The sequence below is a fragment of the Eschrichtius robustus genome, chromosome 11 (assembly GCF_028021215.1).
Source record: "Eschrichtius robustus isolate mEscRob2 chromosome 11, mEscRob2.pri, whole genome shotgun sequence".
Taxonomy (NCBI): domain Eukaryota; kingdom Metazoa; phylum Chordata; class Mammalia; order Artiodactyla; family Eschrichtiidae; genus Eschrichtius; species Eschrichtius robustus.
This window is the reverse complement of record NC_090834.1, coordinates 61,910,464-62,013,292: the sequence shown is the minus strand read 5'-3', so window position 1 is coordinate 62,013,292 and position 102,829 is coordinate 61,910,464. Positions and strand designations below refer to the sequence as shown.

General features: G+C 55.7%; 3 protein-coding genes across 5 annotated transcripts; all 3 read left to right on the top strand.

The window, feature by feature from the left end:
• Positions 1–8,504: 8,504 nt before the first annotated feature.
• P2RY6 (pyrimidinergic receptor P2Y6) lies at positions 8,505–9,839 on the top strand. Its single transcript, XM_068555519.1, has one exon. It carries the CDS (start codon positions 8,505–8,507, stop codon positions 9,489–9,491), a length of 987 nt encoding a protein of 328 aa, XP_068411620.1. The 3' UTR covers positions 9,492–9,839.
• A 7,246-nt stretch (positions 9,840–17,085) lies between these two features.
• Positions 17,086–75,119, top strand: ARHGEF17 (Rho guanine nucleotide exchange factor 17). Of its 2 annotated transcripts, XM_068554760.1 has the most exons (21): positions 17,086–20,704; positions 54,931–55,008; positions 61,005–61,187; positions 63,605–63,721; positions 63,938–64,030; positions 64,250–64,426; positions 64,727–64,777; positions 65,045–65,154; positions 65,261–65,346; positions 66,951–67,069; positions 67,433–67,646; positions 68,223–68,296; positions 68,855–69,054; positions 69,238–69,536; positions 70,045–70,294; positions 70,586–70,672; positions 70,998–71,065; positions 71,296–71,444; positions 72,322–72,496; positions 72,612–72,881; positions 73,597–75,119. In XM_068554760.1, the coding sequence occupies exons 1-21, from the start codon at positions 17,510–17,512 to the stop codon at positions 73,791–73,793; spliced, it is 6,192 nt and encodes a 2,063-aa protein (XP_068410861.1). In that variant the 5' UTR covers positions 17,086–17,509; the 3' UTR covers positions 73,794–75,119. The 2 variants fall into 2 exon arrangements, with proteins under 2 accessions (XP_068410861.1, XP_068410862.1); XM_068554761.1 differs by lacking the exon at positions 54,931–55,008.
• A 9,780-nt stretch (positions 75,120–84,899) lies between these two features.
• On the top strand, positions 84,900–102,063 carry RELT (RELT TNF receptor). Of its 2 annotated transcripts, XR_011075367.1 has the most exons (12): positions 84,900–84,981; positions 93,475–93,635; positions 96,085–96,159; positions 96,267–96,433; positions 96,643–96,722; positions 97,436–97,693; positions 98,978–99,058; positions 99,332–99,413; positions 99,589–99,843; positions 100,274–100,472; positions 100,615–100,800; positions 101,827–102,063. XR_011075367.1 is itself a non-coding variant. In XM_068554856.1 (11 exons), exons 2-11 carry the CDS (start codon positions 93,591–93,593, stop codon positions 100,660–100,662), a joined length of 1,290 nt encoding a protein of 429 aa, XP_068410957.1. In that variant the 5' UTR covers positions 84,900–84,981; positions 93,475–93,590; the 3' UTR covers positions 100,663–101,750. The 2 variants fall into 2 exon arrangements, 1 of the variants encoding a protein (XP_068410957.1); XM_068554856.1 differs by lacking the exon at positions 101,827–102,063 and having other exon boundaries at positions 100,615–101,750.
• Positions 102,064–102,829: the final 766 nt, after the last annotated feature.

Here is a 102,829-nt window from a genome sequence, read left to right as displayed (position 1 = left end):
AAAATGGGACAGCCTGGGGGTCCAGGCAAGGAACCCTCTCACACTAGCTCCAGGGAAGGGGGTTTATTGAAAGGTCCCGGGATCTCCCAGGACCCTGGGTGGGAGGTGCTACAGCCCCATGGGCATGGACTTGGAAAGCTGGCCATTATGGACTCTCCTGCTGACAGGAGCTGCCCTGTCATAGCTGTTCTCTGGGCCCCTGTGTTCTGTCCCACAGTTCCTCACCCCGAGGCTGACCTGTGACTTCTCAGCCCTGTGCCCACCAGGTCACCGTGATCTCAGACCTCCTTATACACATGCCTAAGAGAGAACCTCTTGCTAACTTTGCCAGGCCTCAGCTTCCTCATCTGCAAGGTGGGAATGGTAACTGTGAAGAGTAAATGAGATATGGCATGTGAAGTATTTTTTTTAAATAAATATATATTTTTTTATTTTTATTTTTGGCTGCACTGGGTCTTTGTCGCTGCGCGCGGGCTTTCTCTACTTGCAGTAAGTGGGGGCTACTCTTCACTGCGGTGCATGGGCTTCTCATTGTGGTTGCTTCTCTTGTTGCAGAGCATGGCTCTAGGCATGCAGGCTTCAGTAGTTGTGGCACGTGGACTCAGTAGTTGTGGCTCGCAGGCTCTAGAGCACAGGCTCAGTAGTTGTGGTGCATGGGCTTAGTTGCTCTGCGGCATGTGGGATCTTCCTGGACCAGGGCTCAAACCTGTGTCCCCTGCATTGGCAGGTGGATGCTTAACCACTGCGCCACCAGGGAAGCCCCCATGTGAAGTATTTTTGCACAATAAAAACGTCTGTCCAGATTGTGGTAGGGATTACATGAGCTCACGGATGGGCAACTGGGGCCTGTGCATAGTAGAGCCGCAGGAGATGCAAGTTTCCTCTTTGCTCAACCTGTGGAGGCCAGAGAAAAACTATAAGAAGCAGCCTCAACCCCCAAATTCCCCAAGGCTGCAGCTTCCCCTTCCTTGTACTCAAAATGACTGTTTCAGTTCCAGCTTTAACTCCTTCCTATTGAGCAGGAGGTGAGAAGGGGAAGTGGAAAAAGAAAAGAGAAATCAAGTTTCCCTGCGCCCTCCTCCTGCCAAGTTTGCCTGCTTTTGTGGCCAGCCTGACACCACAGGTGAGACCAAAACTCCTCCAGGAGTTCCCTGGGTGCCTCCCTGGGACACCCTGTTCCCTGGGTGCCTGGGAGGCACTGGTCTCAGGAATCTAGCCATTTATCTGGTGGCACCTCAGGCTCAGAGAGGGTAGGTGGCTCACCCTGCGTCACACAGCAAGTTGGTGATGGATCCCAGCCTGTCTGACTCCTCAGAGGAAGGAAGCTGGGTCTTGATCTCTGTCATCCTGTGCCCTTGCTGCTAAGCTTAGAAGCAAGGGGCAGACAAGGGGGTTTCCAGGTCTTGTTACCCAGAAGGCAGGCAGGCCAAGGTTAGGAGGTCTCTTCCCATGTCCAGCCTGGTCTGAGCTGGTTCCTGGCCAGCTGGCAGGCAATGACTCAGACTTCCAGCTCCTGCCTCTGGTAGTCAGGCCTCCTCATCCCTTCCAGGTAAGCAGGCCTTGGGGCAGGGTTTGGGATGGGGTGAGGCTGCAGAGTCATCTAAAGGGGTATCCTGAGACCACAGGATCCAAGCAGCCCAAGGAGCTTCAACCCCTATCAGTTTTTCCTTATGTCTAAACTTAATTGCTTCTGCTATAGGCAGAAACCAACCCTATGCGCTGTTGCCTGAATTGAAAAAAGGAAATGGCAGAGGTTGTCCTCTCTGTGGGGTGAGGGATTTCAGTGTTTCCGCCGATGGTGTGCCTGGAGTGGAGATGGACGGTGAAAGCTTGGTGTCTGGGAGACACGCCCCAGGCCTCTTCCTCAGCCAGATAGGGCTCAGCACTGGCCCTGCGCCCTGCCAATGTCCCCAGTGGCTCCTGAGAGCCCAGGTGAGGGATCTGAGAACAAGGCTTGAGCTTATCCAGGCATAAATGGGAGAAAGGCTGGGGAGTGGGTCAGGAGGAACTGAGGTTGGGAACCCAGTCCTGAGGTTGCTCAGTGCCAGCCACAGAGGGGAGGACCCCGCGGTGTGGAGAACTGCCCCCAGCCCTCATCTTAGGGCTGCTGTCTGAAGGCGCGAGGCTGGCCATCCTGGGCAATCTCCTGGCACCATCTCATGGCCAAAGGCCCTGAGTGCAGGGATGACACTCCCCGGGGAATTCTCTGGCTTGACCATCTAAGCATGGACTTTGGGGCAACAATGGGAAAGGAGGCTGTAGAGTGAGGAAGACCTTGTTGAAATGACACCAGTCTTGCACACCTTGGGAAACTCACTAGCCTTTCTAAGTCTTAGTTCCTTCCTCGATAAAACGAAGAGAATAATCTCAACCACTACCAGCCCAGAACTACAGATAAAACATCTGGCACAGGGAAGGCACTTAAATGAATGACACCTGGTGCTGGGGACTCAGAAATCAGTGGAGATTGGGGTGGACTGAGGGAGCCCAAAGCTGGGCCTGGAATTGATTCATTCAGTTAACAAATGTCTGGGAATTCCCTGATGGTCTAGTGGTTAGGACTCTGCACTTTCACTGCCTAAGGGCCCAGGTTCAATCCCTGATCCCGCAAGCCGCGCGGTGCAGCAAAAAACAAACAAAAAAACCATTTATTGAGTATTTATTGTGTGCCAGGGCCGCTCACATACATGGTTTCAGTTAATTCTTACCACAGCCTATGTAGTAGGGTACCAATGATTACTCTCATTTTACAGATGAGAAAACTACAAGGAAGGATAAGTGAGATTATTTAGAGAAGGTGAGTGAGAGCATCCCAGGCAGAGGAAACAGCATGTGATAGGTCCAAGGGCTGGAAAGCCTGGTGGGGAAGGCTGAGGCTGGGCTGGGAGCCCTGGCAGGCTTGGGAGCAAAGCAGTGGCACCTGGGCTCTGCCTGAGGTTTTATGACAGGCCACCCCCATCAGGCTTCCCATCTTGTCCCCTCTTTGTACAACTCATCCCATGCTCTGGTTACAATATGTATTCTTCATTTCTCGCACAGGGTAGACTCATTCCCTACCTCTGTGCCTCCTGCCTGGGATGCCCTCTTCATTCTTTTTATGTGTTCAAGTCACCCCAGCCCTTTAAAGCCCAGCAGCAGACATGCCTTCTCCAGGAGCCCTTCCAGGTGTACCCATGACCCCTAAGACCTGAGCTCTCCCTTCAGGGCCCCATCCAGATGGCAGGAACTGAGACCCAAGCCCTACGCTGCGGCTGACCTCTTCAGCAAGTCCTCGGACCTGCTCCCATTCTTGGGACAGACACCCTGGTGGGGGTGGCCACAGAGGGTTGTCCTGGGAACCCAGCAGAGAACTGGCTGCTGGGCTGAAGGCCAGGCCTCCTTGCCCTCCTGAGCCCTAGCACGGCGCAAATCAGACCAGGAGGTCCACACTCTCAGCAGGCACAAGCGACCTCCTAGCACAGACTTGAATAAGCAGTAGGTGATCAATCCATGCACAACTGACCAAGCGCTTACCAGCAGTTCAAACCTGAATTTTCTCAGTTTGTTCTAAACTTTTGGCCCCGCCTCGGTTCCTCAATCCCCTTGCCTGTAAAATTGGTTTGGGGGTGAGATGGGTGCTTATACCCTACAAGGTAAAAAGAGTCCTCCCTCCCTTTGGCAGGTCACCCTCACAACACACTGGTGGCCAGTATGACCACACTGTACTGAGGAGACTCAGAGAGGGGAAGGGGCTTGTCCAGAGTCACAAAGTGAGTAGGTACCAAGGTAGAACAAGAACCTGGGCCTCAAACTCCCTGGGCAGTGATCTTTTCCTGTACCATTCTGTCCCTATTTGCCTCAGCTACTCCAAATGAAAGCCCACCTCCTCCAGGTCACCCCCTGAATACTATCTCCACCACTGGAGCTGTCCCCCTTGGGACAGCAAGGAGCCACATCTCCTCCTCTGGTTGTCCTAACAGCTCTGAGTCCTGGTTCGGTGGTGAGGAGGGGCCTGGGAAGGGCTTGGCACAAGCAGGGAGAATGCACCCAGGTGAGTTCTCAGGCATCACCTCTATCCCCACAACCCATGCCCCTCACTCCCAGGGAGCTCTGGGCCTGCAGTGTCCAAGGGAACAGTGACTGCTAAATGGGGAAATGTGGGAAGATTGCGCTTGTGGAAAAAAGGAGAGAGGGAAGGAGGGAGGGAGAAGGTGGCTGAATAAGTGAGTGCATAAGTGGATTGCCACAGAGAGGGATGGACGGGTCAGTGAATGAGCTATTGAGTGGATGAAGAAAGGAGGGATGGATGGAGGAGTGACTAGGAAAACGGCTCTGGGTATTATAGCTAAAGAGAGACCAACAGTTCTTTAATCACCAAACTACCCATTTGACAGATGGGTAGACAGAGAGGGCTGAGGAGAAAGGAAGCTGCTGGGTCTGTGGGGCTGGCCTTAGACCAGCTGCCTCTGGTCCTCCCCCACCTCTCTCTGCCTCCTCATAACCCGCTTTCTTCTGCTGGGGTGGGGAAGTTTCCAGGAAGGAGAACTTTTCTCTGCCTCCTCACTCCTTAGATGCAGTTTCCGCCAGGCTTTGGTGTTGAGGGTGATGGGGAGGGGGTGGCCCCCGCAGGGGCTATTTCAATCAGAGACAGCCCTGCCGGGAAACAGAGGAAGCTGCCCTGTCAGAGGTGTTACAGCCTGGGCTCAGGGCATGTCTGGCCTCCCCTTGACCCAACACACTTGGGGCCGCCAAGGCGCTTCAGGGACAGGAGGCTGCATGTAAGTGTTGGCACATCTCGGGGGCCGTGGGCTAGGGTGGGGAGGGGAGGGGGGCAGGCAGGCTGGGTCCAGCGCTGACCTAAAGGAGGTCCACAGATTTGGGGGGTGGGCAGAGAGGAAGGGACTCCACCCAACTGGGGGATCAGAAAAGACAGAAGTAAGATTAGATCTGGAGCTTGATGGACACTTAGGGTTTTGACAAACAGAGATGGGTTAAATGGCATTTTGTGTGACGGGAACAGCAAAAATGGGGAAGCCCGAGAGGAAGTCTGGATCTCTGGCTATGAATGGCCGTGTGGCAGTCTCGGCGTCTTGAGAACAGTGTGGCAAGAGAGGAAGGGGCAGAGTGAAGTACCTCATCTGGGGTACTTCAGATGAGTCTGGAGGGCTCGGCAGGGAGCTTGACTGTCAGGACAAGAGTTTGAGCTTTTCTTCAAAGGGCAGAGGGATACAGGGAAGGATGTAGTCAGAGCCACCTGCTAGAAAGCCCTCCACTGCAGGCAGAGCAGCTGGAGCCCAGGAAGAGGCTGGGGTCTGAGCTGGTCCAGGGCACAGGGCCCAAGAGTGAGTGACAGATGTGAGAACTCGAAGGAGTCAACGTCAGCTGCTGCCCAGAGGCAGGGACCATGCGAGCCCTCCCTGGGGACCAGCTCTTGCCGGGAAGTGGGAGAACAACTCACCACTCCTAGGTCCTCAGAAGGCGAGTGGATCAGGAAGCCAGTGTGACCTTTCCTGGAGCAGACCTGAAGGCTTGCCTGGGTCCCCTAGAGCAGCCCCTGCCTCCTTCCAAGAGGACCACTCTCGCCAGGGAGTGAGAGGCAGAAAACACCTGGAAACTGCAGTCACCTGAGGCAGAGGGCTCTCTCTCGGGGTGGTGTCCAAGGGCGACAGAACTCCCCAAAGAGGGGAGGCGCAGCACAGTTCCTTCTACCTGCTCTCCCTCCTCACCATAACCTTCTGTCCTAGTGTGCTGCTCTCCTCTCAGGCCCTGCCTGCGCCCTCTTCCTCCCTACCTGGGGATACCCCAGGGGGCCTCACACCCCTCTCCATCCATGGAAATCTTCCTCAACCACCAGGGACTTGCTCCATCCTTCATCCTCCTCTGAAAAATTTCTTCCATCCTGTGGCTCACACTGGTCTCCCGCCTCAGACTAGCATATGTATATGTATATGAATATGTGTATGTGTATGCATATATCTGTATATGTATCTACCTACATCTACATCTGTACACTGTGCCACATGCAATGAGCAAGCAGTGAGTACCCATTAAATGTCTGGCATGTGAAAACAAAGAATGAATGCATGAATGAAAGAATGGCTGGAACAAACAAACGAAGAGATGAATGAATGAACTTTCTCTTGCCTGTACTAATCTTGGCTTCTTGGTGACAATGGGGGGACTGCCATGCTTCCTCCTCTGGCCTCTACCTCATGCTTAACTGCTTAGCTGGGTGCCCAGCACTCCTAGCACATGGACTGTAGCCCCAGGAAGAATCTTTGATAATTAAAGGTGATGTAGCATGTGGGATACAGACTAGAGAATCCAAACATCATCATTTTGCAGTTGCCCCGAATCTGGGTAAAATATTTTCATCAAAATCAAATTTTAAGTTGGGAGAAATTAGTTTGAGGAGTTATGTTTTGCTCTAATTAACTTTTAAAAATCTCATAACTTTATTTAGCAGGTATATTCACATTAAGAATAGCTCACCTTGTACCAGGGGGTAAGGGGTGGGGGAGGAATAAATTGGGAGATTGGGATTGACATATACACACTACTATATGTAAAATAGATAATAAGAACCTACTGTATAGCACAGGGAACTCTACTCAATACTCTATAATGGCCTATATGGGAATAGAATCTAAAAAAAGAGTGGATATATGTATATGTACAACTGATTCGCTTTGCTGTACCCCTGAAACTAGCACAACATTGTAAATCAACTATACTCCAATTAAAAAAAAGAAAAAACAAATAGCTCACCTTGCCCTGTGCTAGGCACTGATCCTCACAACAACCCTATAAGGCAGGTACTATATTATCCCATTTTATAGATGTGGAAGCCGAGCACGGGGGTTCAGTAATGGGCCTAAGGCCGCACAGCTTACATGTGGCAGAGCTGGGATTTGAACATGGGCATCTGGACCAGAGCCCTTATACTCAGCTTCAACCCTCTGTCACCTTCTGAGTGCATTTGCAGGACTTCATGGTTTTTTCTGGGCCTCAGTTTTTCCCATCTGTAAAATAGGGAGAGGGGGTGATTTGACTCACTATCCCAAAGGCTTTCCCTTACAGGACCATTGGATTTAAGTTGTGAATTCTCTCTGGACACCAGTAAATATGGAAATGCCAGTTGGGAGGTGAGTATCAATAAGTCAGACTGATCCCACCAGGGAAACTCTTGAGGCATTTGTGCTGCTGGCTCCCCCAAAACCTAGCTTGGAGGGATGAGTGGACAGATAAGGTGTAGGATACAATGGCATGGCATGACATTTATTAAGCACCCACTGAATATCAGGTCTATGACAGTTTTACTGATAAGGACACAGGCCCAGAAAAGGCAAGCAACCTCCCCTTTGTAGGATAGCATAGAAGTAGGGGAGCCAGCATTTGAACCTGGCCTGCCTAGCTCTGAAGCTAGATTTATAACCTCTATACTTCATGTCCATGGGTCACACTAAGTTGCCTCCTCTTAGTCAGTTGGGTTCTGGTTCTGGCTCTGCTTCTAACTCACTAAGATTGAGCGGTCAGTGCCCCTCACTGTGCCTGGATTTCCCTCTCTGTAAAGTAGCTGTGGAGTTGGTTGGTCCCTCAGCCATTTGCCTTCGGAGGAAGCGGTTTTCACTCTTGCCACCAGGAGGCGCTGTGGCCCTAGTGGCTCAGCCAGACACGCCTTTGTAGCCAAAAGTCCCGTGGGAGGATTTAGGGAACTCCTAAATCACCTCCTTCCCCCATTTTACAGATAGGAAGACTGCAGCCAAAAGAATGACCATGGCTTTGGAAGGTGGAGTCCAGGCTGAGGAGGTGGGCACTGTCCTTAGCTCAGAAGTGTGGACATTCTGCTCATGCTGATTAATTAATTACCAGGGCCTTCCCTGCCCTGGGCCCCAGTTTGGGCTCTCAGACACAGAGAGGCACCAGACCTGGCACTTCTCCTCAGGAGCTTCGCAGTCTGTGGGGAAGAGATAGACAAGCAGGCCCACCATGACCACAATCTCCAAACTCCAGGGAGCCCAGGGAAGCCCTGCATAGCATGATTTAGTGCCTCTAACCTCATGACATCCTGACAGGTGGGTACATCATTCCCCCATTTTTCAGATGGGAAAACTGAGACTCAGATAAGGTACATCATATCACTTGCCCAAGTTCACATAGCTAGTAAGTAGCAGAGTTGGGATTCAAACCAAAGTCTGTCAATCTTCACTTACAGAGGAGACATTTGACTAGGGTTTTGAAGGATGAATAGAAATTCACCAAGAAGGTTGGTAGGAAATGAATATTACAGCAAGAAAGTGAATTGGATTTCTCCCAAGCTTGAGCTTTATTGTATTCCAGGTTTCCTTAAAGTGAGGGCTGTGGAGGGCTTCCGTGGGGTGGTGAGTATCAGAGATGGTTCAGGTGGGGAGATCAAGGCCCAGAGAGGGACAGGGGCCTACTGGGTGGTCAATGAGTGTGGCCACTGACAGACTGTATGTTGCTTCCCCAGCATCTCTGGATGTAGGAAGTCCAGTTGAACAGCCATGGAATGGGACAATGACACAGGCCAGGCCCTGGGCTTGCCGCCCACCACCTGCGTCTACCAAGAGAACTTCAAGCGGCTACTGCTGCCACCTGTGTACTCGGTGGTGCTGGCAGCCGGCCTGCCACTGAACGCCTGCGTCATTGCCCAGATTTGCACATCCCGCCGGGCCCTGACCCGCACGGCCGTGTACACCCTGAACTTGGCCCTGGCAGACCTGCTGTATGCCTGCTCCCTGCCCCTGCTCATCTACAACTATGCCCAAGGTGACCACTGGCCCTTCGGAGACCTCGCCTGCCGCCTGGTCCGCTTCCTCTTCTATGCCAACCTACACGGCAGCATCCTCTTTCTTACCTGCATCAGCTTCCAGCGTTACCTAGGCATCTGCCACCCTCTGGCCCCCTGGCACAAGCGTGGGGGCCGCCGGGCTGCCTGGCTAGTGTGTGGGGCTGTATGGCTGGCCGTGACGACCCAGTGCCTGCCCACAGCCCTCTTTGCTGCCACAGGCATCCAGCGTAACCGCACAGTCTGCTATGACCTGAGCCCACCTGCCCTGGCCACCCACTACATGCCCTATGGCATGGCCCTCACAGTCATCGGCTTCCTGCTGCCCTTTGTTGCCCTGCTGGCCTGCTACTGCTGCCTGGCCCGTCGTCTGTGCCGCCAGGACGGCCCAGCAGGGCCTGTGGCCCGGGAGCGGCGTGGCAAGGCAGCCCGCATGGCTGTGGTGGTGGCAGCTGCCTTTGCCATCAGCTTCCTGCCTTTCCACATCACCAAGACAGCCTACCTGGCAGTGCGCTCTACGCCCGGCCTCCCCTGCCCTGTGCTGGAGGCCTTCGCGGCCGCCTACAAGGGCACGCGGCCCTTCGCCAGTGCCAACAGTGTGCTGGACCCCATCCTCTTCTACTTCACCCAGAAGAAGTTCCGCCGGCGGCCACATGAGCTGCTACAGAAACTCACAGCCAAGTGGCAGCGACAGGGTCGCTGAGTCCACTGGGGCAGGACACGTGGGGTCTGGGCAACCATTGTGTCTGCCACTGTGGCTGGGACACCAGAAGCTCCACCAGCCCCAAACCATGCAAAGAATTAGAGCTTAGCTCAGCTGGGCATAGAGTGAGACCCCCCACAGACCCCAAAACTTCACCAACAACTATTTATTAAGCCCTTTTTCTGAACCAGGCCCTGTGGGTACAGAGAGAGACAAGCCTGGGCCTGGTTCTCCAGAAGGTCTCAAGAAGCCATGGAGAGTTGGGGAGAGAGTTAAGCTGCTCACAAAGATATAGTACGACATGTACGGTAACTGAGGAGTATGCTGCATACTTTCGAGTCACCAATAAAGGGAGTAAGAGAAGGTGGGAGGGGGAAGTGAGAGCTTCTGGGAAGGGCCATTTGAGCTGGGTTTTGAGGGATGAATATGAGATCTCTGGGGGATGTGCTATGTTCCATTCATTCATTTGGTACTCCTCTGCTGCCGCTCCTCATCCTCTCTGCTCCTTGTCCTCATCTCCACACACAACCCCACCCCATCCCCGCTCACTACTCCTTCATTCCTTATTCCCTCCTCCCAGATCTGTTTTCCTCCTGTGGAACAATCTGGCCAGCCCATGGCTGCTAGTATGTCACACAGACCCAGTACCGGCAGAACCAGCCATGGCAAAGGGAGTCTTCCACCTTAGAAGGTTAGAGCAGGGAGAGGAAAGGGCAGAGGGACAAGGCAGGGAGGGGAAGGACTGTACAACTTCTTCAGTATTTTTCTTTTAGCCCTGCCTAATCTCCAAGGCTGTTCAGCCAAGGGGACCTTTACAGAAGGGCTCTGCAGGAGTTAAACTCCACAGTTATGTCTGAGGTGTGCTTGCAGCTGGTGGAGGAAGGGGGAAAACCAGGCCCCAACCCATCTTGGGGATCCATTGAAAGTGTCCTTGCTGGAGAGGCTGACAATTTGGACAGAAGGCAATTTGATTCTTTGGGTCACAGTGAGACAGATGTGTGGGGACATCAGAAGACAGAGACTGGTTCTTAGTCCCCATATAGTGCAATGCTGTGCCAAGCAGTCCAGGTGTTACCCATCTTGCATCTGAGACCAGGCTCTTCAGCTGCCTGTCATGGGGGAGTAAGAGATGGGGGAGCAGAAGGCAGAGGGCCTCCGCCAACGGCCCAGGCTGAGCGCGGCATCGAGTCCCAGATGACTGTCCCAGCAGGATGCCAAGAACTGTGACCCCTTGGTTACTTTTCCAAGAGTGGAAATTGTGGGCCACAGGTAAATTCCATTCCCAGCTTCCCTTGCAAGGCAGAATAGCATAAAAGTTTCAGACCCCAGAGCCAGATCACCTGGGTGTGTATCCTGGGTCTATCATTTACTAGCTGTGTTACTCTGGGGAAGTTATTTAACTTCTTCATACCTTAACTTCCATAACTGTAAAGTGGGAGTAATAATGGTACCTATTTTGTAAAGTTGTGGTGAGGATTAAATTAATTAATATGTGCAAAGCACTTAGAACAACGCCTGGAACATAGTAGGCATGCAATGAATGTTACTGTTATAATGGTTTCGCCTTTTGCTCACACAAGTTCCTCTAGGGTCTGTCTCTAGGAATAGGCATAGGAGGTTTCTAAACAAGGAGCTTTAAGCAGGGGAGATTGCAAGGGTTTTTCTTTCTCCTTTAGCTAGGAGGCAGCTAGTCTTTTAAGAAAAAAAAATTCAGCACACTTTTTTGAGAATAAGAGCCATAATCCATGAGCCCCATCTGTTCCTATAAGAAGGAAAAATCATTTATTACATGCCAGGACCAGGGAGGGATTCCAAGCACCATTTGGGAGGCTTGAATTCCTCCTTCCCTTCCCCCTCCTTTTGTTCTTTTCCTCTTCCCCACCGCCCTTCTCCCTTCTCACTTTAACCCAGAGCACTCTCGGTGATGGAGGGGCAGGGCAGGGCAGGTGGTGGTGGTGGGGGGCTTACTCTGGGAAGGACTGCTTGCTGGCGGGGACAGAGACGACACAGACAGGGGTGGAGTGTGGCGAGGGGCAGGAGGGACCAAAGGGGTTGCGGAAGACTTCCTGGGGGAAGGAGCGGTGCAGCTGGGTCTTAAAGGGTAGATGTAATTACACTGAAAGAAAAAGGGTAAGGGTGTTCCCTGGTGCAGGGAACAGCACAAACAAAGGCATGGAGGAAGGCTAGGCGGAGCTGTGGCCTGATATGAAGCTGGAGAGTTAGCAGGGCTAGAGAGGAAAAGGCTGCCGGCCAGGGAAGCACTGGGGAGCCGCAAGGACAGTAGTGGCCATTGGCCGGGCTCTGTGGATTCCGGGAACCATGCAACGTGTGGTATACTCATTTTCTCATTTAATCCTTATAATACCTTATAATGGGGAAGCTGAGACCCGGATGTGGGAACTGACTTACTAAGGTCACACAGCCTTTCTCTAACCCAAATACTAGATCCTCCCCTGCTTCACCCTCCCTTCCCTCCCCTTTCCTTTCTTCACCTGACTTCCAAGTGCCCACATGCCCCACCCAGTCCTAGTAACTGGGGACCCCTAGGAAGTTGTGCCAACCAATGTCAATTCTCTTTTAGCTAGGCACAGTCTCCTAGGATGAAAACTTCATTTCCTAGCCTCTCTTGCAGCTAGGTATGGCCAGATAAATTACTCCTGGTCCACGGGATATAAGCCAAATGCCCTAAGGCAGTTTAATGTGGGAGGAGGGAATGTCTTTAAGAGACAGGTGGTGTCTGGCCTCCCTTCCCTTCTTGTTGCTTACATTGCGACGTCACAGCCAGAGCACCATCTTGGAACACGAGAAGCAGCTTGCGTTTCTGACCATTCCAGTTTGGGGCCACCTAAATCCAGACTTTTGCATGAGAGAGAAATAAATGTCTATCTTTTTTAAGCCACCAGTTTTTCAGGCCTTTGTTACCCACAGCCAAATCTAATCCCTTTACTCAGTATGCCTACTGAGATGGTGGACCTCGGTGGAGGCCAGGCAGTGTCCTGGACTGGGAGGGGGACAAGGTCCAGCCTGGTGCGGGAGGCTGAGGCCTCCACCTAAGTAGGAGCTAGGAGTCAACAGGGTCTGGAGACACCAGGAAGTCTTCTTAGAAGAGTGGCAAAGGCTGGGGAGTGGTCATCCCACTTTTGGCCTGAGGCTGAGGGAGTGGATGGGCTTCCTGAGGAAGAGAGTAAGAAGAGAGGGCCTGGACAGAGTCCTGGGAACTCTAGCATCAGGGTGCTGGGGAGAAGGAGGAGCCAGAGAGGTAGAGGGTCAAAGCCTGGGGTTTCGGAATGATGGTGGCATGATGGCGCAGTGGAGGCAGGTGAGTCAAGGAGCAGCTGGAGGGGAGGAAGTGGAGATGCTGGGTGGGGAAGAAGAGAGAAAGGAAGATTCCAAAGGAGGCCAGGCCCAGGGAAGGCGCTTCCAAGACAGGAAACCCGTGAGTGTTGGCTGCTGGAGGTTGAGGACAGGGAGCCAGAGGGGCAAGGCCAAGACGGGGGAGCCAGAGAGTCAGGAACCAGGGTTTGTCTCAGGAGACTTCCATGCCAAGCAGGAAAAGCCCAGGGGCATTGGATCTGTCCTAGCAAGGATGCTGCTGGCTCCTCCCTCCAGCTCAGACCCAGCCCTACCCTCAGAAAGAATCCAAGGGCTGGGGGTGCAGACAAGGAAACAGTTCATCCAGCAAACAACATTTATTGAGCACCTACTGTATGCTAAGCATCATGCTGAGCATTGGGTCCCTGCCCTCAGTGAGCTCCTAGTCTGATGGAGGATGGCAATAATGAAATAAACACATACATATCTGGATCATTACAACCAGGCAGGAGAGCTCAGAAGAACATAAAGAGGGCCAGGGGACAAGGAAGGTGTCACTAAGGAGACAAAAATCTCCTGGAATGGTCAGGGACCAATAGAGGCTGAGGACCAGGGGAGCCTTGACGCAGCTTGAGGTGAAGAGAAGGTTTCTTAGCTGAGGTCTTTGGGCCTCAGCGCAGAAGGGCTGTTTCTGGCTCTGACTTTGAACAAGCCCCCTTCACTTCTCTGAGCCTGTTTCCTTACCTGCAAAATAACGTTAATACTACTAGCCCTCCCTATGCCCCCAGAGGTATGGAGCATGGAAAAGTTAGGGCATAATTTTCATAAAGTACAAAAGAGTATTATAATCCAAGGGAAGAATGGGCAGGAGACACAGACAGGCACTTCACAGAAAAGGAAACACATCATCAAAAAACATAGAAGAGGTATTCGACCCCAGCTTGACAATGCCTCTCCAACGTTGAACAACAGCATAGCTGTTGCTCCAGCACTTCTGCGCATGTGCACGTGAAGTCATGCACAACGCTGAGCTGCACTGTTCACAAGCGCGAACAGCTGGAACCACCCAAATGCCCATCCATGAGAAAGTGGATGAATACATTGTGCTATATTCACACATTGGAATGTTAACACACAGCCAGAATGCACTATACTGACATGCAAAGTGGATAAATCTTAGCAGTATATCAAGTGCAAAGAAATCCCAAAAAAATTATACACAGCAAGCTGCCCTTTTTATAAAGTTTTAAATAACTAAATGAAAATATATACTTTGAAGGAATACACAGATGCAATAAAACTATATAAAAAGGAAAGCAAGGGAATGCTGAACACAGGAGGTGATGGTTATCGTGGGTGGCGGGATAGCAGCAGGAGAATGAGTGATGGGAGAACTATATAATGAGATACAGAACATTGTAAAGGCCCTAGTTGTTTTGTTTTTTGATGGGAATCAATTAACTATCTGGTGAGAATGTGTCATGAACAAAAGGTTACAAATAATCCAATTCTGTGCACTTGAGGCCTGATTATACAGGAAAGGGGACAATCTCGGGTCAATTCTATTTGACTTTGGAGTGGAGTTAGGACCCAGACTCCCCCTAAGACAGCTCCTGTCTGGAGCTCATTGCTTCTTGGAGTCCTCTCACTCCTCATCTTTCTCCCTCTTAAGTGCCTGAGGCCCATCATTGGCCTTGACTGTGACCATCACAATCTTCCTATCTTCATTTCCCCAAGGGATTCTACAGCCCTGATATTGCTGGGTCACCACAACTCACTGGGTAGATGGGTTATTGTTTTCATTCCCCTTTCATAGGTGAGGAGCCTGAGGCCCAAAGGAAAAGAGCAACTCGCTGAGGGTCACCTGTCACATCTGTGAGGGTGCCTGCATTGGGCCCGGCTTGGTGTTGCTCTCCGCCCTGGCACCCAGTGCTTCCAGACCCCTTCTAGATGAATATTCTGAGGGTTAAAAACACCCAGGCCCTCTCTGTGCCTGGAAGATGCCTTTGTCTCATCCTGAATCAGAAGGGGCTGGTGGGGGGAGCACTCATGAAGTACCGTAAGCAGCCAAGCCAATCTCCGATTGGGTGGGCTTCCCATTGGGTGGAGGCCTAGCGTAGGTCCTTAAACACCCTCCCTCCCCACCAAGGGGATTCCTGGTCCAAAGGCCCCAACTAGCCCACCTCAAGGCCAAGCTGCAGGGCGCTGGGAGCCTGTGACCTGAGTCCTCCTCTCCATCAGCTTCCCCATCTGTGACTTGGGAATAAAAAACTCTATCCTCTATCCCAGAAGTGACGTGAAGACAGAAAATGACCAGGTGTGACAGAGCTTGGAAAATTACAAATTTCAGATGGCAGGGGCCATCATTATTATTGGAGGGGAGCAGTGACTTCCAGGATGAGGGTCCCCTCCACCATACCAAAACAACCTAGAAGAGACAAGAGTCTGATTTCAAATAGAGTCAGAGAGAGGCAGAGTCAGAGTTTCCCTTGGGGAAACTTAAACCCACTCCATACTTTTCAGATGAGGCAGCTGAGGCCCAGGGAAGTGCAGGGATTTACCCAAGGTCACACAGCAAGGAAAGGGCAGAGAGGCAATAGGCCAGACAGAGATCTCTTCCTTGTTATCAATTTCCCATTGAAGAGTGAACGATAGCTGGCCCCTCTGAGACAGAGAGGAGATAAGGTTGAGTTGAGGGACTTATTGGAGGCTGGTCTCAACTCAAAGAGGAAGAGCTTTCTCCCTAAAGTTATTTCCCACAACCCAAGGGAAGGAGCAAGCAGGGCCCTAGGGTTCTCGCTGAGTCCTCCGTGTCTCATGCGGTAGTCAGGCAATCCCTGAGTGTCTACCTTCCTGCCCTGCACCCAGCCCTGCCTGTTCATCTGGACCAGGGCCTCCTGCTCCCAGGGCCTCCTAGCTAATGGGGCCCAGCCACAGTCCTCTTGGGCTAAGGGTAACATGAGTGTCCGCTGTTCCTGGGGAGGCTGATCCCAGGCCCAGGGAGGAGGAGGATATTGCTGGGGGATCATCAGGGATCTGGAACCAGCACAGGCTCTCTGGAGGAGCATGGTGTTTAAAGCTCCTGAAATCTGAATTTGAGTCATACCAGGAGCTGCCATTTCCTGACTTTGACACTGGTCAAAGTTCTTCATGACCCACAGAGAAGGGGCAATAAGATCTACCTCCAAGGGTGGTGTGAAGCGGTAGAAGCCACCCACACCTTGCCTGACAGGAGGGCGGATGGGAGTCAGGTAGGAGTGCAGGTTTGGCAGTGGTAAATCGAGGGCGTTCCCGTCAAAGCGCCTTTTGTGTGTGAAGTCGAAGGAAGGGCAGTGCATTTTGCGAAGGGAATAGATTTGAAACGGCTCCTGAAGGGACTAGTTAACGACTAGAAGGAAGTAAAGGAAGTGAAGTCTTCCCAACTCTCCGGGTTTGTTTTTTTTTTTCTGTGGCGGGTGCAGCTTTAGTCGTCCAAGGCTCCACGGGGGTGGGCGAATCCGGCCGGTAGACGGCGCTAGAGCCGCGTACCCCAGAGACCTGGAGAAGGAGGGGGCGGGGTACAAGGCGCGCGGCTGGAAACGTGGGGGCGTGGTCACAAAGGGTGGTGGGGGGGGCCCTGGAGCGGCTTGGGGAGGGTGGGGGGACAGTCAGAGCTGGACTGGCGGCAGAGGTGGGAGGGGCGGGGCGTTTGGGGGCGCCAGGGGCTGGACCCGGTCGCAGTTACAGAGGGATTCGCAGCGAAGGACCTGGTAGGAGGCGTGGCCTGGGCGGGGTGAAGGGGCGGGACAGGGAGCTGCAAGCGCCCGGGTTGGTCTGCGGCGCGCACCGCTCCCCCTGGAGGCGAGTCTCTCGGCTGGGAGAGTGTTTCTGCGTGTACCTGAGTGTCGGTGTTGTGTACGACAGTTTTTGGGTCCGAGGTTGCCATGTTGGGGTCCCTTGGGCAGGAGGCATTTCCGCCCGAATGCAGAGGGTGCGCCAACCCGACTGTACGCCTGCGGAGCCGACCACACTCAGAGTTTGCGTGTTGCAGCGAGTGCTGGGGGGATGGGGGGCAGCTCTGCCCGCTGAGCTCCCGAGGGGCTCATCTGGAGGGTCGCTTCAGTTAGCCTGTGCTCAAGCAGTCTTATTTCTCTTTCCGCTCCTTCCCGATTCCCTCCCCACCCCCTCACTCCCGATTCCCAGACTAGAGCGCGCCGGGAGCCCACCCCCTCTTTTGGGCGCGAGGCCCCGCCCCCCACCCCCTTTCCTCCGCCACAAAGTTTATTTGCAACAAAAGGGAGCGAGGAGCAGGCAGCCTAGAGGGAGGAAGCGGGAGCCGGAGCGGGAGCGCGAGGGGAGGCAGGCAGGCCGGCTGGCGGGCGGGCGCAGAGCCGAGGAACGGAGCGCTGGGATCCAGCCAGTACCGGGTCGGGCCGCGATGCTCCGGGTCGCACCGGGAGAGGCGGGGGCTGGGCCCGGGAGTCGACTCTGAGGCGGGAGGGGTCGCGCGGGATGGAGCCGATGCGGCCCGCGGGCGCAGAAACTTGAGCCGCAGCAGATAAACCTGTGCTCCGGTCCCTGCACCCTTTCCCCGCTAACCGCCTCGCACTGCGGCTGCGGGACCCAGGCCTTCGGACCCCGGCCGCTGCGCTCCTTTGGGGCGGGGGCGCAGGGGGGGTTGGCCGCGGCTCCCCGAGGCCAGCCCCCCCAGAGTGAGTGCCGCCACCATGGCGGACGGGGCGCCCCGGCCCCAGCTTTATCGCAGCGTCTCGTTCAAGCTGCTAGAGCGCTGGAGCGGCGGGCCAGGGCCGAGGGAGGAGGCAACGGACACCTCCGGGCTGCGGCGCCGCGCCTCGTGCCGGCCGGCCTCGGACGTCCCGGGCCAGCCCTCCCGGCGCGTGTCCAAGCTGGCGTCTGGGCCCCCGGCCGCCCCCGCGCAGCCGCGCCCGCTCCGTAGCCTCTCGCCGTCGGTGCGCCAGCTCTCCAGGCGCTTCGACGCGCAGCATCTGGACGACAACGCCACTGGGGCCCGAGACGGGGGCGTTTCCCCCGGGGCCGCGGAAGAAGCGGCGGAGGGAGCCGCGCGCGGGGCCTGGCCCAGCGTCACCGAGATGCGCAAGCTCTTCGGTGGCCCTGGATCCAGGCGGCCCAGTGCCGACTCTGAGGCTTCGGGGACGCCCAGCCCCGACGGTGCCGCGTGGGAGCCCACGACCCGGGAACCCCGGCAGCCACCGACGCCACCTCCTCGGACATGCTTCCCCCTGGCGGGCCTGCGTTCGGCGCGGCCGCTGCCGGGCCTAGGGACCGAGGGGAGCAGGCGGCGGCAGCAGCAACAGGAGCGAGCGCAGCGTCCGGCGGATGGTTTACATTCTTGGCATAGCTTCTCCCAACCGCAGGCCTGGGCCCGGGCCTCCCGCTCCTCCTCCTCCTCCATCGTTTCCTCCTATCCTGTCAGCAGCAGTCGGACTGCCAGCTCCAGCGAGGAGGAAGAGGAGGGCCCGCCGCCGCCGCAGCCCGGGGCGCAGAGTCCGGCCTACCACGGCGGCCACTCCTCAGGTAGTGACGAGGACCAAGACGGTGAGGGCGGCCACTGCTGGGGAGGGAAGCCGGGGCCCAGGCCTAGAAGCTCCCTCCTGGATAAGGACTGTAGGCCGGACAGTTATGGGTTAAATCTGGGCAGCATGGACTCAGCAAGGGGAGCCAGGAGCCCCGATCCCCCAACATCTCCAAGAGCCCCTAGCGAGGAAGGACCCCAGGAGTGGGGTACTGGCTCTTCTCCTTGTGTACCAGGTCCCCAAGAAGGACTTCGGCCCTTGTCAGACACTGGGGGGGGAACTTTCCGCGTGGCCAAGGTGAGCTTTCCCACGTATCTGGCCAGCCCAGCAGGCTCCCGTGGTAGCAGCCATTATTCCAGCACAGAGACTCTCAAAGATGAGGACCTGTGGGCTAGCCGGGGCTCTGGGAGCTGGGGCGTGTATCGCTCCCCTAGCTTTGGAGCTGGGGAAGGGCTTCTAAGGCCCCAGGCTCGAACCCGCGCCAAGGGACCTGTGGGCACCACGAGAGCGTTGAGGGACGGAGGATTGGAGCTGGACAAGAGCCGGCAACGGAAGTCCCTGTCGAATCCAGATATTGCCTCAGAGACCCTGACACTACTCAGTTTCCTGCGTTCAGACCTTTCAGAGCTGAGGGTCCGAAAGCCTGGTGGGCGACATGAGGACCTTGGGAGCAGCCCCTTAGATGGCAGAGATTCACCATCAGCAGGGGGCTCTGTGGGGCAACTTGAGCCCGTGCCCTCCCCAGCCCCAGCATCACCTGGCGCTCGCCCCACACTGAAGGACTTGACGGCCACCCTTCGAAGGGCAAAGTCATTTACTTGCTCTGAGAAGCCCATGGCCCGCTGCCTACTCCGCACCAGTGCCCTGAAGCCCAGCTCATCTGAACTCCTGCTGGCAGGCCCAGGTGCTGAGGAGGATCCACTGCCCCTCGTCGTCCAAGATCAGTATGTTCAAGAGGCCCGTCAGGTTTTTGAGAAGATCCAGCGCATGGGTGTCCAGCAGGATGATGGAAGTGATGTCCTCCCTGGAAGTCCTGACTGGGCAGGAGACGTAATCCGAGGGCAGCGGTCCCAGGAAGAGCTCTCCGGCCCTGAGTCTAGTCTGACAGATGAGGGTATTGGGGCAGACCCTGAGCCTCCTGTTTCAGCATTTTGCAGCCTGGGTACCGCAGGGGTGTGGCGACCCCTTTCCTCATCCTCAGCCCAGACCAACCACCATGGCCCTGGGGCTGAAGACAGTCTGGGAGGGTGGGCCCTGGTGTCCTCTGATACCCCTCCCACACCAGGTGCCCTCCGCCGGAGACGCAAAGTCCCACCTTCAGGCCCTGGTGGGACTGAACTGAGCAATGGGGAGGCCGGTGAGGCCTACCGATCTCTGAGTGACCCAATTCCACAGCGCCACCGGGCTGCCACCTCTGAGGAGCCCTCTGGGTTCTCCGTGGATAGCAACCTCCTGGGCTCGCTGAGCCCCAAGACAGGGCTTCCAGCAGCCCCAGCTGTGGACGAGGGCTTGACCAGCGGCCACAGTGACTGGTCTGTGGGCAGTGAAGAGAGCAAGGGATACCAAGAGGTCATTCAGAGCATTGTTCAGGGGCCTGGTGCCTTAGGGTGTGTGGTGGATGACAGGGTTGCTGGCAAAGCCCCCAAGAAGAAATCTCTGAGTGACCCCAGCCGCCGTGGGGAGCTGGCTGGGCCTGGATTCGAGGGCCCTGGAGGGGAGCCCATCAGAGAGGTCGAGCCCATGCTGCCTCCGTCCAGCAGTGAGCCCATCCTCACAGAGCGGCGGGCAGAACCAGAAGAGCCCAGTCCTGCCAGGGGCCGGGCACAGTCTGAGAGGGCCCTACCTGAGGCCCCGCCTGCTTCCTCCACTGCCCACCGTGACTTCCACCTTGACCCAAAACTGGCTGACGTTCTGTCCCCACGGCTCATCCGCCGTGGTTCCAAGAAGCGCCCAGCTCGGAGCAGTCATCAGGAGCTACCGAGAGAGGAGGGCAATCAGGACCAGGCTGGCAGCCTGTCTCGGGCCCGACCCTCCTCCAAACACGTTCGTCATGCCAGTGTGCCGTCCACCTTCACGCCTATCGTGGTGCCTGAGCCACCGACTTCTGTCGGCCCCCCTGTGGCTGTACCAGAGCCCATGGGCTTCCCTGCCCAAGCCCACCCCACGTTGCAGGCACCATCTCTTGAGGACGTCACTAAGCAGTACATGCTGACCCTCCACTCCAGTGAGGTCCCTGCCCCAGTGCCAGTGGATATGCCCTGCTTGACTCCGATTGCACCGCCCTCTGCCGAGGCCAAGCCCCCTGAGGCAGTCCGGGCTCCAGATGAGCCTGCTCCAGCCAGCAAGTGCTGCAGCAAGCCACAAGTGGTGAGTCTTTGTGGGGGGCCTTTGGGGTGGGGCTGAAGGAGCGCCAGGGACAGTGACTTATGCAGGAGTCTCTTGAGTGTGCTCATTGGGCAGGTGCCCAGGTCTGAGGGAGATTCTCTGGTTCTGGAAGTGCCCAGGCAGTTTTAAGAGTGTAAATGACACAAGGCTCCTGTCTTCTCAGGCCCCAGAGGCTTCAGGCTTGTGCTGGTACTAATGTCAGAGGTTCTTATCTGCGCTAAGGTATTCTGGGTGATAATTACAAAGGGTTCTAATCAGGTCCTTTAGATGTTTTTCAGGGACTGGTTTTAAAGATTCCTATCTGGTTCTTTGTTATCAATACATAAGGAGATGTGAGGGTGATGGAACTTTCTCAAGAGCCTTGCTGCCTTATTGGCCAAACCCCTTGTAGGATGTTTGGGCTCAGGGGCCCACAGTTGACATGGGTTTGCCATTTACTCACGTGGCTTTCCTGTGTCAGATCAAAATCTGGGTCTGAACCTGGGCCTGGGAGAATTGGAGAGGTACAAGGCATTACCTTATGGAGTAGTGGAGAGGGCTCCATAAAGTACATTGGCAGCCCTGGCTTTTCTATGTGACTCAACCTCCCCATCTGTAAAATCAGGAGGGTTGTGGACAAGGTGGTGCCTATATCTCCTTCCAGCTGTGCTGCACAGATTTGTGGGGAGTCCATGGGTTGGAATTGGGACACTCTTTGGGCCTGAAGTCTGCTAAAGCCTCCTCCAGTTAGAACGGGTACCTCTAAGGGAGGGCAGGGTCAGCGAGCAGCTGCTGAAGTTCAGCAGAGAGGGGCCTTGAGAGAGGCTGGGAGTGGTTCTGGCCCCCACAGGCAGGGCTGCCTTTCTGGGTCAGGATGGGGGCGCTGGTCCCCCATCCTGCCGGCTTGCATCTTCTCCCCACCCCACCCCCTTCCTGGTGACTCTGAGATGCTTCCTCCTTCCCCTGTCAGACCCCAGGCCCCGGGGGACTCACTCTCCCTGAGGCCTCCACTTCTTCTTTCTGGCTTCAGCTGTCCCTGGAGTTTGGGCTGTGGGTTCAGACGGCTTCTAGGCAGTGTGGTGCCGTGGCATCCCAGCTGGAAGCTAGATTTGAGGCTCTGGGTTTTGGGCTTAGAGTGGAGATGGCCTGGGGTTATTTCAGCCATGGCCTGTGCTCCCACTGTGTTCCCTGCCAGAGTGAGGAGCCTGGAAACCCTAAACCCTGGACTACTTTGGTTACTGCCGGTTCTCAGTGCTCTCATGGCCCCTCTAAACTCTCTCTCTCTTTGTTTCTCTCTGCTGTCTCTAGTTCCCCTGTCCTGGCTCTGGTGTCTCTCACAGAGGCTGCAGAGTCAGTAGGCAGGGAGTGGGGAGAGGGGACATTTTGGACCTGTCCTTCTTTCTGAGAGCCTGGTAGGGCAGCTCAGGTGCCCCTAACTCCAGTGCCAGTTGTCTTTGGAACATGGGGGTGGGGGAGGGTGACAGCAGGGGCAGCTCCTGCCAGGGGCCCCATCCCCAGGTGCTTTTCCCATATAATTATCTCCTCTGGGAGAGAGCAGGGGTGAACCAAGGGACTCGGGGAGACTGGGGGGAGGGGGACTGTTCCTTACTAAGAAGAGGCATTGAGACCCAGAGAGGAGGTGGGAGGTTTTGCAGAATTGGCTCCTGGTCTACTCTCATCACATCGTCTCCCTGTCCCACGTGATACTCAGGGATCACGTGGGACAGGGATCTCAGCCCCCCACCCCAGCTGCCCCTAGGGAGTGTGAGGTGGGACATATCTGCCCATAACACAGGTTTCTCCCTGCCCTCAGTGGAGGCTCTCTCCAGCCTCCAAGCCTTTGCTCACTCCAGTCCTCCTATCTCTCCAGGCCCAGCTCGCTATCCCCTCTTACTCCTTAGGGGAGAGAACTGGTGAGTCTGTCATTGAAAGAGCAGGGTTTGAGCCCTGGCTCCAGATCCTTGTGTGGCCTAGGATCAGTCACATCCCTGCTTTATGCCTCACCTTCCCCTTCTGTAAAATGGGGTTAATGGTCTCTGCCTGGCAGGCTTGTGTACTGTGAGTGGATGGTGTGATCATGCCCTCCCTGGGGACAGGAGAGGGGAAAAAAACAAGGTCCACTGCCTCAGCTGCTTCTCAGTGAGCAGCCTTGGCCCCTCCTCCCTGCCCCCTACTGATTTCTGAGCACAGGGCTGGGCATTCTGGGCCTCAGTATAACCTGGTGGACTTCAGTCAGCTCAGAAGAGATTCACCATCCCCTAATTCCCCACCCACTCATAAAGCCTGGAAGTTCTTCCTTCTGCTAGCCTGAATCCCTCCTGCTGTCCCTTTCTTTCTGGCTCCAGGAGGATGGGGAACAGCTGTCCAGCCCTCCTTCTGGCCTTCACGGAGGAGACAATGTTCCCTTGTTTCGGGCCCAGGGCTCCAGTCACGCTCCCTGGCCTGTGGGTGGAGATGGTGTGGTGTGGGCTCCAGAATAAGAAGGGAAGAGTCTGTCACGCTTTGCTGATGAGGCAGAAACCAGTGTGAGCCCAGCCAGGGGGCTGGCAGGAGAGGCCCCGGGGACAGAGGGGTCCCTGACCCACCCCTGGGCTGCAGGAAGTCCCTCAAAGTCAGGTCTGTCCCACCCCAAAATCTGTATTTGCCCTCTGTGTGGTGCTGCCTCTCTGTTGGGAGCAGGAAGCCTGGTTCCAGACCTGGCTTAGCCTCTGACTTGCTCTGAGACCTGGACAGAGTCATCTTGGGCCTCGGTTTTCCCATCTGTACAGTGGGTGGTCTTTGCCTGGTCATTGAAGCTCTGTAGGAGAGACTCAGCCTGCAGGGTGGTCAAGGGAAACAGGAGGAGTCGGGGTGTGGCTGGAAGGGAGAGAAAGGCAGCTCTATGCATCAGCTGTAAGAACCTAGGAGCCCAGGGAGTGAGGGATAACTCAGGGTCGCTTTCCGTGAACGGATGTGCTAGGGCGAGGAGGCCCAGTTGTGGAGCCTCCCTGCCCTGCTCCCTCCCACAGCCCTTGTCATTTCCACTTAGGCCCACAGTCGCCTGGATGATCAGCGACTCTTCATCCCAAGGCTTCCCATCCTGCCCTAAAGTACAGTCTCATGATCTAACCTTCTGCCCTCAGGTACCTGATACCTGTTTGACAGAAGTGACAACTCTAGTCCAGAAATAGGAAGTGACTTATGTCTCAGAATCAGATGGATGGACTCAGAGAACTTTAGCATATTGAAATAGCAGTAAGAGTGGCTAACATTTATTAAGTGCTTACTATATGCCAGACACTCTGAATGTTTCATTCTTCAAAAATGAAAGCTGTGGGAATCTCACAAGGCTGAATTCTTAGAACTGCAGACTCAGATTCTCAGATTCAGTCAGAATTGCAGACTGAATCCTAGAATGTCATTGTCCTAGAGGCGAAGAGGCCCGAAGGGTCCCTGTTTCTTGGTGGAATTGGCCTACCATCTGAGTAATGGGGCAGGGTCAGGGGGCATTGGGGGCATCACCTGCACACCCCTGTCTGAACACTTTCATGGTAGTTATTTAATTCACTGGAGCCCATGTTTGCGGTGGGAAGAACTTCAAGACTCAGAAAGGAGAATGCCGACTTTAAGGTCCCATAGTATGGCAGGGCACAGCCAGGTCCATGCACCACCCTGACCTTGCCCCCGCCCCCTGCCCCCAGCAGACATGGCTCCCATCCGCAGCTTGCCCAGCCAGCTCCTTGCCTTGCAGAGGAACGCCAGGCTGCATCTCTCTTTGTCACCTTTCTTCACTCTGTCTCCTTGGCAGGGAACCCACAGGGGTGGGGATTCTCTCCTTTCCCTCTTTGGCTCTTTGCTATGATTTTTCCATGGAAACTGGTTCTGGGAGAGGAGGCGATTAGGACATTTAGAATTCTGAGTGGTACCAAATATCTATAATTAAATGTCTTGTCACCCAGCAGGAGGAGGGCGGGAGGGGGAGGACAGGCACAGGGCTGTCCCTTTCCTCTGTTTATTCCCTGCCCCCACCCTCTCCTTCCTAAGCGCCCTGGGCTACTGGGGGAGTGTGGCCCAGGAATGGGTCGTCCTCCCTTCACCACAGGGAAGAGTTGGGGGATGGACCAGAGTTGAGTCTGACATTTTCCAGCCCCACATTTCCAGGACCAGCTGGGTTTGGGAGGCTGGGAGGCTGCTGCTAATCCTGTCCCCAGGGGGCTCCTAGTGTAGGAACTTGCCCCTCCTGCTTCCTTCCCACCCATCTGTGATCTTTCAGGCTACACATGCTGCCCCGCAGTGGGGTGGAGGCATCCCCAGGCTGCCTGGGGAGCCGAAACACTCAGAGAATTCAGGATCTAGTAGCAGCCTGGAAGGGGCTGTAGGATGTTGAGGGAGTGGCCTGGGGGCTGGCAGGAGAGGCTTCCTGAAGGAGCCTCTGTCTGGAGCTTGGCTTTGAAAACTGGGAGAATTTGAATATACAGAGAAGAGAGGGAGGGGTTCTAGGGGGAGGGCACAGCATGGGCAGAGGCTGGTAGGTGGGAAATAATACGTTAAGTTGTGTGCCCTAGGAGTTTGTTTCAGAGACTTGGGTGGGCCTTGATAAGGCAATGCATTCATCCATTTAGCAAATACTTACTGAACCCCTAGACACTCAGGCACTCTCTGAGGCCCTGGGATACAACAGCAAGCAAAACAAAAGGCCTGACCTCATGGAGCTTCCAGACTAGTGAGGAGACCTGCCTGTAAATGGATACATTGTGCTACAGGGAGAGATGGGGGCTGGGGAGCAAAAGAAACCAGGATAAGGGAGTAGAGAATGACAGGGAGGGGGTACTCTATTAGATTAAGAGATCTGAGAAAGTCTCTCTGAGGAGGTGAGATTGGACCAGAGGCCTGGAGGGAGCAAGACAGGTGGCTATCTGTGAGGTGAAGAGAGGAACAGCAAGTACAAAGGCCTTGAGGTAGAAGTCAAGAGGACTGTGTGGATGGAGTTAAGTAGGAGATGAGGTCAGAATTAAGGGAGGGTGGAAATGGGTTGGGGCCAGATGAGGTAGATTTCATAGACCAATAGGGGGTCTTCCGTGTTTACTTGAGGTGAGATGGGGCAGGCACTGTTGGAAGGTTCTGAGTAGAGCAGTGACCTAATCTGACTTAGGCTTTCACAAGTCTGCTCTGGCTACTCTGTGGGGGTAGATTGCAGAGGCCGTGGTGGGTGGATCAGGGAGGCTGATCAGGAGGCCACTGGAATAATCTGGACAAGAGATGATGGTGGCTTGGGCTGGGGCAGAGGCAGTAGGGTGGTGGGTTTCTGCTGCAGCCCAGAGGGCTTTGTGAGGGCCTGGACTCCAGCATTCAAGGTTGAACAAAGAGCTCCTACAGCTCCTATGCCTGGGCAGTGTGTGATGGGTCACTCAGAGTGAGGAGGGGAGATTGACAAAACCCCCAGGGTAGACTGGAGCTGTACGCTGCACTAGCTGCCCCCTGCAGACCTCTGTTGGTGTGACTCAAAGGCTAGGAGGATGGAGGTTCCCAGGGCCCCAGTGAGGCAAGTGACAGTGCCTTATCCCACTGGTGTCTCCTCCACAGCCACTGTGACACCTGTCAGCTCCAGCTTGCATGTTACCTGAGACAGGGAGCTCACACCACCCAAAGGCAGCCCTGTCCCTCCCATCTGGTCCTCTAGCTAGGTGGGCATCCCAGTATACGGATGAAGCAGGCCCAGAGGGGACAGAGGCTTGCCCAAGGCCCTATGTCTCAAGTATGGAATTTGGCCCAAGGTGTCCTAACTCCTAGGCCATACATTGGCCCCGCAGAGTTCCCACTGAGCAGAGTTGGCAGGGATGCTGGTAATAGGGTGGGGGAAGGGGGAGCCTATGTTTCCCAGAAAGGCTCACAGCTCTGGCGTACTTATTGGGAAATGTGCCCAGGCAGCCTGGCGCCTTGCTGGCAGGCCCTGAAATGGGGGCCCTGGGTCCCTTGGGAAGCAGGAGCTTATTAGAGACATGCCCCCCCCATGGGAGTTGATCCTTCATGCAACCCCCCCGCCATTACCCACCCCCAGGCCTCTGAGGCATTCCAGGGGTGGACAGAGGCAGAGGAAGACTGCCAGGCTGCCACGCTCTGAGCTGTGAGTGAGCCCCAGCCCATGACATGCAGGGGCCTAGGGCCCCAGCCAGGATATCTGAGCCCCCCTCCAGTAGCTATGGGGCTCACAAGGGATGACTTGGTATGACACATGGAGGTCTGCACTAGGGGTCAGGAGACGTGGGTTCCAGCCTTAGCCTCTCCATTTTCCTGCTGTGTGGCCTTAAGTAAGACCCTTCCCCTCTCAGAGCCATGGATTCCTCCATGTTCTTGGGCACCAGGAAAAACCTCCTCTCCTGCTGGCAGAGGCAACAGCTGTCCTTAGTAGGATCCCAACTTGTAGACTGAAGTGCCGGTGGGGGGCTCACAGCCCCCTTAGGCCGCTGAGGAGACTGAGGCTCAGAGTGGGGCTGGGACTCACCCAGGCCTGGCCCCCAGGGCCCTTTTCCCTACAACCAGCTGCTGCTCTGCACCCCTCCACACACATAGAGGGGGGCCTCTCCCCACACTTGTGAGCTGTGGGGCTCACTCTGGAACCTGTGCACAGAAGTGTTGATGCTGCCGCTGCTGGGATGTTAACACTTCCTCTGGGGCTTGGAGAAGTCACGGGGCTCTGAGACACTCCCTGGGCAGGGAGAGAGGGAGAGGGGAGTCTCCAGAGGTACCTGAGGTGGGAGGCACACGAGCTAATACCAGCGTCTAGGCTGGCAGATAGGTGGTGTATTAGTTTCCTGTTGCTGCTGTAGCAAATTACTAATGCTTAGTGACCTAATACAAATGTTATCTTACAGTGCTGGAGGTCAGAAAAAATGGGTTTCACTGGGATAAAATTAAGATGTTAGCAGGGCTGCATTCCTTCTGGAGGTTTTAGGGAAAAACCTGTTTCCTTGCCTTTTCCAGGTCTGGTGGCTGCTGGTTCTTCTTGGCCCCTGGCCCCTTCCTCCATTCTCAAAGCCGGCAGTATACATCTTCAGATCTCTCTCTCACTCTAAACCAAACCTCCTGCCTCCCTTTTATAAGGACCCTTGTGATTACTCTAGGCCCACTTGAATCATCCAGGATAATCTTCCCATCTCAAAATCTTTACTCACATCTGCAAAGTCCTTTTTGCCATGTAGGATAACATATTCACAGGTTTATTAGGATGTGGAAGTCTTTGGGGGCCATTATTCTGCCTGTGACAGGTGAGCAGAGGGGTCAGGCTGTTGGCTCCTGGAAGCCAGAGCCCACGGTAGATGCTGGCACAGGGTAGAGCTGGTGGACACAGGCCCACTGCTTTTATCCTGCATTCATTTCTTTCCCTGATCATTTGTCATTTTTTCATTCATTCAGCAATTGTTGAGCCCCTTAATGGGCAATAGGGACACACAGGGAAAGCTTGGACATCATCCCTGCTTGTCCGGAGTTCTCAGCAAGGGTCTTAGCCCTCTGATGTGGGTGGGGTCCAGAGGGTGGCCGAGCCCTGCTCTGGTGGGAGAGGGACAGAAGAGCCAGTGGGTCCCCTGTGGATGGGCTTGGCTTCTAGGGTGGCTGGCTAAAAATTGGGATAAAGCAGCTCCCAAGAAGAGCAGTTGGCAGGAGAGTTTAGAGCCAGGGCAAAGAGAGAAGAGGGGGATCTAGGGTGGGGGTGGGAATCACATCTCTGCTGGGCTGGCCCGGGCTGACTCGGGGCAGATGGCGAGGAGCTCCCTATTCCCATGTGCTGGGGGCTCCATGTTGGGGATCGGCGACCCTGGTGCTGGGTTGGACCAGAGGGCCTGTCAGGTCCCTTCATGCCCTGAGGGGCCGAGGTGCTGCGCAGGAAGTGGCACCTGAAGGATGGCGCGTGGAGGGTAAGGCGCATGGTCCGCGTCCCTTCTCTTCTCAGGCTGGCTTTGGGACCCAGGGCAACCATTTACAGACCCCTCTGAATCCATAAAATGGGTGCATTACCCCTTGACTCGGCCAAGGATTACTGTCAAGATTAAATGAAATAATGCCAAGAGGGTTTCCTCAAGAAATGTTAGTTCCTCCCCCATGACTAAGATGCTAAGATGTTAGGATTCTAAGATTCTAAGAGAAATTGATTCCAAGTTGCTCATAGTCTCGTTATCTCTTTCCAGCCATGAAGCAGGACAAAGCTCTGGACAGGAGGGCTGGTGGGGTCCTGGCTACATCTGTAGGGTTGGTGGCCCAGCAGCCTGGGCCTTTGGAGTTGGGCGGAGGGAGAGGGACTGGGCAGTGAAGTGGAGTCAAATGCCCACTGACCTTGTTCCTCTCTCCAGCTCCCCCTCCCATTTTGTTACCACCAGCCCCAACCTGCGAGCAGAGCAGAGTCAAAGCCCCAGACCCATTGGAACCAGCCTGTGAAGTGGGTCTCAGTCCCCTCTGCTTCCCATTCTGGGCTGAGAACCCCTCTAAGGCAGGGAGTCTGAGGTGTGTGTGCCCTGGGCTTTGGGGTCAGACTGATAAGGGTTGACATCTCAGACCTGACTCTGACTCACAGCTGGGTGGTATCTGACAAGTCATTGCACCTCAGCTCTGAGCCTCAGTTTCCTGCTCTGCAAAGTGAGGATGCTAAGGAGTTACCGTGAGGGCCGAAGAGAAACTTATGGAACCCTCAGCCCATGACCCCAGGTCTGGAAGCTCTCAGAACTGTGGCCACTTTAAAATGTGTGCTTTTGAGATTGCCAGTTCAGAGTGTAGAATCTCGTGGTTTCAAGATGAAGGAGTCTGAGTTTTTTTCCAGAAGGCTTCCTCTTAACTTGATTTGTTCGTTCATTTGAGATTATTACTTCTTGATTCTGAGATTCTGGGGCTGGGGAGAGGCGGGGCAGGTCCTGGGCCAATGGGAGGGCAGTTGGGGGACTGTGATGGTGGGGGCCAGGCTGAGGGAGCAAGCACCAGGTTGGTGTCTGTTTCCTGTTTATTGGTTCCCAGGGGGTGAGCAGGCCCTGCTCCCCAGCAGCATGGAGCAGGAGGGAGGGAGGACTGGGGTCCTGGCTGCCAGCCAGCCCCATAGCCTGGCCTCCTGGGACTGCTGAGACCCCTCCCCCAAGCCCCCTTGGACAAACATCCAGTCCTTTCCCAGGACAGGGCACTGGAGGTCAGGGAGCAGATGTGAAGGGAAGGGGCAGAAGGATGGGAAGGGACCCCCCTCCCCCCAAAAAATCCTACTGGCTCCATCTTTCTTGGCTGCCTGTGTCACTGTGGTCTTGCTCCTGGTTCCTCACTGTCCCCCTCTGTCTCTCCTTGTCTCCCTGGCGTGGGTCCTGGTGGTGAGATGTCCAACTTCTTGGCAGGCCAGGAGGCAGGAAAAGGAAGAAGAGGGGCAGGGCCTTGAATGCCGGGATGGTCCACCCGAAAAGACCCTTAGAAACCAGCGTGTCTTCTAACCACCCCTCACCCCTTCATTATTCAGAGGGGAAATGAAGGCCCAGCGAGGGAAGAGGTCTTGCCCAAGGCCACGCAGTAGTGGACCAGGCCCAGCAATCTGCCCGTGCACCTCAGAGCCGGGTTTAAGGAGCCACTGGGAGTTCTTGAGAGGGAAGGGGACATGGGTCACTCGGCATTTTAGAGAATTGGGCTGAGCCAGCCAGGAAAGAGAAGCCTCGATGTATGTCTGGGGCCAAGAGGACAGGGAGGTCTCTTGTTGGACCAGAGCACACGGGGAGGGGCTGTGTGTACAGGAGCCAGGTTAAACTGGCTCAAGTCCTAGTTAAACTGCCGAGGCTTTGTCCTGTGGGCGATGTGGAGCCATGGAAGATAAAGAGCTGAGGAGGAGCAGTGCGTGGTGGGCACGTGAAAAAGCATTCTCTGGTCATGGGGGATGATTGGACTGGGGGGAGCAGGGAGAGAGAAGCCTGAGCTTAGGGGAGCCAGGTGATGGAGGGATGGAGAGAAAAGACCTTCCTAGGGAGATAATTTGGAGGTAAAATTTAGGCTCAGAGGCCCTATTCAAAATGGGGATAGGGGGAGTAGGGCTTACCTCTCTTATTGGAGTTAGAGAATGAGGCAGTGGACAAGATGCAGGGTCATCTGAGTCATCCCCCTGCCTCAGGGCAGGACTTTCCTCTGCATTTCTGGAAGGATGAGGGACCTCTGAGCCAGCTCAGGACCCTGCCTCTGTGCCCCATATGCTTTTTGTCTAACTTCCATTCCTCCTGCTCCAGCGGAAGTGCCCTGCTTCTCAGTGGGGTCAGGGGTCACCAGAGAACAGCAGAGCTCCAGGCTGCACCCCCAATCCAGCCCTTCTGGGACCAGCCTGGGTAGGGAACATGTGGGAGAGAGAAGGAGCAGGCCCATGCTGCCTGGCTGGCTATGACCCAAGGCAAGGCACTTGGCCTCAGTTTCCACATCTGTAAAGTGGGAGTCCCAGATGTGGCAGAGCCCAGAAGAGCCCTGGATTCTGCAGGTTCTCAGGAGTTGGGAGAAGAGTAACTGGTAGGTGGACAGGCAGGCAGCCTTGCTAGCAGTGCTCACAGTAGTTTGTAATTGAAGACAAAGTATCCTCACAATATTTATACCATAGACCCCAAGACAAGTGCTGTTGTGTGGCCCTGCAATCTTGGAGGCCTTCCTGGAGGAGAGTAGGGCAGAGGCTGTAGCGAGAGGAGTGATTCAGATTTGGGGCCTGAGGCTCAGGGGGCTCCTGAGCTTTGGTTTTCTCGTCAGAGGCCTAAGTACCCTTCTAGCTTCTTGCTGCTTCTGGGCCCTCCTCTCCCCTCCTGCCTGGACCAGAGCTTCCAGGCTTCTCCCCAAGGCCAGCGGGGGCGTTGCCTGGGGCGGGTGAGGAATTTCCGAGGGAACAGCTAAATTCAGCCCCAGCTAAAAATAGTCCTGGGCCTGGCCTGGCCCAGCGGCTGGAAGAGGAGGAGGAGGAGGGCAGGAGGGCAGGGTGAGCCATTCCTCCGCCTGCCCCACCTCGTCACCTGGACCCTGGGCCTGGGCTGGGAGGGCCTCCTCCCTCCTCCACCTCTTTCCTCTACTCACAGCAGACCTTTCCATCACTGTGGGCGCCTTGCTTTCTTTTCTCCTCCCTCCTCTGTTGTTCACCCTGTCCTCCTCCCTGTCTTGCTCCTTCTGTCTCTTGTCTCCTCTGACCCACTGTATCTTTCAGACTCCGACAGAGGCAGACGGAGGCCTCTGACCAGAACCAGGCCTCAGGAAGAGGGCCCTATATAGGGCAGTGTCTCCTCGGCATCCTCGCCTGAGTGTCAGGACCCCTCCCCTACGCAGGACTCACAGCTATTTCAGCTCCTCTCTGCTTGTGGAGGTGGACAGATCTCAAGAAGTCTGGGGTGTGGAGATGTGGGTGTGGCCCCCAGTTTACGCTGTGACCCAGTACTTGGTTCTGGTCAGGTGACGCCACCTGTGCCAAGCCCTCTTGTTCCTGGCACACGGGCAGTGGCCCTGGGGAGTTCCCAGGCTACTCTGAGCTCTTCCCACCACCCGTGCCCAGCCCTTTGTGGGCTCTGCCCTGGGGAATCACAGGCCCGAGCAACCAGGCAGATGAGCAAAGGGTACTTTCCAAGCCAGTACCAATTGAGGGTGGGGGTGGGACCTAGACAGTGAGGCCCAGAGAGGGTGAGGTGCCAAGCTCAGACGACTGAGCTCAGGAGGAGTGAGGTGGTATTGGAACCGAGGCCGGCCTCCCTCCAGGGTTGCAGGAGAGAACCTTGTCTAATGCAGAGAGAACAGGGAGGGAGCTGATGGAAAGTCCACAGCACCTGTGTGAATATAGCGCAGGGGGTGGAGAGTCACCAGTCATGGTAGCAAAGCTTGTAAAGCCCTTCCTGTGTGCCTGGCACTAGTCTGAGCCCTTTCCACATGTTCACTCATTTAATCCTCACAACCAGCCTTGTGGGGGGACTTGTTTCCCTGTTTCACAGATGAGGAACCCAAGGCACAGCATGGTGAAGTAGTTTGCACAGGTTGGGAAAGCTAACCAAGAGTTGGAATCCAAGTCCAGACAGTCTGGTTCCAGAATCCATGAATGTTACTCAGACTCCTGGATTTCAGGACTGCCGGGGTGAGGGGTGGTGCCATCACCAAGGTGGGCACGTAGGAGGAGAGAGTGGACATGGGGATCCCGCAGGATTCACAGTCCACAGTCCTAGTCCCTGGAACTAGCACATAGTAGTTGCTCAGTAAATATTAGTTGAGTGGCTCAGTTGAATAGGAAGTACCCTTGGGGAGTGAGAGTAGGTGATGAGCAGGCAGAGGGAATGTTTCCTCCCGTTGTGGGCCCAGGGACCTTTCTCTTGGTGCTGGAGAACCGCTGAGGTAGGTACTGGGCTTTCGGCCGGTGGAGAAAGCTCTGGCCCAGGAGGTTGGAAGGGTGCTGAGCTGAGCCACAGGCAGGAAAAGGAGGGCTGGGGGTGGGGGTGCAGGCCAGGCAGTGCTGGCGCAGTCCCGCCTACAGTATCTGGAAAGCAGATCTCTTGGGCCATGGCCGGCGTGACTCAAATGGAGACAAAAAAACCTTCCATATTTGGACAAAGAGCCCAGAGAGGCCCGGACCCACAGCCAGCCCAGACTGCCTCCCCCACCCCCGGCCTCCTGCCCTGTCTCCTTCTGGGCCCCTAGCCGTGAGCCCTGTTCCACGAGTTTAATTCTTGGTTATCAGGCAGCACTGTGGCCCCCTCCCCTCAGTCATCAGGTCACCTTCTGTGTGGCCAGACCTGGGCCGTGGGTGCTGAGGAAGAAACACCCAGTGTTGGTCTCTGAGCTCCAGCTGGAGATGCACAGGAGCCCTGGCAGAGCCTGCAGACTGGAGGAGGGACACAGCAAAACCAACAGTTCCCATGCTGTGGGGCAAGTTGACTGTAGACTCCCATCCACCCCAACAAGAGCAATGCCTGAGGTCCACAACATGTAGGCGTGCACAAGCACGCACACACACACACACACACACACACACTCCCCAGCAGACTTCTATACTGACAAAAACATCTGGGCAGATAATCAAAAGTGAGGACCTAGCCTGAGAACCCCTCATACTTGGCCTGGAGCAAGGTTTAATGACAATGAAGTGGTAGTAGATATGGGCGGCCAGATGTCAACAAGTGATATAAGTGGTGTTATCCATCTGGGGAGATGTGAACAGAGCAGTTCGCCCCTGCACTGAAACCCCCGAGTGTCCAACATGGGGCTGGGCTGGGCAGCGGACACCAGAACCAAGTGACTGGGGAGAGGGCCTCAGCCTACCTTCTGCCTGGAGCGGGACCTCGCTTCCAGGGGGAAAGCCTGGCAGTTTGTCTGAGGACTGGGGTGCTCATTGTCGCTGGTGGAATAACTGAACTGACTGCACAGCTGCCTCTAGCTTTTATAATTAGCCCTGGGTAATTAACTTTGGGATCAGCCTGGTAATGTATTTGGAGAGCTCAGGGTAACCTATAAAATTCAATTCCACTGCCATCCGCTAGTGCCTGTACGTGCAGGGTGAGCACATGGGCTATAGGAGAAACAGGAAGGGGTTCCTGCCCTAGAAAGCCCCATCTGAGAACTAAGAATCAGAAGGAGGGTGAGGGAAGCTAATGTGGGGCAGCGGCTAGAGCCTTAAAGAACGAGCAAGGCCCTGACAGACAGAAATGGGGTCAAGGGCCTTCAGGCAGAAAGAATCAGGAAGGCAGAGGCCTATGATGGAAAAGCTCTGGTGCGTCTAGGGTACCATGAAAGCTCCCTGGTTCTGAAGAAGTTGGGTTATTCCTGGGGAGTCTGGAAGGCCAGCACTGAAAGTCTGGATTTGATCCCAGGGCAGTAATTTCCAAGCTTTTAAAAATAGTAGAACCCTTTCTTGTAGAGGAATCTTGACATTGAGCTATAAACTAGGTCAACTTGGAACCTCGTTGATTTAAGTGAAGGTGGGGGGAGCGTGTCTGCCCCCTTGACCACATCTCCGCACCATGTACTTCCATGGAGCCACCTGAGACTCAGGCAGAGAATTCCTGTTTGGGGCAGAGGGGCTCTGGTGGAGGGTTTAGAGCTGGATAAGCCTCTCCCTTCAGTTTCTCTGCAGGCTCAGAAGTTCAGCCGAAAAAGAAAAAGAAAAAAAGAAGTTCAGACCAGCCAGCCTCCCTGGGCAGGGACAAACTCTGTTGGGGACCAGGTCTCCAGAGGGAGCCAGGCTGATGGAGCACCCTACCTTGGGGCTCCTATGAGCAAGCAGTGTCCCCACCAGGGGCCTCTAGAGCTGGGCTGGGCCCCACGTGACTAGGAGGATGACCTGTCAGAATGGTGGGAAGACCCTGATTGCCAAGTGCTGCTGCCTGGGAAAGTGCAGGCCCTTTGTGGAAGGTAGGCGCTAGTAGCCAGGCATGCTCCCAGAGCGGGCATGCTGTCCGGCCCAGCTCACTCAGTCACCCGGAGACAGGTGGAGGCAAATTCTCTAGAGGTCCAGGAGTCCCACTGGCTCCTCTGGGGTGAGGTAATTTAGGTTAGAATCAGGAAGACTTCCCCAGAATTGAGAGTGAGTAAAAGGAAGTGTGAACAGGTGTTGGCAGGAGAATGCCTGAGCTCTGAGCCTGGTAAGTCCAAGGCCTCAGGAACCAGGCTTTGCCTGCCCTGGGCACTAGCATAACCTGGCCCACCATGTAGCCTATGCTCCCACTTCTTTGGCCACCAAAAACATGGGATGATGGGAATATATGTATATGTATAGCTGATTCACTTTGTTATAAAGCAGAAACTAACACACCATTGTAAAGCAATTATACTCCAATAAAGATGTTAAAAAAAAAAAAGAAAAAGTGGGATGAGTAGGAAGTTGCCAAGCATAAAGATAGTGGAGGGTGCACCTGGCAGAGACCAGCAACGTGCCAAAGCCTAGGGTGTAAGAGAGTGTGATGGGTTGGAGGAACTACTATGGCCAGAGCACGATGCAGACAGAGTATGATACAGGTAGGGAAATTTGATACTGGTGGGTCAGCAAGGGCCAGGTCACCCAGGGTGTCGGGGTCAGCCTGAGTGCTTGCACTTGATCCTGTATCCTCCTGTGTTGGTGTAATGGTTAGAACAGATTGGAGCCAGGTGGCTGAGGTTCAAATCCTGCTCTTCCTCTTAGCTGTGTGACCATGAGCAAGTACTTAGTCCTTCTGTGGCTCAGTTTATGCACCTGTAAAATGGGGATAATTGTGATGGCACCTATTATAGGGTTTTGGTGAGAATCAAACGTGATAATGCCTCTGGTAGCTGGGCTGGACCACTGACCACTGGGGATCAGTGGGAAATCATACAGCAAGTTGGAAGGAGAAGGGAGGGTGGTGGCCTGGCCTGGCTGAGGTGGGGTCCCAGGGGTGGAGAGAGTGGATGGAATTACCAAGAATAGCCTAGAGAGTCATCTTTGTGGGAGGAGGGATAAGTTGAGTTTCCCAGGGGAGGCTCAAAATTCTCCCCGCCCCACCAGGCAACTGCCCTAGGAACAGAGCTAAGGGGATACGCAGATGTGGGGTGGGATTCTGTGGGCTTGGGGCTCTGCTGGATTCTCACTGGCAGAAATCCTCACCCTGCTGCAAAGCTGCTTGTTGCCCACCTCACTTTACAGACGGTATCTGTGGCCCAGAGAGGAGCAGGATTGCCAGGGTTGCCCAGCGAGTTCTAGCCTCTGGGCCTTCATCCAGGCTGGGGACTCATGTCCAAACTCTGGTTGAGTCAAAGCCCAGCCCTGAGGTCGCTCAACCTAAGGAGTGGGTGGGTGGGGAGGTGGCCTGTGAAGGAGGACTTCAGCAATTCTCTGAAAGGGCTGGAGTGCCGAGCCCTTCTGTGACTGCAGGGTGGGCAGGGAGAGCGTCTTGGAGGAGGTCACAGATGGGACTGGAATTGTCCAAGAGGAGACCAGTTAGAATGGAGAGAGAAAGCAGAAACAAAGGCTTGAAACTCAGGGTTCCGGAGCAGCCCCCATTCTTCCATTCGGTCTTCATTCACCCAGAGCCCCTCGGGACTTGGTCCTGTGTATAGACAGGAACACAGGGCAGTGTGCAGACACATACACAGATAGGGATCCCAGGGGTGGTAAGGGCTGGGACAGAGATGAGCAGTGGCTGGGGGAGCCCAGAGGGTTCCCACCCAGGAGGGAGCATACAGAAGGGATGGTTCATGAGGAAGAGGCTGAGGCAAAGCCTTTGATGGGAGAGAAGGAGGATGAGGGCTGCAAAGGCTGTTCAAAGCTGAGATGTGAGCCTGGAGCAAGCTTAAAGGCCAGACTGTGAGGTGAAGTTTTTAAAAAATTCAGTCTATGTATTTAAAATTTTGAATAGATAATTTATTCACATGGTTAGGAAAATCAGAACAGGTAAAAAGTCTCCTTCCCGCCAGTAGCCACCCTGCCGTACCCCGGGACACTCGGTTATTAGTTCTTGTGAATCCTTTTATGTGCAAACACCAGCAAATTCACCGTCTTTCCCCACTTTCCACAGAGATGATGGCACACGGTCCACACTGCTCTCTACTGAGTATCGCTTGCAGATCTGCCTTTTCAGTGTCCTGAGAGCTTCCATATTCCTTCTCGTACTGCGTGGTGTCTCATTGCACAGATTACCGAACTGTATTTAACCACATTTTAAAAGATATTTCGGTCATTTTCAGTCTTTTGCTGTTACAAATAGTGCTGCAGTGAATGAGCTTTTTCATAGGTTATTTTGTATGGGGGCTGGTGTACGTTTAGGGCAATTTCTTGGGAATGGAATTGCTGGGACAGAGGGTATGTGTGATTCTAATTTTGATGCTCTCCACAGGGGTCCACCACCTGAGAAAGAGACCTCTTCCCCACAGCCTCACTAAGTCAGACCTTTGGGTGTTTTCCCAATCTGATGGGTGAAATGGTATCTCAGTGTATTTAATTTGCATTTATTTTATAATGAGTAAGGCTGAGCATCTTTTCACATGTCCAAGAGACATTTGGATTCTCTTTTCTGTGAACTGTTTGCATCCTTTGCCCATTTTTCTGTTGGGTTGTTGGCCTTTTGTTTTACCAATTTCTAAGAACATTTAAAATAGTAGGGAGGTTACTTCTTTGTCTGGGTTGTGAATTGCAAATATTTTTTCCTGACTTGTCACTTGACTTTTGACTTTGTTTATAGTGTATTTTTGCCATGCAGAAGTTTTTATTTTTATGTGGTCTAATTTATCAAGTTTCTATTTTATGGCTTCTGGATTGGGAGTCATGGTTAGGAAGGCCTATCCCTCTCCAAGCTTATAAAGCAATTTTCCCATGCTTTCTTCTGGTATTTTATGTTTTCTTGTTTTGTTTTACATTTAAATCTTTGATCCAGTTGGAATTTATCCTGGTGTATAGTGTGAGTTATGGTTCCAACTCTATTTTTCTCCCAGATGGCTGGCATTTTAAGCTCAGGAGTGACTTGGTCAGAATGGGAGCATCTTTCTGAGGTGGGTGTGAGGACCCCCTGGGGGAGCAAGGCTGTGGCTGTTGAGGATCAATGGCAGAGAGGTGAGGAAGCCTTGGGGCAGCACCAGTATAACTTGATGGACAGTTGGAGATGGGGCACAGGCTGGTGGCATAGCATTCCCAAATCCTCATCTGTGCTGTGTGACTTTGGACAAGTCCCATCCCTCTCTGGGTCTAAAGTATCATGGCTGAAGGGGCCCTGGAGATCACCCTGATCTCAGGGTTGACTGTGAGGAAGGAGGCGGCAAGAGAGGGCTGTCTGAAGGCAGGGACACAGAGGATGGCCGTGGATCTAGCCCCTACTCAGGCTTGGCTGAAAGGGAGGGGGGCTGGCAGCAGAATTCACTGTGTTCCTGGAGTGGGAAGGCAGAGAGGGGCGAGCCCCCATTTAAAAATACCCACTGCAGCCTGGCACTGCAGGCGGGGGCTTGTGGGGGAGCAGGCCCTCTGCCAGCCTGCGGGGTCCAGGAATGCAGGGGATTGTTGGGGTAGGCACATTGTTGTCTCAGGACTGTGGGCCCAGCCCAGCCATAGCCATTCCTGGAGGGCCTCTTCCACCAGACATGAAGCAGGCATCCTCATCCTCTCCAGTGGAGAAATAGGGAAGCCACAGTGGACAGACCACCCCCCCAGGGTCTAGTCTTGGTACTGCTCTGGACTTGCTGTGTAACCTGGACGAGTCTCTGTCCCCTGGGGTCTCTGTCCATCAGAAGGGCAACTGACCTTGCTCTGGTTACTTCCCCCACCCCTAGCCCTCGCCCAGATTCCAGTTTAGATTAGAAAAGAGAGATCTTGAGGTCCAAGCCTCTTCCCCTTTACAGATGAGGAAACTGAGGCCATGGAAGGAGCCGGACCCCTGCTCTGCCTTTGCCCTTTTTGGCTTTCCTGGGCCTCTGGACCCTCCTCCCTGCCCCCAGCATGGCCTGTACCAACTCCCCACCCCCCACTCCTGGGCCCCAGTGGTCAAATTCCAGGGCTGCCGTTGCCATGGCAACAGCCAGCTCACAGGGCCCCTCCTCTTGGGGTTCTCCACTAGTCCAGGGAGGAGGCAGAGAGGGCCTCCCTCCCCTGGGGGATGGAGGGGTTGGGGGTGGGGCAGGGAGGAGGTCAGACCCAGCTGGCTTCTCTTTGTTTTCCAAAGGAGAAAATGGAAAAGGCACAAAGTGTTGCAGCAAATGCTTCTCAGTTATCCCAGAGACAGTGGGAGGGACAGAGGTGGTCTCCTCGGCTGGGGACAAGAGAGCCACCCAGAAAGCCCCTCCCAACCTTGCACCTGGAGAATTGCCCCATAGGAAGGTCTAAGACAGAGGATTTAGAATGGGAGATGGATGATCCTTCCCAAGGTCACCAGCATCCAATGCTAAGGCCACCCAGGGACTGAGGGGCCCAGCCCAGCTTGGGCTTTCTCCCAAGCAGACCTACCCATAATAGAAGGAGCTACCAGCGTACCATTGTAAGGGGTGAGCTCCTTGGTCCTGGGGGTATGCAAGAAAGGGCTGCCAAGGGATGCCTGCCCTGGGAGAGGGCTGGTCTAGATTACCTCCGAGATGACCTGCCTTCTAAGGTTCTCTGGTTATTCATAACAGCCAATATTTATTGAGAGATCTTTGTTCCAGGCACTGTGCTAAGTAAGCCCTTTATATTCTCTATTATTTAGATGAAGAAACTGAGGCACAGATGTGGGCTTCCAGAGGTGAGGGCAGCCATCAGTGCAGGCTTTTCTCTTTGCATATACATATATGTATTTCATGATCTGAGATGGTGTGGTATGTATACTCCTTGCTTCTTTCATTTAATATTACACTGAACGTTTCTCCATGGCATTTGAAAGAGCTGCATAAGTGCATGATTCACTTCACCCTGTGGTCAGTTCCCACTGTTGTGAAGAAGGCAGTATGAGTGTCCTCCTTGTGCTGGGGGCCTGGGCTGCTATCTGGGTTACTGCCTTGGGCTGGAAGGGGTCCCATCTCCTGCACTGTGGAATAGATGTGGATATTCTGACTCCTTGGCCCCCTGGGTGCACAAATCCTGTCTGCTGTGAGACCTTGAGCCAGGCCCTTAACTCCTCTGTGCCCATAGTCCTGTTGTGTAAAGCAGGGTAATAATAGGGCCCATCCAGGAGGCTTATCTCGAGGTTAAAATAAATACCTGTAAGCAGCACATAGGAACTCCTCAAGAGAGATCAACTCGTATGTGTATGCCATTGCTCTCTTCCTGTTTGCAGGCACAGCGAGCTTAAGTGATTTACCCAGAGTCCCACAGCAGGTCAGTGGAAGAGGGGGCGTGGTTTGAGCCCCAGCCCCACCACCTCCTAGTCTTGAGAACCTGAGCAAGTTATGGCTCCTCACTGAGCCTTGGTTCCCCACTGAGTTGCTGTGAGGATCGGATGAAATTAGGCCCTGCAGGCATTTTGTAAAGTGTGAAGTTCTGAGTGGTGCCCCTTATTGTCAATATTACGATAGTAAGCCTAGAGAAAGTCTGAGGTTTCAAGGCTGCAATTCCAGAAGCCCAGGTTGCTCAGAAAAGGAGGGGAGTTGGCAGATCTGGGCTGTACGGGCAGCTTCCTGGAAGTGGTGGTCCTAGTCCTGATGCCTTGCGAGAGTGGAACCTAGATCTGGCTCAGGCTGACCTTTAGCTATGAATCTTGTTGTGTACCACACCCCCCAACACACACACACACACACACACACACACACACTGCCCAGGCATTACGGCTGGTCACTAGTTGCTATGAATCTTGTTGTGTACCACACCCCCCAACACACACACACACACACACACACACACAAACACACACACACACACACACACACACACACTGCCCAGGCATTACGGCTGGTCACTAGTTGCTGATACAGTGCAGCAAGGCTTAGAAGCCGAGGCTGCCTCTTGTCAGCCAAGGCAGAGACCACTTCTGCCAGCATGGCCCCAGCCCAGTGACAGCCCCCTCGAGGCTGGGATGGAGGGATCGTTGAGCAGGGCATGGTCACTCTCCCTGCGCATCTCAACCACCCTACACTTGTCTGGTGTGATGGAAGGGGCTTCCCTGGGCTCTGGGTTGGGCAAGGGTCACCAGGGCTCACTCTAGGGCCAGAGTGACTGATGGATGGAACTTGCTCCCTTCCTGGGAGTGTCCCCTGGGTCCTAGAATAGGGTAGGGGCAAGGGAGGTGGAGACCGTAATGCCTCCCAGCTGGTTGGGTCCCTTTGGACAAGCTGTGGTAGCAAGAGCCCCAAGGGCCTGGTTCTAGCCTCAGCTGACTGCCTGCTACCCTCGGAGTCAGGAGACACTTTCCTCTCTGGGCCTCAGTGCCCATATGTAAAATGGGAAGGAACAGTCCCTTCTCTGGCTCCCTCCTTCAAGGGAGGATTGAACATGGACATTCTAAACTTACTGTGCACATTCATTACACTGATGCTTGCTTCATTCATCCACTGATGCACAAATATGTATTTTACTTACTATTGGTGGGCTCTGTTCTAGGCATGCATACTGAAGTCTGTGAGCTCCAAAGGGAAGGGAGCACCTCTGCCTTGTTCCAGCAGCATCCATGCTTAGAACAGAGGTCAGATTAGTAGGCCTTTGTTGGTCTGAGTAGAATTTCTGGCACTGTGGTACGTGGGGAAGATGGCCTCTTCTGGCTGTGGAGCTTTGAGAGCCCCCAGGATTATATCTCCAGCTCAGGCAAGCCCTGCCCCCTCCTCCCTGCCTCCTGGCTCCCTAGGGCTCTGGCCTGAGGCTGGCCTGGCCTTTCCCAGGGTGCCTGGCCCACAGCCCAGTGAATCATTTTCCGCTCTAGAGGCAGGACACCCCATCCCACCCGAACAACACACACAAATGGAACCCCCCCCACCCCCGACTGTGCCTGGGTTCGAGGGAGGGAACAGGAGGGGCTGGAAACAGGCACTGGATAATTTCCGTTCCCATGACCCCTCACCCCAGCCTCCCTGCATGCTGGAGAGTGGGTGGAGGTGAAGGAAGCGAGCCTTCCTTTGCAGAGCACCTGCTGTGCAGTAGGTGTTCACCCTCACTTTTTTTTTTTTTTTTTTTTAATTTATTTACTTACTTATTTTTGGCTGTGTTGGGTCTTCGTTTCTGTGCGAGGGCTTTCTCTAGTTGCGGCAAGCAGGGGCCACTCTTCATCGCGGTGCGCGGGCCTCTCACTATCGCGGCCTCTCTTGTTGCGGAGCACAGGCTCCAGACACGCAGGCTCAGTAGTTGTTGCTCATGGGCCTAGTTGCTCCGCGGCATGTGGGATCTTCCCAGACCAGGGCTCGAACCCGTGTCCCCTGCATTAGCAGGCAGATTCTCAACCACTGCGCCACCAGGGAAGCCCCACCCTCACTTTTGAAGTGAGAAAACCAAGGCTGAGGGAAAGGGATGTTTGAAACAGCTGGAAGATGGTGGTGCTGGGCCCAGACCATATGGGCCCGATTCCCGGTACAGTGTTCTATGCTGAGCAAGGTTTAGACATTTTGAAGGAAGTAATTTTTAGAGCTCGTATGGGAGGGCTCTGGAAGCAGACCTCATCCACAAGTTCTGAGCCAGGGCTGGGACCAGGGGCCAGGCCACTATTGTGAGCAGCAGTGCGCACAGCAGTGGGTGGGTGCTTTTCCTGGGAGCTAGGGTTGCCAGATTTAGTAGATCCTACTTTAAGGCTTCATCAGATTCCCAGTGGTATTCCTGCCCATCCACCACCCCACCCCACATCGCCACTCAGATGTGGGACCCAGATCTGGGTTTTGGTTACTCTGCCTGTAAAATGGGGATGACAGTCCCAACCTCTTGGGCCCTGGAGATGAGTAAATTCAGAGTTTACTAGCTCTTCAGGAGCTGTTTTTCACATCTGTTGGGGTCTGTCTATCCACCTACCCCCTAACCCCTGCCGCCTGCTTCTGGCCATTATCCGTAATGTTAAGAAACTCTTCCTTCCCAGGCTGGAAGATCCAGCTGTATCTTCTTGAAATTAAGGAGGGGGTGCATGGTTTTTGGAGGGCAGAGAAGAAGAGAGGGAAAAAACCCACATGAAACAAGACTGGAGTTAAATTCAAACCACATGCACCGCAGCCCCTGCCATGCGGGCCTCTGTTGCCACCTGTGGGTGTCTAGAGGAAGTGCAGTTTCTGGAGCTCCAACTTCCTCCCTTAGGCCAGAAGGCTGGATCCCGGTGCCTGCAATCAGGGAGGAAGGTCAACCTGTCCATTCCCCATCTCTGGGCATGACCTCACTTTCCCACCTCCCTCAGGGAGCCTGGTGGGGAATTTAGAGTCCACCTGCACCTTCCCTCCTCCCTCATTTGTTTACAGAGGGGAAACTGAATCCCAGAGTGGGGAGCAACTTGGCTAAAGTCACAGAGCAAGTCAGTCAATCAGCAGATACGTATGGTACACCTACTGTATGTCAGGCACACAGTTGTGAACATGGAGAGACCTGGTCTCTGCTTTTATGAACATTATAGTGGTGAGGCGGGGGGTGGGGGAGACAGACACAGAGACCTTCCTCCTATTTGCCTACTTTCATCTCTATTTCCAGTCATCCAGAGAAGAGGATATAGCCCATTGCCATCTAATTCTAGGTGCTCTGGCTTGGCTTAACTCCTCATTTATGTGTTTTGTGACCCTGGTGAAGTCACTCAACTTCTCTGATATGCTGATTACTTGGGGTCAAATCCCAGCTTTGCCACATCCGACTTCATAACTTCAGGCAAGTTAGTTCACTTCTCAGAGCCTTTGATTCCTTATCTGTAAAATGGCGATAATAGTGATATATAACTCAGAGGATTGGTGTGAGGATTAAATGAGATAATACATAAGAAACAGCACCTCACTAAACATGAGCTGGCAGTAAAAATAAGTCCCCACCAAGGGTATAGGGAATGTGTGTCATTCCCTGAGGTGAGGGGGTCAGGAGTACAGTGGGTAGGGTGTCTCTTCTGGGCTGAAAGGTGGCCAGCATGGTTGAGCTGCCAGAAGCTGGGCCTGAGCCCCAGCATAGGGAGTGAGAGCTGCCCCCTCAATCCTCCTTTCAGCCATCAGAGGTAGTTTCTGGAAGGGTGGTGAGATTTTCTAGTGCTACAGAGGTTGGGGTCCCAGATGGACTCCACTGGGCCAACAGATGAGAAATCTGGGTCTGTGCAGAAAGCATCCTCTTGCCTCATTCATCCCATCAGGACATTAAAGACCCTGGGTTCTTATCCCAGCTCTGCCACTTACTGGCTACATAACTGTGGCTTCTTCACCTCTCTGGGCCTGCTTTCTCAGCTAGGTGGTTCTTACTCAGAGTCTTTCGTGCAATTGCAATCAGATAGTAGCTGGGCTGGACTCATCTTGAAGGCGTGCCCACTCACAAATCTGGCAGTTTCTGCTGGCATTTGAGTAGAACCTCATCTGGGCTGTTGGCTGGAGTACCCTACACATGGCCTCTGCGTGTGGCCTGAGCTTCCTCACAACATGGCGCTGGGCTTTAAGAATGAGTGACCCAAGAGAGCAAGGTGAAGGTACGTGGCATGTGTATGGCCTAGCTTTGGATGTCACACAGTATCCCTTCTGCTGTACTCTGTTGGTCAAGGTAGTCACAAAGGTCCACCCAGTTTCAAGGAGAGGGAACATAAACCTCATCACTCTGTAGGAAGAGTGTCAACACCACATTGTAAGAAGACCATGTGGGGCTTCCCTGGTGGCGCAGTGGTTGAGAATCTGCCTGCTGATGCAGGGGACACGAGTTCGAGTCCTGGTCTGGGAAGATCCCACATGCCGCAGAGCAGCTGGGCCCCTGAGCCACAATTACTGAGCCTGCGCGTCTGGAGCCTGTGCTCCGCAACAAGAGAGGCCGCGATAGTGAGAGGCCCGCGCACCGTGATGAAGAGTGGCCCCCGCTTGCCACAACTAGAGAAAGCCCTCGCACAGAAACAAAGACCCAACACAGCCATAAATAAATAAATAAATAAATTTAAAAAAAAAAAAACCATGTGGCATGGAAAATATTGTGGTAGCTACCTAAAAATGCAGTCTACCACACCTTCCTGGGGTGCTCATGAGGATAATTGAGACAGTGATGTAAAGTACTTCACCCATGCCTGGCACCTGGTGAATGCTCAGCTATAGCTGGTTTTGGTTTTTATTGAAGTGGCCCCTTCACTTTCCACCTCTGCCACAGAACCACGTAGACCATCACCCACAGAGGGGCTGTGTAGTCACATGGCCACAGAAGACCACTGACAAGGGCATACACAGACACGTGGATGAATCCGAACAGTTGGGACACGCGTCGTGTCTCTCATAGTCCCACCTCCAGGGGCACACGGTCCAACCTAAGTAGGGCAGTGGCCCTGTGGCAGGAAGGACCTGAGGCTCCTTAAGCCCTTGATCTCTCCTTCCCGTTCTCAAAGCACATTCCCCAGAATTCTGGGGCCCACCCGGAGCAGCCAGTCCCAAGGGAGTCCTGTGGCTTGGACACTGTCCTTGCAGCTGCCTGAGGCCTGGGAACTCTATGGAGCCTTGAGAAGGCCCCGCCTCCTAGAAGGGAGGGTCTGTAAGGGACAGGCCATGACGTGGGAAGGGATGGATGATGGGAAGAAGAGGGAAGGGGTCTCAGACAAGAGCAGATGGAGAGACTGAGGCCCCAAGAGGGGAAGTGTCTTGCTCAAGGTCACATCACCAGTAAGTGGTAGAGCCAGGACTTGAGCCCAAGCTGTCTGGCTCACAGCCTGCCCTTTTAATTGCTATACCCAGAAGTCCCTCTTTTGGAACTTTCATTTCATTGATGAACCTGAGGACCTGAGGAGGGCAGCAGCCATCAGCAAAATGGATAGCACATTAGGTTGGGAACATTCAGTACTAACTTAATGCCCGTGGACATTGGTGAGGTCAGGAGCTCAGACAGTCCATCTGGGCCGTTAGCCAGGGCTCAGTTCCCAGGGAAGAGGATCCTCCGTGATCCCAGCATTGCCTGTGGACAGCATTTTGTTTTCTACCAAATCCGTCCTGGGTCAGGAGAACATGTTTGCCTCACTGTCTCAGTACAGATGAGGCTGGAGAAGCAATTCTGGCAACCAGGGCACCAGGGAGGCAGGGGAGCCTGAGGGGAGGTGGAGAGGGGCTCTCTTCAGGGCAGGTGGTGGTTTTAAGAGCATGGGACCTGGAGGCAGCCACCTGGGCTCCACCCCTTACCAATTAGGTGACTCCCTGAGCCTCAGTTTCCTTGTTTGTAAAATGGGGGAATAACAATATCAAAGCCCTTGACGTAGGGCTCCTGTGGGGATTAAAGGAGCCAGGGCTTGGAAAGCAATGGTGGGGTGCTTTCACACCTGAAAAGTGTTCAATTTGCATTAGTGATGGTGAGGATTCTAAGATTATGGCGTTCCCAGTGTTCTGATTTGGGCAGCTTTGGGGCCCAGACACTCTTCTGGCAAATATGTTAGAGCTGTGCACTTGTGAAAGGCTGGAGACCCCTCCCCATCCTGCAGGAGCCTGATGAGACCTGCTGCCCCTGAACCTGCATTGTACTTATTTCTTTTTCAACTCTTGTCTTCCCACATAGACTGTGGTGCCCAGCAGGGCACAGACTTCTTTTCTTACCTTTAAGTCCCCGGCACAGTGCTTGGTACCTGGAAGGTACTCAATAAATATTTGTTAAGCTAATCAACAAATGAATAAAATAAAAACTCAATTAACTTCTCACCCATTGGACCATGTGTCTGTGTATCCATTTATGTTCATTTATCATTGATTCATCATTCTGTTCTTCCATCCGTTTATTTATTCATCCATCATCAATCCACCCTTTCATTTATTCAGCCATTACTCATTAGCCATCCATTTGTCCATCCATATGTCCTTTTTCATCACTGGTCCCCCAGCTGGTCCAGCACAAGTGGCCCCAAGTGGGCAAGAGGTCTTGCAGGTGGTCTTGGTGGGGCTCAGGGTGGGAGTGAGTCTAGAGGTAGGCAAGCAAGTTGTTAGGCTTCCCTCAGAGATGGGGAAGTTGTCAGCTGACTAGGTGGGGGTCAGGAGGATTGGTGTTCCCCAGGGCTGGCAGGGGGTGCCCAGCTGGCTCCTGGAGTGGGGTGGTGGCCTTGCGGAGCAGAGCCCTTTCCTATCCCTGCCTCTTGCCTTTCCCTGACTGAGGAGGGGGAGGGGAGCTGTTTGGTGAGGAGGGAGGTACATGGGGTGTGGTGGGGTTTGGGGTATGAAGAGGAGGGCTCGATGGGCCTTTACCAACTACCTTATACACTTACAAAAACTATTCTGAGCCAGATTCACTTGAAACAACTGCCGATACCCAAAAGGAAAAGAAATCAGTGTCTGAAATGGGAGCTCAGAGGAACAACAACAGAACCAGACCTGCCCAGGGGTGTCTCCAGCCTCCACGCCAGCTGACCTCCCCCTGAGGGGCTCTGATACCTGTGGTGTTGTGGGGGTGACCCCTGGACACCCTGATTCAGCAGCTGTGCATTCCTGTTCCTTCTCTCAGCTTCCTTTCATTTCCCTACTCTGACCAGCCCCTGTGTTGCCACGGCAATGGGCTTGGATCTAATTAGCTATCATTAATGAAGCAGCGGCAGCAAGCAAAGCCTTCAGCACCAGGCCCCGCCCCTTTCTCCAGGGCAGGGGCCTCTGGTGAACTCTGCCTTCTGGGCACCCACATGCCTCTGAATCTCCTGACCTTGGGACTTTGTTCAAACCCTGCCTCCTCCAGGAAGCCCTCCCTGGATACCCATCCCCTCCAGTCCCCCAGGCAGAGGCGACTCCCTCTGCTGAACCCTATGTGTTGTCTGGGAGCTCCTGGGTGCCGGCCAGAATGGATTCATCTCTGCAGGGCCTGGTCCCGCTGGAGTGAGTGAGGGAATGAGTGTACCTCACTAACAAGCCCAAGCTGTGCACTGCCTCCCAACAATTTAGAGGAAATAAGGCCCAGGTCATATAGCTGGAGAGAGGGTCAGATAGGGGAGGAGGTGTTCTGAGAGAAAGCCAAATGTGGGTTAAGTAGCTGTAGTATCAAGCGATGGGCCTGGGGTGAGGCCTTCAGACCACAGGCCCTTGTGCTAGTGTGGGATTATCTTTGGGACCTGGCCATTTGGACTGGTGTCCATCCTCCTTGCTCATATCATCACTCAGTCAACTGGTCTGGCTGTTCCAAACCCTCTGCTAATGTGATGAGCCCAAGAGGAGGAGGAAGAGGAGCAGGTCCCACCCCCAGGGAAGTCCACAATCCATCCCATTCGGAGGGTGAGAGGTGGGGGTCTCACTGGATTCCTCGGTACAAACCAGAGGCAGAAGAGGGCTTGGGGCCCTCCTGGAAGACCCTCACTTCCGCATCTGTGGGGCAGAAGGGGCTGGGCAAGTACCCGCTTTGGGAATGTGGTGGCCAGGCAGGCTCTTGGCCTTGAAGGCTCTGTGCTGCACGTACACAGATTGCTGGGCTCCATCCCAGTAGGGTGGTGTCAGGGAAGCTGAGAATGCGCGTTTCTAACACGGTTCCCACGAGTTCCACGGGGACGCACTTTGAGAACCACTGCTGTAGAGGGACCAGGAAGCAAGTTCGCGCAGAATACACACTCTTGCCTGCATTCATTCTTTCTCAGCAGACTGGCTCTAGAGTTACTCTGGGCGGGGCCCTCATGTGACCCAGGAGAGACCAGTGGGTTCACCAATTGTTCTCTCATTATGCAGCACAAACTTAGGGAGCACCCGTCTGGTGTCGGGCTCCGCCCCCCAATGCAGGCTCTGGGAGCATCCCCCCCTCCCCCACCCCCTTCTGTGTAGTGCTCACTGCTCTGGGAGCCCCTGCCAGGTGCAGGTCACACCGGTTTTCTCTTGCTACTCTCTTGGAATTCCCTGTGCCTGTTTTCATTGTTGGCTACTTGCGGATTGTCTGTTGGGGAGTTAAAATTTTAGTGTTGGTTATTTGGGACTCTCTGAAGATGCCAGTGCTGGCCAGGGGTGTGGGGTGTGGACTCACCTTGGTTGAGGGCTGAACAGGGGGATGGGGTGGGCAGTGGGGCAGAACAGGATAAGAGGCTGCAAGGGCCAGTAGGAAGGGCTGATCCTGTGTCATGGGATGCCAGGGAAGTTTCATGAGCAGGGACCTGCATGGGCTGGTTTGCCTTTCGGTGGTGACTGCTTGGTGTGTGGGGAGAAGGGAGGAGGAAGAGTTATTGGAGTTATTGTCATTAGCCGGCATCTATGTGCAGAGTCCTATGGTTTGCAAAAGGGACGTGGACCCTGCCCTCAGGGAACCTACTGTCCCCTGGGAAGAGATGAGCATCAATCTAGCAATTGCTCAGATGTATAATTACAAACTATGATACCTGGTTAAGAAAAACTGAGGCTCTTTGAAAGCATGAGCAGGTGCACCTGACCTAATCTGAGGATCAGGGAGGGCTTCCCTGAGGTGACATTTGCACTAAGATTAGTCTTAAAGAAAAAGAAAAAACACTTGTAGGAGAGGGAAAAGACATGGGCCAAGGACCTGGGGCAGGAGAGAGCCTGGTCTGTTTCTAGGAGTTAGAACAGAAGTGGCAGGGGAGGGGGATATCAAGCAAGGTGGAGCTGGGACTGGCTTGTTGATGAGTTCGGAAGGTCTCCACTGCACAGAAAACCCTGGGGGAAGCAGGTTTGGGGGAGGGTGTCAGTTGGGGGTTTGGTGAGTGTGGGAGCCCTCAGTACACTAGGGGAGTATGAGTTCCCGGGTCAGCTTCAGGGTGCATCAGAGTCCCTTGGTGAGGGTAGAAGCTGGTGCAAAACTAAGCTCACCCTGCCCCCTTCATGATTAAGTGAGTCTGGAATAGGTTCGGGCATCACCTGGGATTTGAGGAACAGGTCCTGAGGACCCCGCCAGGAGACATCCTGGAGCACAGTTTGGTGGTGGTGTGGGGCGGGGGGTGTAAATGCCTGAGCCCCTCCACGTGGCGGGGGGTAGTGGGATGGGGTGGAGAGGGATAGGACTTGAACCCTCTGGGACTGTCTCAAGCACAGGACACAGGTCAGCTGGTTGGGGTGGGAGTAGGGATGACTCATGGTGGGCCCCTTTCCCTGGTAGCCCCCCCTCCATGGTCCGAGTGCTCTGCCCCTGGACAGGAGGACAGCAGCAATTCCCAGGGATGTGTATGTGTGCACATCCCTAAATTTGTGTGCCTATTTTTGCCTGGTTATAGTTGTGTGAACACGGAAGCACATGCCACTGTGTGCAGCCCTGGGTCGGTTTCTTGTGTGTAAGGGTTCAGGTCTGTATGGAACTATATTGTTGTGTGTGCCCTTGGCTCTGACCCAGGCGTGTTTCCTAATCGAGCACCGAGGGCAGGTATCCATGTATGTGGGCCTGTTCTGTGTAGGTATTTGCATGCCACTGCGTGTGCCTCCGTGCGTACAGGTGTGGACAAAAAGTGCGTGTTTTCGAGTGTACTGGCCTTTGTCCACGGATCTGCGCGGACTCGTGTCCTCAGAGGGAGGTGGGTCCAAGAGCTGACACCGCTGTGTGGCGGAGCGGCGGGGTCGAGGTCGGTCGCCTTTTGCGTGTTGCGGGAGATGGGGCCGCGTGAAGGTGGGGGTGGCCCGGGAGCGGGCGACTCCCCCCCTCCTCCGCGCCGCCAGCGGCGCCGCGCGCGGGGCTCGCCGGGCGCACTCGAGCGGAGGAGGCAACAGCGCCGCCGCGGGCCCGGCCGCCGCCATCAGATCGACGCTGGAACTGACACCGCGCGACCGCCGCTGCGGCCCGGCTGAGCCCCCGGAGGGAGCGTCGGTGGGAGGGAGGGGGCCCGTAGACCCCCGCCGCCCCGGCGCCCCTGCCCCGGCGGCAGGCCGGCCGTATGCTACAGATGGTGAAGACGCTGGCCCAGTTCACCATCGCGCTGGAAGACATGCGCGATCTGGGCCCAGCCGCCGCCTCCGGGGAGCCCGCCGGGGGGAGCAGCAGCGCTGACCCTGCTGAGCCCGGGGAGGCCCAGGTACGGGGAGGGGGAGGGGCAGCGAGGGACCAGGGCCAAGGCCTAGAGCTCAGGTGACCCTGGACTGGGGGAGGCACCGGCAGATGCTGGGGCTCAGGGCCGGAAACTTGGATCCGGCACACCAGCCGCCTGGCACACCAGCCGCCTGGCACACCAGCCGCCTGGCCATGGGGCTGGGGGCTCAGTGACCAGTGACGGGGGCAGGGAGATTGAAGGTTTGTGAGGAGCCCTGGCAGGGGTGGTGTGGCTGGCAGGACGCTGAGGTTTGGTGCCAGCAGAATGCAAACTTGGGATGGCAGAAGGGCTGGCCAGCTCAGTGGGAGTGGGAGGACTGCACCCTGAGACCCAGCCTTGGCAAGGCCTAGTGGCACTAAGCACGCGATATAGGTCTGCGTGGAGGCAGAGGCTGTCACCAGGGGTAGGTATCCTGGGCCCATAGGCTCAGGGAGAGGTTTTTTCCAGCCTCCATCTCAGGCCTGAGGCAATCCCCAGATGAATGTATGTGCTGGGGGGTAGGAGGTAGTCAATTTTGCGCCACCCCCCCCCTTTGCCATCCTAACCCTGCCACTGGGCTCGCTGGGCGTGGGTGGTGTCATGCTGGGGTGGCAGTGGTGGTGTCCCCATTCCTGGCTCGGTGGTGTGTTCCCCTGCGGGGGAGGGGGAGGCTTCCACAGGCTGTCTCTATGCCTTTGTGTGTCTCTCTGGAGCTGGACTCTGATTGTTCCACTCTCCTGGGCTCCAGTGAGGACTGGGGTTTTGTCCTCCTCCCTGTGCTGTATTGTGTGTATCTCTCTCCACTGCCTCAAGTCTCTGGACTGAAGGACCTGGTTCTCAGCCAGGTGACTTGGCTGCATTTTTTTTCTCTTTGCGGGGTGTCTGGCCTTTACGGCTTCTCTCTGTGTACACGTATCTCTGCCCTCACGCCGTGTATATAGGAGTCTCGGGCTTTGGGTCATGATGTCCCAATTATACTTGTAGGAGAGGCCCCCCTCTGTCTTCCTGCTGTATCCCTTTGGCCCCATATCCCCCTCCCCCTTCAGCGCCCCATGCAGCGAAGGTCTGCAGATGGGGCTGTCTAGGGGTGAGAGGCTCTGGGGGAGGCTGGGCCGCCCGGGCTGTCCCGCCCAGAACAGGTGGGCCTCCTGACCTGGTTGACAGCTGCATTGCCTGCCTCCCGCTTGCTCTGGCCCCCAGCCCCACCCCCACTCACGCTCACACCCGTGTCTGGGCACGTGCGGAAGGGGCGCTGGATGCAGTCACAAGGAGATGGCCTTGTTTTCCATACCTCTACCTGACAGCTGAGTGACAACCCACTGGGCTTTCAAGCAGGGAGGAGGCTGGGAAAGGCAGCTGTTGCAGCGTCAGCCTCCCTTCATGAGTTACCCCAGCCCCGGGCCATGAGGCCCAGCACCAGCCCTGCCTCCCCTAGGAGGCCTCCCTGCCCATGACCCTCACTGCTGGGCCTGGCAGGGCTGGGCTGGGGAAGTGGGGCGGGGGGTGGTGGCTGTACCACCCAGGGCTGAGCCTGGTGCTACCGTCAGGGGGCTCCCTGTCGAGCAGGGAGACGGATGTCGATAAACAGCCTCGCCGAGGCAGAGAAAGAATGGACCTGAAAGACCTGGTGTGTGGAGAGAGCTGCCCCACTCCCCAGCTCCTTGCTTTCCCAGCACTAGTAGGGAGGTATTATTTGTTCCATTTCATAGAGGAGAATGTGGAAGCCCAGATGGTTAGGTGACCACCCAAGGTGACACAGCTGGTAAGGGCCAGGCTGAGGACCCTGTGGCCCACGGCTGGCTGGTCAGAGTGCGAACTCCGGATTCTTGGGCCCGAAGGCTCAGCTTGAGGTGGCTGAAGAGACTCTGGTCCCTGCTCTGCCAGTCACTGGCTGTGTGACCTCAGACAAGTCAGGTCACTTCTCTGACTTGACTTCCTCACCTGTGAAGTGGAGATGACAAGCCCTGTCATAGAGCTAGGAGTGTGAGGCTGAAATGAGGCCATATCTGTGAAGTGCTGAGGTGTCCCTGCAGGAGATGGGGCATCTGGGCCTTTCCTTGGGAGGCCCTTCTGGCCCCTGATGCTCTCCCAAGCTCTCCATCCTAGGGTGGGCCTAACTGGTGCTGCCTCCTACTGGAAGCTGCCCCAGTTTTTTAAAGGCCTCAGAAGCACCGAGGATAGATGGTCTGGCTGTAGCTGGGGCTCTGAGGCAGGGTTCAGTGCCTTCTCACCCATCGGAGCACAGGGCTGGGGGGTGGGGCAAGGCAGCCTCTTCCCCTCCCCCAAGGGGGTGTCATTCACACCCCCACCCCTGAGTTCCTAGCAGAGGAGACCACTTTTCTAAGTATGCCTCATTGTAGTACAGGCTTGGGGACAGGCATGACCCCTGAGTCCCCGGGTCAGAGGGGGGGGGGGACCTAAGGTGTCCACGAGCAGAGGGATGAGCAGTGGCTGGATCAGGTAGGCTGGACCGTCCTGGCACTTGGGCACACTCAGCAGACATAGACCCTGGGCACAGTAGTGACCAGGGCAGCTCCACTGGTTGAGTCCCTACCCTGAGGGGCTCCCAAGGGTGGGGACTAGAAGGATGCCACAGACATGGACAACCCACCATGGCATTGCCACATGCAAAGAGTATCCACGCAGACTAGCAGGCCTTGATGGCTGGAGCCCAGACTCCAGCTGAGGCCAAGCTGAGGACTGGGAGGGAGAGTGGAGAGGGAAGAATAAGCCCCAGAGATCTGGGCCCTGGGGAGTTAGGGACCTTGCTCAGGACCACTCCAGGGCTTGGTGGAGACCTAGAGTAGAGTCCTTGCCTGGGAAGGGAATCTGTTGGAGGTGCGCCACCTGGGAAGGCTTCCTGGAGGAGGAGTGGGCCAGAGGCATAGAAACTGGTGGCAAGGGGCAGTAGGTAAGCTGAGTCCCAGGGGGTGGAACACAGAGAGGGCATCCTTAGACTGACTTCCAGCAAAACCTTCCCACAGAATACGGGCTGCCCTGTCAGGGATATGCACCTTGTCCCTGGGTGTGTGGGTGCAGAGTCTGGGTGACCCCTTAGGGACTCCATAATGCAGATCTTCAGAGCCTCAGGATGGAGGTGTTGGTGCCTAGATCTCCTTTTCCTCATCCTTAAAATGGGAAGAATAATCACATATACCTCACAGAGTGGTCAGAAGGATAAAATAATGCACAATGCTTAGAATAGTGCCTGGTGTGGAGTAAGGCTCAGTTAGCCTCTTTTACTGAGTGAACTGGGATCCAGCCTTGTCTGAGAGTGGCTGAGCCCTGCCCCTACCTTGCTGCATGACATTCAGCACTGACTTTACCTCTCTGGGCCACCTTTTCTTCATACGTAGCAGGAGGTGACATTTTTGACTTTCTGGAATGGTGTGAAGCCCAAGGTAGGGACTGACCCCACAGTGCTGAGCCTGAAGGTGGGGTTTTCAGAGTTGGCAGCTGGAGTGGGGGGTGGCCTGGAGGCATTGACTTTCACAAATGTGAGAAGTTATTGATTTTTTTTGAGTCCTTTTCAGGAGCCCAACAGGGGAGCCAAGAAGTAAACAGGAGATCTCCAGATCTGCCAGTAGCCGTGGGGATGGGAGTAGAGGGGCAAGGGTTGAGGGGCACAGTCCGGGGAGGCAGGCATTTGAGTTGCAGGAGGAGGCACTCCCTGCAGGGGGAGCACATGAGCACAGACCTGCAGAGTGGGGGTCCAGGGTGCTTTGCGGGGAGGACAGGCCTTGAAGACCTGGGAGAGGGCGTGGATGGGCTCTCTGGGCCCGTGTGACTGCAGGTGGTGGGTGTGAGAGGAACAAGGCACTGCTCATCCTCTGCCTTCTGTCCCCCCAGGACATGCGGAAGCATGTGACCATGACCCTGCTGGACACAGAGCAGTCGTATGTGGAGTCACTGCGCACCCTGATGCAGGTGAGGCTTGAGGCTGGCCTGGCCTGGGTCCCTGAGAGCAACCATTCTGAGTCTAGGTGGCTGTCAGACATGTGGGAACAAACCCATTTTGTGGACAGGGGACTGAAGTTAGAGAGGTATGACCCTGGGGCATCCCATTCCTCCATGGGAGGAGGCCTCCTCCAGGGCAGGAGAGAATGCGGGAGGGGCCTTAATGCTGGTGTGACCGGGGCACCCCAGGGCAGATGCTCCCTCCTCCTACCGTCCTTCCACCTCCCTTGGCAGCCCTGAGTCTGAGCTTGGATCTGTGAATCCCCTCTGGTTCCCCACCCCCCGCCTTCACTTTATTCATTGACTGGAAAAATATTGGTTGAATGGAATTAAATGTTAGCACCTGCTTTGTGCCAGGCCCTGTTCCAGGTGCAGGAAACACAGGGATGAATAAGAGATAAGCCTCTGCCACAGGAGCTGACAGTCCTGCTGGGGACATAGTTGAGTATATGGGCTCTCAAGGCATCAGGGGGCCCTGGGGAGGTGTGGGGTCAGGGAATTTTCCCTGGAGGAGGTGCTGGCTTCCTCCTACCCTGCCTTCTCAGCAGCAGGAACAGCATGTGCAAAGTCGAATAAGGAGAGGCCTGGCACTTTCAGGGGTCCATGTGGCCGGCACAGAGCACAAAGGGTCAGTCCTGTGGTGACACTGAGGGAGCCAGCAGAGCTCACGTGGTGGGGTCCCTCGATACCAGGAGGAGGGTTTGGACTCTACCAAGCGCCCTGGAGACTACTGAGAGGCTTTGAGCAGGGGTGATGTGTAGCCTCCCTCATGCTTTACAAAATCTGTCTGACTGCTGGGAAGAGGGGTAGCAGAAGAGGAGGCCAAGGCCACTGAGGTCAGGCAAGGGAGGAGAAGTCACGACCAGGCCAGAGGCTGCAGGGAGGGAGAGTTGGGGACAGACATTTAGGAAGTGGACTGGTCGGGCCAGGCATGGTGACTGGTTGGCTGTGTGGGGCAAGGTGGGGAAGCCTGGGATGATGCCTGGGCTCTGGCCTGGGCGATGAAGGCACTAGAGGAGTGCTACCTAGAACAGGTGGGGCGAGAGGGTGAGTTCAGGTTCAGATGCGTGGGTCTGGGAAAGCCCATGATCTGGGACGCACTTGTGGGTCTGGGGCCCAGGATAGAAAGCGTGGGTCTGAGCTGAAGTGGGGCCTGGCAATCACAGTTGAGGACAGGTTTGTTCAAGCCACCTGGGCAGAGCAAGAGCAAAGGGTGGAAGGGAGAGCCCTGGAAACATTCAGAGTATTCATTCATTCATTCACTGCACAAATCCGCAACAAGCACCTTCTGCGTAGCAGGCAGTGTTCTCTGTGGGGTTCAGCAGTGAGCATGAGTGGTAAGGTCCTGTCTCCTGGAGCTCACAGTCTGTGGCAGAGACTGACAGTAACCAGGCAGACCATGCGTGAGGACAAATGGTGATGCAAAAGTGCACGGAGAGTATACTTAGTGTATTTTTCAACCTTAAAAAGGAAGGAAATTCTGACACATGCTACAAGTTCTTTGACATTATGCTAAGTGAACTAAGCCAGTCACAAAAGGACAAATACTGAATGATTCCACTTATATGGGGTACCTAGAATGGCCAAATTCATAAAGACGGAAAGGAGAATGGGGTTGCCAGTGGCGGGGGAAAGGAGAAATGGGGAGTTGGTGTTTAATGGGTACAGAGTTTCAGTTGGGGAAGCTGAAAAAAAGTTGTGGAGATAAATGGTGGTGATGGTTCCATAACATGAATTTTCTTTCTTTCTTTCTTTCCTTCCTTCCTTCTTTCTTTCCTTCTTTCTTTTTCTTTCTCTCTCTCTTTCCTGTGTTGGGTCTTCGTTACTGCACGCGGGCTTTCTCTAGTTGCGGCGAGCAGGGGCTACTCTTCGTTGCAGTGCTCAGGCTTCTCATTGTGGTGGCTTTTCTTGTTGCGGAGCACGGGCTCTAGGCACACGGGCTTCAGTAGTTGTGGCACATGGGCTTAGTTGCTCTGTGGCATGTGGGATCTTCCTGGGCCAGGGCTCGAACCCGTGTGCCCTGCATTGGCAGGCGGATTCTTAACCACTGCACCACCAGGGAAATCGCGACATGAATGTACTTTAATGTGGGCATACTGAACTGTTCACTTAAAAATGATTAAAATGGCAAATTTTATGCTATATATATTTTACCACAAAAATAAATTGCTTTTATGTATATATATTTTTTAAATGCATAGAGAGATGAGAACACAGACTGGGGGTCTGCCCTGGTGTCGGGGGCCAGAGTGTTGGGTGTTTAGCTGAGACCTGAAGGGTGGGTAGGAGTTAAGTAGGGGGAGAGCCCGGAGGGAGTTGTTCCAGGCGGAGAGCACAACAGGAACAACAGCTGGGAGGCTGGAGGAAACCTAGAGTAGCTAGGGATGGGGAGGTGGCCAGTGTGGCTGCTGGGCAAGGAGCTGGCCTTCACTGTGAGCACAAGGAAGTCACAGGAGGGCCATAACTGGAATTCCATCTTTAAGAGGTGCCCCTGCCTGCCAGGCAGGAGTAGACATGCAGGGGTCTGAGGGGTCCTTTGTCGTCCCCTAGGTGGGAGTCAAAGGCATGGGAGTCAGACAGTCCAGGGATTGAGTCACTTGCCTCCCTTCTGGGTGATGCTAGCCTAATCACCTCACTCCTCTGAGCCTCCGTGTTTTTGTCTGCAAGATGTAACTAATCATCCCCTTCTCTCAGCGCGAAGATTAAAAGGTGATGGGGCTGGGCGTGCCTCTCTACCTCTGGGTCTCCAGGCTGCAGGGCTGCACACGTGGAGGCTTGCAGGGCCTGCGGGTGGAAGAGCTAAGGGAGGATGGTGCTGAGGACACCAGACTGAGAGTTGGGTGGGGAGGGGTGGAGGTGGGCCAAAACAGTGTCAGCTGAAGCCAGCTGTCACTCGAGGCAGCCCTGGTGTGTTGGAGGGACTGAGGTCCAGCCCAGGGGTGCGGAGCACAGCTCTGGAGCCAGGCCACCAGTGTTCAAACTTGGCACTACCTCTTGACCAGCCGTGTGACCTGGAACAAGTTACATATCCAGTCTCTACCTCTGTTTCCTTGTCTGTTGAGTGGGAATAATAATAGTACATGTCTCAGGTGCAGATTACGAGATGCGTGAATAATTTAGCATACTGCCTGGCAATTCTACCTGCATGCATGCATGTGTGTGTGAGTGTGTGTATGTAAAATCACCTTTAATCCTTGTATTAACCTTGTGAGGCAGATATTATAATGCTCTTCTTCATCTGAGGAAATGAAGGCTCAAAGAGGTTAGGAAACCTGCCCAGGGTCATCCATCTATTACGTGGTAACAGACTGTTAAGTCCGTTTGGGCTGCTGTAATAAAAATTCCCTAGACTGGGTGGCTTAAACAAATTGAAATTTATTTCTCATAGTTTTGGAGGCTGGGAAGTCCAAGATCAAAGTGCTGGCAGATTCATTGCTGGTGAGGACTGCCTTCCTGGTCTATGGAAGGCTGTCTTTTCACTGTGTCTTCTTCCTTGGTGAAAGGGCTGAGGGAGCTCTCTGGAGCCTCTTTTAAAGGGCGCAAATCCCATTCACAAGAGCTTGACCGTCATGACCGACTTACCTCCCAAAGGCCCCACCTCCAAATAACCACCACATCAGGGATTAGGTTTCAACATATGAATTTTGGGGGGACACATTCAGACCGTAGCAAGTAGTACTAAGAGCTGACATTTATTGAGTGCTTAATATGTGTGTGTTATATAAGTTAATTCATATAAACCTCACTATAAACCCCCATTTTACAGATGATAAAACTAAGCACAGAGAAGTAAGGCAACTTGCTCAGGTTCACAGAGCTAGGAAGTGCCATAGCCTGGGTTGAATCCCTGTCAGTCTCACTCTACAGTGCTCCCTAAGCATGGGTGATATTCAAACAGATTGAACTCTACAGCCCGGGTGTTCCCTTCGTAGTGACCACTGCCACCCAAATTGATTGGTATTGTTCCTGCAGGCCAGGAGTTTAAAATGAAGAAAGAAATTAAATACCAAGGTTAATAGCCGGAAAGAGGTGGGATTTGAACCCAGGTCCTAAAGCTGCACCCATTCCTCAGTGTCACCCTCAACCTTGGAGTCTTTCTTCAACTCCCAATTCCTAGCTAACAACCCCTCTTTCCCTGACCAACTCCCTGTCTTATTTCCCACTGCACTTACTACCTTCTGATATACTGTGTGATAATTTATGGTGCTTATTTTCCACCTCCTTCCGCTAAATTGTCAACTGCACAAGCACAGGGACTTTTGTCTGCCCACAGATGCAGCCTGTGCTTAGAAGGCGGGACACACAATAGTTGCTCAGCGAGTATGTGGTGAGTGAACGCAGGTGCTGGCTCCTAGCAGGTTCTGCATCAGGTTCCCAGTCACTGTTTATTCTTTCCTTCCACTGTGTGCAGGCTTCTTTGTGAGGCGCTGGGACCTGGAAGTGAGCGGTTTAGCTCCTGCTCCCTGGGCAACAGACCTTGGCGCAGATCCGGCCCTGGTTCAGACTAGCCTAGGAGCTGTGAGAGGGAGGCCGCCTGTCTCCTCACCAACCTTTTCAGAATCCCAAACCAGGCGAGAGGATTCTGTTGAGCTTTACTTTCTCAAGCTTGTTTTACAACAAGCTAGGTTTTTAAAATGTTTGATATAAATTTTATTGCAGTATTCCATATACTTTTTCAAACAGCCTTGTTTCTTTGGCTTGTAGTTACAATTTAGGCCAGTAGAGGGCGACATCTAAATGAGACAGCAGCCACTGAGCAGGGCTATTCATGCTCAGGAAACACCACTAAATGCAGATTTGAGGTGAAAAATGGGAGTTTTAGTCACTGATTGACCAGAAGATCTGAAAACTGTGAAAACAGTGTTAAGATAGTGTCAAATAAGCCTTCAGTAACTTTCCATATGCCCCCCCATACCCCTCCCTGCTTTATTTTCCCCACAGCAATTAACACCTTTTAATTTACCACAGGACTTCCACATGTAGTTGATTCTAAGACACATTCTTCACATTTTACCATCTCTGAAATCCAGGTTCATTCTATAATTGATGGCCTATAATAACTTAATTGGCAGCAGATTTTTTAAGATATATAAGATTAATGATGCATCTAAAATGGATAACTAATAAGAATCTGCTGTATAAAAAAATTAAATTAAAAAAAAAAGTCAGTTACATAGGACCATGTGTTGTCTGAGTTCATTTATATGAACCACCCAGAAAAGGCAAATCCATAGAGAAAGTAGATTAGTGGTTGCCAAGGGCTGGAAGGGTTGTAGGGAGTGGGGAGTGAGTGACTGTTAATGGGCATGGGATTTGTTTTGGGAAGATAATGAAAATGTTCTAAAATTGATTGTGGTGATAGTTGCATAACTGCGAACATACTAAAAACCATTGCATTGTATATTCTAAAAGAGTGACTTGTGTGGAATGTGAATTATAGTTCAATAAAATTGTTTTTCAAAAAAATGGATTAATGATGCATCTTAAATTTGATGAAATGTGGGTTTATTTATTTATTTATTTTATTTGTGTGTTTCATCTGACTAGATTGTATGCTCTATCAGGGCAGGGATTTTGATCTTTCTTGTTCACTGCTGTCTCCCAGTTCTTAGAACAGTGCCTGGCACATAGTAAGTGCTCAAAAAAATAATTGCTGAATTAGGGTGTGGGGTCTCCCAGGAGCCCAGTCTTCATGCTTTCCTCACTCCAAGCTCTGTTCATTCACGCATCCGACAGATCTTTCCCAAGACCCCTCACCCCCATCCTGTGCCAGGCCCTGGGCGGCAGAGTGAGGGGCGTGGGAATAGATCTTCCCATCTCCCTCCCAGAGCTCCGAGTCTAATGAGGGAGATCCGGGAGGCAGGGCCACTGAGCTGCAGGCCCAGTTGATTTTGTGTGTACCTATGCTGGTGGGTTGGGGTGCCATCTCTTTGAGGGAACCTGTACTGACCCTGTGGGTCCCCCAGGGCTATATGCAGCCACTGAAGCAGCCAGAGAACTCCTTGCTATGTGACCCGTCGCTGGTGGATGAGATTTTTGACCAGATCCCAGAGCTCCTGGCGCACCATGAGCAGTTCCTGGAGCAGGTGCGGCACTGCGTGCAGACCTGGCATGCCCAGCAGAAGGTGGGAGACCTGCTTGTCCAGTCGGTGAGTGGCCCTGCTGTCCACTGCTATAGCCCCCACAAGCTCTGGCCTCTCCTCGGAGGGGCTGGGTGCTGCCATGGACCCCTCCACCCCTTCTGGAGACTGACTCTGATCCCTGATCCAACCCCAGAACTTGACCAGACACTGGTAGTGACCCCAGATCCTGGATTGACCTGAACCTGGACACTGCCCATCCCTAGAGCTTCGCTGGACTCTGGCATGGATCCCAACCCCAACCAGACACTGACCCTGACCTTGGACCCAATCCCAGTTGCTGGCACTGACCTGACCCTACTCCTGACCCTGAGCTGCCACTGACCGTGACCCAGACCTCAAATGGATGCTCTTACTGACCTCAACCCCTACCTTAACCTGAATGTAAACAATTGCCCTGATCCTGACCCTGGACTTGGGCTTGATGTTGACACTGGCCTAGTCTTGACTAGCTCTTTTCTCTATCAGACATTTTAATAATAATGGCTATTTGGCACTTATTATGTGCTAGGCATTCTAAATATATTGTACATATCAACAACACTAAGGAGAAAGGTATGATTATTCCCAAGTTTAAAGTTGATGACTCTGGGAATTCCCTGGCGGTCCAGTGGTTAGGACTCTGTGCTTTCACTGCCTAGGGCCTGGGTTTGATCCCTGGTCGGGGAAGTAAGATCCTGCAAGCTGTGCGGGGCATGGCCAAAAAAAACCCACAAAAAGCAAACAAACAAAAAATAAAGTTTATGACTCTGCCATGTAGAGAGAGAAAAAGTAACCTGATCAAAGTCAGTTAGTAAGTGGTGGAGGATTCACCCCCAAGAAACCTGGTTCCAGCACCCACGCTCTACCCTACACTGTCCGCCCTTTCACCACCTCCAAGACTTCCGCCTGTGAGCTTTTCAAGATCCTACAATAGTGATTGGGACCTTAGGAAAGGTATTGGCTTCAGAGTTCAAAAAGGACTGCAAAAGCAAAACTAATGAACGTTCAACTAAATGTTTGTAAAACATAACAAGCCATTTTCTTTAATTGTTAAATTTAGTATTCATTTACATGAATTTAATTCCATTTGAAAAAATTTCAGTTACATTTTGTTATTTTGCCAGAATTCCCAAAAAGGCATGATGATGGATGAGAAATCCTAGTGAAACACAAACTAAAGGCTTACTCAGAGCCAAATAATTCAAAAGTGAAATTGTAAAACTCCTTCCAAAAAATTCTACTAGCAAAAAAACACCTTATCTATTTTTATGGGATGTGGGTGTGTTTGCATGTGTTTGTGATGTTGTGGGGTGGACCTTGGGCCTAAGAAGGTCCCTGCTGACCTGCAAATCGATGTGATGAGAACCTTGGCCCGGTGGTGGTGGGACCCCAGCTTGAATGCTGACGTCTCCAGTCCATCACAACCCTCACTGTCACTGGGTTCATCCCCCTGCCTGGACCTTGATGCTGACCAAGGACAGCAGTGGAAGCCTATGCTGACGGAGGGGTCAGCATAGGGTGCCCTGTCCCAGGATCGGGGGAGGGGTGGTTTGAGGGGCTGTCTTCCTCCCCGAGCTGCTTCAGTCTCTGCCCTGCAGTACATCTGGGGTGGGGGGACAAGTGGCCTCTATAACCTAGAAACATGGATTTGGAGGCCCAGGGGGGGCCAGAGACATCACCACAGGTCACCTGGTCCATCCATGGTGCAGCTGAGACAGGAACTGGGGTATCAGAACTTCCAACCAGGGCTTCTGACCGAGAATATCCACATTTAGCCCAGCCATCAGCCAGCCAGCAGGTATTAGCCACCAGGCAGTGTGTGCCAGCCCTGAGCAGGGCTTTACTAGGAGGGATGGGAGCACCTGTCTCCTTGGAGAGGGAAGACTTGTCTTGGGGGATCAGGGAGACCAGAGGCCAGGTATAGTTCCAGGCAGAGCCCTTGTCAGGGCAGGGAGTACTTCCTGGAGGCGGCAGTACTGGAGCTCAGCCTTAGGGTGGGTGAGATTTGGATGGCGGAAGGGCCTTCCTGGTGGAGGGAATTACATGAGCAAAAGCCAGACAGCAGGAAAGAGCCTGTGTCACTCAGAGGACAGTGAGGAGGGAGACCTGCCTGGTTGGACTTGGTGGGGTTGGAGACCAGGGGATGGCAAAGCCCAGTTGGAAGAGAGAGAACCTGGTCTGAGCACACAGAACATGTCCAGGCACACATATGTACATGTGCATATGATCACACACAGATAAGAAACTGTGTGCACACGCTTAATCACACAGTCACACATATGACATGTACACATGAAACAGGAGCACATGCCCAATCCCTTAGAGACCATATCATTTCCAGATGGAGAGAAAAGACGTTGGCTCGCAAATTAGTGGAAACCAAGACAGGGTGAGGTGGGGTAGGGGACACCTTGAGGGTCCCCAACCTGCCTCTTCACCCACAGTTCTCCAAGGACGTCCTGGTCAACATCTACTCTGCCTATGTCGATAACTTTCTCAATGCAAAGGACGCCGTGCGTGTGGCTAAGGAGGCGAGGCCTGCCTTTCTCAAGTTCCTGGAGGTACTGGGGCTGGGCAGGGGGATGGAGGCCACCCTCCGTGGGCCAGCTTTGGGGGCCCCAGGAGCCCCCAGCCTGGGCACCAGAGCCCTACCCTGTGGGTCAGTGTCTGCCCTTGGGCTGAGCTGGAGGGGCTTGCTGGGGACCTGTCCCATGACATTTCCATCTTTGCATGTCATTCCTCACTTGGGTGCCCATCCACCCTGTTTTGGGTTTCAGCAAAGCATGCGTGAGAACAAGGAGAAGCAGGCACTGTCCGACCTCATGATCAAGCCCGTGCAGCGGATCCCACGCTATGAGCTTCTGGTGAAGGTGGGCATGGGGCTGGGTGGGCAGGTGGGCAAAGCCTGGAGGCATGTGGGGATGCAGGGGGCTCTGTGGCCCCGACTTGGTGGAGACACAAGGGTCAGGTAGGAAAGGAAGTCCTCTCTGGAGTCTACCCCCAGTCCCTCCTCTTCCAGCAGTCACTGTGGGGCCCCAGGGCCTGACAGGGGCAGCTAAGCAGAGGTCTGGTGCCCCTTCCCACCCCAGGACCTCCTAAAGCACACGCCTGAGGACCACCCGGACCACCCGCTCCTGCTGGATGCACAGCGCAACATCAAGCAGGTGGCTGAACGCATCAACAAGGGCGTGCGGAGTGCCGAGGAGGCAGAGCGGCATGCCCGTGTGCTGCAGGAGATCGAGGCCCACATCGAGGGCATGGAGGATGTGAGTGCCGCCCTGCACCGCTCCACCCATGCCTGGTTCCAACCTGGAACTGTGGCCATGTCCACGTCCACAGCAGTGTCTGCAGTGTGTTTGCATCCATCTCTGTCCACATCTGTGTCCTCTCCTGTGTCTGTTTCTGGCCACATATCCCGTGGCCTGACAACACAGCATCAAGAGGGTGGACAAGATGTTGCTTCCACTGGCCTGGCCCATGGAGCAGGGCCAAGGCGTCACCGGGGTCTGGGGAGGGGAGGGAGTCATAATGAGCCTTCAAGATGCCTTGTCCCTCCTGCCCGACAGCTCCAGGCCCCTCTGCGGCGGTTCCTGAGGCAGGAGATGGTCATTGAAGTGGTAAGAAGTGTCCCGTTATCTGCCCACCTGTCGCCACCTCCCTGCTTTCTTCACACTTCTGCTCACAGCTTCTGCCCACGGGCCTCCTGCTCTTCCACCCCAGCAGGAGCCCTGGGTCAGGTCCCAGCTCTGCCTCTGCCTCTGCCTCTGCCTCTGCCTCTGGGCATGCGGGGGAGCCCTCCCCCCTCCCTGGGCCTGGCTGTCCCCTTGGGCACGGTGGGCAGGAGGGTGGGCCTCTGGGCCTGAATCCTGCGTCGGGCCCCACAGAAGGCAGTCGGTGGCAAGAAGGACCGGTCCCTTTTCCTGTTCACGGACCTCATCCTTTGCACCACCCTGAAGCGGAAGTCAGGCTCCCTGCGGCGCAGCTCCATGAGCCTGTGAGTGGCCGGGATACGGCTGGGGAGCTCGGGCAGGGGAGAGCGGTTGTCCCTCCGTGGGCCCACTCCCCAGCCCTGGCCAGAGCACCCCCTTGGCTCCCCACAGGTACACGGCAGCCAGCGTCATTGACACGGCCAGCAAGTACAAGCTGCTGTGGAAGCTGCCTCTGGAAGACGCAGACATCATCAAAGGTGGGGCTGGCTCAGGCCTGCCCGGGGTTCTGGGCTTTGGGGGTCTTCCTCTGAGAAGCCTGCCTGGGGGGTTTGAGCTGTGGTCAGGTTGGCTGGCTATCTGCTTTTCTGCTTTCTGGCCTCACTTTCCCATCCTGTCCAAGGGGGCTGGCGTGCGGGATCCGGTTTGTGCCCTGCAGAGCCGGACCAGGGCCTGTCCGTGCAGACCACCTTCTGACTGGGCAGGGGCCTGCCACGGGCTAGCAGGTGGACTAGGCTGCGGTGGTGCAGGGAGCGCAGACAAACCCGTAGCCTTGATTCAGTGCATAAGCGCGTTTAGGCACCTCATAGTAGATGATGGCGCACTGTTCTGGGCCACCAGTTTTGTGCCTGGGGAACAGACTCAAGTCAGTCCAGTCAAAAGGCTAGTTGGAATGATCCTTTTGTTTGGGGTGGAGACTGTTGGGAGCTGAGGCAGCAGCTTCAAAGAACCCCCCTCCTCCCCCACTCTCCTCTGTGCCGGTTCTCCTCACTGCTGTCAGCTTTCTCTGCCTCCTCGTAACTCCTGTGATCCCTCATGGCCTTTTCTGCATCGCGGCCTTTCTCCCTCAGCTCTCAGCCCCAGCTGCTCCAGGATGCTCAGTTCACCTTCCTGAGTGGGGTGGTGGTTCTGGGATGGTGGTGAGGGCACCTCTGGACCGGCAGGCAGGTCAGGCCCAGACTCTGTCCCTGAGCTCTCTTGAGGTGGCCCTCGGGGTGAGGGAGAGACTCACTCAGCCCCTAGGTGAACCCAGGCCTGCCCCACACGGGCCCCTGTGTAGGAAGACAAGCTGATTATTGGTCCGGTTCATCTCTTCTCACTAGAGAACAGGCCGGTGGAGAAAATGACTACCTTTAGGTTAGGTGTCCACACCTGGTCCAGTCAGCTGTGGCCAGAGAGGGGCAGGGTCATAGGGAAGAAAGCGTGGCTGCCCAGGTGGGGGAGGGTTCTGGGGGAACAGTTTCCCCTCAGAAGGAGCAGGAGATATCCTCAGCCCTGGCTTGTCTAGTACCCTCCACTGCCGTCTACTCAGCCCATTGGTGGGCCACTGGTCCAGGGCATTCGCCCCCAGCCAGGCCTGTAGGGCCAGCTACTTGGTAGTGGTCAGGTACGGGATAGGACCAGAGAATCTAGGTCGTCAGCTCATTGCTCCCTCCTTTGTGGGGGAATTGAGTCCCCGGTCAGCAAATTTGACTGCCGGAGGCTCTGCCTGCCCAGCTGACTCCCCTCTGGGAGGCTGTACCACCCAGCACTCCAGCGTCAGCTGGAGCCTGCATAACCTGCAGGGCCGTCTGCTGTTTATCCTTTGTGCTCTTCCAGGGAGTTCTCCAAGGGACCGACACCCTGTGCCAGGTGGCTGTGAATCAGGCCCAGTCCCCTGCTCTTGGGCCTGGAGGTTCTGTCCAAGCTGCCCATTAACTTTGGGGTTAATGTTAACCTGAGGTCTTGTGGTTTACAAGCTGTCAGTTAGTCAGGCTGTTCCCTGCACCCAACTGCAAGTTGTGAGGGGAAGGGAGGAGTGTCTGTCCAAGCCTGACCTTGTCTGTGTCTGGATCTGCCCATGGCCTTCTTCTGTCCCCACTAGGGGCATCCCAAGCCGCCAATCGAGAGAACATCCAGAAAGCTATCAGCCGCCTGGACGAGGACCTGACCACCCTGGGCCAGATGAGCAAGCTCTCTGAGAGCCTCGGTTTCCCCCACCAGGTCTGCCCCTTCTGCCTGAGATTCCCTAACCCAGTCTGAAGGAGAAATAACAGCCTTGTCATTTGCCTGAGGGAGAGGACATCCCTGTCAGTTACCTGAGGGGGAAAATACAGCCTCACCCCATCTGAAGGAAGTCATGTGTTCCAGGCCTAAAGGTGGAGACACAGCTCCATCCCCAGCTGAGGGAGGAGGGAGGGCCCATCATGTCTATGGGAGGGATCCAGGCTACCTTGTGGTCTCAGGGGGTAAAGAGAGTCCCATTTTCTGTCTGAGGGAAAAGGCAGATCCCCAGTCCCATCCCCAGGTCAGGATCAGGCTGTGGGGAGAAGTGAGGCCCTGAGGCCTGGGCCCCCATCCTTGCAGAGCCTGGACGATGCACTGCGGGACCTCTCAGCTGCCATGCACCGGGACTTGTCGGAGAAGCAGGCGCTGTGCTATGCGCTTTCCTTCCCTCCTACCAAGCTGGAGCTGTGCACCACGAGGCCCGAGGGCACCGACTCCTTCATCTTTGAGTTCCCCCACCCTGACGCCCGCCTTGGCTTCGAGCAGGCCTTTGATGAGGCCAAGAGGAAACTGGGTAAGCCAGGGCCCGGGCCAGTGCCCTCCTCCCAGAACCTCCAGGCAGTGGGCAGCACCTTGCAGCTGTCTGTGACATCAGGAGCCAGAAATCCCGAGACTGCCAAGTCCTGTGTTCCAGTCCCTGCTGGTGGGAGGGTGGACTTAGACTTCTGCAGAGAAATATAGGACTTACCCAGGGCCTCCTTGGCAGGGATTCTGTGGATAGGGTCAGCTTAGGGCAGGGGCCCTATCGTGGGAGTAGATGGCCAGGACCTCCCCCCCAGCCCCATACACACACATACACACACCACATATACACACACACACACACACACACACACACACATACTGAGCAGGCCTGGATCAGGGAAAGCTGTTGATTGGGGTCCATAGAAAATCCTTAGAGACCTCTGGGTCTACCCCTTTCATTGTACAGATGGGAAAATTGAGGCCAAGGACAAGTAGGACATAACCCACAGCCACCTCATTCTCCCTGGAGAGACCCTGAGAGGCAGGAGAGGAAGGGAGACGGGCAAGGTCAGGACCAGGGTGAGGTGGGTGCTAAGTAATGTCTGTCTGTCCATCTCCTCTACAGCCTCCAGCAAAAGCTGTCTAGACCCTGAGTTCCTGAAGGCCATTCCCATCATGAAAACCCGCAGCGGCATGCAGGTGTGTGTATGCACCTGGGTAGGTGGGGGCATGTAGTCTAAGCCAGCATGTGTTTGTGTGTTTTTGTTCTGTGTACAGCATCATGTACATGTCTTGAACATTGGAATGGCTCCCTATGTCTTTGTACAGCTCTCTGCACAAGCACATGGACAGTGCATATGTGTCGCATGTATATGGGTACATTCGTGCATGTATGTATCTGTGCATGTGAACAGAACTATACCATTGATGTGAAAGTGTCTAATTTATGTGCTTGTATACGTCTGCATACATATGGACAAAAGTTCCCATTTTTCGCATTTGTTACACACATACATGTATGTGTGATCATATTTGGAGTAGATATATGTGTACACACATATATGAATATATGATACCTATATCACAGAGGGATGTGTGCATTTGATGTGTAAAGAGTGTCATGTGTGCTGTATGTGTGCGCGTGTATGCATAGTGTGTGTTGAGGATCCATACGCACCCACGAGGGCCTGGAGAGCAGAGTGGAGTTGGCAGCAATTCCTCCATTCATCTTCCCCTATCCTTTGGCGCTTTCTGCAGTTCTCATGCGCAGCCCCGACCCTGAGCAGCTGCCCCGAGCCCACGCCCGAGGTGTGGGTGTGCAACAGCGATGGCTACGTGGGCCAGGTGTGCCTGCTGAGCCTGCGCGCGGAGCCTGATGTGGAGGCCTGCATCGCCGTCTGCTCCGCCCGCATCCTCTGCATCGGGGCGGTGCCAGGCCTGCAGCGCCGGTGCCACAGGTGAGGCGCGGGCCACGGCCGGGGCCTGGGGACAGAGTCCCCACCCCCAACACACACTGAGGCCCTTCTGAAGTGGTGTGGGCGTGTCCTGTGAATGTGGGCGGGGCCTGGAGGGTGTGCCGGCGAGTGCGGCAGAACCTGGCTACTAGCGGCTCTCGTTTGTCCCCACACTTCGTCTCTCAGGGAGCAGACTGCATCTCTGAGGAACCCCCCAGAGACGGCACCCGAGCCCACCGGGCCAGAACTGGACGTCGAGGCAGCAGACGAGGAAGCGGCGACGCTGGCCGAGCCGGGGCCCCAGCCCTGCCTGCACATTTCCATTGCGGGCTCGGGCCTGGAGATGGCACCAGGCACCCCCGAGGGTGACCCCCGCCCGGAGTTGGTGCCCTTTGACAGTGACTCTGACGATGAGTCTTCGCCCAGCCCCTCAGGGACCCTGCAGAGCCAGGCCAGCCGGTCCACCATCTCCTCTAGCTTTGGCAGTGAGTATCCAGCTGGGACTGTCAGGCAGGGTGGACTGCCCAGAGCAGGGGGCAGCCCAGCTGTTACTGATGGGTGAGTAGGGATGGGCATAGGCAAAGGCATGGAATCAAGCCTCAGGATGTTAGCACAGAGAGCACTGGAGGCAGCGGCTATGACACCAAGGATCCAGAGAGCATGGGATCGTCTGGCTGGATCCTGAGGACCCTGGAATGTCCAGTTGAGGAAGATGGAGTAGGTGGGGTGGAGTGGTTGGTCCCTCTGTCCATGGTGGTGGATTGGAGGGGGCCAGGCTAGGACTAGGAGCCTGTAGCACGGAGCTGTCAGTCAGCAGGGTAACAAGGGCTGAGCTGATGCAGAGGTCTGGGGGTGTGGGGAGAACAATGGTGGGAGGCCCTGAGGCGAAGCATGGCCCAGAAGGGTGCATTGAGGGAAGAGTAAGGCCTAGAAAGATACCGGGTCTTGGGCCTGGCAGAGGGGAATGGAGAAAGAGACCTTTGTCTTTCTCAGATGAGGAGACCCCGAGCTCCAAGGAGGCCACAGCAGAGACTACCAGTTCGGAGGAGGAGCAGGAGCCTGGCTTCCTACCACTGTCTGGCTCCTTCGGGCCTGGCAGTCCCTGCAGCACAAGCCCAATGGATGGGAGAGCCCTTCGCCGGTCCAGCCGTGGCTCCTTCACCCGTGGCAGCCTGGAGGACCTGCTGAGTGTTGACCCTGAGGCCTACCAGAGCTCTGTGTGGCTGGGCACTGAGGATGGCTGGTAGGAACAGGGGAGGTGCCGGGGTCACAGTGCCAGAACCTGAGGTCCCTGTTTTAGAAATTGTATGGTGTCCTGAAGCAGAAGTAGGAGGGCTTTGGTTCAGACCTCAAGGGTACTGCCAGCCGGGGCTGCCAGAGGGTCTGAAACCCACAGGGAGGCCGTGGGATTTTGGTACCTTGGGCGGGCACCTGCCAGGAGGAGATCCTGGTGGAGGCAAGTAGGCAAATAGGGTTGACTCCAGGGATTGGTATGCCCAAGCACTTGTCACAGGTACACACCACTGATCCACAGTGTCCACGTGTACCAGTCCTCTGACAGCATCCGTGATCGCAGGAACAGCTTGAAGCTCCAGCACGCGGCCTCTGTGACCTGCATCCTGTAAGGCCCCTGGATGGCTCTTCTGGTTCAGACCCTTCTCAGCTACACATGCAGACCTCCTTCTGCCCACTCGGGTCCCCTTCCCTACTGGCCCCTCCTTTCAGTGGCCAGAGGCCTGCCCTAGGCTAACTGTGCCTCTCACACACCGTGTCCTTGTGCAAGTCACTACCTCTTCTTAGACTCAGGTGCCCACCACCTAGAGAACGGGGGGTGGGAGGAGGTGGTCTCTCAGGAACCATAGCCATTCCATCTGTGAGTCCCTGGGCCCAGGTGGTGATCTCCTTTGGCTTCTTGAAACCCTTGATGACTCCTTTTCCTTGCCTAGGTATCTGAATAACCAGGTGTTTGTGTCTCTGGCCAATGGAGAGCTCGTGGTCTACCAAAGAGAAGTAGGTGAGTGCCCACCCCTCCCCCTCCCCCCGGAGCCCCTTGCTGGTATTGGATTTCCCTCTTGAGCAAGCTGGGGCCTTGGGGCCACAAGTCTGGGTAACTCCCAGGTCTTCTCTGGGCTTTGGTGTCCTCATTGATAAATGAGGTTATCAGCACCTTATTTCAAGGGAGGGTGAGGCTCAATGCAATACGAGATTGAATTTGCTGTTTTCTTTACCCCACTCCCACTCCAGGCCATTTCTGGGACCCCCAGAACTTCAAATTGGTGACCCTGGGTGCTCAGGGGAGCCCCATCACCAAGATGGTGTCTGTGGGTGGGCGGCTGTGGTGTGGCTGCCAGAACCGAGTCCTTGTCCTGAGTCCTGACACACTGCAGCTGGAGGTATTGGGGATGGCGGTGGGGTTGGGGAATTGGTGCTTGGCGTGAGCCAGGCCCACGAGAGAGGAGATGAGACCACGGGGCCATAAAAAAGCATCCAGCTGAGAGGTCAGGGCTTTCCCCTGACCACTGTATGAATCCGGGCCAGCCCCTGTCCTTCTCAAATCCTTATTTCCTTTCTAGCTGATCAGGGCTACAGTAAGTGCCCCATGTACATTAGAATTCTTTATTCCTCCTCCCCGCCCCCAACCCCATTTCTCAACTCAGGTATTGGGGTCTTTGGGGGGTGGACAAAGGTCCTTCCTGATGTCAGTATCCCTTAGCATTACTCTGGCCTTTAGTCCTGATTTGATTTATATATACATTAGAGATTGTCAGCCTGGTAGTATCCAGGGGTAACTAGTTCCCTTGATTTTCCTTTCACTTACCCCATCGTTGGCTGGGCTGGGAGTGTAGAGGTGTAGAGCCAGGTTCAGGCCCAGGTTTGTGACTGACTTGCTGATGCTCTTGGGCAGGTTCCTTTCCCTTCTAGATTTCAGTTCCCCAGCTGTACAGGGTGAGGCCAGTGATTGCTCTTAAAACTCTTCAAGATTTGAACTTCTCTGATCATTAACTCACTCAAGTTTCATGGGGAAAGGGCACTTCCATTTTAATTCCTGAGGTTTCAGTGGGGAGGCTCCAGTGAAACCAAGGTTTGAAAGGTTAATCATCCAGACCAAGGAGCAAGGCTGCCTTTGCTGTCAATCCGGTGGGCTTTCTGGAGAGGTTTGGTGTGATTTGTAAGGAGGGAGGGATGGGCGCTGGTGAAGCACAAGGCAGGGAGGGGCCAGCGAAGGCAGGCCTGTCAGTCACCCATCTGCTCTCTACCCCCGCCCCCCAGCATACATTCTCCGTGGGGCAGGATTCCAGCCGCAGCGTGGCTTGCATGGTGGACTCCAGCCTGGGCGTGTGGGTGACACTGAAAGGTAGTGCCCATGTGTGTCTCTACCATCCAGACACCTTTGAGCAGCTGGCAGAGGTAGATGTCACACCTCCCGTGCACAGGATGCTGGCAGGTACTGACCTCAGTCTACCACTGCCCCTTCCCTTGGAGCCTTTCTGTCCCTGGCATTGAGGAGGCTGAGCCAGGGCCAGGACTCGGCCCCAGCACTGGTCTGTCTCCCACCCCAGGCTCAGATGCCATCATCCGGCAGCACAAGGCTGCCTGCCTAAGGATCACAGCACTGCTGGTGTGTGAAGAGCTGCTGTGGGTGGGCACCAGTGCCGGCGTCGTGCTCACCATGCCCACCTCCCCCAGTACCGTCAGCTGCCCTCGGGCGCCTCTCAGCCCTGCTGGCCTAGGCCAGGGACACACTGGCCATGTCCGCTTCTTGGCCGCAGTCCAGCTTCCAGATGGCTTCAACCTGCTCTGCTCAACCCCACCACCTCCCCCAGACACAGGTGGGTCTGCACATCCTACCCCAACCCATGGACCTCGGCTTTGGGTTTAGGACTCCCCACTGTCCTGCCAGAAGGTTAAGAGGGAGGAAAAATGTAATACAGAGCTGGAAGTGGCATATATTACAGGAAATAGGCTATAGAAACCCCAAAATAAAATCTATTAGGATACTGTGTGTGTGTGTGTGTGTGTGTGTGTGTGTGTGTGTGTGTGTGTGTGTAAAATTCTGTCCAGAGAATGTCATGAGAACGAGGGAGTGAACTATAAGCTAAGAATTAGAATACGGCACAGGAAGGGATATATACAACAGGAAATAAAACAGGACTGGAAATGATGTATAGGGCAGGAAGTAGAGTCAGGAAGTGATGTGCAGAGCAGGAAGTAGAAATAGAATGGCAGAAATAGAATGGCAGATAGGCTAGGAAAGGGACTGTGAGGATTAGAAAGTGAAACATATTAGGAAATGTACATGAAGGAGGTCACAGTTAGCAAAGTCTTGTTTGGCAGGACAGGAAATCATACTCCCAAGAGGTAGTAGCTGTGGCATCAGGAAGCAGGGAAGCCTCGGTCAGGAGTTGTCTGGGTCCAGAGAAGACTTAACTTGCCTAACTGGGAAAGGGCTGTTGGAAGTGGGAAATGAGTATGAAGAGAGCCAGGTTGAGATGGTGCCACCCCCAGTCACCCCCAGGCTGACGGATCCTCCCCTCCGCCCCCCAGGCCCCGAGAAGCTGCCCTCACTGGAGCATCGGGACTCCCCTCGGCACCGAGGCCCTGCCTCGGCCAGGCCTAAAATGCTGGTTATCAGTGGAGGCGACGGCTACGAGGACTTCCGACTTAGCAGTGGGGGCAGCGGCAGCAGCGAGACTGTGGGCCGAGACGACAGCACAAACCACCTCCTCCTGTGGAGGGTGTGACCTTGTCCATGGTGGCCCAGGACTCGCCCGCCCACCTGCCCTCAGCCTGCTTGCCTCTTCCAAGCCCATAGGCGGACCCTGACCAGGAGTGTCTGACCAGGGCCGCGCCCCTGCCTGCACAGGCCGCCTCCCATCCTCGTGGAAGCATTCCTGACGGAGCACCTGTGGGCCAGCCGGGCCAGGGCCTTTCCCGGACCTCTCTCTGGCTGCTCCGGTGCTCCCAGTCATAAGGGGGGTGGGGAGGGTGGCACGTGGGCTGCCCAGGACCTCTGTCCCTGGAGCTTCTACCAAAGACACGGCCGGGCCTGGACCCCACAGGGCTGGGGAGGGCCATGTGCAATATTTGGAGGGTTTTCTGGGGGCAGTGGGAGGGCTAGGGGATGGAATCCTTTCCCATGTACAGTATTTATGTTTCTTTTTAGATGTGTATCTTCCCAAGCACTTATTTATGCAGTGACCTGGGGCAGGGAGTGATTTGAGAAAATGACAGAAGAAAAAAAAAAAAAGAACCCAATTCCTGCCCTAGGAACCACCCTGGGACCCTAACCAGCCTTCCTGGAGGGACCAGTCCCCCTCTCATTATGTACGCACACACACACTGCATGTTCGGGGCACTAAAACACTGCCTCTTAACATACACTTTCCACGGCCTCGTCCTGACTGGGCTGCCCTCCAGTATCCAGAGAAAAGGGCCAAGTCCCCTCAGTCATCCAGAACAAGGTGATGACTACGGGGGGCAGTGACTCCCATCCAGGGGGGCTTCCCCAGGCCTTGGCATTTCCTTGCTTGTTGGCAGTGTCTTAGTGGTTTCTGAATTTGGGAACACTGACTGGGCCTTGGCCAGGGCTCTCTCCTGGCCTGAGCAGGAAAGGGCCCTTGCTCTCCTCACAGTTGCCCCCCAGCCCCTGTGTCTCATGCACTGGCACATATGGTCACCTTGGGAGGGTGGACCTAGGGGCCCCCTCACGCTGACCACTGACTCCCTCTCTTCACACCCTTTCCTGCCAGGGGCAGCCCTTCCAGGAAGGATGCCCAAAGCTGAGGGGCTGGACATGGCCTCTTTGGCTGGGAAGGCTACCATGGAGGGCAGCCTCTCCCCTGCCCCCCGACTGCAGGAGCCAGTCTGACCCCAGCCCCCGTGCTTCAGCTGCAGCTCCAAAGGTTTGGTGTCAGTTGGGGTTTGTTTTTGTTCTGTTTGGTTCTGTTTTTGTTTGGGGTCGGTGGGTCATTGCGGTCTTAGACTATGTTTCTCTTGCTACCAAACAGTCATGTATTAACTTTCCTTGGATGATGAAGTTTAAAGAGTCAATAAATAGAAACACCAAATGACTGGTCCCCATCGGCAGCCACGGAGGCCTCCTGCCAGCAACCTCAGGGCTCCCTAGCTGCGTGGGCCTCCCAACACCCACCCACTTGGGCAGAAGTGGGACTCAGAGACCCAAAAGAGTGCTGAGATGGCAAGGTGGCCACTGATTTGCTGTGCTTTCCCAGGCAGGTCACCGCCTCTGTCTGGGCTGCAGCTTCCTCGTCAGGAAAACCAGGAGTTGTGCTAATCAGATGCTTTATGATCAGGGCTGCATGTTAGAATCCCTTATAGGTTACATTGTAAACACAAAGCATAATACATAAATTATACTTACATCTAAATACACATTCCCAGGCTCCCCCTAGCTCCTGAGTCAGTGGGTCTTGGATAAGGCTTGGGAATCTGAAGCTGACACATGCTGTAAGGGAAAAATGAAGCGAAGGTGAGCCTGTCTACAATTCCAGGAATTGGTGCTCTCCAGCAAAGCCTCATGAGGCTCGGAATCTGACGGAGGCCAAGGTGAGCAGGGGTAGAATCCAAGTCTGTCTGATTTCTGGTCATTAAATCAGACACAAGGATGTAAAGGCAAACAACATGGGGCCATTCTTTGCAGGGGCAGAGAGCCCTTCCCACCAGGGTACACTGGCAAGACGCAAGGGGATGACTTCTAGAAAAGGACAAATTGTGCCTCCGCTCTCCTGAACACGTTTCAACATTTTCCAACCTAAACGATTAAGACGTTACAGAAATCAGTTGCTAAAGGGGAGTGCAGGCTTATGCTTTGCACACTGGTGTACACATATCTCAGGTCTGCCAGGCCCTTGATGCCATGGGACATGCATGAAACATCTCCTTGCAGCATCACTACTGGGACAGTCTGGAGGAAGGGATTACAGAAAACACAGAGTAGAAGGCCACATTCATGTGGTGGAATTTATGAAACAGCATAGAAGGAGCACAGGCTTTGAAGCTGAACAGAAACCTCAACTTTGCCACTAACTAGCCATGGGACTTTGGATGAGCTATATCCCTTCTGAGTCTCCATTTCCTCATGTGTAAATCGGGGCTGACAATCCTTTCCCCCACAGGACTCTTGCTTGGTGTGCACAGGTCTTTGGATTGCAAGGAAGAGATTCATTCTGCCCAGAAATAGAAGGGGAGCTAATTAGTGGAGACGTGAACTGGAAGCACATAGCTCTCAGCATGGTGGCCCAGCTATTGCTGCTCCATCTTGAGACCCCTGGCCTCTCCACCTTGAGTCTCTGGTCCCTGCCTCGCCGCCAGCCAGCTGCTGTTCTCTCTGCTTCCCAGCTTCTGCTGCCTTAGGCCCTCTTCCGCCTCTGGACAGACTTCACTTTCAGCACTGGTTACCCAAGGCTGAATCCTCATCATTTTTCCTCAAGTGCCTTGGTAGGAATGGGCCCGGCCCAGCCCACTCTTCTTAGGAGGTCACATCCCAGGGCATTGGGCGGCCTGTGGGGAGGTGCACAGCCCTGAGCAGGTCAGCTGTGGGCAGGGAGGTCCTGGGATGCACAGCCCAGGGGAGAGCCTGGAAGAACTAGCTCCTGGAAAGCAGTCCTTCTCAATCTTGGCTGTACATTCTAATCACCTGAGGGGCCCAGGCCACATTCCAGGCCAATTAAATCAGAATGCTGAGAGTGGGACCCAGGTGTCAGCAGTTTTTTTCAGGAAAACTTAATTGAAGTATAACATTTGTACAGAAAGATATTCAAGTCATTAGTGGGCAGCTAGGTAAGTTTTCATAAACACACCCAGATCAAGAGATAGAACCTTCTGGGACTTCCCTGGCAGTCGAGCAGTTAAGACTCCGCGCTTCCATTGCAGGAGGGGGCGCGGGTTCAATCCCTGGTCAGGGAACTAAAATCCCACATGCCGCGCGGTGCGGCCAAAAAAAAAAGAACGTTCCACCGTGCAGAAGCTCCCCGCATGCCCCTTCCCAGTCTCCCCTTCTAGGGTAACTACCACCCTGGCTTCTGACACCATGGTTTAGTTTTGCTAGTGAGGTGGAGAACACTGCTTTAAAGGGCACGGCCAGGGACTTCACCAGCGGTCCAGTGGTTAGGACTCTGCACTTTCACAGCTGCGGGCCCGGGTTCAGTCCCTGATAGGGGAACTAAGATCCCACTGGGTTTGATGTGAGAGGGAAGGAACAGCTTGAATCAAGGCAAGGAGGGGTGGGGGAGCCTGGAGCGAGGGGTCTGAGGTGTAGGCCCAGCTGGAGCAGAGGGGAAAGAGGAAGAGGCAGGGAAGCCAGAATGTGAGCTCCAGGAGGGGGGACATTTTGTTCATTGCTCCATCCCCAGGCCACCTGCAGTGCCTGACGCACGGCAGGTGCTCAATAAGTATTTAATTAAATCTAGAGAATTCAGTTGGGATCCCCCTCTAGGTCTTGAATGTCACAAAACAATAGCCCCAGCTCCCATTTATTGTTTGCTGCAAGCCAGGAGCATGGATCATCCGGTTTAATCCTCAGTGGTCCTGGGAGGTTGGTACCATTATTATCATCCTTTTCAGATGAGGAAACTGAGGTACAGAGAGGTTAAAAGCCTTCCTCAAGGTCACCTGCCTACTAAGCAGTAGAGCCTGGATTCACATGTGATCTGTCTACTCAGGTCTCTGTGCCTCATAGAAGAGAGGCAGGGCAGCCACATGGGGCGGCTGAAGGACAGGACACAGAGTCTGAGCAGCCAGAGACACATCCAGTCACTCTTGAGGTATCTGGCTCACGTTCCTCAGACCAGCCCTGGGAAGGATGTCCTGACTTCAGAAGAGAGAGTCAGGGCCAAAAGCCATCTCCTCTCCAAGGGGGTTCTCCAGGTGTTTCCTTGGGCTAGGGACAAACAGCAGGGTTTAGGTAGACGTCTACCTCACAAGGAAGATGAGGCACAGAAAGGGATAGAGACTTACCTAACATCACACAGCAAGGCAGCATTGAGGCTGGGGTGGGTGTACAGGAGAACCAGGCAGGAAGATTTCCTGTGGTCAGAAAAGTAAGAAAGTTTACCCAGGTGACCTCTGAGAGCTCTTCACATCTTTTGCATGCCTGCCAAACACCAAGTCTCTCTTCTGTCCTCACAGACCTTAAGCCACAGGCCAGGTTGCAGGAAGCGGCAAGGGGAAGTGCTATTTTGGGCCCATTATGGCCAATGAGGAGCCCTGCCTGGAAAAGGCAAGTGAAGGGGCTGGGTCAGGGGCAGGATGCAGGGCTGAACGGGGAGGGGACAACGTGCAGGCCTCAGGGAGAAATGGGGGCAGAGCCCAGATGCTGGGCTGTGGAGAGACACAGGGCAAACACTTGAGGGTGGGGGACCAGAGGGAGCAGATGGGGGTTCTGAGCCCAGCAGCCTAGAATAAGCTGGTATCCCCCAAACGGAGTCTCAGCAGATCCTCACAACACCCTGGGCAGGTGAGCTTGCACTCAGAGAGGTGAAGTCACTAGCCTAAGGCCATACAACCTGACAATTGCAGAACTAGGACTTGACCCCTAACTGTGTGACACCAAAGCCCAACCCCAGTGGGATTCCAGACCCAAGCCAGGGTCTGGACCTAAATGTGGACAGAACCCAGCTCTCAGGCCTAGCAGCCCCAGCTCAGCTCCTGCCCCAAGCTGAGCCCCACCCTGGCCTCCCAACCCCAGTTTTTCCTTAAACCAAGCCCACCCTCCCCCTGGAGCTAAGGCACAAACACAGGAGGACAGCCCACCTTCTGAGGTAGAACTTGGCCAGTTGGGGGGTTAGCCAAGTGCAGAGTTTTGAAATTTAAATCTGAGCTGGGACATTTCCTCTTGCTTTGGACGTCCACGTTGGAATTTAAGGGTAGCCAGCAGAGGGCACCACCATTTCTGGTCCATAACCCCAGAGGCTGCCATCTGCTCAGATCCCCGGCAGACACCCCCCTTCCTCTAATCCTGTGGCCCAGGATCCCCACCCCACCTCGGGGAGAGTCTCAGTGGGACATGGAGTCCATGTCCCTGCCTCTGGATCACCACAGCTCATCCCAGCTTATTGTGCTGTGCCACCTAGGATGAGGTGTGGGCCTTCTCTGGGCTCACTTCTCTGGCTGCACTATGAGAGGTTCAACGAGATCGTCTCTGAGGTCCTTGAGCTCAGGGCTTGTAATGCTAAGATTCCGTAGATCCATCTGAGATGTCAGGAGTTTTAAAAGCCTGTGATTCTGAGAGTCCTTTGTTCTCGAGCCTGTGGTTCTCCAACCTCCATAAAAAACCGATCTAAATCTCTCCCGCAGCCTCCACAACCCCTTCCCTGTCTCCTCACTGTAACGGCTAAATGTTCCCAGACTCTTGGGCAGGGTCCCAGCTGCAGCTTGCTGTGGTTCAGAGGACAGGAGGGACTGCCTCGGCCCCTCCATCCCTGGTCATTTCTTCTGTCTCTGGTGGCTGCTCACCCTTCCCACTTGGCCACGTCAGGCAGATCGCCTCCTCCCACAGAGAACTAGAATGACCTCCAGGCAACAAGTTTGGCAGCCTAATTTTCAGATGGGGAAGCTGAGTTGGGGAAGGATTTGAGAGCTGGTAGTAGAGACAGGCCTGGACCCTCTATAGGATGTCTGATTAATAGCCAGTGCTCCTTGACCAAAAAGCATATCCCCATTTGGTCTACTGGGTGCATGTGAAATGCCACCATTTGAACTCCAGTACTTGGAACTGGGGCATAGAAGGTCCCCTTACAAAGAAAACATTTGCAGGGATAGAGAGCATCCTGGCTGCTCTAGCCCCCTCAGCAGGTCCCCAGCATGGATCTTCTCTGGACTCCTTCTGTGGGCTCGGATGTGGGATATGTGACCCTGGGATCACCCCTGACCTAGCCCTGGGGGTGTCCGTTGACATACAAGGGGCCTGGCTGGTGCTATGATCCCAACATCAGTGACCCGGAGCTCTTTCTGCCCTTCCCGCACAACCTGGGCCTGGCCCAAGGAAATAGAAACTCTTCCCCTTTCCCCCTCCCTCTGCAGGTGTCCAGTTCTCCTCCTGGGATCTCCTGGACCCTGGAGACCTGACCTTTCCCACCCCCTCACCCCATGGCTCAGATGCTATGACAGTTTATTTAGAATTTTTCACCTCCCCTCATAATGTATCCCTAACAACTTATTTACCTTCCTCCACCTCTGCCATGAGCTGTGATTATCCTGATCCCAGCCAGGCCTCTGCCCCCCCAAGCATAAGGCCCTCCCTACTGTCTGCATCTCCTCCCAGCCCTGCTGTCCTGGGAGGGCCACCTGGGATCCCCTGAATGGTACTGAGTGGGGGAAACCCTGGCTCTTGAGCTGCTGCCTCCAGTTCTGGCCCACCATATGGCACAGCTCCAAGGGGCACGATTCACAGAGCTGGGAATACAATATGAATAGTGCCCTGGGGTCCTTAGTCACACCCTGCTGGGCACCCTGATGGCTGGCATTGGGAATCAGCAGGGTGGGACAGCTGGTGGTAGGGAAGGGACAGCAGTGTATCATCTGTCCTGCTGGAAGGAGGGACTAACTATCCTGGCAGAGAGGGGAGGGGCGGGGAATGGAGACAGGAAAGGCCTCCTGGAGGAAGGAGGTTTGGGCTGGGCTCTGAAGAATGGGCAGGAGACCACCAAGTGGGCCTCCATTATAGATTCACTTTCACCAGGCCTTTCTCAACAACTAGGTGGGGTTTCTGCGGGTGGACCTGGGCCTCTTCAACAAGGCAAAGTGAGGTCGTTGTCCCTGGCTGCCAATTTCCAGGAGGAAAACGAGACCCAGGGAGGGACAGTGGTGGCCCCGTTAGCACTGGCAATGGTGACAGGTCTCAGAGTAGCATCCAAGTCTCCAGTCTATCCTGCATCTTGCAACCCCTTCTTTATTGGTTTGGAGCCCAGAAGGGGCTGATCCGAGAGACCTTGTCCGGCGCAGCCCCCTGCAGTTCCAGGGGAGCGCGAGAGATGGCGACACAGAGCAGCACGGCCTGGCTGCAGAGCGCCAGCCCCATGGCGGTCTCCAGGGGCGGGGGGCGGGGGTCGCGAACCTGGGCTCTGACGTCAGAGGCGGGGCCGACGGCCGTGACGCGCGGGGGCGGGGCTGCGCGCCTTCCCGGACCAGGCGGCGATTCATTCAAAAGGCGCGCAAGCTGCGCGGCCGCCCGTGCGCTCGCCGAGCCGGGCTCGGGCACCGCGTCGGCCTGGGAGCTGGGCTGCTGGAGCTGCCTCGGGGCGGCCAGGTAAGGAGCACGCGCGGAGTCCCAGCCCGGAGTCCAATCCCGGAGGCCGGGGCCAGAGGGATGCGGGCCCGAGCGGCGCCCCCTGCCTCCCAGCGTCTCTGAGGAAGTTCGCCGGCGCGGCGGATGCCGCAGCCCGGGCCCCGCGCCCCCCCCCCCCGCCCCCGCGTCTTGTCCCGGCGCCTTCCGCGCACGGACCCCCGCCCGTCTCTGAGCCCCCTGCCCGGGGACCTGTGCGTCCTCCGGCCGCGGCTCCAGGCCCGGCCGTGCGTGAGGGGGAGGCGGCGGCGGAACTTGCAGTTTGAGGAGCCGGCGGGCCCCGGAGACGCCCCGGCCTGGGATACTTGGACTGAGACCAGGACGGGGTGCGGGGCGGGACGGCGGCTCCTCAGTGTGGCTGCGGCGCGGGGAGGCCGGAGGGGGAGTTCTAAACGGTGTCAGCCCGTGACTGTGGGTGACACGGCGCGTGAGGCGGCCCAGCCAGGGCGAACGTGTGGCCCGGACACTGGGCGGTGACGTCGGGCCGAGGGGGAGACACCGAGGGGCTCTGTGTGTCTGTGACAGGCAGAGTGTGTGCGTGTGACTGTGTGAGACACCCCGGGTCACTAACGGTGACCGTGACCCCAGCCCACTGTGAGTGAGACCCCGGGTTACTGGGGTCACTGAGTGTGTGTGTAGCCTGGGGTGTGACCAGGGCAGGGTCAGGGCCCTCATGAACGTGAGTGAACATGGTATAGAGGGAGAGGAACCCCAAGTGACTGTGAGAACCAGCCCCTGAAGCACTGGAGTCATAGTGTGCTGTGGGGTCAAGTAGTGCAGTGTGTGTGTGTGTGTGTGTGTGTCCGCCCGTGTCCGCGTCTGCACCTCAGGGAAATGAGTAAGAGGCGGAAAGAGGAGGGACCTCAAACACCTACTAGCAGATGGGGGCTGGAAGGAGAGGGGCCAGGGAGGGGACAAAGGTCTCTCCAGGACTGTCCCCAAGAGGGCGTCCCTCAGGAGCTCAGTTTAGTGAGGGGGGTGGACCCTGAGTGACTTGCCCTGGCAGAGGGAGAGGGGCCAAGGCTGAGGGGCATCTGGTGGGGTGATACGTCTGGCAGCAGCTGAGGGCCCCTGAGGTAACCTCAGGCTACACACACATACACACACACACACACACACACACACACGGTCCGAGAGGCCTGGCTAAGCTCTGTTCCTGGTAACCTGTATTCTCACTGGGCCCAGGCATATTCTTGCTCTCAGATCCCGCCCGCCCTCGCTGGGCCTCAGTTTCCCTGTCTGCACACTGAGGTGTTGGGCTGTGAATGGACTGTGAATCATCACTTCGGGATCCTGTGTTGTTTTGGGGTCAACTGTCTCTGTTCTCCCCTACCTCCCTTCAGGCAGAAAGACTGCAGTAGGGGGTGGGGGCAGGCTGTCTGCTGGGGACAAAGTGGCCCAGGGGCTGTGCCCAGGTGCTGGTGACAGGGTTGGAAGCACAGCTCCTCAGATCAAGCCGAAAATTCTGACCCATAGACATTGACTTCTCTGGTCCCCATCTCCTTTCTTCAGTTCCCTTCTTGGGGGGAGCGGGGGCGTGTTCCTGGGGGCATGAGTCATCTCTGCTTTGGAGAGCTGGAGCACGGCCTCTTCACCATCTGGGCTAGACCCTCCTGAGGCCCCCACCCACACAAAAGGGTCTCTTGGGTTCATGCAAAGTGGAATGGAAATCAGGCTCCCTAGCCCAGGAGAGGTGAGGAGACACCTGCTGAAGGATCTGGAAGTTCTCTCCTGTCACCCTCTGAAAACGTTGATTGCATTCTGGGTCGGGGAGAGAGTTGGGGAGACAGTGCCAGGTGCTATGCTGAATGCTTTATGGTGTGCTCTTGTTGAATCCTCACAGTAGTTCTGGGATGTGATGACTGTTTTTCAGAGAAGGAAACAGAACCTCAGAGAAGCAAAGTGACTTGCCCAAGGTCACACAGAGTCAGGACAGTGCCAGGACTGGAATTCAGGTCTCCTGCGCCTGAAGCCCTGTAAGATGCTTGGAGAGGGCCACTCCCCTTCCTAATATCTGCTCATGGCTTATCTGGGCTTCCTTCCCTCAAATGCAGGCTGGCAACATGGCCTCGGCAGGGTGTGCCATTGTGAGTTCTGAGTATGGTGTACATATGTCTAGAACATTAGGGGTGGCTGGGTTACTTGGTCTTCCTGTTCCTCCTCCTCCTCCCTCCCCCTAGCTCTCACCTCCTAGACAGAGGTCACCAGAAAGTCCTGTCTCCTGCCTTCTAGAGCCTGTAACTGGTTTTGGGAGCATCCATGTGGCTCTGAAGAATGTTGGGAGTCAGCAGCATAGCCCAGGCTCCAAGAGTGGCAGGAGAATTGAGAGTCCCACTTGACCTTCACCATACCTGAGAGGCCCTATGCCCCTGCTCAGAGTTGTTCTAGGGGTACTTTCCCCAATCCACCCACACACTGCAGGGGTTGAGGGACAGGCTAGGAGTGACCTTGAGCTTGTGCCTACCCTCTCAGGGCCTCAGTGTCCCCATTCTTCCCTGAGGCCCCTGCTAGCTCTGCCCACAGCTGCTGCTTTGCCGAGAGCTGGAGCTGGGGATCCGGGTGTCCCTCTGTCCTCTCTGGAATGACTAGAGTTGTGCTTCTTTTTTTTTTTTTTTTTTTTTAAAGGAGGCAATCTTAAACTTTTTTTCCGGGGGGCGGGGGGGGGCGGGGTATTTATTTATTTATTTATTTATTTATTTATTTATGGCTGTGTTGGGTCTTCGTTTCTGTGCGAGGGCTTTCTCTAATTGCGGCAAGTGGGGGCCACTCTTCATCGCGGTGCGTGGGCCTCTCATCATCGAGACCTCTCTTGTTGCGGAGCACAGGCTCCAGACGCGCAGGCTCAGTAATTGTGGCTCACGGGCCTAGTTGCTCCGCGGCATGTGGGATCTTCCCAGACCAGGGCTCGAACCCGTGTCCCCTGCATTGGCAGGCAGACTCCCAACCACTGCGCCACCAGGGAAGCCCGAGTTGTGCTTCTTGGGGCTGATCAGAATAGTTGTCTTGGTCTTCTGGGGCTGAGCCTGAGTTATTTCCATCCCCAGCAAAGAGGTGGGAATAGCTCAGGGCCCTGAAAGGGGAGGGAGAGGGGAAGGGTTAACCAAGGGTTAACCTCCTCTTCTGGTCCCAGCCCCACCCTGTGCCCTGCCCAAGCCAAACCTTTTTGGGAACTTGGGCCGCCTGGACCACAGGGATGGTGGTGGGGCCCGGCTGCGTTTCCAGTGTGGCCCCAGTTGGGACTCGTGTGACAGTTGCTGGAGGCAGGTGCCCATTTCTGGCCAAGGAGGGGAAGCTTTCAGCCCCCTTCCCCTGCTCATAGGGTCAGCCTCATTTTACAGAGGGAGAGACGAGGTTCTGAGAAGTGCTGGGACTTACCAAGGCCCCGCACAACCCTGATATTCTGCCTCTCACCCTCCAGACAGGGAACCTACCTTCTGTCCTGCCACACATCCCCCAGCAGACTGGACGTGGCCCAGGACTGGAAGCAGGCCCGAGACATGCCTTCGCAAAATCAGGGCGCCTCTTAGGTTCCAGCTCGGGCCTTGCTGTCCTTGCCCAGACTCCTGTGTTGGCCTCTCTGCCTCCGTTTCCAGTTCCCTCACACACGGCGCCAGAGTGGCCTCCCTAAGGTAACTTGTACTGTTTGCCTGCAAAATATAGTCCAGACTCCTCATCCTAGCATCGAGGTTTTCCTTCTAGGACCCTTTTGAACTTTACATTTTCACCCTCATCCCTCCCTACCAGATGCCTTGGTTGTACTCTGCCTTTGCATTTGCTGTCTCCCCTTTCTAGAACCCTCCTGACCATTCAGGGTACAGCCCCAGCCTCACCGCCTCCCCCAGGAAGCCCTCCCAGCCCAGCGTTAGTCCTTCTTCATTGTGCAGTCCATGTGCCACATGTCCCCCCTCACCTCTGGGAATAGTCACAGGGGTGGGGTCCTCATGGGCACCGCACGCCCAGCTGGGTGGGGCCGGCCTGGCCAACAGCCTCTCCTCTCCTGCTGCCATATCTGTGTTGGCCAGGCCTCTTCCTGGGGAAGGGTAGCCATCGTAGGCTGAGGGCCTACTGTGTGCTAGGATGCACAGGGAGGTTGGTACCCAGGGTCTCCAGTGCTCCCGAGTGTGTGCTGGGGGTTAGGGGCAAAAACTCAAGGCCACTCCTGTGTGTAGGGGCCAGTTTGCTGCTTGCCCTGGGCTCCTCAGGCAAAGCTCTCATTCTGGGCCAGCAGAGGACGCTCCCCCCTGAGGCCCTAATGTGTGTTAGGCCCTGGGTGCAGGGCTCCTTGCAGCAGCACTAGCAGGGCATCCCCTTCTTTCCCAAGCTGCTCAGTGGGGAGCCCAGACTCAGCGGGCAGAAGGGTCCAGTCCTAGTCTGAGTCACACAGTCACTGGTGCTGGACTCTGGCACTCAAGCTCGTGCCCAGCCCCCAGCCCCATCTCCGCCTCCCACCTGGTGCCTAGCGAGGGTTGTCTGACAACTCTGGCGTCAGTTTTCAAAGAAGGACCAGGCTGGCTACCTGCAGGGGGAGGAGGAAGTGGTGGTAGGGCTGCTCAGGCCCACTCCCTCCGTTATAGGGCCAGCCCTTCTGCCAGGTTAGGCAGGAGGGCTGGACCAGAGGGGGAGACATTTTGCCTGAGATCAGCCAGCAGCCCCCCCACCACCACCCCAACTCAGGATTGGGACATGACCTCTGGCAGACCTTAGCACCCAGCTGGGGTGGCAGGGAAGACGGAGGTGCCGATGCTGCATCCCTGCTCTGTGTTCAGCCCTGGGTAGGACCATGAGGCTCTCATCCTCAGCCTCATGCCCAGGTCATCAGCAGCCCCATCCAGGTACAGGCATTGAGAAGAGGGCCCAGAGATGGGTCAGGGACTTGCAAGACTCCAGTGTCACTGGGATCCTAACCCAGGTATGTTTGCCTGGAAGGCCAGAGCTTTTTCCCAGGCCACGCTGGGAAAGATGAGTGCTCTATAAATAAACTGCCCATGTGGCTACGAGTGTGTGCCCTGGCTACTTGGCACAGGAGAGGGATGGAGGGGCCTCTGCAGCCAGTTAGAGGCAGGGTCTGAGTGTGTGGGTGGAGAGAGAAGGAAGGAGGGCTTCCAGAAGGAGGGACCCAACTTGGACCTGGACACCCTCACGGTAAGAAGGAGCAGTGAGCGCAGGGATGGAGCCATGCCCCGCCTCCTGCGTGCACTTGCTGCCTCCCTCCCTGAGGGGGACCTCGAACAATGATGGCTGAAGGGGCCAGGAGAGGGGCGGGTCCACCCTGACAGGGAGACTGGGAAGGCTTCCTGCAGGAGGTGGCACCTGGGCTGAGGCCTGATTGTAAGAAGAGTCGATGTTCCCTGATGAACCATGGATCCTCCAACCATGCCAGGAGGTCAGCTGGACAGGCACAGTTGTCCCAAATCACAGAGGCGGAAACAAGTTCAGGGATGTAGGGCTGGGTCCTGACTGCTCAGCACCCCTCGCCTTCCTGACTGTGGCTTCAGTTGGCGTGGGAGCAGGTGGACACAGGCCTGTGTAAGGGCTGGGGAATGGGCACCCAGGGTCCACCTGGCGAGTCCAAGACTCATCCACCCATGCTGTTGGGACCGATGTTGGGTTCCCCAAGCACTCTTGCCTGCTCCCGAGCCACTGGGTGACCTTGGTTGGATGCTGCTTGGTTCTGAGCTTGGCTCCTCCTCTGGCCCTTGTGGGCTGTTGAGGACTGGTGCTCAGGAGAGGCCTGGTCAGGCCAGGCCCTGACCAGTATTGCTTACAGTGGGCTCCGTTTATCCCCTCAGCATCCCTGGAGACAGGGACCAGAACCCCTGTTTGCAGGGGAGGACCCTGAAGCTCAGGGTGGGTAAGTAACTTGCCCAAGGTCACAGAGCTCCTAAGTGATGACCTAGAGCTTGAACCCAGGTGTGACTGCTCCGGGTCCAGCCTCCCCTTCAGGCTGACCTCCATCCTCAGGCTCTGTTGGTTAGGGCCTGACCTGGGATTGCTGGGGGCAGGGGAGTCTCTTTGCCCCAGCACCTTGAGTCTGGAGGAGTCGGAGAACAGGGCAGGCTGGGCCTGTGATCTCCCCTCAGTCTCTTTCAAAGCCTCCCCAAGTCAGCCTGGTCGGGGCTGAGCAACTCTGGGCGCCCTGGCACAGTGATCGGTACAGATGCACGGCTGGGGCAGGAGGCAAAGGTGGCTTCTCGGAGAAGAAGGTAGCAGTGGTGAGAGCTGGTGGGCAGTGGGGTGTCCTCCAGCCCTCATAGCGCTTTGCCATCCTGTCCTGGGAACTGGCGCAGCCTCCCTGCAGGAAGGCTCTGGTTCTGAGTGCTTGGGTGCTGGGCTGGAGCAGGGCGTGTGGGAGCAGCGGGAATGCCAGGTCTGGGGTGGCAAGAGCAGGGGCTGCCAGCTGCCTGTCCCCACTCCGCATGGGGAAACCTTGTCTCCTTTCAGACCAAGTGGTTACAGGGTACTACTCTGAATCTCAGTTTCCTCATTTGTGAAGCCTGGAACTCTGTCTTTGAGGCCTGGTAAGGGAATGGGCATGTAGTAGGTTCTTAGTGAGGGGTGTTGGGGAGCCCCAGCTCTGCCTCAGAGAGAACTGTCTAGTTTGGGCCCCTGCCACACCCCCCAGCCCCAGGCTTAGGCCAGGGAGGGGGCAGGGATTGCATCTGCACCCAGACTGGGAGGGGCTGGGTGGGCCCTGTCTGGCTGTCTCAGCCCTTTTCTTAGCCTCAAGGGCCAATTAGCCCCCTCAGCCCCACCTGCCCACCTCACACCCCTGAGCCTTCTAAGCCCAGGCCTGGTCGGGGGCCAGGGAGCAGCTGCTGCCTGGTGTGCCTGGAGTCCTCACCCCAGGGTTGTGACCTGGGAGATCTTGGCTGCCTGAGGCTGGGCTGGGGGTGGGAATGGGGGAGCCCTTCTCACTGAGTGGCCCTGAGGCAGCCTCTGCACATCTCTGGGCTCCCAGCCCCGCATTAGTCCCTAGGGAGCTGGGCTCTACCCTGGGATCTTCCTCTTCCTCCTTCCCTGGGCTTCCTGCTTCTCACAGGTCCCAGTGCCTTTTCCTACTGGAGCTGTGGTAGGCTAGGGCACTATGCAAATGAGTATGGATGCAGGAAACCTCAGAGGCCCCAGAGACCCCCATGGCGGCAGTACCTCCTTCCCTGGTGCCTGCCCGTGTGCTTTGTAATAGTTTTTCAGGTGAGCCGCCTCCTGTGTGCCGCCAGCTCCCTAGTCTCTGCCATCAGGTTGGCAAACGCTCAGAACATCTGTTTTGCGCCAGGCCCTGGGCCAGACTCCTGGGTAGGAGGGGCCAGAGTGAGGTGGGAAGCTGTCAGGTAGGCCTGGGCTCCACCCCCGCTTTACCTCCCCCCCCCCCCCCCCCCCCCCCGCTGAGTGACCTGCCACAACCTCAGTTACCCAAGGGTGAAGCAGGGACGCTCACCTCTCCTGTGAGGAGTGGAGGCAACCCAGGATGAGGGCCTGGCCCGAGGCGATGGGAGTCTGTTCCCTTCCCTGTGAGGGCGGAGGATGAAAAGGAGGCAATGCCTAGCTGTCCTCACTACCGCCCACTGTGGGCACTGCCCTACTTCAGCCCCAGTTGCCAAGGAACCACTGGCTTCCTTGCTAACCTGGATTTCTCTATTGATGGGCGGCCTTTGTCTTCCTGCCTAGGGTGCAGCCACTGCCGAGAAAGGCCTGTGTCCAGCTGTGTTTCCAGGCAACCCTAGCCCCTGGAGGCTGCAGGGAGGTCCCCAGGCCGTCAAGCCACTGGCTGGGAAACAGAAATACCTGCCCCCCACCCCCTGCTCCAGGTGGGTACCTGCTTCCCACCTCCGTCTCCCCAGCCCTGCCTCACTTGGCAGGCAGCCCAGCAAGCCCTCTGAGATGAAAGTTGTTCCTTACCTCTCCCTCCCCGGCTAACCCTTCAAGGCCCTGGGGGAAATGCAGGCTTCTCAGCTTGCAGCCTAAGCTTGGTGTGACCTGGGCTCTGCCCCCCAACCTTTCCTCTCCCTTCCTACCCCTCCCACCCCCCAGATTGTCAGTGTGGCTCATCGGGCACCTCTCGTGTACCAGGCTCCACGCCAAGCATTGTACATAAACATAAGAGAATCTCGTTTGTACCTCGTACCTCCCATCGAGTGTGTGCCATAACCCCCTCCACGATTTACACGTGGGGAATCTGAGGCACGGTGAATGCTTACTGAGGGCCTGCTCTGTGTCGGGCTCTGTGCTGAGCATTTAATGTGCGTTCTCTCGGCCTCACAACAGCCCTCTGAGGGATGGGGAATGGGGGTGGGGTCCACAGCCACAGAGCCAGTGAAGAGCAGAGCAAGGAAGGCTGGTTCTCCCCAAGTCAGGCAAGGGCTTCAGATCTGGGTTCAATCCCCCACCCCGAGCCCAGCCTCTAGGCTGTTAATCGTCAGCCTGCTCCCTGGCCCTCTTGACCTTGGGAGAAGGTGGACCCTCTCCTGAGTGCCTTTTCTGATCCCCCTGGTTCAGCACGTACCTATTCACGTGCTGGGCACCCTGCACGGGGGCAGCACGTCAGTGGGGAAGGGCTGGGTGCGTAGCCTGGTCACACCCAGGGCGAGAACTGCACAAGTGAGGTGCTGGTTGGGGGCTTCCAGGAGGAAGTGACTTCGAGCTAAGCTCTGAAGGAAGGGTAGCTGTCAGTCGGGTGATGGGAGGGGTTTCTGGGCAGAGGAAACAGCAGGTACCAGTGCCAGGTGAGAGAGGCAAGTGTGGGGGACAGAAAGAAGCTCAGAGTGGCTGGAGTTGTGGGGAGGGACAGGGGTCAGATCTGGGTGTTGAGACGCCTAAGCTGCAGTGGGGCTGAAGTGGAGGCCAGGGAGGAGGCCAGGGGGCAGGCGAGGGGTGGGGTGAGCATGGAGCTGTGGGAGACCCTTGGAGGAGGCCGCCACGGAGGCGGGTGAGGCTGGAGAGGGAATGCGTGGAGATGGGGCCCCAGGCTGGGGCTGGGTGACCCTACGAGCTTCAGTTCTGGGAAAGGGGAAGCTGCTGAGGCCTGAGGAGGCCCGGGTGGTGACACAGCTTCCTCTTTCTCTGAGGCCTCCGGGGGGGGGGGCTGCACCTCCCTGGGGCTCTGGCACCTCCCGCTGGGGCCCTGGTCACAGCTTTGCTAGTTGGCTTTCTTCCAGGGAATTTCTGGTTCTAATTGTTTGGGCAGTTTTTTTGGAGGGTGGGGATGGGCTGAGCGTGAGGAACCCCTCCCACCACCCCACGCCCCCCGTGAACCTGTTTTCTCAGAGGCCTCCTGCTCCAGACACCGGGGCAGGGTTTTGTGGTGGGTGAGACAGACATCCCTGCCCTCGCTGCTGTCTGGTGGAGGGGGGCGGGGGCAAGCAATAAACAAGTAAGCAAACAAACAGTTATAAGCCTTGGTGGGAGGTGGAGAGGGAAAGAAGGGGTGACAGGGAGGAAATCACATGACCTATGTCAGGCTCGTTACCTCATTTAAACCTCATGACAGCCTTGCTCTGGGACATAAACATCCCCATCTTGCAGGTGAGGAAACAGACCCAGCAAGGTGAAGCAGGGGCTCAGGTCCCCCAGGGAGTTGGTGACAGTGGGAACAGGCCTCAGGCTGAGATTTCAGGGAGGAGTGGCCTCTAAGCTAACTTCCTTCTCTGCCCCTGGGGCCTTGTAGGGTGGTTCTCCTCTGCCAGGAGCCCTGAGGCCAGAGAAGACCGGGCTGAGGGTCTGCCCATCTTTGACAGCCCTCCCCCAGGAAGCCCTCAGGAGGTGCCCGGAGGTGCAGGGCTTTGGAAGGTCACTGATTGCCCTGCCTTCTGGAAGGCAGAGGGGTGGGGATGGAGCCTTCTCAGACTCCCCTCCCCCAGCCAAGGGGCTTGATCTGAACTTGCTTTTCAGTCAGGGTTCCAGGGCTCAGAGCGTAGGTGCCGGAGGCTGGGTGGGGAGAAGGCGCAGAGGGGAGTCAGAGCAGCAGGGGTCCACGTGCGTGCAGGGGTGTTCTGGGTGGAGGCCAGCGGCTGCCTGACTGGGCAGGTCCTCTGGGGGCTCAGGCTGATTGTGGGGGCCGGGGGAGAGACTCGGGCAGCCAGACTGGAGTAAGTGCTGGTTTGGGGTAATTAGAAGGCACATAATTAGAAGGCGTCAGGGCGCTAGGCAGCAAGCGTCTGTGAATGTGCCTGAGTGGGCCCTCGCTGGCTTTGAGTCTGGGCCTTTGGACCCCATTTTCCTCCTCGAAGTCTTGAGATCATAGCTCCCTGTCTGTCTGGAGGTGAGCAGCTGCACAGCCCCTCCCTGATGGCTCAGGTCACCCAGCAGGTGCCAGTCACGGCCAGGGGTGGGACTGGGGGGAGTCTCTCCTCGGTGGCTGTTGGGTCTCTTACTTTCCACCCCTGCCCCAGCTCTCTGGCCCACCCTGGGGATATGGACGGGTGCTGTATCTGGGGGCTGGACAGGGCTACGGGGCCGGCCTGAGGTCTTGGGGCTCGTGGTCAAGTCTGTGGGTGAGCTCCCATGAAGAACCAAGGAGGGGGCCTTGGAGAGATGGGCTTGAGTAGGAACTGGGCCTGGGCAGGGGGGACACTTGTGACCATGTTGGAGGAGGGACCGGTGGAGGATGGGTCAGAGGATGCCACCTGTTGGGTGCTGACTGCCAGGGTGCAGCCTTCACTCTACTCTGTGGCTGGACCTTCTGTCCCAGGTTTTCCCCTGAGCTGGCCTTGGGCCGAGAGCCACTGCCAGTGACCTGGAGAGTCCCGAGGATAGTGTGACCACTGCCCCAGCCCCTCCCCTGGGTGTAATTCAAACCCCTGGCCCGCCAAGGTCTGTGCCAGGCCAGGCCCACGCGCAGCCGGATCAGTTTCCTCTGGCTCCTTTTCCTGGTGGGAAGTCCGGGCCGCCTGTAGGCCAAGGAGCTCTCGGCTCTTCCGTGACCTGGGGTTTACTTACTGCAGGCAGTGCTTCTCCTGCCAGACTGGGCATCAGACAGCCCCGGGGTTCTAGGCAGGGCCCCCTCAACATGCTGGGCTTGGCTGCTCAAGGCTGCCCCTTGGGGGTCAGAGGCTGCCTGTGGCCTGTACCTGAGGCCCTCCATATACACCCCTCTCTCACCCTCCTGAGCCTGGAGACAGGCCTCCTGGAAAGAGGTCATCGAACTCCCTTTTTCTGCCACTATCCCTTTTGTGCAATCCAAATTTTTCTTCCTGCTCTTCCAACCTCGTCTACTGGCTGGAGACTTTTCTACAGAGGAGGCCACACCCTGGAGCCTGGGGGCTCAGCCTCAGGCCCGTGCCCGTCACCCTCTATGCCCTCACATGCCTTATTTGGTTTCTTGGCACTTCCCTCCATCTGGCACGGGACGCTCACTGTTTATCTGTTGGTCGTTGGTCTCCCCTGGGGTGTGAGCTCCCTGAGGACAGCGCCTGTCTTGTTCATACCTTTTCCCGTGCTGAGGGCAGTGCCCAGCACACAGCAGGTGCCCAAGAGAAGACAGAAGGCTTGAATGCTGGCTGCCACTCCCACCCCTACAGGTCTGCCCGCGGCTCAAGAGATGCAGTCAGACACATCCCAGATCTCTGGAGAAGTCTGCTGGGCGGGACCGTGGGACCCGTGGGAGGACCAGCACTGTGATGGGGTTGGGGGTGGGGGAGCTTTGGGGAAATGGAAGTCTAGAGAGGCTTCCACAACAAGAGGCCTTTGTGTTGGGCTTTGAAGTGTGGCGGAAAAGGCCTTCCTTGGAGCAGAAACAGCAAGAGTGAAGGCAGAGAAGCAGGAGAGGCGGGCATGCTTGTGGGCCCCAAGGAGTTCTGAGAGGCAGGAGCCTGAGAGCTGGGGATGCAAGCGGGGAGGCCGGGCGTGGGGTCGCTGTCAGTGCTCTCGTTCCTCCCACCCTCGGGGCTGAGGCTGTAGGCTTCCTTCCTCCCCTGCTCCCCTGCCCGGGCCTAGGGCAGCTGGCTGTTTATGGAAGAGGCAGGAAGCCCTTCCTCCTCTGGGAAGCTGCCCTGGGAGGCTGGCCCCAGATAGGGTGCCCCCACCTCTGCTAGGACCTGCAGTGGACCAGAGGGCAGGGCCGGTGAGTGTAGGCCAAGCCGCCCCAGCATTCTGCCCGCCTGGTGACACCTCTCGATGTTCCTGTCCAGCCCCGTCCTGGAAGGAGCACTGGGAGGACGGCAGCTGCCTGCCTGCCTGCCTGTCCCGTCTCAGTCTGAGCCTCCCCTCCATCTGCCTGAGGCTGGCGACCCACTGGGGCTTGAGGATGAAGCTGAGCCCACCGCACTGGCCCCTATCCTGCCTCCTTGTGGTGAGTTGGGGATGGGACCGTGGGGAAGGTGAGTCCTGAGCCCTGCGCTCAGGAACCTCTTGCCCTGGCGGGTGCTGCGGTTGGTTACCTGGATCTTCTTTTTTTTTTTTTTTTTTAAACATCTTTATTGGAGTATAATTGCTTTACAATGGTGTGTTAGTTTCTGCTTTATAACAAAGTGAATCAGTTATACATATACATATGTTCCCATATCTCTTCCCTCTTGCGTCTCCCTCCCTCCCACCCTCCCTATCCCACCCCTCTAGGTGGTCACAAACCACCGAGCTGATCTCCCTGTGCTATGCGGCTGCTTCCCACTAGCTATCTATTTTACATTTGTTAGTGTATATATGTCCATGCCACTCTCTCACCCTGTCACATCTTACCCCTCCCCCTCCCCATATCCTCAAGTCCATTCTCTAGTAGGTCTTTGTCTTTATTCCCGTCTTGCCACTAGGTTCTTCATGACCTTTTTTTTTTTTTTTCCTTAGATTCCATATATATGTGTTAGCATACTGTATTTGTTTTTCTCTTTCTGACTTTCTTCACTCTGTATGACAGACTCTAACTCCATCCACCTCACTACAAATACCTCCATTTCGTTTCTTTTTATGGCTGAGTCATATTCCATTGTATATATGTGCCACATCTTTATCCATTCATCCGATGATGGACACTTAGGTTGCTTCCATGTCCTGGCTATTAGAAATAGAGCTGCAATGAACATTTTGGTACATGACTCTTTTTGAATTATGGTTTTCTCAGGGTATATGCCCAGTAGTGGGATTGCTGGGTCGTATGGTAGTTCTATTTTTAGTTTTTTAAGGAACCTCCATACTGTTCTCCATAGTGGCTGTATCAATTTACATTCCCAACAGTGCAAGAGTGTTCCCTTTTCTCCACACCCTCTCCAGCATTTATTGTTTCTAGATTCTTGATGATGGCCATTCTGACCGGTGTGAGATGATATCTCATTGTAGTTTTTTTTTTTTTTTTTAAAGATTTTAATTAATTTATTTATTTTTATTTTTGGCTGTGTCGGGTCTTCGTTTCTGTGGGAGGGCTTTCTCTAGTTGCGGCGAGCGGGGGCCACTCTTTATCGTGGTGCACGGGCCTCTCACTGTCGCGGCCTCTCTTGTTGCGGAGCACAGGCTCCAGACGCGCAGGCTCAGTAGCTGTGGCTCACGGGCCCAGTTGCTCCGCGGCATGTGGGATCCTCCCAGACCAGGGCTCGAACCCGTGTCCCCTGCATTGGCAGGCAGACTCTCAACCACTGCGCCACCAGGGAAACCCCTCATTGTAGTTTTGATTTGCATTTCTCTAATGATTAATGATGTTGAGCATTCTTTCATGTGTCTGTTGGCAATCTGATATCTTCTTTGGAGAAATGTCTATTTAGGTCTTCTGCCCATTTTTGGATTGGGTTGTTTGTTTTTTTGTTATTGAGCTGCATGAGCTGCTTATAAATCTTGGAGATTAATCCTTTGTCAGTTGCTTCATTTGAAAATATTTTCTCCCATTCTGAGGGTTGTCTTTGTGGCTCTTCTTTTGAAGAATCGAGGCAGTCTGACCCTAGGAAGTGCCTCCTGCCCCACGTGCTCCTGGTGCCGTTGGCCTCTCAGTGTTTGGCACGTGCTGGAGCCGGGTCTAGGGCCTGAGGAGGTCTCTAGCACCTCCCGTGTGACATTCCCTCTGCCCTTCAGGGTAGCTGGCTCTACACTGTGCCTGCCCCAAACTGGGGCCCAACTGGAGGACTGGGGGATCTCCCCTGCGGGCAGGATTCAGGGCAGATAGTTCACACCTGGAATGGGAAGAGAGGGAGCTCCGAGAGGAATAGGGGGAGGACACAAATGGAGAAGATCCTTCCTTTGGGGCCTGTCATGCCCTGTGTGGGTCCCAGGGTGTGAACGGGCTGGCCTTGTGTTGTGGGAAGGTCACGGAGGAGGATGTGGTCCCAGAGACTCAGCCGAGGCCCCGAGGCACCATCTGCAGCCTCGTCCCCAGGGATGATGAACTGAGGCTGGTTAATGACATTTTCAGCTGTGGTGTGGGGACCAAGGCAGCAGGAAGGGGGGGCGGAACCTGAGAGAGGAATTTGGAAGAATTTCCTCCTCATCATCCTGGTTAGCTAGAAGGGCGTGACTCACAGACCCAGGGGCTCAAGATCCTGATCTGGCCCTGTCTGAGGCGTTTCAGCACTTTCCAGAAGCAGATGTGGTTCTCCCCTTGCCTAGGCAATGGCAATGCAGCAGGTCTGGGACGGGCAGATTTTACTTGTAGCACAAGGGATTGAGGTTAGAGAGTGTCCCCAAAGCCTGGGGGTGGCCCTGTATATTGGTGGCCCTTGTGCCTGGGGTGACTGAAAGTGGGTGGGGGGTAGGTGGCCCCAGAGATGCCATGTCCTAGTGCTTTCCGCTCCCTCAGTGTGTCCTGCCCTCTTTTCTTCCAGCTGTTGCCCTGGCCTCTGGCCACTGCAACATCAACAACTCCTTGGCCGTGCCCACCTGGCGAGGAGCCCAACCTGGTGAGCTCGCCCTGCCCATCCACCTCTCCTGGGAAGACTGTTGAGGGCCAGGGGCAGGGACCTCAGGCCTGGCTCCTGGCTTTGTTCTCACTCTTTCCCTCCTGCAGGAACCAGGGCAGGGCACATTATGCAGGTCCTGCCCCCCAGGCACCTTCTCAGCTTCCTGGGGCTCTAGCCCTTGCCAGCCGCACTCCCGCTGCAGCCCTCGAGGGAGGCTGGAGGCCCAGGTGGGCACGGCAACTCGAGACACACTATGTGGAAACTGCCAGCCTGGGTGAGCCATGGGGTGGGGTGTGGGTGTTCATGACCAGGTGACCAGGACTTGAGATCCTGGGATCCCAGCCTCACTCACCTCTTGAGTGGGCCGCGGTCTTCCCATCTGTGAAATGGGGTGGGTCAGGACCAGTGAGGGTGCCCAGTAGGAAGGTCCAGCCTCTCTTAAGGATAGTTTTTGGGCTTCAGTAACATCTTCCCTCCCTGCAGGTGGTTTGCCCCGTCAGAGGTCCCCCGTGTTCCCTGTCAGCCGTGCTCCTGGACACCCCTGGGTACTCGCGGCTGTTACGGTGAGTGGCAGGTGGTGGCTAGGACTGGCGGGGTATGTGTGGGGAGGGGTCTGGCGAGCTTAAGCCCAAGGGTCCCGCAGTGTCCGTCTGGGGCAGTGGGGTCCTCACACCCCTAGCCCAGGGGAGGGTGTGCAGCCACAGGGTGTCCAGCAGGTCCACTGGCTGTGTCTTCTCACCCCGCCTTTGAGTGGCAGAGACTGTCCAGCAGGTGGCTGCCACAGCTAGGGGCTCACATCCTGACCGGTCTCCTGTCCTTATCCCCTCGAAACAACCCATGTAGCTGAGTGTGAGCACATACGCTTACACACATGCACCTCCTCTCACCTGTTGAGTTGGTCACCTTCTGAGGCAACTAACTCATGGGTCAGGCTGTGGGGAGGCGGGATCCAGTGTCGCTGTGCCCAGGCATGTGCACCGTTGCCTTTTGTTCACCCCTCTGACCCATCATGAGGGGTGGACAGAGGCCTCAGGGTCTGGCCATCCTGAGGGCTGAGGAGGCCTTGCTCAGGCTGGCTGACTGGTCAGATGGCCAAAAAGGAGGGGGTGAGTTGCCCTTTACTTCCCCACCATGGTGGAGAGTGGGTGCTCTGGACATGCCGGTACCACCCACCGCCCCGACCCCTGCCCACAGTAACCCGGGCCCTGGGCCTCTCTGAGTGTGTTTCTCTCTGCCTCTGTCTTTCCTCCATGCCTCCATCCTCCGTGGTGCTCAGAGCGGGGACAACGGGCCCGACGTGGCGTGGAGGTGGCAGCAGGGGCGAGCGGCGCAGGGGAGACGCGGCAGCCTGGGAACAGCACGCGGGCGGGCAGCCCTGAAGAGACGGCTGCCCAGTACGCGGTTATTGCCATTGTGCCCATCTTCTGCCTCATGGGGCTGCTAGGCATCCTGGTGTGTAACCTGCTCAAGCGGAAGGGCTACCACTGCACGGCCCACAAGGAGGTCGGGCCTGGCCCTGGAGGCGGAGGCAGCGGTGAGGCCCAGCCTGGGGCTGGGTGGGGAGGCCAGAGGGCGCAGGCTGAGAACCTACTTGGTCTGGAGGGTCTGACGGGGAGGGGCCTGCAGAGGGCTACTCGGGAGAGTTTCCCAGAGGTGCCGCACGTGGGCCGCAGAGGAGACACTGTGGACTGACAAAGTGGAAGGAAGGGTGAGGTGGCCCGAGGTGGCAACTGGGGCGGAGCAGAGGCAGAGCGGAGGTCAAGTGGCTTTAGTGGGATTCCCTCCCTGTGTGAGGCCCTACCCAGGTGTAAGGGCCTGGACTCCTCAGGGGCTGCAGTTGTGTGTGTGGTTCAAGGGTTGGACTGCTTTCTGGGTACTCAGGGTGACCTCCGACCTCTGGCCTGAAGGGCTGGCAGGGCAGCTGTCCTGGACCGGGACCATGAGAGGCTCAGGTTTCAGCTCCAGGCTGTGGTTTGAGTTACGAGCCCTGGAACCAGAGGGAGAGACATGTTCCTCCTGCCCCTACCCCAGGGCCCTGGGTCCCTTTTCTTCTTCCCCTTACCCCCCCGCGCTGTCCCCCGAGGGCCAGTAGGGCCGGGATCCCACACGCACATACACTGCTCACAGAACTTGGGGGCCAAGTCAAGATAGAATGGCGCCTGCCATGCCAGCGCCATTTTCAACCTCTGACACTGCAGTCTGCAGGGGGCAGGAGGGGGACAGGCGCTTTAGGCAGGCAGGAAAGTGGCAACTCAGGCCATTTTGCCTGGAACTGCACTTGTTTTCCTGGCCTAGGACTCCCTTTAACTGTTGGCTACTGCCTGGGTGCGAGTCCTAGGAGTTCTGTTTGCTGCTGGCCCAGGAATGATTGCATGGCTCATTCTCATGCCCTTGAGGTTCGGGTCCTCAGTTAGTTATACCGATAGGGCGGTGTGCAGGGAGGTGATAGGCCTGGGACGGCAGAGTTTGCCGGGGCTGTCGGAGGTTCTAGGCAGAGAGGCAGCCCACAGCTCCCTGAGGCTAAAGAGAGGAGAGGGCAGGCCCTGAGAGAGGCTGGTTCCCTCATCCCACACACTCTGCAGGGACGGTGGAGTTCAGATGGCCCTGAAACCGCTAAGCCCCTGGTGCTGCTGGGTGCAGGGAGCAATGATGCTAAGTAGTGAAGGTGATAATGGGCTCAGAATCAGAGCTGAGGCCCTTAGGTACGCATACACCCAGGCCAGGGGCGCCCTCTGCTGCCATGTCCTGGTGTAGCCTGTGAGCCCAGAGTGTGCCCCTGCCTCCTTCCCTAGGATCATGGTTCTCTGCTCTTCCCCAGGGGTCAACCCTGCCTACCAGACTGAGGACGCCAATGAGGACACCATTGGGGTCCTGGTGCGCCTGATTACGGAGAAGAAAGGTGAGGGGGGAGGTCTGACCCCATCCCTCCCAGAGCTCTGCTCTGCCCCTCCCGCCGGGATACCTCAGGCCAGCGTGCCCCTCTCTGACCACTGTGGTTCATGAGGCTGCCGCCTCTCTGCCTGCTCTTGCCTGGTGAGAGGTGGAGGAAAAGGCACACAGCCTGGGCCAGCGAGGGGGTGGCGGGTAGGTAGGGGGATTTGTGCTGGGGCAGGAGGTTGGGGGGAGTGTCCCTCACAGCCCAGAGCCGGGTTCTGACTACAGCTGCCCACAGAGAATGCAGCGGCCCTGGAGGAGCTGCTGAAGGAGTATCACAGCAAACAGCTGGCGCAGACCAGCCACAGGCCTCTGCCCAGGTAAGTGGGCAGGTGGGCAAGGAGGGCCCCAAACCACAGGTAATCAGCCTGCCTCCTGGGGACTCACCACTTGGGTATGTTGCCCCTCCTGTCACCCCGCTTCCCCTTCACTACCTCCTGGGGTCTCCTGGGCCTGCCCTGCCCCAGTGACTGCTCCCACCTGTGTCTTCCACAGGCTGCCGCCGGGCCCACCCAGCACGCCGCACGTCTGCCCACATCGCCACCACCTCCACACTGTGCAGGGCCTGGCCTCACTCTCTGGCCCCTGCTGCTCCCGTTGTAGCCAGAAGTGGCCCGAGGTGCTGCTGTCCCCCGAGGCTGCAGCTGCCACCACTCCTACTCCCAGACTCCTGCCCAACCCAGCCAGGGCGCCCAAGGTCGGGGCCAAGGCAGGACGCCAGGGCGAGATCACCATCTTGTCTGTGGGCAGGTGAGGAGGGCATAGACACAGCAGGGTGCCACGACATGACATGACAGCTCTGGGGGAGGCAGGGCCCTAGCCTGATCCATGAACAGTGGTTCAGTGGTGGCCTCACCTTTCCTGGCCTCAGTGGGCCTCTTTGCAGTGGGGGTGGCCAGGGAAAAGCCAAGTCTTCCCAGCTACGCTCTCTCACATGGAGTCCTTGGGCCCCCAGGGCAGGGTCACAGCCCCCATCACACCTGCGCCGCCTCAGGCTAAGAGCCTGTCCACCTGCAGCCTAGTGTCGGGAGGTGTTGGGAGCTTGTCAGTGGGTGGGAAGACGTGGGGAGGGCTCAGGCTCTGACCCATGAACTTGCTGTGTGACCCTGGCGGGTGCTGCGCCCTCCACACCTGGGGTCCCTCCTCTAATGGAGGATGATCGCACTACCTCTCCTCACAGGTTCCGTGTGGCCCGAATTCCTGAGCAGCGGACGAGTTCAGTGGCCTCGGAGGTGAAGACCATCACGGAGGCCGGGCCCTCAGGGGGTGATCTCCCTGACCCCCCACGATGTGGCCTCTCCAGTGAGCAGCGGGCACTGCTGGGAAGTGGTGGAAGCCACCCTAAATGGCTGAAGCTCCCAGCAGAGAACAAGGCCGAGGTGAGGACCAGAGGGGAAAGGTGTCTGTTGGCACCTGTGCCAACCCCAACTGCAGATGGGGCAGGGGTGGAGGTACAGAGGGCTACTTTCTTGGAGTCCAGAAGCCCCCTGACAGCTCTGACCCCTCACCCCTGCCCCCCAGGAGAACCGCTATGTGGTCCGGCTGAGTGAGAGCAACCTGGTCATCTGAGGGGCTGTCTCGTCTGAGGACACTGCAGCCCTGCCCTGGGAGGTTCCGAAGGCTTCCTGGAGGAGGTAGAGCTGCAGCTGAGCCAGTGAGGATCCAGAATGGCCCAGCAGACAGAACAGCCAAGGCCAAGGCCTGGAGGTGGGAGCGTCCACCCCAGTGAGGAGGCAGGCCAGCCGGCCGGCGGGTGCTGTGTGCAGGAGCAGGTTGAGAGCCCCTCCCGTCCCTGCCGCCCATTTCCTTCCCTGCAGGATGTCCCTGACGCCGTGCCCTGCCCTGGCTGGATCCTAGGAGCCCACAGGGTCCTCTGCACCACCGGGTGGCTAGGCCTCAGTGGTGGGGAGGGGCCCTCTACCTGGCCCCCCTGGCTCCACGCCTTAGTGATGAGCCACCCCTTGCCTCTGTAGAGGGGACCTCCCCCTCCTTTCTGACAGGTCCTGCAAAGGGAGGGATCAACAAAAAGCCATGAGCTAGGAACCGAGTTCCTGGGCAAGCCCCTGGCCATTACTGGGTCCCAATTCTTCTGACTGTGAAGCGGGGAGAGAGTGGCGTCTCGGTGCCCAGGGCCTTCCAGCATCTTGCAGGCTCTGGGCTGGGTCGTGTAGATGGAGAGCTTGACCCCTTGCCACCCCTCCCACTAGTAGTTTTATCTGGCCCCGTTTTTGCTGCTTCAGGGCCACCACCTTCAAGGCTCCCATGGGGCTGCCCATCCATGGCTCTGCCTACGGAAGGGGCATAATGCACGTGCCTGCCCCTGACCCTGCTGTTTGTTTTTATTGAAATTGAAAAAACAGACTTGACCTGGGCAGGGCTGTGGTACAGAGCCCCAGCCTGCCCAGCCACCCACAAGATCTCAGGCACTTTGGAGGGTAAGGGGTGAGGCTTCTGGCCTCGGTGGTTTCTGTGTCCCTGTGGTGTTGGTGTGTTCGTCCCCTGGCCTGGGCAGTGCGGGCGACTGCCCAGCCCGCGTCTCCACTCTGGCTCAGCAACCTCGTTATTTATGTGGGGCTGTGCAGGCATGGGCCCACTGCTGTCCCCATTTCTCTTATTTATTGAAACTTTGCTGTTGTCCCACCCTTGTGTCTCCACGCCCATCCATTTGTTGAATAATAAAAGGTGGGAAAGTAGTGTCATGAGGAGCTTCTTTTTCCCTGTGTCTCTTCCCAGGTCTGCCCAGTGAATAGTTCTGTGTCGGGCTCCGTGTGTGGGACAGGCCATCCCTCCCCTGGCAGCGCCTGCTGTTTGGCAGGTGGACACCAGGCAGCAGCTGAAGTGGGGCCGGAGGAGGCCTCTCAGGTCACCTGGTTCTCACTGAAGGCTCTAGAAGCAGTGCTGTCCAACGGAAATAGAGTGTGCGCCACGTATGTAATTAAAATTTTTCTAAGAGCCACATTTTAACAAGTAAAAAGGAACAAGTGAACTTATTTTAAATGATACCGACAATGTATTTTACTTAAACCAGTATATATAAAATACTTTCATTTCAATATAAAATCAGTATAAAAATTATGAATGAACCATTTTTTTGCTTTGAAATGTGGTATGTAAAATACACTTAAAGCACATCTTAATATGAAGTAGCAGCATATTTCAAGGGCTTGATAACCACATGTGGCTAGTGGCTCCTGTATTGGACAGCACACCTCTAGAGGAAGTGGAGCCTGGCACATGGATGGGGTAAGTAAGGCATATTGAGGGCTGGAGAATGTGGGAAGGGGAGCTGTGTTCCACAGAGAGGGAACAGCATGTACAAAGGCCGGACGGCAATGAAAATATGAGGAGCTGGAGAAGCTGCAAGTACAGAGTGACTAAGGTGTGAAGGCTGGGCTGGGGGTGGCAGCAGAAGGCAGCCACATGGGCTCTTGGAAGCCACTGGCCCTATGCCAGGGATGCCCAAGAGCCTCTAGAGCATTCAGGAAGGGGAAAAAGTATGACTGGCCAGCTCATTCCTGACCACTGTGGAGGGTGGAGGAGCTGTGGGAGCAGGGATCCACAGGAGGCTGTTGCAGCCATCCAGACGAGACGGGGGAGCAGGGGTTTGCGGGGGCGATGGAAAGACTCCTGGGACAGAGGACAGAACTGCTAGGGCTTGGTGCCGGGATGTGGCTCACGGGATTAGGGCCAGCTGGGTGGGGAGCAGTGATGCAGACCCACGGGATGTCCTGAGGCA

Bases quoted from the DNA above. Each gene is read 5' to 3' on its own strand.
- RELT (XM_068554856.1), top strand. From the start codon at position 93,591: ATGAAGCTGAGCCCACCGCACTGGCCCCTATCCTGCCTCCTTGTG. The intron at 96,723-97,435 runs GTGAGTGGCAGG...CGTGGTGCTCAG, and splicing joins GGGTACTCGCGGCTGTTACG to AGCGGGGACAACGGGCCCGA. The intron at 99,414-99,588 runs GTAAGTGGGCAG...TGTCTTCCACAG, and splicing joins AGCCACAGGCCTCTGCCCAG to GCTGCCGCCGGGCCCACCCA.
- P2RY6 (XM_068555519.1), top strand. From the start codon at position 8,505: ATGGAATGGGACAATGACACAGGCCAGGCCCTGGGCTTGCCGCCCACC.
- ARHGEF17 (XM_068554760.1), top strand. From the start codon at position 17,510: ATGGCGGACGGGGCGCCCCGGCCCCAGCTTTATCGCAGCGTCTCGTTC. The intron at 61,188-63,604 runs GTGAGTGGCCCT...CTTCACCCACAG, and splicing joins GAGACCTGCTTGTCCAGTCG to TTCTCCAAGGACGTCCTGGT. The intron at 64,031-64,249 runs GTGGGCATGGGG...TTCCCACCCCAG, and splicing joins GCTATGAGCTTCTGGTGAAG to GACCTCCTAAAGCACACGCC.